This window comes from Oryctolagus cuniculus, chromosome 21 (assembly GCF_964237555.1).
Source record: "Oryctolagus cuniculus chromosome 21, mOryCun1.1, whole genome shotgun sequence".
NCBI lineage: Eukaryota > Metazoa > Chordata > Mammalia > Lagomorpha > Leporidae > Oryctolagus > Oryctolagus cuniculus.
Genome location: NC_091452.1, coordinates 19037453 through 19159348, shown reverse-complemented (window position 1 = coordinate 19159348; position 121896 = coordinate 19037453). Strand labels below are relative to the sequence as shown.

The 121896-nt window shown below is 53.9% G+C and overlaps 2 protein-coding genes across 8 annotated transcripts; one reads left to right on the top strand and one right to left on the bottom strand.

The window, feature by feature from the left end:
• Positions 1 to 728: 728 nt before the first annotated feature.
• On the top strand, positions 729 to 13789 carry LHFPL7 (LHFPL tetraspan subfamily member 7). Of its 3 annotated transcripts, XM_070066038.1 has the most exons (5): positions 729 to 1941; positions 2886 to 3036; positions 7563 to 7780; positions 9772 to 9910; positions 13255 to 13789. In XM_070066038.1, exons 3-5 carry the CDS (start codon positions 7580 to 7582, stop codon positions 13515 to 13517), a joined length of 603 nt encoding a protein of 200 aa, XP_069922139.1. In that variant the 5' UTR covers positions 729 to 1941; positions 2886 to 3036; positions 7563 to 7579; the 3' UTR covers positions 13518 to 13789. The 3 variants fall into 3 exon arrangements, with proteins under 3 accessions (XP_069922139.1, XP_002722035.3, XP_069922140.1); XM_002721989.5 differs by lacking the exon at positions 2886 to 3036 and having other exon boundaries at positions 13255 to 13788; XM_070066039.1 differs by lacking the exon at positions 729 to 1941 and having other exon boundaries at positions 2546 to 3036.
• Positions 13790 to 18160: 4371 nt separating this feature from the next.
• SGSM1 (small G protein signaling modulator 1) lies at positions 18161 to 114288 on the bottom strand. Of its 5 annotated transcripts, none has more exons than XM_051835484.2 (26): positions 114137 to 114288; positions 114001 to 114044; positions 81675 to 81750; positions 78950 to 79112; positions 75976 to 76128; positions 71945 to 72012; positions 71551 to 71696; positions 71280 to 71411; positions 67395 to 67519; positions 64951 to 65018; positions 63522 to 63685; positions 63190 to 63322; positions 59300 to 59464; positions 57317 to 57455; positions 54035 to 54099; positions 51391 to 51536; positions 43752 to 43880; positions 38370 to 38552; positions 36453 to 36521; positions 33521 to 34111; positions 30133 to 30257; positions 26001 to 26083; positions 24477 to 24586; positions 22394 to 22490; positions 20825 to 20992; positions 18161 to 20108 (listed from the first exon to the last, which is right to left on the bottom strand). In XM_051835484.2, the coding sequence occupies exons 1-26, from the start codon at positions 114153 to 114155 to the stop codon at positions 20020 to 20022; spliced, it is 3450 nt and encodes a 1149-aa protein (XP_051691444.2). In that variant the 5' UTR covers positions 114156 to 114288; the 3' UTR covers positions 18161 to 20019. The 5 variants fall into 5 exon arrangements, with proteins under 5 accessions (XP_051691444.2, XP_051691442.2, XP_051691446.2 ...); XM_051835482.2 differs by having other exon boundaries at positions 81675 to 83420; positions 114137 to 114236; XM_051835486.2 differs by lacking the exon at positions 114137 to 114288 and adding an exon at positions 99199 to 99295 and having other exon boundaries at positions 114001 to 114016.
• Between the last annotated feature and the right edge of the window lie 7608 nt (positions 114289 to 121896).

The following is a 121896-nucleotide window of genomic DNA, read 5'->3' as shown; positions in this document are numbered from 1 at the left end:
GCTGCTCCTCTTCCGATCCAGCTCTCTGCTGTGGCCTGGGAAAGCAGTGGAAGATGGACCAAGTCCTTGGGCCCCTGCACCCTAATGGGAGACCAGGATGAAGCTCCTGGCTCTTGGCTTTGGCCTGGCCCAGTTCCGGCTGCTGTGGCCATCTGGGGAGTGAACCAGCGGATGGAAGACCTCTGGCTCTCTAACTCTGCCTTTCGAATAAATAAAATAAATGTTAAAAAAAAAAAAAAAGGTCCTTCGAAATCCAACGTTCAGCAGGACTTCTACATGACGTGGTGCTTCTGAATGTCCATGGGATATGCGCGTGCACCGAAACAATAAATACTGAACGATAGGTAAACGGTCAGCTCTGTTGTGTGCGGCCGAGCCGAGCGGAGGGCCCCGGCCTGCCACGCGCCGCTCTCTCTCGAGCTCCACCAGGAAACCTGACTGTGGCTGCTGCTACTGCGCAGTCCACGGCCTCTCCGCCCTGGCTCAACGTCCCCGTGCGCCAGGCTTCTGCTCAGCGGGAGGTCCTGTCTCAGAGCAGGACCTCTGCACCTGCTCTGCACCCCACAACCCCCAACTGAGACCCCAAACGCTCCTGCGCCCTCGGCCGGGACCACCCACCCTCCTCCGCGCCGGCATCAAGCATCCTAGGGCTGACCGAAGCGCTGGACTACCACTCCCAGAATCCTCCTTGCCCAGGAAAGGAGGGACTTCCTGTTTCAGCCCCGCCCTAGCTATTCCTGGTGCACTCCTGCGCCCTCCCTCGCAAGTGAGAGGCGGGCTGCGAACGCCCACGCGGAAGCAGTGTCCCTGAGGGCAGAGGCGCCAGGTTGGACATTGTTGGCAGGGCCTTAGCTCTTCTCTTCCTGAGGTTGGAGAGCAAGGGCTCTCACGGAACTTCTCGGAACCCATTCCCTACCGTCTTCCGCCCCCTCCTCCAGGAAGTCTGTCCCGATTTGGGTGCCCTTTCTCAGACGCTCTGGCCCTCCAGTGGTGAAGCCGGTGCTGGCCAGGGGAGACGCCCGAGCCGGTGGAACCGGAACTGCTCGGCTTCTATTTAATCTGAATCCACTGCAACGTACAGAGCCGCTGTGGGGAACCGGGGAGAGCCAGCAGCAGGTCGCTGGGTTTTTCCTTTCGCCTCTGAGCAGGCCCGGGACCTGGTTAACCATTACACGGGCCTCCCAGCTGACCTGTAACCGCCAGGCCTCCACGAAGCCCGCCCTGGCTGTGCCTGATGTGAGTGACAGCCGTCGCGGGCGAAGCCGAGCCCTTTCTGCGTGCTGGCTCGGGAGCTGTCGCGCCCATTCTACAGGAAGCTCTGCTGAGCTCGGAGAAGCTAAGTCGGCTGCCCAGGCGCACACAGCCAGCGTCTCGGCCTGGCTGCCCTGGGAAACAGGGCCTGGGGGAACTGCTAACCGCGGCGGTGAGAGCCCAGCCAGCGAGGGTGAAGGGCAAGGGGACAGCGAGGCAGGCCTGGGAGCGAAAGCAAATGGAAGGCATAGCTCCCCTGGACTCCCATCAGGAATCAGAGCGGGTGGGGGGCTGATGGGCGGGGACTGCACCTGCAGGCCCCTCCCCTCTCCTGTCCCTCATTAGTGACCACGGGGGCCCAACGCCACCAGGGAAGCTGGCTCCATGCACAGAGCTTCGCCTGGAAGAAGAGGGGCCCCGCAGGTCGGCTTGGATGGCCGCTGAGGGTGTTGGGAGCCTGGGCCGTGATGCAGGCCAGGTCACCCCCGGCCTCGCCAGCCACGTGGCTGCGGCTGCCTTGCGTGGGGAGGCGAGTGGGGGCTGGATGGCGCCAGCGCTGAAGCACCCAGGCAAGCACACCCGGGAAGACACCCCAGCCAAGCCTGACACGCAGCACCAGGCCTGGGACCCAGACCCCAAAGTCCTTCAGCCAGTCCTGACCGGAAGAAGCAAACAGAGATCAGTGACCAGGTGAGCAGGACAAAGCCCTGGCAGTCAGCGGCTCCATGCGTCTGTGTATGGCACGTGGGGAAACTGAGGCTGAGAGCAGCGGGGGAGGCCGCACCGCCTGCAGGGGGCGGAGCGGGGACTCGAGCCGTGTCTCCGGCTTCCTCCCAGGTCTTCTGCACGGAACCCCCTGCCTAGCTCAGCCCCAGCGGCCCCGAGCTCACTTGCTCAGCCAGTGCTCCCTGGGCCCTGTGGGGCCGCCCCTGCTCCCCACCGCTAAGCTTCCGTCCCCCCTTCTTTGCTGAGAGCACTTCACTCCGCCTCCCGGGAACCACCCCCGTCCCAGCCTCCACCTGCGGAGCTCCAGGGGTGACTCTCATGCCCTGTCTCCAGGTTCCAAACTGCACCCCGCAGCCATGGGACCCAGGTCGGGCCAATCAAAGCACCTGCATTTCCCTGGCCACAGTGATTGGTTGGTGGGTGGCCATGTGACCTGCGTTTGTCCAATGAGAGTTCATCACAACACTAACTGGGAGGAGGAGCTTTCTCTCCTAGGAGGTTCCTGGAGCTCAGAGATGCAGAGGAGGGGTGGGGGTGGGGGAGGGGATGGGGGGCCTGAAGGCGTTGCTGAGCTGCCTGGATCTAACTGTGCCTGAAGCTGCCCCATAGAATTTTCAGTTACCTGAGCCAGACGTCTCATTTCTCCTTGAGCTGGTTTGAGTTACACTTTGGTCGCTTTCAGCAAAAGGCAATACAAGCACCTACTGTGTTCCGCGTCTTGTGCTGGGTGCTGGAGACAAAGTGCTTCAGACACGGGACGCTCCTGTGGCTTCGAATTCCCCAGGTGGGGAGGGAATTCCCGCAGCTGGCGTTTAATTGCACACTGATTAGTCCATACTTGTGCCTTCCTTGCCCGGGAGCACCACACCCTCTCCCAGCCCCACCTGCGGCCGCCTTTTCCCTCCTAGCCCCGCCCGCCCTGGGGCAGCCCTCTGGCTTTGACAGACTGGGAGGAGAGAGGAGAAACGGACACACACACCCCTGCAAGCAGTCCTGAGGTCACGCGCCAGCAGCTGAGCAGAGGCCACCCTGGGGCATCTCGACCTGAAGTCAGCCTAGGTGGGCACACGGTGTAGGGGGAGGGGGAGGCTGGGGTGGCCCCGGGCACTGTCCAGGGGCTGTAATGGGACTTGGGGGCCCAGGAGCGCCTGGGTTATGGTGTGTGTGTGTGTGTGTGTGTGTGTGTCCGAGCCTGCACCCCCAGAATGTTCGCTCCCGCCGGGCTCTGGGACCCGGCCTCGGTTTTGTAGACGAGGCCACCCCTTGTCCCAGGTGATGCAGAGTTGTGACAGAGCCAGAAACCGCACTGACCTGGCCGTGCTGCTGGGAGAAGAGGGGAGGGAGACCAGGAGCAGTCCTCCCGGACCAGCTGGCCCCGTCTCCCAGCCTCAGCCGGACATGACCCTGAGCCAGGCTGCATCAGGGCCGCTGGTGTGGGGCTTTGCCTGCGCGCGTGCCCAGCCAGGTCTCTGGATCCCTGGGCCAACCTTCCCGAAGGTTCCCTCACACACCCCAGGCCCACACCATCGGTCAGCTTGACCTCTCACCTTTCACCTTGGACGGAGCCCAGAGCCTGACCCCAGCCCTTGCCCTCATCCCTGTCCCCTTCCCACCTGTCCTTGCCTCCGCCCCTCTCTTCCCTTCCCTCCACCCGCCTCAACCCGGCAGCCACGCGGGCTTTTGAGAACATGAGCCAGATCCGATCCTGCGGCACCCCTGCTCAGGACCACCCAGAGAGACCCCTCCCCAATCCCACTGAGAAGTTAAAAGTCAAAGCCTATCAGTGCCTACAAGGCCTGCACACTCCCCCTTCCACATTCCTCCTGGTCACATGGCCTCTTTGCTTCCTCAAATGCACCAAGCACTGGCTCACCCCAGGACCCTTGCACCTGCTCCTCCCTCTGCCTGGACCGTCCCTCTCCTGCTTATCCACAAGGCTCCCTCTGCCACCTCCTGAAGTCCTTGTTCAAGGTCAGGTTCTCACAAGGTTCCATGTGACCATCCCCCACTCTCTCAGGTCTCTCTCCTGCACTTCTTAACACCTGGAAAGTTACATTGTGACTAGTTTCTTTCTATACTCTCTTGCCCACTGGAATACACATTCCGGGTGGTGCTGCCACTCACTAGGCTAATCCTCCGCCTGCGGCGCCAGCACCCCAGGTTCTAGTCCCAGTTGGGGTGTCGGATTCTGTCCCGGTTGCCCCTCTTCCAGGCCAGCTCTCTGCTGTGGCCAGGGAGTGCAGTGGAGGATGGCCCAGGTGCTTGGGCCCTGCACCCCATGGGACACCAGGAGAAGCACCTGGCTCCTGCCTTCGGATCAGCTCGGTGCGCCGGCCGCAGTGGCCATTTGGGGGGTGAACCAACGGTAAAGGAAGACCTTTCTCTCTGTCTCTCTCTCACTGTCCACTCTGCCTGTCAAAAATTTAAAAAAAAAAATGCACATTCCTCCCTGGGGGCTTTGTCTGTTTTTCCTTGCTGCTGAAGCCCCAGCACCTAGGACAGTTCCTGGAACACAGTAGACACTCAGTAAATACGCATCGGGTGGATGGATGCGTGGGAGGATGCACGGGTGGTCTCTTCCCACCACCCCATACTGTTACATCCTGTGACTGTCTTGCCCACAGAACTTTCACCTCTTGGAAGGCAAGGACTGCGTTCTGCTCACTGCCGTATCCCAGGGTGAGGGCTTAGGAAGACACACTGGGCCAGGCCCTTGAAACCTGAATGGGAAGCAGGGTGGGTGGGGAGGGGATCAGCTCAACCCAAAGCCCAGTTCTCCTGCTGGGCTTCTGTCCTGCCAGGGCTCTCCTGGGGCCCTCCACGCTCCCTGGCCAGAGCTGTCAAAGCATTGACCCAGCCTCCAACCCTAGGCAGCCCCCGCCCCAGGAATCTGGCTTTCTAATTAAACCGTTACTTATCACTTTGGGGTGAGGGCACAGAATTGAGAGTCCAGTGCATTTCGTTGGAGTCCCAGTTTTGCCGCTTGCTGCCTGAGCCTCAGTTTTATCACCTGTAAAATGGGATAACAGTCCCTGCCTCGTTAAGTGGCTGTGGTTTTTACATGAAATGAGGCACGGCCGCGTCATGAATGGGGCTTGGTGAGTGCCTGGGAGCTGTCGGCTGCCGTTAGCAGGTTCAGAGCGGAGGCCGAGGAGCAGCTCAGTCCCTGTGGGTGGATTTCAGCCGAGTGCAGCCCGGGCGGATGTGGTTCCAGGTTATAATCCCTCATTTAGCTTTCTGGGCCCCCAGACGGTCGGCGAGATTTTCCCAGGTGACATTGAGCATTATCTGGAGAACAAAACTCCTTTCAAGGTCAGAAACACCCCGGGGAGCCACGAGTGCAACCAGAGAGAGGCAGAATCCCGGGCCTCGGTGCAGTGAGCTCTGCCCGGCTTCCTGGCTGGAATTACACCCCTGGGACCCTGCCAGCCTGGCAGGGAGGCTGATTTGGGTGTAGTGGGTGGGGGAGGGGGAGAGGGAGAAACCCACAAGGGAATATGAACATCTCGCTTGTTGGCGAGCAGCTGGGAGGGTTGTCTAATCCGGGAGTGAAAAGCCTGTGCAATTTGACCCTCACCTGCCTGCCCCTCCCCCTCCAGTGCACACACACACACACACACACACACGTGTTTCATCCCTGGAACTTCGGGACACCCCCACCGCCATTTACCAGAGAGGTGGGGCCTCTCCCCGAGCTCAGATGGCTGGGAAGGGGAGGATCCAGGCCCTGGGTCTCTTCCCACCACCTCACCTGACTCAACCTGAGTCAACCTGACTCAACCCAGCCCCTAAGGGTTATCACATTCAGGTCCACATGGAGAAACTGAGGCCTGAGCCATGGGGTAGCTTGCTGCAGGTCCCAGAGCTGGGAGATCTGAAAGTGGCCGAGTGGCTGCCAAGTCCAGGACTCTGGCTGTGTTTCCAATGCCAAGGTGAGACCCAAGGTCATGGAACAATGGCCCAGGAAGTCCTCGGAGGTGCCCCAGATTGATTGGCAGCTCAGTAACTGTTGACCCCAGGTGTCCTTGGTCAGGGTCACCTTCCCTCCTCTGGCAGGGTTGATTCTTAGCATACCATCTTCAGGCCTCGGCAGATCATCCAGCTACCTGGTCTTATTTGCATAAGATTTGCCTTTAAATCGCTTTGCTTTTTCATTTAGATACCTTCTACCTGCGTTAGAATGCCAGCACTAGGCTGGCCTCTGCAAGGGTAGCGTGGGAAACTTAATCCTCAAATCTCTCCGGGAATGGTGCTGGGAGGCGGAGCCCGCGGAGGTAATTAGGACCGGATGAGCTCACGAAGGCGGGGCTCCTGGGCTGGCCTTAGAGGATTCCCAAGCCGTGTCTGAGAAGGCCTCACGGGATGCCGAGCGGATGTCAGCGCCAGTTGATCTGGGTCTTTGAGCCCCCAGCACCGTGAGCCATTCTTTGCACACGTGACCCAGGCAGGAACAGCTCCAAACACAAGCACATCCACAGATTCTCACCAGACTCTCGCTATGGACCATTTGGGTTTGGGGTTTTTGTTTTGTTTTTTGAGAAACAGAGAGATGGACACATGCACACATGTACACACACACACACACACACAAAGACAGGGCTCCCATCCGCTAGTTCACTCCCCAAATGCCCACTATAGCCAGGACAGGACTGGGTGGCAGTCAGGAGCCAGGTCTTCCACACGGGACCTAACTACTTAAGCCATCGCCTGCTGCCTCCCAGGGTCTGGATTAGCAGGAAGCTGGAGTCAAGAGCCAGAGCTGGGACTTGAACCTGGGTACTCCAGTGTGGGGTGAGGGTGTCTCCCCTGGCATCTGAGCCACTGGATCCAGTGCCCACCCCTGGTTGGAATAGGTGTGCCTTTGCGAAATTCGTATTTTGAAATCCTGCCCTCCCCCATGTGGTGATATTCAGAGATGGGGTCCTTGGGGGGGGGGGGCTGCCCCTGGACAATCCCAGCCAAGAGCAGCAGAGTGGGTGTGCACACAGGAACATAAATCAGTCTTGCATACGTTACGCTTAGTGGAGGATGCACTACCTAAAATAATGCCATTGCCATACACGGGAAGTGCACACACACACACCCCACACACAACACAATCCTCATTTTGCTTAAGTGCCTCCAAACCAAACAACGGGCATCAGACAGTGACAATGCTCCCTGCCCAGGGAGAGCCAGTGCACCGGCAGGGTGACTGCCGGAGGCACAGCGTTTGTGTGTGGATTTCTTAAAGGCACTCCCTCCGAGTAGTGGCAGCCTCTTTGGGACAGAGAAGGCTTGACAGGCTGAGAGAATGAATGAAACGTGAGAGGGCTCCGGCGTGGACCAGGGCAGACGGTGGTGTGGGCAGCAAGCCGGGGTCTGTTTAAGCATTGATGTTTCTTCTAGGATTTGGGGGTTCTGTTTCGAGAACTTGTGAGCATAAGGTGCCCCACACCTCCTAGTGCCTGAGCAGGTGGAAGGAAGGAGAGGATACCCACGACTCGGGCCGCAGGAGCAGAGCCCAGACCAGGGAGCACCTGTGCCTGCCTCTGCCTCTCTCCTGGCAGCCCCCCGCCATTAATCCTGCCCTTGACCCTTCCTAGGTCACTGGCACCTCCTCATGGTGGGCAGCGTGTGGGCAGCTCTGGGGCTTGCCCTTGCCTGCGTCTCGGCCCTCAGCCTCATCTCCCCAGCTTGGCTCGAGACCCCCACCTTCTCCTTTGGCGTCCTCGCCTACTGCTCGTCGCCTCCGGGTGACAGCTGGAACCAGAGCTGCGAGACCTTCCAGTCCCTGCAGGAGATTCCCGACTTTGCCTGGAAGGTGAGGCAAGGGCAAAGCCCATTGGGGCAGGGCAGCCGACTCTGCAGAGTGGGCTTCGAGGGGCCTCTCCTTGCTGCCTGGGAGTCCCAGGGCCTGTGAGCCCCCCACTGGGCTCCCCTAAACGTTGAACCCCCAGGCTGTTACACCTGTGGAGGTCCGGGCTTTGCCCCCAGAGACTGACTCTCCGGGGAGGGGTGGGGTCTGGCTCCCCTATATTTTTTGCAAATACCTGGGATGCCAACAGTAGCTGCCAGCTCAGTTAGCATCTTTGTGCAGTTAGAAAAATGCACTCCTCGTTCAGGACACAACACTGCCCTCTGCCGGATCATCATTATAATTGTTGTGCAAATCCCATGACCCTCAAGGGCATCTCCCAGAGCTGTGCAGTGAACAACCTGTACATTCCTATCTTGCCACCCTCTAATCATTCTAGGGATGAAAATGAGAGCTGAGATGTTCAAGTCCCCATAGCAATGCATGTTATCAAAATCAACAATGGAGAGAATAAGGACTCGGGGTCCAGCACCTCTCAGGAAGAGGATGCAACCTCTAGGACTGATCTCCCAAGCGCTGGGTGTTTGGTGCACACTGCTTGGGACACCCTCATCCCATATCAGAGGATCTCGCTTCGAGTTGTCTCTAATCCCATTTCTAGTTCTGGCCTCCTGCTGATGTACACAGCAGGTAATGGCTCAGGGTCCCTGCCTCTCCCATGGGAGACCTGGATGGAGTTCCCAGCTCCTGGCTTCTGCCTGGCTCAGCCCCAGCTGCTGAGGGAATTTGGGGAGTGAACCAGCATTGGGAGTTCTGTCTATCTACCTACCTATCTATCTCCCAAATAATACAATATTTTTTTTTATTTATTTATTTATTTATTTTTTTTGACAGGCAGAGTGGACAGTGAGAGAGAGAGACAGAGAGAAAGGTCTTCCTTTGCCGTTGGTTCACCCTCCAATGGCCGCCGCGGCCGGCGCGCTGCGGCCGGCGCACCGCGCTGATCCGATGGCAGGAGCCAGGAGCCAGGTACTTCTCCTGGTCTCCCATGGGGTGCAGGGCCCAAGCACTTGGGCCATCCTCCACTGCACTCCCTGGCCACAGCAGAGAGCTGGCCTGGAAGAGGGGCAACCGGGACAGAATCCGGCGCCCCGACCGGGACTAGAACCCGGTGTGCCGGCGCCGCTAGGCGGAGGATTAGCCTAGTGAGCCGCGGCGCCAGCCTAATACAATATTTTTAAGTGCTGGCTGTTCACACCGTAGCCAAGAACAAAAACCCACAGAGAAGCCCAGTCTTCACCAAAGTGCCATCCCAGCATCAGCAGGTGCCTGACAGGTGATCCCAACAGGTGGCCCTGACAGGTGACCCTGACAGGTGGCAAGTCCTTTTTTTTTTTTTTTAATAGAGGAGATCAAGCATGTTTTCAAAGAATTAGAAATAAGTTCTTTTGGAGTAGTGGTTTCCCAAGTTCTTATTTTTTTAAGATTTATTTATTTGAGATGCAGAGTTACAGAGAGACAGCATGCGCCAGAGAGAGGCCAATCCGAAGCCAGGAGCCAGGAGCCAGGACCTTCTTCCAGGTCTCCCACGTGGGTGCAGGGACCCAAGGACTTGGGTCATCCTCTGCTACTTTCCCAGGCACATTAGCAGGGAGCTGAATCAGAAGTGGAGCAGCCGGGACTCAAACCAGCGCCCATATGGGATGCTGGAGCTTTTACCTGCTACACCACAGCACTGGCCCCAGGTGACAAGTTCTTAATAAAGGTGGGACACAGTGGTCAGTTGATCCGGATCTTAATTCTGGCTCTACCACTCAGTGGAACTGTGTGTCCTACGGCAAATGGCTCTAATTCCCTGGCCCTCTGTTTAACATGGAGGTGATAACAGCTGGGGCCTCATGGGGGTGTTGTGAGGACTCAGTAGCTGGTGGTTAAGCAGGCGGAGGGGGCATGCACCTGCCCCCCACCCGACTCCTTTTCCTCTCTGCTTCCTTCAGGTCTCAGCCGTGATGCTCCTCGGAGGCTGGCTCCTGCTGGCCTTCAATGCCATTCTCCTCCTGTCCTGGGCCCTGGCTCCCAAAGGGCTGTGCCCCAGGAGGGGCAGTGGCCCAATGCCTGGGGTGCAGGCAGCGGCAGGTAATGAATGAATGAATGAATGAGCCTGTGAGTAGAGTCTGGCTTCCTCGGTCAGAACCCAGAGATAAACGCTAAACTGGGAGACTATTCCTGGTCCTTTAGCCAGCCCAGTCCTAATAATCAGTCCCTCTTCACTTCTCTCTCATTCATTCACTTTGTGTCACCTTTACTGGGAACATCACACACAGTTGGGCAGGTTGTGCACTGCACGGTGTGCCCAGGTGAGAGCTGAGATGATGCTCACTTCTAGCCCATGCCCCGCAAGGCTGCTCACCTCCAAAGCACACACAGCCTCTGCATGCTTTTAGCCCCGCCCTTGATTGTGAGCCTCATCCAATTAACTTCACCTCTCTCCTGGATTATGGCACTAAGGTCCTCTCTGGTCCCTCTGCTGCCGCCTCTCCCAGCCAGACACTGGACAGACAGGTGCTGCGGAACTGAAATCAGATCGTGCCACTTGCACTGGCCTGTCCAGCCTCCAGTGGCTTCCTGCCACCCTCCAAGTGAAATCCAAAGTCCTTACCATGGCCTCTGAGGCTCCCCCGACCCAGCCCTGTTCCCGCACCAGGCTCGGGGTGCCGAGCCCCACCGGCTTGCTTTCTGTGGCTCACACGGGTCACACCTGCTCTCCCTCTCTTACCTTGGTTTGTGTATTCCACAGCACAGACTCACACACCTGCAATTTCCCATCGTCCCACAGGATTGCTGTCTCCCTCTTTCTCTGCTAGAACTCAGGTCCCCAAGCACAAGGCCATGGCTGTGTAGTCGATAGTGCCCACACGTGGCGTGGCGCTCCACACGTGATCACTGCCCCAGAGATTTGCAGGATCTGTGCCTGAAGACAGAGCCCAGGCTCGAGGCTGGCTCGCACGCATCGCATCAGTACGTCGCGTCTTAGCCCAGGTTGTGTCAGTACAGTGAAATATCCGAGACTGGGTAATTTACAAAGAGGAGGGATTTATTTAGAACACAGTGTTGGAGGTCCAAGGTCAAGGGCCTGCACCAAGTGCTGGCTCTTCTTGCTGGCGCGGTCCCGGGGCAGTGCAGGGCGTCCTGTGCCAGAGACGGGAAGCGTGTGTGTGTGTGTGTGTGTGTGTGTGTGTGTGTGTGTTTCTCCTCCCCCTGCTTCTCCTCCTCCTCCCCCCTCTCCTTCCTCCTCCTTCCTCTTCTCTCTTCTGTAGCCACCAGGATCCAATCTGAGCAGCCCTCATCCAGTCGTAATCCCCTCCAAACACCATCACTGGATTAGGTTCCATAATCTCAGTTCCTCACAATGGGCATTCGATTTTTTTTTAAAGATTTATTTATTTATTTGAGAGTCAGAGTTACAGACAGAGAGAGGGAGAGACAGAGAAAGAGAGGTCTTTCATCTGCTGGTTCACTCCCCATATCCCCAGAGCTGGGCTGATCCAAAGCCAGGAGCCAGGAACTTCTTCCAGTCTCCCACATGGGTGCAGGGGCCCAAGCACTTGGGCCATCTTCTGCTGCTTTCCCAGGCTACCAGCAGGGAGCTGGATCGGAAGTGGAGCAGCTGGGACTCGAACTGGCGCCAATATGGGATGTCGTCAATACAGGCGGAGGCTTAGCCCACTACGCCACAGTGCCAACCCCAAGCGTTTGATTTGAACACATGAACCTTTGGAGTGCACTGAGGCCACACCCCCACCATAGCCCACTCCACGCCATTGGTGGAGATGAGCACAGAATGCCAGCCAAACCCCCAGGAGGTGCCTGACATGGTGTGGAGCGCATCAAGGCAAGCTCCCTGGAGGAGGCGTCCTTGGAGCTGAGTCTGCAGAGAGGAGGGGGAGTCAGCTGGGTTAGGGGAACACTGAGGGCATGGGGGCCAGGAGGGCGGGGCATGTGCAGGGAACCGGAAGCAGACCAGTGTGGCTGCCTGGAGACAGAAGGGAGGGCAGGTCAGTGATTCCTCTGCCCGGGGAGTGACTCCGAGGCCCAGGAGGTGTCCAGGTCGTGCCAGTCGTTAGTGGCCAGCACAGCACCTCTTGCAGGCTGTCTTTGAACTCTTCTTATCCAGATTAACACAACCCGCACCCTCTTAGTCATTTCAGGAGTACGGTCTGGTGGCTTTAAACGCACCCAGAATGCCGTGCAACCAGCAGAACTCTCATTTCTGAACATGAAACCCCGTGCCCACTGAACACCGCCTCCCGCCTCCCCAGGCCCCTGGCCATCCCGCCCCCTCTCTCTGTCTCTCTGAGTCTGGCCGCTCACAGGAGGGGGATCATTCAGCAACGTGGCCTCTTGCGACTGCCGACGTCACTTAGGTGCACGTCTTCAAGGCTCATCCAGGTCGCAGCAGGCGTCCCAGCTGCGTTTCCTATGAAGGCCACTGCCTGCCCGCGAGGCCCACAAACCTCACGGCGCCCAGTACGTACAACGCCCGTCAATCGAAACCACTCCGCGTGTGCACGCGCCACGTCTTCCGCATTCGCGCAGGTCTCCCCGTGGCTTAGCTCTTGTGAGCAGTGCTGCTAGGACACGGCTGGCCCTGACGGCCGGGCTTTCGGTACATCCGGAAGCGCACCGTCTCATCTGGCGATGCTGCTTCGTGCGCGAGGAGCCGCCAGTCGCTTCCTACCGAAGCGGAACCTTTTTACGTCTTCCCAGCCCAGTGGCGCCGAGGGCTCCAGTTTCTCCACATCCTTGCCAACACTCATTTCCGTATTTTTTTTTTTTTTCCACAATAGTCACCCTAATGAGGGTGAGGTGGTATCTCATTGTTTTGATTTCCATTCTGCTAACGATCAGCTTTGATGAATGGATTCCAGGATGGGCGAGGGAGTGGCTACGCAGCTGCATGAGCTGGTGGAAGGAGTGGGGGGTCTATCAGTGGACGGACATAGGGAAAGTGGGTGGGCGGGAGAACAGTTGGATGGTTGGAGGAGTGGGTGCAGCAGCTGGCTAAGTTTGGAGATGGACAGATGGTTGGGCGAGTGAAAATGTGGGTGGGTGGCATGATTAAGATATTGAGTAGATTAGAATAAGGTCGAATGGGTGGATTAGTGGATGGGCAGATGGGCAGAAATCTAGTTGAGTGAGTGGATTAAAATAACGTGAGCTTATACATGAATGAATGAACAGGTACATGGGTGGACGGACGGATAGACAGGCAAAGTGTATAGATGGATGAATGAACAGGTGGATAGGTGGATGGATTCACGATTGGACAGATGAATCAGTGGATTGATGCCTGGGTGGGTGGAGGGAGAGAGAGAGGGAAGAACGGACAGATGGGTGTGCAGCAGGCAGATGTGTCCTTGGACAGAGCATTAGCCCAGTGTTCATAAACTGACAAATTGTTGGTCTCTGGCTGTTTCCAGCTGCCACCACCATCGTGGGCCTGCTGATTTTCCCAATCAGCCTGGCCTCCCCTTTCGCCAAGGAAGCCTGTGAAACCTCCTCCCTCTACCACGGTGGGAAGTGCCAGCTGGGCTGGGGCTACGTGACGGCCATCTTCAACGCCGTCCTGTCCAGCCTGCTGCCCGTCATCTGGTGGCCCCGTGAGACCAAGGCCCGGGGAAGGGTCATCATGTTCTCCAGTGACTCCGAGACAGTCATCCTCGTGCCAGAAGTGAGCAAATGAGAATCCCAGGGGAAGAGCCGAACGAGCCTACGACGTCGCCATGTCCCCAGGTTCGCACCCCATCACCACCGCTTCCTTGTTGTGCGGTCCCAGGCCAGTGGACTTGCTTCTTGGGACACATTTTTTTTTTTCCTTCCATAACCTGGAGGTTGAAATGACGCCTACCTCATAGGGTTGTCGTGAGAGTTCACCTGAGATACTCCATGTAAATAAAGCACTTGGAAGCATGTCTGACATGTAACGCTCCGTAAGCACCAGCTGCTGCTCGCAGGACCGGGGTCTGAACGCGCTGCACTGATGCACAGCGCCTGGGGCAATGCTGAGTCCATGGCTGTCACTCAAATGCTAAATCCTGTCGTGCATGCGTGGGTATCCTCTCTCTCCCTTCCTTTTACAATTCCTCCTCTAAGAGAAGTTTTCAATTTATTCATTGTTACATCAGATGTTGAGTGCTGAGTGCCTACTACGGATGAGATTTTGTGCCAGTGTTGGAGTGGAGGGTGGAGGAGTTAAGGACCTGTCTCACGGCTCCTTGCAAATGATGCCTGGGGGAAGGTGCTGGTACTAGACCAGGGAAACCATGCTGATCAGACAAAACTTTTTTTTTTTTGACAGGCAGAGTGGATAGTGAGAGAGAGAGACAGAGAGAAAGGTCTTCCTTTGCTGTTGATTCACCCTCCAATGGCCGCCACGGCTGGCGCGCTGTGGTCGGCACATCATGCTGATCCGATGGCAGGAGCCAGGTGCTTCTCCTGGTCTCCCATGGGGTGCAGGGCCCAAGCACTTGGGCCATCCTCCACTGCACTCCTGGGCCACAGCAGAGGGCTGGCCTGGAAGAGGGGCAACCGGGACAGAATCTGGCGCCCCGACCGGGACTAGAACCCGGTGTGCCGGTGCCGCTAGGTGGAGGATTAGCCTAGTGAGCCGCAGCACCGGCCCAGACAAAACATTTGATGGCCAGCTTACTCTCTCTTTTAAAAATTCACCTGAGAGGCCGAGAGACAATGGTAAGGAGCGCCCACCTGTTGGTTCACTCCCCACATGCCTACAGTGTGCAGGACTGAGCTGGAAGCCGGGAGGTGAGTCCCACACTGGTGGCAGGGACCCAGACACTAGAACCATCACCTGCTGCCTGCCAGGGTCGGCCGTAGCAGGAAGCTGGAATCAGGAGCAGAGCAGGGACTCAAACCCAGGCACTCTGATGTGGAAGGCGGGCATCTTAACCAGCTCTCTTTCAAGGAGGTTTTACTATCCCCATTTCACAGGAGTGAAAATTGAGGCTCAGAGGGATAAAGTCACTCGCTGAAGGCTGCATAGCCAGTTAACTATAGTAAGATTTAAACCCGGGTCTTGCAGACGACAGCAGAGGCAAATAAATACTTCGATTTGCTCTCTGTCCCCATCCTCACAGCTCACCTTAAATCAAACTCATTTGGCTTCCAATGCTCACCCAAGAATATTCATAAATGTCCTAGGAGTGATTCCATTATCCTGAAAATATACAGATCGCCAAGAAGGCAGAAAGAACAACAGGGACAACCTAACAGCATTTTTTTTTTCCTAAGTAATAGAATGGAGCCGTCGAAAGCCCAAGAAACCACTGCTGGTGTTCACACAGCCTGGATCAGAAGCCCTGCGATGCAGGTCCATCAGTGTGGGGCGGAGGGTCCCCCAGGCAGACCCCAGGACATGAAGCAGGAAGAGAAGGCCACCCCGGAGCAGCCCACACTCGGGCCCTGCGTCACCCTCTTGTGCTCGGGACATGCCCCTGCTCTCCACCCTAACCTCACGATGGCTCCCACGTTCCTTAACCGTGTCTCAGAGCCCCTCCCACCAAGACCCAAGGGAGCAGTTCTCTAGCCCAGAACGCAAGACCACTCAGAGAGAGAGGAGAGGGGCAGCTCTGGATCAGCCGCTCCGAGTCACAACAGCAGGTGGGGGCCGGCGCTGTGGCTGTGGTGTGCTAGGTTAAACCTCCACTGGCATCCCATATGGCGCCGATTCTAGTCCCGGCTGCTCCACTTCTGATCCAGCTCTCTGCTGTGGCCTGGGAAAGCAGCAGAAGTCTTCCATCCGCTGGTCCACTCCCCAGATGGCTGCAATGGCCAGAGCTGCACAACCCAAAGCCAGGAGCCAGGAGCTTCTTCTGGGTCTCCCACGTGGGTGCAGGGGCTCAAGGACTTGGGCCATCTACTACTGCTTTCCCAGGCCATAGCAGAGAGCTGGATCAGAAGAGGAGCAGCAGGGTCTAGAACCGGCACTCATATGGGATGCTGGCACTTCAGGCCAGGGCTTTAACCAGCTGCACTACAGCGCCGGCCCCAAACTCTGCCTTTCAAATAAATAAATCTTTAAAAAAAAAAGCAGGTGTCCCTCATGCACAAGGAGCCCTGGACATCACTCTGCCCAGACACCGAGAAAAGCCAGCCAGGAGGGGCCCGGTGTATTCCTGCACTGCATCCTAATGCCATGGGAAGTGCCCCGGGAGGTGCGCGGTCCGGTAGCCCTGTGGGGAGCAACTGAGACTAGGCTAAGTTACTGGAATTAAGATTTATTCTATGCATCTGCTCTCCCACAATATGGCGCTGAGAGAAAGAGACCAAACAACCTCTACACAGCTGCCTCATCAGACTGATAAGCTGCAGGAGCTGATCCTGCTCCTGATTGGAGGAGAGCAGCGTGCTCGGCGTGTGGGTAGCAGAGTTGGGATTGGCGGAAGAGGACTATAAAGGAGGAGAGAGACAACAGGCACCAGGGAACATCTATCTGAAGGAACACCTGAGCAGCCCCCGAGAGAGCCGGCCGGCGGTGTGCCGCTCCCCCGCGGAAGTGGGGAAAGTGGCAGGGGGAACCGCCCTTCCACGGAGGTGGAAGGGTCGGCAGCCAACCCGGGAAGGACCGAGCAGACAAAAGAACAGCGCAGGGTCTAGTGTCATTCCTCCGCGAATGGGGGAGCGACAGGCCCCTTGGAACTCTGCCAGTGGACTGAGCAGCTGATGGGCGCAATGGCATCTCAGCAGATTTGAGACTGCATCTTTCCAGAGTCTGTGCCTGTCCTGTCCTCACCGTGCTCGGCAGCTTGCAAGCCAAAACTACAGCCATCTGCCAGCCCTGTCATGACTCAGCAGAATCTGGTGCAAACTGCTGAGTCAGTGTGGATGTTTCCCTCACTGGGGCCGAGAGACAGCAAGAGAAAGGTAGGCAGAGAGAGCGAGCCTCCAGCTGCTGATTCATTCCCCCAGATGCCGGCAACAGCTGAGGCTGGGCCGGGCCAAAGCCAGCAGCCGGGAGCACCACCCCAGTCTCCCACGTGTGTGGCAGGGACCCAACTATCTGGGCCAGCGCTGGCTGCTGCCTACCAAGGTGTGCATGAGCAGGAAGCCAGAATGAGGCGCTGAGCTGGGACTCGAACCCAGATGCTCCGACACAGGATGTGGGTGTCCTGACCGCCAGGCCAGATGCCCACCCTGTATCTCTTCCTCGCAAACCCAGAGAGAGCAGGCACCGGGCTTAGGCCTGGGGTAAGAAATAGTATCTTGGTAAAATAATCCCATTTTGCTCTGTTTATGCAAATGCCTCTGGCTTTCCATGTCTGAAGCTGACAAAGTGAACTGATTTGAAGAAAACTGTTAAAGATACAACAGTGTGGGCAGTCCACAGATATGGTCAAAAGTGGCTGACAAGCGCCTTAAATCTGGGAGATGCCCTCATGCAATGAGAGGACAGGACTTACTGGCTGATGGGTCCACAGTGTCACACCTGTGTGCACCTGAAGAGAAGGAAAGAAATCGAAATCATGCCCCCCCCCCCACCAAACTACTCTCACCTCCCTCCGCCCCTGGGCTACTGGGACCCCAGGCCTGGGAGAGAAGAGAAGGGGAAGAAAGGAAGAAAGAAGATGAAAGACAGGAGTTCACTGGCTGTCGGCCACCGTGGAATGGGCAGGGTAAAGCCTCCCAAACGCTTTGCCAGCAGAGGGGTTCCTCAAGTGCCCATGGCCTTGGCCATCAGCTCCAAGGCTGCTCTGTCCTTCCTCGTACACACCAGACTCTCAGGCCTGGCGTCCTGGTGCAGCTAGTTAAGCGACACCTTTGACACCGGCATTCCATACAGGTTGGGTCCTGGCTGCTCCACTTCTGATCCAGCTCCCTGCTAATGCACCTGGGAAAAGCAGCGGAGAATGGCCCAGGTCCTTGGGGCCCCGCCATCCATGTGGGAGACCTGGATAGAGTTCCAGGCACCTGGTTTTGGCCTGTCCCCAGCTCCAGCTGCTGTGGCCATTTAGGGAGTGAACCAGCAGATTGAAGTTCTCTCTCTCTGTCCCCTGTCTCCATGTCATTCTGTCTTTTAAATAAATAATTAAAAAAAAAAAAAAAAAAACACCCAGACTGTTGGCCCACAGTACCAATGGCTATTTTTACAGCACCATATTTTGGGAGGTTTGTTATAAAGCTGACCAACAGGGTGGGGGGGTGACACTGGCCTGGAACATTCTGGAGCAAAGCCAGGCAGCTCTGAGACTCTGATCCCCCTGGCGAAGGGGTGAGGGGTTGGGGGAGACACAGTCTTAGAAGCAAACATCTCTTTCTTTCAAATTACAAAAGGGAAAAAAAAATCTCCGAACAATAAATGCAGCCGATCCGTGTAGTTCTCTGTTCATATATATTTTCTCTGTATTTAGACACAACTCTTCAGGAAACACAAGCCACGTGGGCAACACTGACCACGAGAGAGCACTCCACAGACAGACTCCCACGCACTGGAATCCGGGACACGGAGACACACGGGACGGACGGGGGTCTGAGTGACACAGCCAGCGGCATCAACACGGCTCACGGCAGTCACGACCATGGGCGCCCTCGGGAACGCCCCGAGAGGAGGCAGAGGGGACGGCCTACTGGACCTGGCCACCAGTCTGTTAGAAAAATAAACACCAGCCGGGCGGGCTGGGCCCCGGGGTTTGCTAAAATAACATTCTCTGGAGCGGGGAACAGCTGAGCAGCAAAATAAACTCTTCTCTGGGGGGCCTTGTGCACATCCTCCCCTACCTGGGACGCTGAGGGAGCGGGTGCAGGGATGGGGCTGTGACAGCAGCTGCCTTGTCGCCATCCTCGCCTCCTGCTGGGGGAGGGGGTCACAGCAGGGGCCAGCAGGGGGTGCCTCCGCTCCCCTCCCCCACTCAGGTTGCAGCACAGGGGAAGGACCACTCCCTGTCCTGGCAGGGCTAACGGGGCCCCTCTCCCAGCGTTTCCATACCCTCCTCCCCCACTCCACAAATCCTAGCTGCTGTTCTCGGGCCACCTGGAGGTGGCACTGCCGGGCACTGCCATCCTCCCCGGGCCCCCCATTCCGGGGGCACCCTCAGAAGGGAAGAGCTGGTAGATGGCTCTACGGGGTAGACAGGCGGTCAGGTGCCCTCGCTCATCTGGGGTCTACGTGTGGATTGAGGACCTGTGCATGAACACACGGCCCCGGCCCCAGCTCAGCCACAGGTATTTCCTGAAGCAAACGCACTCCACCTTCTCTCGTGGCCCACCTGCCCACCTGCCTGCCCCGCTTGGGTCCTGAGCGAACAATGGCACTTAGAGGAAGTCCCACTGGCTTTCACCAGCAACATCTGTGCAGGCCTCTGCAGACGGAGAGGTGGGGTCCTCCCTCGGGGGAGGGGAGCCCAATGTGGACCCTGCCTGGGGGGGACGGAGAAACGTGGGAGAACAGGACTCTAAGTAAAGCTGGCTGTCTTCAGGGAGGGGGCGGGGTCTCAGGACCCTGGGTGGTGGCAAGAAGGGGGGAGGGGCTTCCACTTGCGGCCCCTTCTCTACGCCCATGGCTCTCAAGTGGGGACAAGTGGCAATATCTGGGGGTGCCAGCGGCATCGCCATCAGTGGGTGCCAGGCCAGGGGTGCTGCTCAACGTCCCACAATGCAGAGGGCAGACCCCCTCAAAAAGAATTCCTGGACCCCAAACACCAGTAACGCCAGGGCGGAAAGACCCTGCCCTAAGAAGGGGTCAGCTACCTTTGAGAGCATCGGCAGGGGCGGCAGAGGCCCCTGAGCACATGGGGGGACCTGGATTTCGCTCCCGGACCAGGTCCCCAACAGATTCCCTCCCCAGGTGTCATCTGCCAAGTTGGGGGGCTGGGAGGGAAAGGCGGAGGGGGTGGGGACGAGGAGCCCGTTCTGGGGAGCAGGGGCAAAGCGGTTTTCCCCCGTCCACCGAGAACCCCCAACTCCCACCTGGGAGAGATCTCAGACTCGGCCATCTTTGGTCAAACAGGAAAACGTAAGGCTGAACTTGAAGGGGCCACCCCCCGCCCCACCCCCGGCCCCACCCGGCCGGCAGCCACAGCCAGGTGGTTTCTCTCCGCACAGGAGTCCTTGCTCGCAGACGGACACCAGGGCCCCGCTCCTGCTCCCAGAGCTGCCTTCAGCTGGGAGGGAAAGTGACGGAAGGACAGGCAGGTGGGCGGTGGCTCGGCGGACGCCACCTGGCCAGGTGCCCCTCACTTGTTCTCGATCAGCGTCTGCACCTTGTACACGAGGTCCCGGGCCAGCTTGAGCACTTGCTTGGTGTTGTGCCGCTCGGCCATTTCTGAAAGAGTAGACGGCAAAGCCCCGTGAGCCTCCCGCGGTGTCCCTCCCCAAGAGGGCCCCCCCCCCGCCCCCATTGAAGAACAGCTCTGCAGGGAGACACTGTGGAGCAGGCTTGTACTTCCTCAGCGCCCCCCTCTGCAGGGCAGGATGGGAGCAGCGGCCACTGCACAGGTTACTATGGAGACCAACAGTTCAGGAAGTGCCGACAAACCATCAGCTCCTTCCACCCTTCGCCTAAAACCCAGCGTGACTGCGAAGATTTTTAAGAAAGCAAAGCCAGGCCAGCACTGTGGCACAGCAAGTTAAGCTGCAGCCTGCAACGCTGGCATCCCAGAGGGGCACGGGTTCAAGTCCCTACTGCTCCACTTTTGATCCAGCTCATGTGCCTGGCGAAGCAGTGGAAGAAGGTTCAACTTGGGCCCCTGCCACCCACATGGGAGACCAGAATAGAGCTCCTGGCCCAACCCCAGCCCTAGTCATTTGCAGCCATTTGGGGAAGTGAACCAGCAGATGGAAGATCTCTCTCTCTCTCTATCTCTTCCTCTCTCTGTAATTCTTCTTTCAAATAAATACATCTTGTTTTAGGAAGGAAGGAAAGCTATGGGGCTGGCATTGTGGTGCGGCAGGTTAAGCCTCTACCTGCAATACCAGCATCCTCCATCCCCCAGGAAGGGACCTCCCCGCCCCGAGATGGAGCCCTGGTCGCATGGGTACCGTTGAAGAATTTGATGATGTCTGTGAAGTCCATGTTGTTCTCCAGGATGATGTCACGGTAGACTTCCACCAGGGCCAGCGCGATGAACAGCACATAGTGGGCGGACGACACGTGCTTGGCTGCCCAGATGGTCTCCCAGACGGAGAAGACGTCATCGTAGACCAGTTCTACCGAGACACGGCCACGCATACCCGTGGGGAGAGAGCCAGGGCCGAGACTGGCGCTGCTGCCCTCCCTTGCGACCATGCCTCCGGGAGAACTCCAGGCCACCTGTGCTTTGTGCCCCTGCCGGGTGCAGTGGCCAGAGCTCAACCCAGGAGGCAGGGGACCCAGACTCTGTCATTTGAGCTTAGAAGCCTCAGTTTACCCCCTCAGTGAGTTCTAATGTCCTCCCAGGTGTGACACCTGTGGGTGCAGGAACTCAGCATGTGTGGACCTGCACCTGCCCTGCCCCTGTTCCATTCTTGCCCTCCCTCCACCCCCACTAGCACACATGGGGCTCTCCCCCTGGGCCACGGAACAGGCAGAGCTGAGTGCCGTCTCTAGCAGAGACCTACAAGCAAATCCTCCTTTGTCCAATACACTGGGTCCAAATCCTCGCTCCATCGCTGACCAGCAGGGGTCCGGGGCTGGTTATTCTCCACCAGGAGCCCCCGTCTCTCCCCGCCTGCAGGTGGGGTGAGGCTGACAGCAGTGAAGGAGCCTGTACGTAGAAATGGCTCAGCCTGGTGCTCGGCACTGAACCACCACCTGCAGCCACGCTGGGTATCTCACATTCACACAACAGCAATGTGCTGAGTTACACATCGCTTCTAAGTCACGTGTGAAACACACACCAAATAATCCCTTCCCCACGAGCATTAGAACTCCTGGTCTCTGACAGGCAGCTTCACAGAATGGGAGGGGACTGGGCGTCGGAGGTGGGGAAGGCAGCTCACTCCTGGCTCTGTCGTTCCTAGCTCTGAGTCCAGTTCTTCTCAGCCTTAGTTTCTTCATCTTTAAAATGGGTATCTTAGGGGCTTGTGTTGCGGGGTAGTGGGAAAAGCCGCTGCCTGAGACACCAGTATCCCATGAGGTCACTGGTTCAAGTTCCAGCTACTCCACTTCCAAACCAGCTTCCTGCTAATGCGCCTGGGAAAGCAGCAGGAGATAGTCCAAGTGCTTGGGCCCCTGCTACCCACATGGGAGACCTAGAAGAAGCTCCTGGCTTCTGGCTTCAGCTTGGCTCAGCCCTGGCTGTTGCAGCCATCTGAGGAAGTGAATCAGCAGATGGAAGATCTCTCTCTCTCTTTTTTTCCCTCTCTGTCTCTCTCTCTGTCCCTGTTTCTCTCTCTCTCTGTGTCTCTCTTTCTCTCTGTCTCTCTCTCTCTCTGTAGCTCTGCCTTTTAAATAAATAAATCTACCAGTACATATTGCATAGATGAGGCAGGTGCCCCAACTTAGTACCTGGTGTGTTCCATTCTTTTTTGCCTTTGATCCAACACTCCCCAGCCTCACCCCTGGGGTATCCTCTCCCCTGAGGCTCTGCTACACGGAGCTGGAGGACGAGCCCCAGCTGAAGCCCATACCTCTCTTGAAGTCCAGCAGGAACCAGCGGTAACAGAAGTAGAAGTGAGTGTAGTCGCCGTTCTGGTGCATCAGCTCAAACAGCTCCGAGTCCAGGATCTGCCGGGGGAGGAGAGGGCGAGAGGGCCCATCGTCAGCCTCCCGGGAGAAAGCCGCGCCGGGGAGGACAGCTGAGTAAACGGCCAGACGGCACGAGCCCTTAGCTCCAGGGCGAGTTACAAAAGCTGGGCAGAGGACAGGAACGGACAAGTCTCCAAAGAAGAGCTACAGGGGTCAATGAGCATTACTCATTAGGGAAATGCAAATCAGAGCCACGAGACCTCTTTACACACCCTGGGAAGGTTAAGAGCAAAATGACAGACAGCAGCAAGTGTTGGTGAGAATGTGCAGTAGCTGGAACCTCATTCACTGCTCCCGAGGACGCAAAACGGTGCACCTGCTATGGAAAAACAGTCGTGCAGTTCCTCGAAGCGTTAAACACACAGTTGTCACATGGTGGAGCGGTTCTACTCCTAAGAATCTCCCAAGAGAAATAAAAACAGAAGAAGTCTGCACCCTGGGGCCGGTGCTGCAGCGTAGCAGGTTAATGGAATGCCGGCATCCCATATGGGGGCTGGTTTGAGTCCCAGCTGCTCCATTTCTGATCCAGCTCTCTGCTAGTGCACCTGGGAAAGCAGTGTAAGATGGCCCAAGTGCTTGGCCCCTGCACCCATGTGGGAGACCCGGAAGAAGCTCCTGGCTCCTGGCTTCAGAACGGCCCATCTCTGGCCATTGTGGCCATTTGGGGAGTGAACCAGCGGATGGAAGACCTTTCTCTCTCTTTTTCTCTGCCTCTGCCTCTCTGTAACTCTGCCTTTCAAATAAATGAATAAATCTTTTTTAAAAAGTCTGTACACACATGCACCCAGTGGTGCTGTTCATAACAGCCAACAACTGGAAACAACCCAAATGCCTAACTGGACATGAGTGCAAGCACAACTGGGACAGCCATAGAATGGAATGTTGTTCATTAATGAAAATTAAACCAGGCTTTGATACAGGCTATGATGCAGATGAGCCTCAGAAACATTGTGAGTGAAGGAAGCCAAATCCACAGACAGAAGCTGGCGTCCAGGTGCTGGGGAGTAGGGAGGGGCACGGGGAGTGCCTGTTAAGGGGTGCAGAGTTTCTTCTGTGGGGGGCAATAAACATGTTCTGAAATTGGTCATGGCCAAATCACTGAATGTGTCAATGTTCAGAGTCAATGTTATATAATCTGAATTCTATCTCAATAAAATTATTATTAAAAAATAGGCAAAAGATTATCTACAACACTGTTACACTGTTAAGCGGGGGAAAAAAACAGATCTTAAACAGGATTTACAAAAAGAAGGGGAAAGCACATAGTGCATGACTCTAATTACGGCAAATGTATATACGCAATGGGCAAAACAGATGAACAGGCAATTCAGGGGACAAGTAACTCAAATGAGGCGAAAGAAAAGAAAAAAAGAAGCTATCCAATCGCATCGTTAATTAAGGACAAATAAAATCACAATGGGTCAGAACTAAGACACTGGCAAGAATGAAGTGTGGCATTAATGACGTGAGAACGGAGTGTGCTGGAACCACTATCCAGGAGGGTTTCTAAGGTTCAAGCAGGGCCGGCGTTGTGGCACAGTGGGGTAAGCCACTGCCTAGGACACCAGCATCCTGTATGGGCATTGGGGTTCAAGTCCTGGCTGCTGCACCTCTGGTCCAGCTCCCTGCTAATGCACCTGGGAAAGCTGTGGAAGATGGCCCGAGTCTTTGGGCCTCTGCTACCCACATGGGAGACTGGGATGAAGCTCCTGGCTCCTGGTTTCAGCCTGGCCCAGCCTCAGCCATCTGGGGACTGAGCCAGCAGATGGAAGATCGATCTATCCATCTCTCTTTCTCGTTCTGCCTTTCAAAATAAATAAAAGCATATGTCTGCAGTGACACAGGCAGCAAACAGGAGAATCAGGATCCAAACCCAGGTGGGCTTCAAACTGCTCATTCTTAAACCACTCAGCTGTACTACTGTCTCCCAAAAATACCCAAAGCAGGACTAGAGGCAGCTCCTACCTGGATCAGCGACCTCATGTTGGCGAAGTGCGTGTCCATGGCGCCTCCGTGCGGGAAGTTCTGGTTCATCCTCTTCATCAACTCCGTGAAGCAGCTGAAGGCCAGGGCCTCTGTGGAAGCAGCAGGGACCTGAGCGGGGCCAGGGCCCGAGAACCAGAGCTGCCCAGGTGACGGGCGAGGCTCGGGGAAGGACAGGACAGCGGGGCTCAGCGTACTGCGGCTCCAGGGTGCTCCCCAATCTTCATCTCACGTCTGGCTCTAGAGGTGCTGACCTCGGGAGACCTGGGGATACCAGTGGCTCCTTTCTAAAGACTCCCATTTGCAGAGCAGCAGTCAGGATGCCGCTTGGGAGGCCTGCGTCTCGTGTCAGAGTGCCCGGTTCAAGTCCCGGCTCCTCCGCTTCTGATGCAGCTTCCTGCTAACACGCACCCTGGCAGGCAGGGGTGATAGCTCAGGTACGTTAAGTCCCTGACACCACGTGGGAGACCCAGACTGAGGTCTGGGCTCCTGGCTTTGGCCCGGCCAAGCCCTCATTGTGTGGGCAGGTGAGGAGTGAACCAGTGCATTAAAAGATCAAGATCTCAATCTCCATCTCTCTCTCAAATAAAATGAAAATAATAAATAAAAATTAAATAGGGGCTGCACTGTGGGACAGTGGGGTCAGCCACCACTTATAACACACATTGGTTCAAGTCCCAGCTGTTCTACTTCCAGTCCAGCTCCCTGCTAATGCACCTGGGAAGGTAGCAGAAGATGGCCCATGTGGGAGACCTGGATCGAGCAACAGGCTCTTAGTTTTAGCCTGGATCAGACCTGGCCATTGTGGCCATTTGAGGAGTGAACCAGAGGAAGGAAGCGCTCCTTCTCTCCCCCCCACCCCCTGTAACTCTGCCTTTCAATAAATAAATAAACCTTTTTAACAAATTTAAAAATTAATTGACCAGTAATGTCTGGACCCCCGAGTCTGCCCATGGATCTACAACAAGTCAATCTCTGTGGAAGTACTGCTCAGCTTTGATTACTGTAGCTTTGACGTAGGTTTTGAAATAAGGAAGTGTGACTCTTCCAACAATTTCTTCTTTTTCAAAATTCTCATGGTTCTCAATCCCCTGAACTTCCATGCCAATTTTAGGGTCAAGTTGTCAGGTTTTTGCAAAAGGGGCAGCATAACCACCGTGGTTACGGACCTTTTCACAGCTGGCGGGCTTCAGCGAGCTGGTACACTCACGATGGATACTGGTCTGTGGTTCTCTTGCAATGTCTTTGTCTGAGACTGGGGTCGGGCACCAAGCGGGCAACCATCCTCACCTGAGGACTGGGCTTCCAGAACAAGTCGGAAGGATTCCCGCTTTGTCTGATGTTTGTGGCTAAGAAAGGCCTGACCGGGTGCTAGTGTTGGGCGCTATGCAACACGAGGACTTGGATCTCACTAGGATCTTGGGTGTTCACAGACAGGTGTTCTGAGCACCTGTCCTGACCCGTTAACTCGTCTGCCCTGCAATGCAAGGGAGGCTGCACACTCACCGTCATCCAGAATGACCAGCAGTGGAGCCAGAAGGTCACACATGCCCTGGACGTAGCCGATCTCAATGTGCTGCCAGATGTAGCTATGAGAGAACAAGGGACCCAGTGATGCTGCCGCCGCCGCCTCCTCCTCCTCTCTCATCTGCTCCCTCCTCTCACATCTGCTCCCCCCTCCTCCCCTCCTCCTCCCCCTCCTCCCCTCCTCCTCCTCTCTCATCTGCTCCCTCCTTTCACATCTTCTCCCCCCTCCTTCCCCTCCTCCTCCCCCTCCTCCCCTCCTCCTCCTCTCACATCTGCTCCCCCTCCTCCCCTCCTCCTCTCACATCTGCTCCCCCTCCTCCTCTCACATCTGCTCCCCCTCCTCCCCCCCTCCTCCCCTCCTCCTCTCACATCTGCTCCCCCTCCTCCCCTCCTCCTCTCACATCTGCTCCCCCTCCTCCCCTCCTCCTCTCACATCTGCTCCCCCTCCTCCCCTCCTCCTCCTCTCACATCTGCTCCCCCTCCTCCCCTCCTCCTCTCACATCTGCTCCCCCTCCTCCCCTCCTCCTCCCCCTCCTCTCACATCTGCTTCCCCTTCTCCCCTCCCCCTCCTCCCCTCCTCCTCACATCTGCTCCCCCTCCTCCCCTCCTCCTCCCCCTCCTCTCACATCTGCTCTCCCCTCCTCCCCTCTTCCTCCTCCTCTCACATCTGCTCCCCCCTCCTCCCCTCCTCCTCTCACATCTGCTTCACCTTCTCCCCTCCTCCTCTCACATCTGCTCCCCCTCCTCCCCTCCCCCTCCTCCCCTCCTCCTCTCACATCTGCTCCCCTCCTCCCCTCCCCCTCCTCCCCTCCTCCTCACATCTGCTCCCCCTCCTCCCCTCCTCCTCCCCCTCCTCTCACATCTGCTCCCCCCCCTCCCCTCTTCCTCCTCCTCTCACATCTGCTCCCCCTCCTCCCCTCCTCCTCCCCCTCCTCCCCTCCCCCCTCCTCTCACATCTGCTCCCCCTCCTTCCCTTCTCCTCCTCCCTCTCCTCCCCCTCCTCCTCTCACATCTGCCCCCTCCTCCCCCTTCCTCTTCTCCCCTCTCCTCCCCATCCTCCTCCTCCCCCTCCTCTCACATCTGCTCCCCCTCCTCCCCTCTTCCTCCTCCTCTCACATCTGCTCCCCCTCCTCCCCTCCTCCTCCCCCTCCTCCCCTCCCCCCCTCCTCTCACATCTGCTCCCCCTCCTTCCCTTCTCCTCCTCCCTCTCCTCCCCCTCCCCCTCCTCCTCTCACATCTGCCCCCTCCTCCCCCTTCCTCCTCTTCTCCCCTCTCCTCCCCATCCTCCTCCTCCCCCTCCTCTCACATCTGCTCCCCCTCCTCCCCCTCCCCCTTCTCCTCCTCTACCCCCTGCCCCCCCCATCTGCTCCCCCACTCCTCACCAGACGGCTCTCTCAGCCTCCTGCCTGCATCCCCAGCCCCTGTCTTATCCCTTCAGGCATCTGAGGTGCAGCCACCAGGCTGCTCTTCCAAACATACAGTTCACAGGCGCCACCGAGGCTCCGAAAGCTTCCCAAGGCCCCTGCTGCCTGACGGGATGTGGCCCAAGCCCCTTCCTAGGGTGGAAGGTATGCACAGCGCCCCCACCTCCCCTTCACAGCCTCACACGTCCCTGTTTAGGATGTCTTCTCTTCACACTGAGGGGTTCACTTGGCACAAATACATCACGGGTGACGTCTCTGTGCCTCTGCCCTAGCAGTTCCCTCTGGAATTCTGATCTGTCCCTTACTAATAAGGACTTATATTTGCTATATACTCGGCCCACGATACATTCACTGAATCATTCAGGTTTCAAAGTAATCATATGAATTAAGTTCCATTATCATCCCATTTCATAGATGAGGAGACTGAGGCCGAGAGAGAGATCACATGTCCAAAGGCATATACCTGATAGTAAGGGCAGAGCATACTGGGACCCAGGAGGCCTTACTCAAAGGTATGCGATCTTAACTCTATGTTAAATAGTGTCTTTAGTTTTTCTTAATTTTTATTAAAGATTTTTATTTATTTATTTGAGGTAGAGTTACAGACAGAGAGAGGGCGAGACAGAGAGAAAGGCCTTCCTTCCGTTGGTCTACTCCCCAGATGGCCACGATGGCTGGAACTGCACCGATCTGAAGCCAGGAGCCAGGAGCTTCTTCCAGGTCTCCCATGCAGGTGCAGGAGCCCAGGGACTTGGGCCATCTTCTACCGCTTTCCCAGGCCATAGCAGAGAGCTGGACTGGAAGAGGAGCAGCCGGGACTAGAACTGGTGCCCACATGGGATGCCGGTGCCGCAGGTGGAGGATTAAGCTACTGCGCCACGGCACTGGCCCCAGTTTTTCTTAATTTTGTCAAAGTCTATCTTGACGGTCACCATCTCTTCCTTCCATGATTTTCCCCAAGCTACCACCATGCAAACATCAGTTCAACCTTTACTTCTCCTCTGGGACTTTTTTTTTTTTTTTCAGTACATTTATCACAGTTTGCTACAGTTCAGGCTCATTTTTAAAAATACATTGGGGCTGGCATTGTGGTTGTAGCAAGTAAAGCCGCCACCTGCAATGCTGCAATCCCATATGGGCACTGGTTTGTGTCCTGGCTGCTCCACGTCCAATCCAGCTCCCTGCTAACGCCTGGGAAAAGTAGTGGAGGATGGCCCAAGTACCCGGGCCCCTGCCACCCATGTGAGAGACCTAGAAGAAGCTCCTGGCTCCTGGCTTTGGCCTGGCCCAGTCCTTACTGTTGTGGCCATTTAGGGAGTGAACCAGTGGATGAATGATTCTCTCTCTCTCTCTGTCTCTCTCTCTCTCTGCCTCTATGTAACTCTTTCAAATGAATAAATCTCAAAAAACCACATATATTCATATTGCATTATGCAACATATTATATATCACACAATCGGCTGTTGGATTAAATATGATCTCCATATGGCTCTGGAAGATACTGACTAAACTGAGTAGCCACCAGTTCTGTGTCAGTGGCTCTGATGTGTGGAGTTGGAAAGAGAAGTTTCTCCTGTATGCTATGAATTTCTGATTTCTTAGACTGGTTTAGATTCTTAATAAGCAGGGGTTACTTTCATATTCTAAGAAATGCCAGTAATTTTTTAATGAACAGTAATAAGTAGCCTTAGATCTTGCATTAAAGAAAACAAAAGGTTGGAGCCAGCATGGTGATGCAGCTGGTTAAGCCGCAGTTTGTACTCCGTATCAGGATGCTAGTTTGGGGGCCACTGCTGTGGCATAGTGGTAAAGCCACCAGCTGCAGTGCTGGCATCCCATATGGGCACTGGTTCCAGTCTCGACTGCTCCACTTCTGATCCAGCTCTCTGCTATGGCCTGGGAAAGCAGTAGAAGATGGTCCAAGTCCTTGGGCCCCTGCACCCACATGGGAGACCAGGAAGAAGCTCCTGGCTTGGGATCGGGGCAGCTCTGGCCACTGTGACCAATCGGGGAGTGAACCAGTAGATGAAAGAACCCCCACCCCGCCTCTGCCTTTCTCTAACTCTTTCAAATACGTAAATCTTTTTAAAAATAAAAAATAAAAATAAAACTTAAAAAAAGAATGCTAGTTTGAGTTCTGGTTGCTCTGCTTCCAATCCAGCTTCCTGCTAATGCACCTGGAAAGGCAGCAGGTAATGGCCCAAGCACCTGGGCCCCTGCCACCCACATGGGAGACTGCATGGAGTTCCAGCCTCCTAGTCCTGGTCACTGTGGCCATTTGGGGAATGAACCAGAAGATGTAACACCCCCCTCCCCCCGCCTCGTCTTTCAAGCAAATACATATATCTTTTTAGGAAGAGAACAGAATAGGACAGATTCTACAGCCAACGGCACATGGCTGTGAGCTCCTTCCTGCTCGGCCGCGGCTGAGCTGGGCAGTTTGGAGCAGGGTGGTTCCTCTCTGAGCCTCCGCAGCCTCCCCATGAAAGGGGATACTGTTCACCTCCCAGGGTTGTTTGGGGACTACGTGAGCTGATGATAGCAAATGCTCAGGACGGAGTCTGGTATACAGTAAGTGCCTAATAAACGTTTGCGGCTGCTGTTGTCAACTGTCAGCGTGGGCTGAAAGCAGCCTCCAGGCGGGCAGGGTGCCTGTCCCCGCCGGGCTCCCCGCGGCCCCCGGGCACCTGCACATGACGTTGCGCAGCTTCTCCAGGTTGGCGGGCGTGAAGTACCAGTAGTTGCGGTCGCACCTCTGCACGTCCTTCTCGATGCGGTGCAGGTTCACCGTGTACAGGTCCAGCAGCTCGGGCTGCAGCCCCGGGCAGGGGGCAGGAAGAGAAAGAGCCCACCGAGCGCCCCACTGGGAGACTGCACTCCCGTCTCCTCCTCCCGGCCCCTCCTGCCCCCATGGACAGCAACACCTCCCACCCGGAGCAGCCTGGGGTTCCGCTGCTCATTCATTTCTATGCTTCCTAGCAGAGCCCCTATTCCTCTATAAAATAAAACAATCCCGTGACACGCACACAATTATCACCCCCATTTTATAGATCAGCAAACCGAGACTCGGAGCTGCAATCATAGCTCCCTCTCCCTCTTGAATACTGAACTAGGAGAATGAAAGACTGGAAATCTGAATCTGGTCCTGTATTACACGGACACCTTAGCCAACAACCTTGACAAAATGGATCAATGATACAGCAAAAATGTAAGGGATATTTAAGGGCCAGATACTAACCTAAGAAGGTGAGAAAACAGCAAAAGCTGCTTTTGACTGGGGAGAAGCCACCAAACTGGGAAAACACAAGCTTAGAGTTAATTGTTCTGTGTTCCTGTCATTCCCAAGAAGGCAAGGAGTTCTGGTGCTGCAGTGCTGGCATTCCATGTGGGTACCAGTTCAAGTCCTGGCTGCTCCACTTCCAATCCAGCTCTCTGCTGGCAGTGGAGGATGGCCCAAGTCCTTGGACCCCTGCACCCGCATGGGAGACCCAGAGGAGGCTCCTGGCCCTGGCTTTGGATCGGCACAGCTCCAGCCATTGTGGTCAGTGGGGGAGTGAACCAGCAGATGAAAGACCTCTCTCTCTCTCTGCCTCTCCTTCTCTCTGTGTGTGTCTTTCCAGTAAAATAAATAAATCTTTAAAAAAATAAAGATTTATTTATTTGAAAAGCAGAGAGAGGGAGGGAGAGACAGAGACAGAGACAGAGACAGAGACAGAGACAAAGACACAGAGAGAGTCTTCCATTTGCTGACTCACTCCCCCAGTGGCCACAACAACTAGGGCTGGGTCAGGCCGAAGCCAGGTGCAGGAACTCCATCGAGGTCTCCCACATGGGTGGCAGGGGCCATATACCTGGGCCATCTTTCTCTGCTCGAGCAGTCAGGTCCCTGCCACCCTCTTGGGAGACCCAGAGGAGTTCTAGGCTCTGGGCTTTGGCCTGGCTCTCAGTTCTGGCTGCTGCAGGCATTTGGAGAATGAACCAGAGGACGGAAGTTCTCTCCATCTCAAATAAATAAAAATAATCTGAAGTTATTAACCAAAGAAAACTGGCAGAGAACTTTGGGGAGGAGGTAAATTGATGATAAGTATACAACAAACCAAGAACAAGGAAACGGGGGCAAGGGTCGGGTGCAGCAGTTAAGTTGCTACTCAGGATGCCTGTGTCCCATCTGAGAGGGCCTGGTTCGAGTCCCAGTTCTTCTGCTTCTGATACAACTGCCTGCTAACGCACACCCTAGGAAGCAGCAGGCGACAGCTCAAGTAGTTGGGTCCCTGCCACCCTTGTGGGAGACCTGGACTGAGTTCCTGGCTCCTGGCTTCAGATTGGCCCAGCCAGATCTGGCTGTTGTAGGCATTTGGTGTATGAACCAATGGATGGAAGATTCCTCTGTGTGTGTGTGTATATGTGTGTGTGTGTGTGTGTGTGTGTGTCTGTGCTTTTTGAATAAAATAAATAAATTCTAAAATTATAAAAAAAGAAAACAGACACAAAAGTGAAAATACATCTAGGAAAAATAGTTTTCTGGTGGGAAACAATAAACACAGCCCAGGACATGGCTCACACATTATGCCGTTACAATCATGTGTGCACTGAGCAGTCACGTGACTCAATCATTGCGTGACTACAGGAAGGAGGGGAATAGGGCGATGTTACGTGCGCGGTGAGGGTCTACAGTAGACGGAACCAGGAGTTAAACCGTCCTCTTCCATGCTAGGGAGTTCATAGATAATGTCTCAAACTGAAAACACACGAACGGATGAGACTGAACGGCAGTAAAGGGACCATCAGAAACCTGGGGGTCAACGTCGCATCGCTTGGGGAAGAATAAACAAACCTGAGTCTGACCACCTCTGCGGAGGGCAAGAGGGGAAGAGACAGAGAAGGGACCTTGTTGGAGAGTCTGACGCCTCAAACCACAGGCTTGAACGTCTCCGACAGAAAATACCAAGCTCTTATGGGAAAATGGCCACAGGGTGCCTGGCTCAGAGAACCCTTCCTTCCCGTGGTGTCCATGGACTCAACTTTCCAGCAAGTGTGCAACCTTGAGCACTTAAAAGATACTGGATCTGAGTCGACATCACCGAGGCTGCTGTCGGCCGAGGGCTCCCCTCGTGCCAGATGTGTAGGACTTTGGTTCGCTAATTCTGCAGGCAACTCAAGAGGGAAACTGAGGCACAGGAGTAAAAAGTGATTTGCTGAAGCTGGGATTCCACCCTGGGGGCTGTTCACGTCAAAGCCGTCAAACAACAGTTGAGTGTCCCTTATCCCAAAATCTTGGGAGCAGACAGATGCGGGGTGTCTGGGATTTCTCGAGGGGTACATCTGTATATGACACAGCTTGGCGAGAGGACCCGTGTGAACATGAAATTCACCTATGCCTCATATACGTCTTTTTTTTTTTTTTTGGACAGGCAGAGTGGACAGTGAGAGAGAGAGACAGAGAGAAAGGTCTCCTTTGCCGTTGGTTTACCCTCCAATGGCCGCCGCGGCCAGTGCACTGCGGCCAGCGCATCACGCTGATCTGATGGCAGGAGCCAGGTGCTTCTCCTGGTCTCCCATGCGGGTGCAGGGCCCAAGCACTTGAGCCATCCTCCACTGCACTCCCAGGCCACAGCAGAGAGCTGGCCTGGAAGAGGGGCAACCGGGACTACAACCCGGTGTGCTGGCACCGCAAGGCAGAGGATTAGCCTAGTGAGCCACGGCGCCGGCTCATATACGTCTTATACACAAAGCCTGAAGGTGACTTTACACGGTATCTCTAGAGCACCTGCCCCTTGACCGGGACCCAGCCCCTGAGGTCAGGCGTGGGATTTTCTGCTTGTGAAATGTTTCAGATTCTGGAGCTTTTCTGATTTCAGACTTCTGGATTAAGGATGCTCATCCGGTATCATCCTCTATCCCAAGTGGGTTTCTACAGTGCATCCTCGCTCACAGGGAAAATGCTACCAACCAGAGGTCTCATTCTAGGGATCGCTAGTGTAACTGGGCTTTGCGGTCCATCTCCCACCCCTCTCCCCTCTCCCACCCCCCCCGGTGAAGGTAAGAATGTAAGGCAGAGGAGAGTAGGTGACTTACAGAGTAGGTGACGCCGCTGGACGACACAGGGGACGCCTCACTGTTGGCGGAAGTGGCCACGGCCAGAGAGGCCAGGGCGGGGAAGAGACTTTCCATCTCGGGCTCCTCGGAGAGGTTGTCCTCACTGTCCACCTGGCTGCGCTTCTCCGCCTCGCTGCCCCGCCAGCTCTCCATCACGGCGCCGTCCTTCTCGGGCAGGGTCACGTCCATGCTGCCAGAGATGGACATGAACTCGTCCATGCTCTCATTGGCCAGGAGGTCGCTCTCCAGGCTGTCCTGCACAGCCAGCTCCTCACGAGGGGCCTCGTCCCGGGAAGTGGTGGCTTCGCTGCTCTGCCCGTCATCCACGCTGCCGTCCCCGGGTCGGAGCACCGGGGGGGCGTTCCGCTGGGCATCCAAGACGCTGTCTTCCGTGCTCAGACTGGGCTCCGAGTGCTCCGAGAGGCCAGAGGAGAAGTTGTGGGACGATGGGTGACCAGAGTCCGGGGAACAAGTGCCATTCACCAGGCTCCCATTGGGGATCTTGGGCTGTTTCTCCTCCAACCTGCCTTCCACCTCCACCTGCTCCACCTCGTCCACAGACTCGAACACCTGCAGACAAGGTGCACACAGACAGATGCGCTAGGCAGTGCACTGCAGCACTGCTTGGAGCAGCAACCCAGGTACCCAACAACTGGGGACCAGCTTAACTATGGAACCTGCACGGACACAGTACAGCCAGGGAAGTGGGACACAGCACAGTGCAGCAAACACAGGAGGCACCCACGGCTTGTGTGCACGTAGAATGATTCAGAATGAACCCATAAAGTACTGCAGTGGCCACGGAGGAAGATGTGCTAGGGAACTGAGATGGGGGTGGGGAGGGGAGGAGACTTTTTCCGTGGGAACATAATTCCTTCAAGTAAAAAAAAAAAAAAAAAGAGTTAACATAAGGAATGGACTAAAATGGCTCATTCTATCCAGGCTCGTGATGATTACAGTTCAATTTTCAAAAGTAGCTAGATATATATAAAATACGATAAAAAGAATTCCCCCAGGGTATATTTTAAATATATTTGTGGATTGCTGAGTCCTTAAGCCACATCCTGTCAAGGACAGACAGTAGAAGTCCGTGTCCTCCTTGGTGTGGTTATATTACCAACTTGATATACGATTAGTGTCATGAGTTTCTATTTAAAAACTATATATATTTAAAAACACAGATTCAGGGTTGAAACTAGAGATTTTTTGACTCCAAAGACAAAATGAGAAAATAAGACATATTCAGAACAAAGTAGCTTCTTTACTCTCGCCTCCCGCCTTGGTGATCGTTTTGATTAACTTCTAGTTTATCTTTCCACTGTTTCTTTAGATACAAAAATACACACCTGCCAAAATGTTCCCTTTTTACATAAAAGGGTTCCATGTGCATTCTTTACATTTTGTTAATATTAAATGAGGTTGAGTTTATCAGACGAAACAGGAAGTTGCTGAATAACACCTATGACAGCATTTATGGAGGAATTCTAAAAGCTACCAACCATTGGTACACATTATCTACACACTTCTGTGTCTGAAAAGGCATTTGTAAGGTCCTCACAGGACACAGCAGACTTGGCCGGCGCCGCGGCTCACTAGGCTAATCCTCCGCCTTGCAGCGCCGGCACGCCGGGTTCTAGTCCTGGTCGGGGCGCCGGATTCTGTCCCGGTTGCCCCTCTTCCAGGCCAGCTCTCTGCTGTGGCCAGGGAGTGCAGTGGAGGATGGCCCAAGTGCTTGGGCCCTGCACCCCATGGGAGACCAGGAGAAGTACCTGGCTCCTGGCTCCTGCCATCGGATCAGCGCGGTGCACCGGCCGCAGCGTGCCGGCCGCGGCAGCCATTGGAGGGTGAACCAATGGCAAAGGAAGACCTTTCTCTGTCTCTCTCTCTCTCACTGTCCATTCTGCCTGTCCAAAAAAAAAAAAAAAAAGAAAAGAAAGAAAGAAAGACACAGACACAGCAGACTGAAGATGGTTGCTCATGTTATTTCAAGGGAGGGGAGGGGGATGAGAGACGACCAAAGCAGGATTTAGCTTTCTCTGCAGTGTCTGGATTTCTTATGAGAAGAGGTTCCTGTACAGTTGGCATGCTCAGTCACTGTTTCCACATCCAACTGCAGATAAGAAATATCCAAGAAAAAAGAATGCGTCTGCACTGAACATGTCCAGAGCTTTTTTTTTTTTTTCCCCATTATTCTTCCCTAAGCAATATAGCCCGGCCACTATTTACGTGGCCTTTACCTCATATTAGAGACGTGAATTAAAGTCTATGGGAGGTTGCATGGATGCAAATACTGCCCCACTTCATACAACAGACATGAGCATTCTCAAGTTTGGGTATCCTTGGGGGTCCTGGAACCAATCCCCCCGTGAATACCGAGGGATGGTTGTATTACTTGTGCTGCTTAAAAAAAATCCATTTTTAAGGTTTATAGAAAAAGCTGGGGCCGGCGCCTTGGCTCAATAGGCTAATCCTCCACCTAGTGGTGCCAGCACACTGGGTTCTAGTCCTGGTCGGGGCGCCGGATTCTGTCCCAGTTGCCCCTCTTCCAGGCCAGCTCTCTGCTGTGGCCTGGGAGTGCAGTGGAGGATGGCCCAAGTGCTTGGGCCCTGCACCCCATGGGAGACCAGGAGAAGCACCTGGCTCCTGCCATCGGATCAGCGCAGTGCACCGGCTGTGGCGGCCATTGGAGAGTGAACCAACGGTAAAAGGAAGACCTTTCTCTCTGTCTCTCTCCTCTCTCTCACTATCCACTCTGCGTGTCAAAAAAAAAAAAAAAAAAAGAGAGAGAGAGAATGATATTAAAAAAAAAAAAAAGCTGGAACATACAAACCAAAGAGCGACTGGCGGATGACGGATATCCAACCTCCGGGACGGCAGGTGGGCGGGAGGGGCGGGGCCTGGGCAAGCTCACCTGGGTGCTGCTGCTGGAGTCGCTCTGCAGGCGGGCATTCTGGCGGCCGGAGCTGCAGCTCTGGGAGGACTGCGGAAGAGAGGAGCAGCAGGACGAGGTGGGTGGTTAGGGTTAGGTTAAGGTTGGAGTTAGGGTTAGGGTTAGGATTAGGGTTAGGGTTGGGGTTAGGGTTACGTTAGGGTTAAAGTTGGGGTTAGGGTTAAGGTTAGGGTTAGGATTAGGGTTAGGGTTAGGGTTGGGGTTGGGGTTAGGGTTAGGTTAGGGTTAGGGTTAGGGTTAGGGTTAGGGTTAGATTAGGGTTAGGGTTGGGGTTAGCGTTAGGATTAGGGTTAGGGTTAGGTTAGGATTAGGGTTGGAGTTAGGGTTAGGGTTAGGGTTGGGTTGGGATTGGGGTTGGGGTTGGGGTTAGGGTTAGGGTTGAAGTTAGGGTTAGGGTTAGGATTAGGGTTATGGTTAGGGTTTGGATTAGGGTTAGGGTTAGGGTTAGGTTTAGGGTTAGGGTTAGGGTTAGGTTTGGAGTAGGATTAGGGTTAGGGTTAGGGTTGGGTTGGGATTGGGATTGGGGTTGTGGTTAGGGTTAGGGTTGGAGTTAGGATTAGGGTTAGGGTTAAGATTAGGGTTGGGGTTGGGTTGGGGTTGGGGTTACAGTTTGGATTAGGTTTGGGGTTAGGATTAGGGTTAGGGTTGAGTTGGGGTTGGGGTTGGGGTTTGTGTTAGGATTAGGGTTGGAGTTAGGGTTAGGGTTAAGTTAGGGTTAGGGTTAGAGGCTGCAGCCTGCCTGGCTTGGGAGGAGCTTCGGGGCTGTGGGCCTGGGAGTCTGAGGCCAGCGCTATGGCTCCTCTCAAGGTCCCAGCTTCTCCGCTGAAAAGAGAAGTGGGGCTGCTCCCTCCCTGCATCTGGGAGTCTCCTTGGCGGCCATGGTGCCATTTGGGCCCCCAGCTCCTCTAGCCATAGCTAGAGCACCCCCTTTTAACTGCTCCGTATTTGAGACTTTAGTTCAATTCACCCGACTGCATCTGTGGCTCAGTTCTTCACTCCCTGTCACTTTGCACTGACACTAGGCTTGGCCACGTGGATGTCTTGGGCCAAGGGCTTTTAGGAAACTTGACACAGCAGATGTTTGATGCTTTGGTATTTCTGCTCTCTCTCCTAGCATCTGCTCTCAGCAGGAGTGCACTGGCCCAGGCTAGCCTGCTTGGTAGAGGCAGCACGTGGAGTAGAGGTTAAGTCACTGCAAACAGGGGAGGGAGTCCAACAGGGAGCCATAAACCTTTTCATTGATGAGTCGCTGACAGCTGGCATCAGAGTGAGCCCCACCCAGCAGAACTGGCCAGCTGACCCACAGGTAGGCAAGCAAAACTGACTGTGGGCTGTCAGAAGCTGTTGACTTATGGGGGTTGTTTGTTATCTGGTGTGTTCACGGCTAAGTGATGGCTGAAACATCACCAGTGATGAGATTTAGCTTTTATCTGATCTCCCACTCTGGGCTGTTAAGTCAAAGGTGTTGGGATGGCAGGCATGTCTGCCTCAGACAGTGGAACATTCTGGACAATCCAGGACATTCTTCTAGTACCTGACACTTAACAAGTACCAATACCCACTTGTTGGATCCATGAAAATGAGGCACTGTGGTAGGTACTTTAGATGCACTATCTTATCTATCCAACCTCCTCTAGTCACACCACAGTACCGATTTTATTGGTAGGGAAAATGAGGCTCACAATCAAAGGCCCTTCAGGGAACCCCAGGGCTAGAAACGAAGGGGCTCAAGTGTGAATGTAGGTCTGATTCCAAAGCCACCCCTTCTTCAAGAAGCCAGCCAGCGCTAGGGGTGATATCCAAGGGCGCTGATACCCAGCCCTCACCACACCCAGCCCGGTGGAGCCCCCTGAGCTCCCCTGGGCCGTCGCCCGTCACCTCGTTGCTGATGGTGGAGTCCCGGTGCATCATCCGGTGCAGGTGGCTGTCCAGGCTGGCCCCCGACGAGCACTTGGCCAGGGCAGCTGCGTGGGACTCCCGCTCCCTCTGCCGCACGATGGCCTCGCAGCCCAGCCACTCGGACATGGTCTGCGTGTAGCAGGCGTGAATCTGCTCGTCCACCTGCAGGAACAGACGCCAAGGTCACCTGAGGTGCGGGGGTCCCTGGGGAGAGCCAGCCCCACCTGGACGACAGTGGCCCTGACCCGTCCAACATCTGTGCAGGTACCAGCCAACAGATTCTAACTGAGCACCTGCCACATTCCCGAGCACTGCCCAGGCCCTGGAGGGAGCAAGGCCAGGCCCCAAGTGAGGCAGACGGAACATCCAACGAGCCAGACTGTCTGTCCCCTCACTCCACACATTTCCTGAGGGCCTCCCATGTGCCCAGCATGGGCACTGGGTACCGAGGACACAAACATGAATGCAATCGCTCCACTTCCTTCCTTAAGCCACAGCGTGACACAAGGCCACAGATTTCCAGCCTTCTCCTTGTGAGATTTCTCCAACACAGGTGGAGTGTGTTTGCCCAGGGCCTGGGCTCACAGCCCAGGGAACTGAGGTTCTGACTCTACCAGGCCTCTGGACACACACGGGGTCAGCGCAGCCGATCCAAGGCGTGGCGAGGCAAGAGCGAGAGGGGCGAGGCAGGAGCGAGAGGGGCGAGGCAGGAGCGAGAGGGGTGAGCAGGACAGCCGGGGAGGGGCCCGAGCAGCGCCCTCCCCTCCACCTCCCTAACACGCCTTCAGACCCCGCCTGCTCCCAGCTCCCATGCCTTGCCTGGCTGGCCCAGCGGCTTGTCCCAGGCCATTCCCTCCTCCCCACGCACTACTAGGTAGCCTCATCTCTCCCTGCCGTGCCCACCCACCCTAACCCTCTACGCTCTGGCAACCTGTGCATGCCATGCCCTCCCACGTGGCTTCCTGCAGGCCTTGGCTCCTGCTGCCCACTCCCCCAGGAAGCCCTTTCTCATCCTCTTCTCCTTCTGAGAGCTGCAGGTACAACCAGCTCCCCACCCCCCCACCCCCACCGGGGCTTCTCTGCTCAGCCTCCCCCTCCTGCTTGGCTCTCACAGCCCTCAGGTTTGCCTCTCTCATCTGACTTCCATAACCCCCAATAAACTGGGAAGCAGCTCTCCAAGTACAGGGCCCAGGCCCCCAGCATCCTGGCCTACTGTCTGCCTTGGAACCTGCCAGGTACTGGATGCAGAGTGGCTGGGCCTCTCCTAGCACTGAGATCCGGGGGTGGGGACCCTTGATTCTGCCAAGGGCTGCTGGATATTTAGAACATCACTCCCAAGCCATCCAAAATCATCAGCCGAAACATTCGCCTGCCGGAGACTGGATTTTCAGTTCGGCCTGCAGTTGCCATGGCAGGACCAGCCCAAACGACTCAGCTGGTCTTGCACCGCCTGCGGGCCAGACACTCGGTTCACAGGCACCAGCCCTCATCATACGGAACCAAGCAAGTTGCCGTCGTCAACTCTGCTCCAACTCCTCTGGCTACACCGGGAGAATGGGCCAGTCTGGTGCTGCCGTCACTTCCACACGTGACGTTTCCCCCGTAACAGAGAGTGACCCACAAGCAGGGCGTGGCGACCAGCTAGAACTGAACCCCATCGTGTTATCCTCTTGTGTTTATTTTTGTAGTCTCCTTCTATTTCTGGCAAGTCATAGTGGTTTCCCGCGGATCGCAGGGCTATAAATATGTCACTTAAAATAAGTCATATAAATTGTGAGTCAATTTACAGACAGATGTTAGGAAAGCCGTACATGGGCCAGCGCCGCGGCTCACTAGGCTAATCCTCCGCCTAGTGGTGCCGGCACACGGGGTTCTAGTCCCGGTTGGGGCGCCGGATTCTGTCCTGGTTGCCCCTCTTCCAGGCCAGCTCTCTGCTGTGGCCAGGGAGTACAGTGGAGGATGGCCCAAGTACTTGGGCCCTGCACCCCATGGGAGACCAGGATAAGTACCTGGCTCCTGCCATCGGATCAGTGCGGTGCGCCGGCCGCAGAGCGCCGGCCGCGGCAGCCATTGGAGGGTGAACCAACGGCAAAGGAAGACCCTTCTCTCTGTCTCTCTCTCTCACTGTCCACTCTGCCTGTCAAAAAAAAAAAAAAAAAAAAAAGGAAAGTAGTACATGGATAGGGTAAAATACCAACAGATTTTGATAGCAGCATTAGTAAAAGGTGTCAAATATCTCAGTAATTTTTATACTGATGGCATATTGAAGTACTAATGTATTGGATATACCAGGTTAAATAAAGTATATGATTAAAATTAATTTCACCTTGATGAAATATCACAGAACTACACAGAGAGAGGGAGAGTGAAAGGCCAGCGAGCTCTGTAGTCCGGCCAGCTGTGCGGTGGCAGGTGTGAGCGCCCTGGGTGTCCCGGTGCACTCTCGTGAGGTAAGATGCCACCATGGGGAAGGCTGGCTGGTGGGGACACAGGACCTCTGGATCCTTTCTGCAACTTCTTAGGAACCTCTACTTCTTTCAAAAACGTTTTAAAATATGAACTGCATTTGTTTCCTTTAACTTTTGAAAACGTGACTACCTAAACGTGTACTATTAGGGCAGGCATTTAGCCTGGTGGTAGAGTTGGGTTCAATATTCAGCTCTGCTTCTGACTCCAGTTTCCTGCCAATGCAGATGCTGGGAGGTAGCAGTGATGGCTCAAGCAACTGGGTCCCCCTCATCCACTGCGGAGACCTGGACTGCACCCCTGGTTCCTGGCCTTGGCCCCAACCAGGGCCGCTGTGGGCATTTAGGAAGTGAATTACTGGACAGAAGCTCTTTCCATTTCCTTCTCTCTCTTTCAAATAAGTGATGAAAAACTGAAAATTTCATACGTGCTATAGTAATCAAGATGGCACGGTATTGGCAGGACTGACACACGGGTCAGTGACACAGACTAGAGGACCTAGGAAAGACTCACAGATACACCCAGCTGATCCCCAACAAGGGTGTGGCCCCAGGAAGGACAGCCCCAGCACGCAGTCCAGGACCAACTGGACATGGTCAGGAACACATCTCCACTTACATGACGCACTGTGTGCAGAAATGAACCCCAAATCGCCCATAGACTTAAACGGGAAACAAGAAATTATGAAACTTTGGAAAAAAACAGAGAAGATCTTGGGGACCTAGGGCTAGGTGAACATGTCTTGGGGTTGACACCAAAACTACATAAAGAGAAACACTAATAGGGGCCACTGCTGTGGCCTAGCGGGTGGAGCCACCACCTGCAATGTCAGCTTCCATAAGGGTGCTGGTTTGAGTCCCGGCTGCTCGACTTCTGATCCAACTTTCTGCTATGGCCTGGGAAAGCAGTAGAAGATGGCCCAAGTTCTTGGGCCCCTGCACCTGTGTGGGAGACCCGAAAGAAGCTCCTGGCTCCTGGCTTTGGATCCGTGCAGCTCTGGCCATTGTGGCCTATTGGGGAGTGAACCAGCAGATGGAAGACCTCTCTCTCTGTTTCTACCTCTCTCTCTAACTCATTGCAGCTATTTGGGGAATGAACCAGCAGATGTAAGAGTTTTCTCTCTGTCTCTGCCTCTCTCCATCTATAACTCTGCCTTTCAAATAAATAAAATAAATCTAAAGTAGACTAATTTTTAAATTGATCATTTTTGTAGCCCATTAAATATCCAAATGGCTCTTGGAAGAAAAAAGGCTGCTCATCTCTGATCTGGGGTCTGTGAAGAACTCTCACACTCAACAGCATAAACCCAAACTATTCAATTAGCAAACAGACCAAACACATGAGCCGATGCTTCACCAGAGCAGATATCCACTGGCCAGCAAGCACGTGGAAAGACCAATCTCCCACGCCATCCGCAGTGCATGCTAAAGCCATAATGAAATATCCTTTGCCTGCCTGAGTGGCTAAAATGAAAAATAATAACAACGCCAAACTCTGGTGAAGACGTAGGTGCTGCTGGCTCATATGCTGCTGGTGGGAACATGACACTATCCAGGCACTGCCCAAGCTTCCAGTTTCTTATAAAACTAAATATGCAGCCGGCACCACGGCTCACTAGGCTAATCCTCCGCCTGCGGCGCTGGCACACCGGGTTCTAGTCCTGGTTGGGGTGCCGGATTCTATCCCAGTTGCCCCTCTGCCAGGCCAGCTCTCTGCTGTGGCAAGGGAAGGCAGTGGAGGATGGCCCAAGTGCTTGGGCCCTGTACCCACAAGTGAGACCAGGAAAGGCACCTGGCTCCTGCCTTCGGATCAGCACGGTGCACCGGCCACAGCGCACCAGTCGTGGCGGTCATCGGAGGGTGAACCAACGGCAAAGGAAGACCTTTCTCTCTGTCTCTCTCTCACTGTCCACTCTGCCTGCTAAAAAAAAAAAAAAACAAAAAACAAAAAACAAAAAAAACAACTAAACATGCAACTACCACGCGACCTGTCCATGGCATTCTTGGCATTTATCCCAGAGAAATGGGAACTCTGGTGCACACAAAAACCTGTACAGGAATATCCACTGTGGCTTTATTTATAACAGCCCAAAGCAAACAAACAAACAAACAAACAAAAAAAACAACCTGGAAACAACCAAGCAATCCATCAACAGTAAGGTGAATACTGAAACTGTGCTATAACCGTATCATGGAATACTACCCAACTCTAAAAGGAATCAACCACTGTTATATACAATAACGTGGATGAAACTTGAGATTATGCGGAGAGAAAAGAAGTTATGTACTGTAGGATTCCATTCACACATCACTCTGGGGTGAGAGAACGGAGCAGTGGCTGTCAGGGGGTAGGGTTGGGGTGGGAGAAAGGCAGAGTGTCTACAGGAGGACAACAAGAGTCCTTACAGCCTGGAAAGGCTGCTGTGTGTTGTGTGCACACTGACGGTGGTGACGGACATACATCTGTTCATGTGAGAACACTGCTGAGATCTACACGCACGCACACACACATACACACACACACATGTCCAAGCAGAACTCCGGGGAAGTCTGAGTGCTGTCGTGTGCCACTATTACTCACCAGCTGTGAAATCACACTATAGTTCCGCAAGGTGCTACCACTGGGGCAAACGGGGTCAAGGACATAGAAAACCTCCCCACTGGTTTTTACAACTGCACGTGAACCTATCATGATCTCAAAATAAAACAGTCCGTTTAAGAGCTCACATATGCACTGCCTTATGTTTGCACTGGACAGCACTGCCCTTGAGACTCCCAAGCCCTCCCTATCCCCCTGCCCCACCTCCATCCAACGTGGGACCAGAGCTCCCCCAGCCCCACAGTACCCGGCTCCTTGTGCTGCCAAAGACGCCACTGCCCACAGCGGGTAACCCACCTCCTTCCTTTCTGTCTCCGTCATCCCGAACTGGTAGTGGCCCAGGAGGAAGGGCCACACGGCCTTGCGGATGGCTGGCTGGATGCCCCCGTAGTAGATGAGGCGCAGCAGCTCCTGCTCCTCGTAACTCTGTGGAGGCCACGGGGAAAGCACAGGGTTAGGTCAGCGACAAACCAGGAGGGAACTCTGTGGCCAACAGTCCCGCTTCCTGCACTCAGCCCTCAGGGGCCACGTGCACCCGGGCATTCGGCATGTCCTGATACAGAAGAGCAAGACCCCAGCAATGGGGAGTGTGCACCTGCACCAGGACCAACCCCACCGAGACGTAAAGGGCACGAGGCACCTCTGCGAGGGCCCAGGTGACCAGATGTACGATGTGGCAGGGCAGTGGCAAGGGCAAGATGCAGAACGTGCGTAGGGTGAACTCCTTGGGGTGAAAAGAAGGGAAGGCCCGCATATAATGGTTAACATTTGTGTTTAATTTTCAATTTTCCATGTTGTGGTCATTGGGAAATATTGATCTTGGAGGTTTTTTTTTTTTTTTTTTTTTTTTGAGACAGTCAGAGTTAGACAGTGAGAGAGAGACAGAGAGAGGAAGCTCTTCTTTCTGTTGGTTCACCCTCCAATGGCTGCCACGGCTGGCGTGCTGCAGCCAGCGCACCGCGCTGATCCGAAGGCAGGAGCCAGGTGCTTCCTCCTGGTCTCCCACGCTGGTGCAGGGCCCAACCACTTGGGCCATCCTCCACTGCACTCCTGGGCCACAGCAGAGAGCTGGACTGGAAGAGGGGCAACCGGGACAGAATCCGGCGCCCCGACCGGGACTAGAACCCAGTGTGCCAGCGCCGCAGGTGGAGGATTAGCCAAGTGAGCCATGGCGCCAGCAATCTTGAAGTTATTAATAACCTTGACTCTGAGAAAAATTCTTGAAAGCAAATCACTCCAAAATGAAGGTTTCCAGCTGTGACTTTGCAGGCTGAGGACTTCTGTGCACCCTAGGATGACTTTAACACCTGCTTGCTGTATTGCACAGTTGCTTTTGTATACCGAGCACCAAAGAAACGTAATGTATTTGGGTGAAATTGACATCTTGAGATGTGATTATGGTTTATAGCCCTTGTCTGTACTCCTGAGGAGCAGTGGTCTTTCTACTTCCTATTTGCTGAATTCTTTATTTAGTGCAGGATGAAGCTCGTGATTAAAAAGTAACTTGAAAGTACGTTATCCCAGAGATTAAAAGAAGAAAGGAAAGAGGAGAGAGGATGGGAGGGAGAGAGGCAAGGTGGGAAGTAGTGTTATGTTCTTAAAACTGTGTGTATGAAATACATACAATCTGCTCTCTTTATATAAAAATAAGTAGATTTCAAAAATAAAAATGAAAAAATTATTCATTTCCAGGCAACGGCTTTGCAGTTATAAGCAGGCAGGCAGATAGGATTAAATTGATTAGATGTGTGAGCTGGAGACCACACCTTTGACCGGCCCCAACTGAACTCATCTGTACACCCACCTGCCAATCAGACTATGTAACCATGCCCCTTTGGGAATGAATAAAAGGCCTGGAGTGCCTGGGCCCCTTCTTGTTGTCCCGGGCCTCCTCTGGGCAGGCGTGTGGCCTTCTGGCTGCCCGCTCTCTGCCTTCCTGCCCGTGCTACACCACCTGTGGCTGCTCCCAACTGCATGCTTGCTCCACGTGGCTCCCGGTCTGCTCTCTGCCTGGTCTGGACCCAACTTAGCTTCTAGACTTCTCTTTCCCCTTAATAAAGCCCTCACTTTCCTGTGTATTTCTCTAATAAATGCTAAAGACTGAGTAAATGCTAAAGACTGTACCACGTTGCCTGTTTCATTTATAAGCAGCCAATATTTAGAATTCTTGTCTAAATATATGGCAAGAACCCTTGAAATTTTGAGTAAAGGTTCTCGATTTCATAATTACATATACAGTCAGGCATCACATAACACCTCAGGGGGCACCTCAGACAGTTAGTGGAAAGGGGAAGTCAAAGATAACACATGTATTCGATGAACCTGTGGCCCCGTAAGATCTTAGCACCCAGTGACAGCGTGGCCATGGCAATTTGTTGAAACGTATGCTAGGATGTTTGCTAAGGGCGACATCGCCCAGTGACACAACTCTCAGAGCATACCCCTGTGATTAACTGGCGGATGACTGTATTTACGGCAAACACCAAGGGCTGCTGGAAGGCTGCTCAGGGGGGCCCTGGGAGCCCCCTTACCTCTGCATTTCACACCCCAACCCCATAGCAACACCAGCATTTCACTTGTCTCCATTGAGGATATTTTACAGCTTTCAAAACACTGTTTAATATTAGAGAACTATTTGTGACAGAGGCTGTGCATTTTTTGTCAAAAATATGTTATCCTCGGGGCCGGCGCTGTGGCACAGTGGTTTGTTTATTTATTTATTTATTTATTTGAAATTTTATTTATTTATTTGAAAGGTAGAGTTACAGACAGGGAGAAGGAAAGACAGAGAAAGGTCTTTCGTCCACTGGTTCACTCCCAAAATGGTTGCAATGGCCAGAGTTTTGCCAATCTGAAGCCAGGAGCCAGGGGCTTCTTCCCAGTCTCCCACGTGGGTGCAGGGGCCCAAGGACTTGGGCTATCTTCTTCTGCTTTCCCAGGCCACAGCAGAGAGTTGGATCGGAAGAGGAGCAGCCGGGACTAGAACCGGCGCCCATATGGGATGCTGGTGTCGCAGGAGGAGGATTAACCTATTGCGTCATAGTATCGGCCCCAGGCACAGTGGTTTGACCAGCCACCTGCAGCGCCGGCATCCCACATAGGAGCCGGTTTGAGTCCCAGCTGCTCCATTTCTAATCCAGGTCCCTGCTGCTGTGCGTGGGAAAGCAGCGGAAGATGGCTCAAGTGCTTGAGCCCCTGCATCCACGTGGGAGACCCAGATAAAGCTCCTAGCTCCAGCCGTCACGGCCATTTGGGGGGTGAGCCAGCAGATAGAAGACCTCTCTCTGTCTCTCCTCACTCTGTCTGGCCATGTGATGCGTTCTGGCCAATGGGATGTGAGAGGAAGTGATGTGATGCTTTTCCAGGTCTGGGACGGAAAGGAGCAGGTCTGTTTCTTCTGCATTCTCAATCTCCCCTTTCCCTAGCTGGAAACAGACAACTGTGCAAGATGGTAGAACCATAGGACTGGGGGATTCTGAACCTCCGGGGGGTACGGAAGATGCCCACTCACCTCAAATGACCCACTTGGGACTGCTCAGTGAGTGAGAGATGAAGTCCTGTGGCAACTGAAATAGTGGGGATTATTTGGTACTGGGGCTCAGTCTACTGAAATGCAACCATGCAGGTAAAAAGGATAGGGACATGGCTACACAGCTTGAGAAAGGCATCGATGACAATATTTCTTGACAAATTTACTGCTTCAACAAATGTGTTCTTAGCCGGCTGCTTCCCAAATTGGGAGGATTATCAGAAATATATGGGGAGAGCCGGCGCCGCGGCTCACTAGGCTAATCCTCCGCCTTGCGGCGCCGGCACACCAGGTTCTAGTCCCGGTTGGGGCGCCGGATTCTGTCCCGGTTGCCCCTCTTCCAGGCCAGCTCTCTGCTGTGGCCCGGGAGTGCAGTGGAGGATGGCCCAGGTGCTTGGGCCCTGCACCCCATGGGAGACCAGGAGAAGCACCTGGCTCCTAGCTCCTGCCATCGGATCAGTGCGGTGCGCCAGCCACAGCGCGCCGGCTGCGGCGGCCATTGGAGGGTGAACCAACGGCAAAGGAAGACCTTTCTCTCTGTCTCTCTCTCACTGTCCACTCTGCCTGTCAAAAAATAAAAAAATAAAATAAAAAAAAGAAGAAATATATGGGGAGCTTTCAAATAACATCAAGTCTTGGGCTCCATTCCCAGACACAATTCAGAGAGGCTGGCACCAAGCCCAGAAATCGATAAATCTTTTAAAGTGCTCAGGAACTATGCATGCTTATAGACTGCTGGTGATTATGAACACCATGACCTTACGAGAAAGTAGGTCAGTGTATTGGCTTAAATTGTAAATTCACATTGATCAATTTTACTTCTAGGAATCCACTCTGGAAGTAAAAGAATCAGTAGAGAAAGACATCTTCTTATAAAGCCAGTGATGACAACACTGTTTGAGACAATGTTTTAAAAGAAGAGAAAGGAAGAACTCACTTGCCTGTAGTTAAGAGGAAGATCTGGAAAGTATGGGCTATCAACATACGAGATGTTAAGGTTCTAAGATTCACTATTTCACCCAAAGATTTGAAAACCATCCTTAATATAAAAGTTGGTCACAGTTTTTATGTAAATACATAAAATGTTATACAAGTTTGATTCACAGCTCTGGTTCCTGACTCCAGCTTCCTACCACTGTAGACCCTGGGAGGCAGAGGGCGCAACTCCAGCGACTGGGTTCCGGCCACCCACGTGGCCAGAATCCAGGGAGACCTGAATTCAGCTCCCAGCTCCCAGCTCCCAGCGTCAGCCTGGTCCAGCTGCAGCCATCGCAGGCATCTGGGGAGTGAGTCAGCAGTAGGAACTCTGTCTCTCTTTGTCTCTTAAATACATTTTTTTTTTTAATTTAAGTTGGTTACTTAAAATACACAATTACTTCATTAAAAAAATAAGAGCAATTGAGCAGGTCTTAGCCCAGTGGTTAAGATGTGGTTAGGGGGCCCGTGCTGTGGCGCAGCGGGTTAAATCTCCAGCCTGCAGCATTGGCATCCTATATGGATGCCGGTTTGAGTCCCAGCTGTTCCACTTCTGAGCCAGCTCTCTGCCATGGCCTGGGAAAGCAGTGGAAGATGGCCCAAGTCCTTGGGCCCCTGCACCTGCATGGGAGACCTGGAAGAAGTTCCTGGCTCCTGGCTTTGAATAGGCTCAACTTTGGACGTTGCAGCCATTTGGGAGTGAACCAGCAGGTGGAAGACCTGTGTGTGTGTGTGTGTGTGTGTGTGTGTGTGTCTACCTCTCTCTATAACTCTGTCAAATAAATAAAATAAATCTCTTTCGAAAAAAAGATGCTGGTTAGGACACCTGCATCCCTTATCAGAGCACCCAGGTTCCAGTCCCAGCTCTACGCCTAGTTCCAGCTTCCTGTTAATGCACACCCTGAGAGGCAGCAGGTGAGGTGGGGGGTTCAAGCCGTTGGTCCCTGCCACCCACATGGGAGATCCAGATTGAGTTCCCAGGTCTTTGGCCTGGCTCAGCCCGGGACTCTGCAAGCATTTAGGGAGGAAGCCAGTGGACAGGAGCTCTATTTGTCTGTCTCTCTCTGTGTCTGTCTCTGTATCTCTCCACCTCTTAAATAAAATAAAGGTAGATATATTTTAGAGACATAAATTTTAATCTATTTGTGTATTTTTTTTTTTTTACAGACAGAGTGGACAGTGAGAGAGAGAGAGAAAGGTCTTCCTTTTTGCCGTTGGTTCACCCTCCAATGGCCGCTGCAGCCGGTGCGCTACGGCCAGTGCATCGCGCTGATCTGAAGCCAGGAGCCAAGTGCTTCTCCTGGTCTCCCATGGGGTGCAGGGCCCAAGCACTTGGGCCATCCTCCACTGCACTCCCGGGCCATAGCAGAGAGCTGGCGTGGAAGAGGGGCAACCGGGACAGAATCCGGCGCCCCGACCGGGACTAGAACCCGGTGTGCTGGCGCCGCAAGACGGAGGATTAGCCTAGTGAGCCACGGCGCTGGCCCCTATTTGTGTATTTTAATATGTATTGATATTATATATCCTATATAACATATAGGATATAATTTCATCTATATAGATAAAAGGTATAATAATATTTCTAGACATAATCTGTATAGACGTAATGGATATAAAAATAGATCTACAGTATCTAGATAGAAATCTGTATCTACATATTTCTCTATAGATCTATAGATATACAGAATAAAAATAACATATATATGTCATAGTATATTTGCTATATATATATATATATCTTTAAAAAGATTTATTTATTTGAAAGGCAGAGTTATGGGGCAGGGATGTGGGGAGAGAGAGAGAGAGAAAGAGAGAAAGAGATATCGTCCATCTGCTGGTTCACTTTCCAAATGGCCAGAACAGCAGGGCTGGACCAGGCCAAAACCAGGAGCCTGGAGCTCTGTCTGGGTCTCCCATGTGGGTGACAGTGGCCCTAGTCCTTGAGCCATCATCTACTGCTTCCCAGGATGCATTGGCAGGGAGAGGGATCTGCAGTGAAGTAGCAAGGACTTGAACCAGCACTCCAATGTGGGATGTGGCTGAGCAGGCATTACTTTTGTAAAATAAACAACAACAATTTTTGGGTAAGAAGAACAGTGACCCTTCTACATGTCCAAGTTGGGGAATCTATTTGTGCTTCTCTCTGATTCCCATGGCATCCTGAGAGCAGTGCCTCCCCTCAAAGTTAGAAGGCAGCCCAGGCCAGGCGCTCACCAGCTTGGCTTTCCCCAGCCACTAGGTGGGCAGGTGCACAGTGGAATGGGGCCACTAGATATCCCCTGCATGGAAGAAACAGGCACCCCTCCTACATCCTGTTCTAGGCAGGGATAAACCAGTGCTTCTCAACACGCGCTCCACCTTCCATTAGCAGAGCTTTCCAACAAAGGTTTCTGTGGCCAAGTACATTTAGGGGGAGGGCCCACGTGCCCCCATTTCTTGAGTGACAAGGATATGAGCACAGCCAAGGCTCTGGGATGTCCTGCAGAATACAGAAATCATTCAACTGGAAATTTCCCAAACTATCTGACCATGAAACATTGTTCAAACATAAATATTTTCCTTTCAGGACATCAGTGTTGAAATAAGAAAATCTTAGAAAGCATTCAAGTACTGACACTCTCCAGGTGCACTATGTAATGGCAGAACCCTGGGCCTCAAGCTGGAGACAGAAGGAAGTTTCTAACAGTGGTAGAGAAGGCTTTCTTGGTGTGGCTGCCTCCCAAACCTAGCCATTCTCATCATTCTCGGTGATTTTAAGTGGTCTGTGCATTCCTTCTGGCAGAGTCATGTCACAGTATTCCATGCAGGATCAAGTATACAACTGGTGCTTAATAAATGCTTATCAACTGTTTTACTCTGCACCCCTTCCAGACAAGCGAACAGATGAGTATCCCTCGTCCAACATGCTTGGGACGAGCACTATTACTGATTTGGGATTTTTCTGGTGTGTTTTGGCATATCTGCATATATGTGTATATAATGTATATATATGCATACATATGTATATATATTGAGCTATTTTGGAGTTGGGATCCAAGTCTATCATGAAATTCATTTATGTTTCATATATACCTTACACACACAACCTGGAAGTGATTTTATACAACATTTTTAGTGCACCTGCATTTTGATTGCAACCTGTCACCTGAGGTCAGGTGTGGTTTCAGGTTGGTGCTCAACACATTTTGGACTCTGGAGCATTTTGGAGCATTCAGATTTTTGTATTAGGGATGTTCCTGTATATGTTTTCCATTTCCCGCAATCTCCATCCACACCGGCTCAAAACACTCAAGAGGAGGAGGGGACCTTCCACGTGCAGAAGCCAAGCACGTCAACATGAGCCCGGAGCAGGTGCACTCAATTCTCAGATGGCAAACACAGCCTTCCCCGAAGTCTCGGTTCCCAGGCAGACCACGCTGGGCCAAGCCTTACCGTGCTATCCTGCAGGTATTGCTCCCAGATCCCGACCGTCAGCCCCTGTCCAGCATCACAGGGCAAGTCCGGAGACACAATCATGTGATTGACCAAGGCCGACAGGTGCGTCCTCACGGTGGACAGGTGTCTGCAGTAGGCCAGCCCTGGCAGGGGAGGGAAGGAAAGTGTGCCATCTGATGTCTCAGACCTTGACTCCCAGAGTCTCGGAAGTGCTGTCCCACCCCTGCCCCCCATCTCACTGAACCCCCACAACCCAGAGAACTCTCATTAGCCCCATTTTCCAGTCAGTGAGTATGAATTTTGGAAGAGTGAAGCTCTTGCTGACTTAACTGAAGACTCCATGACCCTGGGGGAGCCCGGGACAAGGTGACACACCCTCCCCTTTGCAGCCAAGGCATTGACATAGAGCCTGGAGGCCGAGAGGGGCAGGAAGGAAGGAGGCAGGGACTCCTTGGGCCCTCAGTTCCTCCAACCCACACAAGGACAAAAAGACACGGACGGCTCCCATTCAGGTGGCAGCCGCAAAACGAAGGCCTGGCAAGTCAGCAGCAGGGAGAAGCTGAGAGCTCCCAGTTTGCTTTCAGAGATACTGGGTAGGCTTCTGGTGCAGTGAGTGAGATGCTGGTTAGGAAACCCACATTCCACACTGAGTGCCTGGCTCCAAGTCTGTTTCAGTTCTGCTGCCAGCTTCCTGCTAGTGTACACTCTGGGAGGCAGCAGGTGATGGCTCAAGGACTTGAGTCCCTGCCAGCTGTATGAGCTACCCTAGAGAGAGAGCCCAGCTCCCACATTTGGCCTGGCTCAGCCCTCGGCACTGTGGGCACTTGTGTACTTAATCAGAACTAGGATGCATCCTCTCTCTCCCTTTCCCTATCTTTTTCACTCTCTCCCTCTTCCAAATAAATAATCTTTTTTTTTTTTTATTTTTTTGACAGGCAGAGTGGACAGTGAGAGAGAGAGACAGAGAGAAAGGTCTTCCTTTGCCACTGGTTCACCCTCCAATGGCCGCCGCGGCTGGCGCGCTGCGGCCGGCGCACCGCGCTGATCCGATGGCAGGAGCCAGGAGCCAGGTGCTTTTCCTGGTCTCCCATGGGGTGCAGGGCCCAAGCACCTGGGCCATCCTCCACTGCACTCCCTGGCCACAGCAGAGAGCTGGCCTGGAAGAGGGGCAACCGGGACAGAATCCGGCGCCCCAACCGGGACTAGAACCCGGTGTGCCGGCGCCGCTAGGCGGAGGATTAACCTAGTGAGCCGCGGCGCCGGCCCCAAATAAATAATCTTTTAAAAGATAGTCCTGCCCCCTAAAAAGAAGAAATACCCCAAAGTGCCTGGAGGGCACTGGGCACAGCCAAAGCACTTGGGGTCTTTGCTTTTCGCTCCGACCAGGCACCCTCCTTCCATCCACAATTCCTAGAGAATCCCGAGCCTTCTGAGCACTCACCCCTACCAAAAACAGGGATATGATGATGATGACAATGACAGAATAGCTAGCCTGGGGGAGCCCGGAGGAAGCTGCTCCCAGAGTTTGCCTAACTGAGCTCATGTAATTATTACCACAACCTATGACGCAGGCATTGCTATTATCTCCATCTTCTACATGGGGTAAACTGAGGCACGCTGGTTCTATCACTCACCCAAGTGACAGCATTAGGAAATGTGGAGCTGGGATTTGAACCCTAAGCTACCTGACTCCAGAATCCAGGCTCTCAACTACTCCAAGGAATGAGCCACATTATCAGCTGGGGAGAGCGTTCTAGATGCATCTTGAACCCCACTCCTCTTCCTAGAAGGGCTTCCACTGGGGTCCGATCAATGCTTGCCCAGTGTCTGCTGCAGGCCAGTTACCTTAGACAGCAGCACGAGCAGTAACAGGACAGGCAGACATCTTGGCCGAGTGGGGCTCCGGCGCTCCCTGCCTCCCCAGGCATTCAACATACTGGCTACACTGCTGCTTCCCGGGCCCACACCAGTGATGTGAGGACGACTCTCAAATTCCTGAAAACACCCCGGTTTTTATCTCCCTCTGCAGGTCATGAGGCTGGAGTGTAAAACCTGCTAAGGGTCAACAGGTCAGAGAGGGCAACACAAAGCCTCCGCAGTGAGATGGAGCAGGGTTTGAGCCCAGCTCTGCCACCTGGGAGCTGCGTGTCCTCGGGAAGTCACTTTGCCTTTCCACATCTTAGTTTCCCCATCTGCTGACTGGAATCATCAGAATACCTATGCCATGGATTTAATTTTTTAAGTTTTAGAGAAGGGATCTTCTTGCATTTCTGCCTACCAAAGAAGGGGACTGACATTCACAGAGTTCCTGGGACATACAGCACCAGGGGCCGGGGCTTTAAGCACGCACCTGATTCAGCCCTGAAAATTCACCCTCCAAGGTGGGCCCTGGGGATGCAGTGGTGATTGCAAAGGGGCCCCACCATTCACTGTCCTCTCTGAAGACCCAGGGATACAATTTATCCCCAGTTGGCAGCTGAGAAAAATTGAGGCTCAGGGAGCCAAAGGCAGACATGCAGGAAATAGAGGAGCAGAAGTTCAAATTCCAGACCAGGATCCCTCCCCTGAGACTGCTGGCATACAGTAGGTACTCAATAAATGCTCCTCAGAGACCCTCCTGGCAATGAGGACCAATACGCACATCCGTAGAAGGCTCTAGAAAGGATCTGGTACTTCATATTGTCACAGAGAAGTTTCAGGGGCGCCCTGCAGGTGGAGAGAGAGAAGATGTTTACAACACATTGACACACAGCCCTGGTTTGCTGGAGAGGAGCCCAGCTTGTTATCTATAGAGGGCAGGTTGAAATCAGCCAGCTACAGGACTCCAAGGAGGGCCACTATTATTTCTACCCACAGAGCATCACTGCCCGCTCTTAGGCTACCAGTGTCCTCGGTGCCCTAATTTCCCTTCGAGGAATCACCCCCTCCCTAACTCTTCTCCGTGGTTTGGAAGGGGATGGATGACTCCACCCGGTAATAACTCAGATTGGATTCATAATGACTGGGTTAGATACGGTCATGTGACCTAACCTGGGCCAATGAGAATCAGTCCTGGGACTTTTGTCAGAACTACTAGGAAACATGCATTCTCCTGTTCTCGAGTCAGTCTCTCAGCCAGAGGGGATGCTGGGCAGTGGCTGCAGGGAGCCATCCTTGTCACTGCATATGGAGGGCCTGCCTAATGACGACATCCTAGAGCCAGCAGAGCCACCAAGCTGAAGAACAGAGAGAGCAGCTGGGTCTGGCCACGCCTGAAGCCACTGTGCCTCTGGATTTCTCATTTATGCCAACGCGTGTTTTTTCTTCCCTGAGCCAGTCTGAAGCAGGTTTCTACCACTTGGAAAGACAAATGTGACTTCTAAAGTGACCCAGGGGAACCCAAACGAACCAAACTGGGATTCAGCTTCTTCGGCTGAGTACGAAGCTGATGTCTCAGCTGCTCCTTACGTGGGAATTTGGGGGTGAGGGGGGCACTTCTGACTGCAAGAGGAAGTGAGACTCGAGCGTTGTTGGAGAAAACAAGGGCTGCTGGAGGGACTGCTGTACAGTCGAGAAGAGGACAGAGTGGAAGGACATCTGGACACGTACTCCCAGGACACCCCAGGGGAGACCGGGCAGGGAGCATGGCGTTCATCACAGGAGCGGGAACGTTCAGGGTCCCCACTCGAGCCCCCAGGTCGGCAAGGCTCACACCTGCTGGGGTTTCCCAAGAACAGCATCTCACGGACAACTGTGCCACAGGGGACTCGGCCCTCTGCAAACTCCCCCTCAGGACAGGTGTGGAGAGAAGCTGAGAGGGTGGGTACTGGGCTACAACAGCAGTGGTCCATGAAACACCAGCCCGAGAGACCTTGACCCAGGACCTTGGGATCACGATAAATGCGGACCCTGGGTCACAGGCTGAGGATGAGGGGCTGAGAATCTGCCTGGGTGTTTCTGATGCTGGTACAGAGGAGCGAGGGGTCGCATGCTTCACACCTTTGATGATGGATTCCTTGCTACTCTCCCTGGATTGAAGGCTGGACCACCCACTGGGACGGATGCCTGCCTGTCTTCCCTGGACTAAAATATTCTGTTTTCTGAGACCAGGCCAGGCTGGGCCAAGGGAAAACATTTCATGAATTGGCTGAGACAGGAGCCAGTGTTGTGGTGCACTGGGGTAAGCTGCCACCAGTGGTGCTGGCATCCTATATGGGCTCCAGTTCAAGTCCCAGCTGTTCCACTTCTTCTTGTTTTTTGTTTTTTGTTTTTGTTTTTTTTTTTTTTTTTTTTTTGACAGGCAAAGTTAGACAGTGAGAGAGAGACAGAGAGAGAAAGGTCTTCCTTCCGTTGGTTCACCCCCAAAATGGCCACCATGGCTGGCGCGCTGCACTGATCTGAAGCCAGGAGCCAGGTGCTTCCTCCTGGTCTCCCATGCAGGTGCAGGGACCAAGCACTTGGGCCATCCTCCACTGCCTTCCCAGGCCACAGCAGAGAGCTGGACTGGAAGAGGAGCAACTAGGACAGAACCGGCGCCCCAGCCGGGACTAGAACCCGGAGTGCCGGTGCCGCAGACGGAGGATTAGCCTAGTGAGCCATGGTGCCAGCCCACGTTCCACTTCTGATCCAGCTCCCTGCTAATGCACCTGGGAAAGCAGCGGAGGATGGCCCAAGTGTTTTGGCCCCTACACACACATTGGAGATTCAGAGGAAGCTCCAGGCTCCTGGCTTTGGGCTGGTCCAGCCCAGCTGTTGTGGCCATTTTGGGAGTGAACCAGTGGATGGAAGAGCTATCTCTCCCCCCACCCTCTCTCTCTGTAACTCTGTCTTTCAAATAAATAAAAAATAAATCTTAAAATGACACACACACATACACACACACACACACACACACACACATATATATATAAAGAATGCAGCATATCAGTCCCTATGTACTGAATCAGAAGATGCAGTAATTAAAAAAAAGAGAGAAAGAATTGGTTGAGACATTCCAAACAGACAAAAGCCCTATGTGCAAGAGATGAGACTGGAATCTCACTTTATTCAATAAGACAGCATTGTTGACTGAGCATCACTAAGCATCAGGTATCACATGCTGGCCACTTTTTTTAAAAAAGATTTATTTATTTACTTGAGAGGCAGAGTTACAGACAGAGAGGGAGGCACAGAAAGAGAGGTCTTCCACCAGCTGGTTCACTCCCAAATGGCCACAACAGCTGGAGCTGTGCCAATCTGAAGCCAGGAACCAGGAACTTCCTCACCCACATGGGTGCAGGGGCCCAAGCACTTGGGCCATCTTCCACTGCTTTCCCAGGCCATCAGCAGAGGAGCTGGATGGAAGTGGAGCAGCCAGGACTCGAACTGGCACTTATATTGGATGTTGGCAAGGCAGGCGGATGCTTAACCTACTGCACCACAGCGCCGGCCCCACTTTTAATCATTATGTAATTTAACTCTTACAATATCACACAAAGCAAACATTACTTACATCTTGCAAGGAGTCAACTAAGATAAACGCATCTGCCATTAAATAATATTTCTAGCTTCTTCCAGGCACCTGGTGGGACTCACTTCCTGGCCCTTGTTGGATGGAACATTTTCCCTTGGTCTCTGTGGCTGTCAACAATTGAGACAGTAACTTCTTTTTCAGTTGAATCCGTCAGTGTGGGGAAAACAGAGCCCTCGGCTGACCCATGATAAGACACAGAGCATACATGTTACTAAACTTGATCTGAAAAAAATCCTCTGAGGTTTTAGGACTGTGTGCAGCCTAACCATGTTTACCCTGAGCAATACATGTTAAGTAATCTCCAACAGCTAGGACTTTGCAAAGCAAGGATCCCATCTAGATCTGGTTGATTCCATTGCCGGGCAAGAAATGGACACCCACAACTTGCGGTAAACCCTTCATCCCCTCCGTTTACAGTTCCAGTTCTCCTACCTCTCATGGTTGCAGCCATTGGTTGAGCTACCATCAGCAGAGCCACTCTGAGAACAGGATGAGCAGGAAGATTTCCGAGGGCTGGGTTGCCATAGGGATGGGAGGTTGTTCATGGAGACATCCATCAGATCCTGGGGCACTGTAGTATGGAGAAGGGGGACAGAAGAGCTCTGTTGAGGTTTATGTAGATCACAGAGTCCTCACCCCAAAGCAAGCAGCTCCCTTGTCAGGCCAGCAGAGCTAGGGAAAGACCTTGAACCTGAGAGCAGGAAACAGTGACCCCAGTGTTGATCTAAGTCCTTGAGCCCAGTTGATTCAAGGAAAGCCATCACCCAAATTTGGGATGCCCAGAAGATGGGTAGAGGGAACTACAGCTGACAAAAGAGGAAGAGAGAGAGAGAGAGAGAGAGAGAGAGAGAGAGAACGCACAGAGCCAAGGAAACAGGCCCAATCCCTGAGCAGGCAGCCAAGACTTGCCATGTTGTCATTTAGCTCTGCTTACAGAGCGGTTACAGGGAGGAGGGGCCTGCAGGGTGCTTTTGGGGAAGGCACATGGTCTGTCCCCAGAGAGCTCCTGGTGGGGAGACCCATCTCAATCAATGAGGCAGGGCACCCAAAGGCCAAAGACCCAGTGGGTTCTGGTGGCGGGCACTGGTGCTGTCCTTCGTCCTGACCCATAAAATTGTTCCACAAAGTGGGTCTTGAACAGATTGGCAACTCCCCAGAATCATGTGGGGGCTCGTTAAAAAAAGCCACGTGCCCATCCTGTATCACTGGCCTACAAAATCAAGACTTCCTGGATGTGTCCTGGAGACACAGCCCCCAAAGTTGTATTTTTAAAACAACTCTGATAGAGTAGTAACATCTAAGTGTCCCCTAATCTAAATCCTGGACATTGGTGATTCCTGGCCAGCTGCTCCCAATATTTAGCACTAAATTTCCCTTCCTTTTTTCTTTCTCACTTTCACAAAAACCTCAGCCTTTGCGTAAACACAGAACAGGATACTGTTGACATATACTTTATCCTGTCTACAGTCAACTTCCTGGCCTGTTGGCAGTTCTAGACAGGTGTGAGTGTTTATTTTCTCTAGGACAAGGCTCAGGGTAAACGTTTCGTATAAAAGGCCAGGAGGTAAATATTTTACAGCCTGTGAGCCATTTGGTCTCCACCATAACCACTCAGCACTTGTCATGGTGAAAAAGTAGATGTATGTGTACAAAATGTAAGCAAATGAGCATGTTCCAATAAAACTTTATTTGTAGGCACTGAAATATGAGCTTGTCATTTTCACGTGTCACAAAAATATCACCCTTCCTTTATTTCCATTATTTAAGAATATAAAAATCATTTTCAGCTCTGGGGCTGTACAGAGTGAGGCCGGGTTTGGCCAGGGGCCATGGTTTTCTGATTCCTGCTCTAGTTCAGGGAGGCACATTTTCTGACACTCCCTGGCCCCACCAAGATAGCTGGCGATACCCTGCCTCTTCTCTTGAGTGTAAAGGAAGGGGGAGCTGTGGCCCTGCCCCACTCTCATCAGAGCTCAGAGGCTGACCAGGTCAACCCCTACCCATCGACAGAGCAGGAAGCTGCCTGCAGAAAGTGGTTCTCACAGTTACCACGTGTGGCTTGTTACAGTCCCCTGTGCAGACTCACCAGTGAGCTGACCACGGAAGAGCAGCGAGCCTCTGTAAAATATTCTAGAAATATACCCCTAGTTCTAAGCCAATCTCAGGGAAGCAACCATGTATGGAAGCCCAGGTATGGCAACCATGTCGCCATCCCAATTCCTCCTACCCATGCAGACATCACCAATGGATTCCTTCATTACCGAACCCACAACACAACACTCCACTAGAGAGTGAGGGCTGGTCAGTGTGAGGACACCCACCTGTCTCCTGCTTCCATCTCCCAAGATTCAAATGACAACATGGCAGAGGTGGCTGGCACTCAGCCCCAGGGGAAGGGGGGAGCCCAGACATTACTGGGGGGCTGCTCCTTCGGGCCTGGTGTTGGGAGGATGGCATCCCGTCTGGTGCGTGCCCACGTACTCCCCCTGGCCACCACCAGCATGGAGTGACCTGCAGGAACCATCATCCAGGCAGGGCCCACGGAGATGGAGGAAGAGCTGCCCGAGAGGCCGGGAGCAACTTGAGACACAAAACAAAGAGAACTGGTGAGGTGGGAGTGAGGCGGACGGAACACTGGCACAGCTACACGAACCGATTCCCGGGACTCAAACCCTTCCTCCGTACTGCTTCACGCAACTCCCACGCAAACTGTGTTTGAGTAGAGTTAAAATGCTGATATTAAACAGTGCCTATCACATGCTGAGTGCCTGGCTAGGCAAGGGTTTACCTATGTGACCTGCAAGGGATATATTTCTTATTTTGTAGAAGGAGAAACTGAGGTTTAGAATCACCCAAAGCCCCACCAGGTAGTGACTGGCTCATGTGGTTATTTATTTATTTATTTATTTGACAGGCAGAGTTAGATAGTGAGAAAGAGACAGAGAGAAAGTTCTTCCTTCTGTTGGTTCACCCCCAAAATGGCTGCTACAGCCGGTGCTGCGCCAATCTGAAGCCAGGAGCCAGGTGCTTCCTCCTGGTCTCCCATGCGGGTGCAGGGCCCAAGCACTTGGGCCATCCTCCACTGCCTTCCCAGGCCACCGCAGAGAGCTGGACTGGAAGAGGAGCAACCAGGACAGAACCTGGCACCCCAACCGGGACTACAACCCAGGGTGCTGGCGCCACAGGTGGAGGATTAGCCAAGTGAGCCATGACACCGGCCCATGTGGTCTTTTTGATAGAAGTCCCCCTTCTCCTTCCACTAATAACATCTTGCACCCACTTACTAATCACAGTTACTATCATTGTCCCCTCTCACACATTAGAAAACTGAGGCATAGGGGATTTAAGCAAGCCCAAGACCACCAAGCTATTAAGTGGAGCTGAGAATCTAGCCCAGAGGCTTTGTCCCTGAGAGCCATTCTCACTCCCTCAGCAGCTTTCCCATCAGCTGCTATCTCCCCCACACCATTGGTGCGCCACAGGGGCAATTTTGTCGCTGTCTGGAGACATTCTTCATTGTTACAACCCGGGGGATTATCAAGATGTCATTGGCATCCAGTGGCCGGAAGCCAGAGATACTGCCCAACATCTTACGCCATTCAAGACAACCACACACACCCAAAGAACAATTTGGCTCAGGCTGTCAACAAAGCTGAGGCCGAGAAACACAGCACCAGATCAACACTGTCCAACAGAAACAAGACTGAGCCACATGTGCCATTCAAAATCTTCCAGTAACCACACTCAAAAGGTAAACACAAACAGGTGAAATCAATCCCAACAATATATTGGGTCTAACTCAATATATATATAAAAGTTATCCCTTCAACATCTCAATGTACAATTATAAATATTTTACATTATTTTCTGCACAGTTTTCAAAATCTGGTGAGCGCGTTATGCTCACGGTGGGGCGGTGGGGGGGGGGGGTGTTACAGGCCCAGGCATTCGAATCCTAGCCATGACAAGAATTAGCCAGTTGCTTCTCCTTTCTGTGTTCCAGTTTCTTCCTCGGAAAAATATATTATCAAAAATATATTATAATACACTGAGCCCTCAGAGTACGACCTTGGATGGGGGTATCATCAACGCTCACTCCGCACACAAGGGGATGCAATCTGGAGAGGACTAGTCTTCGTGTCCAATTCTGCGGTAGGGCTGGACTCCATGATGTCCCAAGCAGGGGCACCCAGAGGACTCTGGGTAATGCCTGGAGACATTTCTCACCATTTCAACTTGCAGAGGGTTGGGTTTGCTACATGGCCTCTCACGGGCAGAGACCAGAGATGCTGCTCAACCCTCCAAGGCCTAGGACAGCCCCCACCACTCGAGAATTCTTCCATCCAACACATCAGCAGTGCTAGGGCTGAGAAGCCCTGTTCTAAAGACACCGACTTAGCTGGGTTTCCCCAAAGGCAGACAGGATCCAAGGGCAAGTCGGTTATTTGGGAGGTATTCCCAAAGGCACCAGAAATGGGGAGGTGAGAGAAGACAGGGAAGAAAAGGCAGAGCATAAAGGGGCAGCGGCCAGCAACAGGGCTTTGCCTCCTGGAGACTGTGCAGCACACACATCTCAGAGTTGGCTCACGCAGGGGCGAGGGAGCTGAGGTGTTCTTACACCAATCCTGACCGTCATGGGCTGAGGGCTGCTCCAGGCACGCACCGACTCCCTGACGCTTCCAGTACATGCTGCCTGGGGGCAGCAGGGACCTGGTGGCCAGAGAAACCCTTCTGGATTGAATGGCATGCATGAGACAGGAAGTGCCAAGAGGTGTGGGTGGGCACAGCAGGTGCGTGTCCTGCTGGCTAACGTCAAGCCCCACGAAGCCACCACAGGATAGCAGGGGTTTGCCCCGCACAGGGAAAGCCTGCAGTGCCAGCCTGGCTCCCAGCACGGGCATACAGAGGGCCTACAGGAGGCCCTGCTGGGAAGGCCGCTCCAGGGGTTCCAGCCCACTCTAATGAGCCAGCTCTCCAGCTAGTCTGTGTGGGGTGGGAGGCTCAGGTTTTCCGGGAACAGAAGCCGGCTCAGCACCAGGGGGGATTTCACCCACACCAATGGAGCCTTTTTGATGTTTGGGGCCAGAATAGCCTTGCTGTAAGGGCCAGGGCCATGTGAGCCCAAGTACCATGGAGGGACCAGTCGGGGGGACATCACAACCTCATAGGGGACCGGCACAGACAAGGTGATGAGTGCTCACGACACCCTGGAGCACGGAAGTGATATAGGAACACGAGGCTCTGCTGGGGACCGGCCTCGAGGAAGCACCACGGGGGAAGGCACAGGTAACCTGGAAACACTGAGACCTTACCCCGAGCCCGCCCCCACGCCCCAGATGCCACTCAGCCACAGTGAGCAGCCCAGAGCCACGCATCCGCCCTTGCCGACACAGGACGTCTGCTCCCCAAAGAACCTCCCGCTGCCCAGCACGTGGCCATGTAAGCAAAGGGAGGCTCAGAGCTCCTGGGCATTGAGGGGGACCAACAGGGCGCAGAGGGCGAAATCAAACGAGGGTCACAGAAAGGCCTAGAAATCGAGGCTGACTCAACAGACAGCCCAGTGCTCACTAACAGACAGTGCTTACTAAATGCCGCACCCACTTCTGAGCCCTTTTCACATACTCACTGAGTCCTCATGGCAGTCCCATGACGAGGAGGACCTCAGGCTGCTCCCATCAGCCAAGCATCCGCTTGTCTCATGCGATCACATGCAAACTGCCCCGCACCTCAGGCATCTCGGGTGCTGGTGCCTAGTGCTTTGCTTCCCCTTGCTAGCTCCTCTACCACTTCCTGAGGGCCTACTGTGTGCAAGCCTTAGTCCACGCGCCTGACACTGACCACCTCGTCCTCTCATTGCTTCCTTGCCACAGTGAGCCCTAGTGAAGATTAACAACAGCGACTCTGATGGCAGCTAACATCAGAGATCTCCACGTCTTCTCTCTCTTAGTCCTCACAACAACCCTGCAAGATCAGGGCTACAAACACCCCCACTTTTCAGATGAGGAAACTGAGGCACTGCCTGGGAAGAGTTCTCTCAAGTCCACTCAGGACCCAGAACCCAGGCCCAGGCCCTGGCACCCCTTGTCCAGTGGCTTCTGTGGTAGCCAAGTACACAGTGGTCATTGCTCTCCTCTGGGGGAAACCAAAGCTGTCCAGATACAAACCTCGTGATTCCAGCTTCCCAGCCCCTACTCTGGCCCCAGAATCCAGACCTCTCATCTTCTAGTTCCAACCACTGGAGTTGGGTTCAGGGGCAGGTGCAGGTGGATCCCGGGATGCTGGGACCTGGGGACGGGGCGGCTCACCGAACTCCGACTGCATGCCAGGGTAGATGATCCTGAACACGTAGTCTGTGGCCTCGTCGTCCTCCTTGTCCGAAGACGTGGACTCAGCAGAGCCCTGAGGGCTTCGCTTGCGCAGTTTGGGGAACACCTTGCCCTGAAAGCACAGGTTCCATGCAGGGTTCCCTCCCCCGGCCCCGGGAACGCACCTGTCCCGCCTGCCCCACACCCTGCACACAGCCCAGGGGCTGAGCAGGGTGTGTGCAGGCCCACAAAGCCACACCCAGGCGCAGAGGTGAGAAGAACCTCCAGTGCCCCCAGCCCCAGCCTCCCCGGGCCTCCCCGAGGTCACTCACCTTCCCCCGCTGGGACCAGAGCGGGGGGTCCAGCTGCCCGTGGGGGAGCAGCCCATTCTCCAGGCACGAGAGGAACTGCAGGAGGTGCCCGCCCTTGGGGAAGCGGAAGGGCGGCCTCTGGATGCCATCCTGGCTGACCAACACCACCGTCCCGCCGCTGTCCACTGCCGCGGCGACCGGCCAGAGGAGACCCAGTGGGAAGTCACTAGGAGACACAGTGACGGGGCCCTCCCTGCAAGCACATGCCCCTGGGGTGCCAAGCCAGACCCGGGGTCCCACTCCAAGGCTCTGGGAAAGGCCTGAGAGGTCGGGCCAGGGAGTCGACTTCAGGACAGGGTCGACAAGGGCATGGGTGGTCTCCCCACAGTCAGCCACCAAAGGCACCAGATGTTCCCAAGAATCTTCTACAAATCCACCCCCCGCCCCCTTTATGTTTGGAGGCTTCCAGATTTTTCCCTGCTCAGGGCAGTAGTTGACTCTGGCTAGCAGGTGCTAAGCACTCACTGTATACAAGCACAGCACATTAAAGGCACCGTCTCATTGCAACACAGTATCCCTGATGAAACGGAGGCTCAGAGAGGTTGAGGAAGTTCTTGGAGATCACACAGCTGACGAGGAGGCAGAGCCTGGGTCTGACCCCAGGTCTGTCTCCCTACGAAGGCTTCACCCATTGTGTTTCAAGCCTGCCTTGCCTTGCCCTCTGCCGTGCTGGCCATCCCTCCCTCTGACTTTAGGAGCACATACTACTGGTCTCAGATCTTCAGAGTACTAAGTTTAGAGTCGCAAAGACCTGGGTTCAAGTCCGGGCTCTGGAAGTCGCAGGCTGTGCAACTTTGCACCGTGCTGCTTCCTCACCTCTAAAACGTGAGTGACGTCACCCCTCTCAGTGGGATGCTGTGACAATTAAGCAACAGGCAGGCAACCACTTAGAGCCGTGCTCGGCACATTATAAATGTTCAATAAACGCCAGCCACCAACATCAAACGCGGCTTTGACACTGAGCCCGTACCATACAAAGAGTACTTCTAAGAGCTCATAGAAAATTGAATTAAAGGTAAGTTTATTTCACTGCCAACATGTTGAAATCCAGGCCCATCGGAGTCCTTGCAGAGTTCAAGGAAGACGCCTGTTATGAAGTAAACTGCACGGATTCAACATGTTGGCAGCAAAAGAAACCCATCTTTGAATTCCGGTTTTCTGTGAACATTCTGATACATCATGTGATCTTCACAGCAACCCCATGAGAAGGTGCTGTTAGGACACCCATTTTACAGATGGGGGTGCCAAGGCTCAGAGAGGTGAAGACACCAGCCTGGACTGCACAGGTAACATGGGCTGCCCATGATGCCAATGAGTGGGTAGGGATGGAGGCTGGCAGGAGATCGAAGAGGACCCCTAGCCAGCCCCGGGCTGCCCCCACAGTCCCTACCTTGCTGGTGACAGTGCAGGTAGACAATCTCCTCCAAGCGGATGGTCATGGCATAATCCCAGTAGACGCTGGAAGGGGAGGGAGGCTCAAGTTTGCGAGATGATTGCTTACATCACTGTGGGGAGGGCTCAGGAGGCAGAGGGCCACACCCACGGGCTCCTTCATCCTTCTCCCAGGATTCTCCCATCCTCAACACACCTGTCCCAGCCCATCCGGCCTCTCCTTCCTTCTTCTGGTCCCTGCACCCCAATTCTCTGAGGCAACCACCCTCTCCTGCTCCGTATGGCTAAGGTGAGACCATCCCCACCAACCTTCCACCCCCAGACTCCCGGAGTGGTCGCCTGCCTGAGACCTGGCCAATCAGCCTGTGCCACCACCCCCGCCACAGTGACTGGTTCAGAGATGGCCCCAGGGCTCAAGCAGAACCAGTGAGACTCGATGGTTAGATCTGCGTTAGAACTGCTGGGAGAGTAGTGGCAGGAAGTTTAGAGACGGCAGGGCTCGTGGCAATAGAAAGCCTGCCAGAGAACGGCACCAATGGATGGAAAGCCAGGGATGGAAAGTGTTCAGCTCCCCATCACTCAAGTCCCTGGATGCAGCCATGCCCAAAATCCCTGCCCCTGGGTTTTGCTGGGCAAGTGACCCAGTGCTTACGTCATCCTGAGTTTGGTTTTCTGTGGCTGACATGTAAGAGACTTGAACAACCCAGCTCTAATAATGCCACACCACCGTCCCTGGACAGGAAGCAGAAGAGGCACTCAACAGGCTTGACCTCAGAGGTCCCAGCAGTGCGGCCTGAGGGTTTCTCTGAGCCTCAGTTGCCTCCTCTACAAAATAGACATTATTCCAACACCTGCCTCATGGTGCTGTGAGGATGCAATAGAATCGCAGCATTTCAAGGGTCCAACATGGCGGATACACTGCTTTTCTGGCATGGGCATTCAGCCTGGAGGTTGATACCCATTAGGGGGCCGATGCTGTGGTGCAGTGGGTTAAAGCCCTGGCCTGAAGCACTGGCATTCCATATGGGTGCCAGTTCAAGACCCGGCTGCTCTACTTCCAATCCAGCTCTCTGCTGTGGCCTGGGAAAGCAGCAGAAGATGGCCCAAGTGCTTGGGCCCCTGCACCCACATGGGAGACCCAGAAGAAGCTCCTGGCTCCTGCCTTCTGATCAGCATAGCTCTGTCCATTGCAGCCATTTGGGGAGTGAACCAGCAGATGGAAGACCTCTCTCTCTCTCTCTCTCTCTCTCTCTCTCTGCCTCTCCTCTCTCTGTGTAACTCTTTCAAATAAATAAATACATCTTTAAAAAAAAAAAAGATACCCATTAGGATGCCTATGTCCTACACTGGAGTGCCAGCTGCAGCTCCCGACCCCAGCTTCCTGCTAACGCAGATCTCAGCAGGTAGTGGTGAGGGCTCTAACGATCAGGTTCCTGCCACCCACGTGGGAGACTCATACTGAATTCCTGGTTCCCACCTATGGTCTTGGCCCAGCCTTGGTCACTGCAGGCATTTGGGGGAGTGAACCAGCAGATGGGAGCCTCTCTGTCTCTCCAGGCTGACAGCACCTCCTCGGTCCCTATGCTGTCTCTCTAGGAGGGCCTCCTGATTGGAAATCCCAGAGTCTGGCAGGAGTGGGGCCCAACGACGCCGCCCAACAGGAAGTGAGCAGCTTAGTGAGCACCATCACTCACTCCAAGACGGACGCCACTCCCCCGAGGCTAACAGGAAACAGAACACGACAAGGACGTTCCTTGCAAAGAGTCATTTCTTTATGACACACGCGTGCCTATGTGCTCAAATACTTATTTCCTGTTAAATCACATGATGTCTGCAAGGGAAGGGGGTAGAGTGTCAGGAACCCCAGTTCTGTTTTTATGTTAATTCTTCATCATGACATGTTGTGTTTGTTTTTAAAGAGCAAAGAAAACTAGGACTAAATGTGGACTTGGAGCAGCTCAAACCATGGCTCCCCCTCCCCACCAGCAGGCTGGGCCGGCTTCACCTTGGCCTGTGGCTGCACTTGGTTCTCCCTAAAGGCTCCCGGTGTGGTGCTAGGACACAGGCATGCAGCAGGGAACCCTGCCCCCACATTTCCTTCGGGCGGGCAGGACTCCATAGCTGTGGCTGGGTTCCCAGACACTGCAGCCCCGGGCTAGGTCCTGCTAACCACTGCAGCTCCTGTTTCTACCCAGTGAAGGAGAAGGTGACAGAACACTGGGGAGTAATTTGCCATCTGTAGCCTTAGATCTTCGTGAAGATTTCTCTCTTTGGCTGGGGTTTTGACCTGGGTACCACCTAACTCCTAAACGCTAAGATGCTTCCAGTTGGTTTCTGGGTCCTCCTGCACGTCTGAGTGATCCGTGAGGCCACAGCAGGTGGCCACTCAAGCAAGCAGAGACCAGAAGAGAGCAGGGGACACATGACGGACTCAGGGCCTACCTCTTCTCATAGTCCAGGTCCCCCACAGACCCATTCATCAGCTGGTTGGGCGTCCATTTCAAGGTCATGATGTCAGCCGTCTGGTGGAGGGACAGGTACCCCGGCACAGCCTCCATGTCATCCCTCTGCAGAGAGAGGAGGAGACTCAGGCCTGGCTGCAGGGCTGGAGTCGCGGCAGGCAAGGGCCCTGGTCTCTTTAAGTCAAGGACGCATAACTGGATCGGAGAGGCGGGGCTGCCCCTTTCCCAGCCAAGTGCAGGTCCCTACACCTCCTCCCAGGTAGCCGTGCACAGCAGGGCTGCTTGCAGCCAGCCTTCCAGGATGGGCTGTATAGAGTGCACCTGCGATGGTACTCCTCCTGAGGTTATGGGGACCTCCTCCAAATTTTTTTTTTTTTTTAGAGCCGAGACAGGGGCTGTGTGCCTCTTCCCATCACCCTGTGCAAAGCAGAAGCCTTCGGGGAGAAAGAAATGGCAGCTCTGTGACCTACCCCACAGATACTACCCACCATCCTCTTTGCCAAACACCCCCCCACACTCCCCAACCCTGCCCCCAAGCCAGACCTCTTGCCATCCCAGAATTTATCTATAGGATTTCCTTCCTGCTCTGTTCCAGCTCCTGGGGGACAGGCAACGTGCCCACCCCTCACGCACAGAGGAGGCAGCCTCTCCGCCAATTCCCCACAGCAAGCACAACGGACATGTACTGAGCACCAGGCGTGCACTGTGCAGGGCTCAGTTCTCCCACGCACTGCCTCCACGCGACCACCCGTGCTGGACCCGCCACAGGGGAACACGGCAGCACTGCACTGGCCCCAAGACACCCGTTTCGTTTGCTCCCATCCTACTGTCCCTGAAATGGGCGTGTGTCTTGTCATCAGCAGCCACACACAGCTGTGACGTGCTGTCCTCGCCTGAGCCCCCACACACTCAGAGCTGCTCGCACCGTCCTCGCCGCGGTCACGTTTGCTGCGTGCTTCTGCCTTCGCCCGCGCAGCACGGCTGCTATCTTAAGCATCTTCAGAGAGCTCAGAGTGGGATTCAGCTTTGCGTTAGGGAAGCTACTGGGAACGCAGAGAGGCTGGCGACAGAGCAGCCGAGTGCTGATGTGATATTGGCAAAACAGGCACTTGTTCCTCCCCGCGGGGACGCCCACAGTTCCAGGTTTCCTCATAAAACCAGCAACTAAGTACTTTACGGGATATAGGCTCAGCCCAGAGACGAGAGAGGGCACTCTCGCGAGAAATGCTGCACTTCCGGTGCACTTGGTTCACAGGTCACCATCCTTGTTGTGGAAAGGGACACAGAGGGAATTGTTTTCAGCTTTGTGAGCCACACCACACACCTCTGCCATGGTAACCTGGAAGCACCTTCACACTAATGGTGTGGCTGTGTCTCAATAAAGCTTTATTTACAAACATGGCTGGAGGGCCACATTTAGCCCATGGACTATGGTGTGTTGATCCCTTCCGTTGATGGAACAGAAAATGACACAGGCAGACCTGCCGCCTGTAACACCCGAATCCCATATGGGCACCAGTCTGAGTCCCGGTTGCTCCACTTCTGATCCAGTTCCCTGCTAATGTGCCTGGGAAAGCAGCTGAGGATGGCCCAAGTGCTTGGGCTTCTGCACCCACCCACATGGGAGACCTGGATGAAGCTCCTAGCTCCTGGCTTCAGCCTGGCTTAGCCCTGGCCATTGTAGCCGCTTGAAGAATGAACCAGTACATGGAATATCTCATTCTCTCTTTCAAAAAAATAAATAAGTAAATTTTTAAAAACACAACAACAACAAAAACAAGAATAAAACCAAGGGTACTTCAAAAAGTTCAAGGAGAAAATAAATTACAAAGTAAGTTCATTTGGGGGCAAAAAACTGTTAAAGCCCACGCACAGCTTTCTCATAACATATGTGTGCGTGGACTTCTGGAAGACTCTTCCTATGTCCAACTAAGTCTCCGAGAGCTCTTTCAAAAAAAGTTAAGCTTGGCGGGCGCCGCAGCTCACTAGGCTAATCCTCCATCTGCGGCGCTAGCACACCAGGTTCTAGTCCCGGTCAGGGCGCCGGATTCTGTCCCGGTTGCCCCTCTTCCAGTCCAGTTCTCTGCTATGGCCCAGGAAGGTAGTGGAGGATGGCCCAAGTGCTTGGGCCCTGCACCCGCAAGGGAGACCAGGAGAAGCACCTGGCTCCTGGCTACGGATCAGCGAGATGCGCCGGCCGCAGTGGCCATTGAGGGGTGAACCAACGGAAAAAGGAAGACCTTTCTCTCTGTCTCTCTCTCTCACTGTCCACTCTGCCTGTCAAATAAATAAATAAATAAATAAACAAAAAAGGTTAAGCTAAAATTCCTAAGTAGTAAAAAACTACATGATCTAAATAGACTTTTTAATTTCTTGATGGTCACATTAAAAATGATGCATCTCTCATTCTTGGCTCCTAAGATCTATGGAAATAGGGTCTGGTATCCACTGTGGCCCAGAGGGACAAGAGAGTTGCCGAGGGTGAGCCAGTGGCTGAAACTCAAAGAGCAGAGCTGGAGTAGCTGCCTCCCTCTGCTTCCTCCCAGCTGAGGCCAAACACCACACCAACGCTGCGACCAGAGGGCCCATGGGAAGGGACGTCAAAGGGGACACTGCCCGAGTTGGGGGCTGCAGGTGCCTCGCTTGCCACCCATCCCTGGCACCTGGCTGGATGCTGGGGAATACAGGGCAACTGGTGAATGGCATAGACTCTGGCACTGGCTGGCCCAAATTCAACTCGCAACCCTGCCTCCTACTTCACTGGTATGGGCCTCCGTATTATCATCAACAATGGTAGCACCTGCCTCCAACAGGTGTTAGGAGGTTTAAATGAGGTAATACAGTCCAAAGCACTCCACACAGTGCAGGCTATAGTGAAAGTGCTTGTTAAGTGTTAGGAAGATGATAATCCTTAGATCTGAGCACCTAACACACAAATCAGAGAGTAAGATGGGGGCCAGTGCTGTGGCACAGTGGGTAAAGCCACTGCCTACAGTGCTGGAATCCCGTATAGGTGTTGGTTCAAGTCCCGGCTGCTCTACTTCTGATCCAGCTCTCTGCTGTGGCCTGTGAAAGCAGAAGATGGCCCAAGGATGCACCCAGTGGGAAGACCCAGAGGAAGCTCCTGGCTCCTGGTTTCAGGTTAGCACAGCTCCAGCCACTGTGGCCAAGTAGGGAACCAGCAGATGGAAGACCCCTCTCTCTTTCCCTCTGCCTTTCTTTCTTTCTATGTGTAGCTCTTTCAAATAACTAAATAAATCTTAAAAAAAAAGTGAATAGATGGACAAAAGGCTGGATAGACAAGTGGGTGGGTAGATAAACTGGAAAATAAGCACACTAAAATGAATGGGTGGGTGGATGGGTGGGCAGGTGGATGGGAGAAGGAAGGAAGGAAGGAAGGAAGGAAGGAAGGAAGGAAGGAAGGAAGGAAGGAAGGAACGAACTGACGGATGGATGGATGGATGGATGGGCGGAGACAATGGCCAACAGATGAATGGTTGGATATAAGTATAGACAGGCGGATGAATGAATGATGGGCAGATGTATAAATAGAGGGATGGGGGATATAGAGAACAAGACAGCCAACTGGTGGATAGATGGGTAGCTGGGTGGATGAATGGAGGAACAGAAGGAGACACTGACAGGTGCGTCACTGGATGAATGGAGATACTGGCTGACAGATGAATGAATGTGTGGATGTGGGCAGACAGGTGAACGGATGATGGGCAGGTGGGTGTTAGCAGATGGAGGAAGGGACAGATGAGTGAGCAGGTGGCTGGAGGGACAGATAAATGGATGTGCAGTCTGGAGCCAGAGGGAACCTAGGTTACATAACCTGGAGCCAGAGCCCGGCAGGAATGCTCACCGGCTGAACCAAGACGTTGTTCTTGCCATAGAGCAGGGTGGCCCGGGAGTTCTGGTGCAGGGACTCCACGTAGTCACGGGCAGACAGGGATGGCCGGTCGTCCATGCTGCCACTTGAATGCCTCTTCTGGATCTGGGTACCAAGAGGGAGCAGGGACAAGTCCTGAAGTGACTTTGAGGGCCCCTGTCCCATTCTCCACCACCGCCCCCCCCAGGCCAAGTCCAAGCCTTGACGCAAGTCCGTCCCACGGCCCCACTGCCCAGCGACTCACACAGAGGGCCGGGCGCTTGGTGGGCGAGTCCTGCCGCAGGTGCGAGCTGTGGATGCGGTGCCTCTGGACCAGCTCGTCGGCCGAGGGGTCCGTCCAGAAGTGGTCAGCGGTCTTCATCTTGGTATATTCCAGGGCGCAAGGCCCCACTGCAGAGCACATGGGGGCTGGGAATCGGAGCTCCCAAAAGTCCACCCTCCCATCTAACCACCAGATGGGCCACACCTTCATCTCACTACCCCTCCCGCCAGGCAGGGAGGACACTCCAGAGTCCCCCAGAGAAGAGGCCAGAACAAAGGAGCAAGGGACAGTGAGCAACAGGTAGGAGTTGCTGGGTGAGGCTGGACTGAGGGCGGAGGGGCCCTCGGGAGCTGCCCCTGAGCACCGGCCCACTCACCCAACAGGGACGCGAGGATGGGGCCGTCCACGGGGTCCATCAGGAGAGCTTCCTTCTCATAGTATTTACTAGCAACACAGGAAAGGACACGCAGGTTTGGGGGGAGACCAGCAGAGGGCACACACTGACAGACTGGGTTCAATCCCCAGGGACAAAGCCTCCGCTGCTCCTATAATTCTTGTATAATTAATACTGATTATTATTATGCTTAGTAAACCCTTTTTACAGATGGGGTAATAATAACAGGAGTTTTATGGGGCTATCTGAAGGACTTCTGAGAGAAACAAGAGATGAAAGGCATTTGGCACAGCACCTGTGTGCACCTGCTTAACGGGCCGTTGTGACATTGCCGTTGTGAGAGCAGTGAGACAAGCAATGAGAAGCCTGCTGAACCCACCAGTGGATGATTTGGGGGTTTTATGTTACAGTGTGGAGGTTCCTAAGTCATTAAAATCCATGCACTCTAGAAACTACAGGAATTTCAAGGTCATTCTGACTTCCCCGAGATCTCAGGCCCAGCAAGGTAAAGTGATTTGCTCGAGACCACACAGCAGGCAGGTGCAGACTGGGCTACACTGAGCCGGCATGGCTCTGGCCATCAAAGAGCAGGATCTGGAGTCCGAATGGGTGGGAGCCCAGCTCAGCTACTGCCCAGCTTGCTGTGTGGCTTCCGGCTAGTCACCTGACATCTCTGGGCTTCAGTGTCCTTGGTAGTAAAACAGGAAGAATGACAGAATTCACCTGCCCAGGTTGCTGAAAGAAATCAATGATGTCCACTCTGTTAACAACAGTACAGAGCTCCCAGCCAGGAAATCCTCACTAAATGGTAGCAACATCATTGTACTCTTACCCCAGAGAAATCTATCACCCAGGGTATTAGATGATCCAGATTTGACAAGCCCCAGACTGGCTCATCATCAACACTGCACATTTTGGTGTCAGATCTAAAGTTGGTACTCAAGCCACTCCCCACTTCACTGCTACCCAGTTTCTATGCCAACACTCAACACAGTTATGCCAGCGTTAGCCTTAGGGATGTTACCTTCAAAGACAGCCAGGGGATGGGCATTTAGCCTAGTGGTGGAGATGCTCATTAAGATAGCTGTGTCCTGGGTTCAAGACCCAGCTCCAGCTTCTGGACATCCTAGGAGGCAGTGGTGATGGCTCAAGCAGTTGGGTCCCTGCCTCCCACGTGGGAGGCCTGGATTGAGTTCCTGACACCAAGCTTTGACTTGTTTATTGCAAGCATTTGGGGAGCCAACAAGCACATGGGAGCCCCGTGCCTGCCTGTCTCTGTCTCTCTGCCTCTCAAATAAATAAAACTTTTCAAAAAATAGCAGGCAGGGCTGGGGACAAGATGTGACTCTAAAAGGGAGCTCAAGAAAGTGTCTTGGAAACGAACCATTCTGTATTCTAATTGTGGTGCTGGCCACAAGAAAGGATTTATATTAAATATTACACAGCCAAATCCCAAGTGGAAAATGGGTGCATGTAAGAAGTGCTGAACGACCGGCGCTGCGGCTCACTAGGCTAATCCTCCGCCTTGCGGTGCCGGCACACCAGGTTCTAGTCCCGGTCGGGGCGCCGGATTCTGTCCCGGTTGCCCCTCTTCCAGGCCAGCTCTCTGCTGTGGCCAGGGAGTGCAGTGGAGGATGGCCCAGATGCTTGGGCCCTGCACCCCATGGGAGACCAGGAGAAGCACCTGGCTCCTGCCATCAGATCAGCGCAGTGCGCCGGCCGCGGCGGCCATTGAGGGGTGAACCAATGGTAAAGGAAGACCTTTCTCTCTGTCTCTCTCTCTCACTGTCCACTCTGCCTGTCAAAAAGAAAAAAAAAAGTGCTGAACTCCAAATACAGTGTGTAGTTCAGTTAGCGGTTGACTACTGGAAGCTTTACTAATACCAGCTTCCTGGTTTTGATCACTGCACTGAGACTACGCAACGTAGGTGACTCACACTCTGTACTAATTTGGCAGCTTCAATTTTAGCAAAACTAAAATTCAAAATTAAAAGTGTGATGAGAAAAAGAGCAGGCTGACATTGCTGCTCAAGTAAATCACTAATTCCTTCCCACCGCGTTATTCAGCAGGCAACTAAAGCCACACATCAAAGGGAAAACCAAAGGCGCAGGCCCATGCACAGGGCAGGAGGCAGAGGCCACAATAATTTCTTACCGCTTGAATTTGGCCCCCTGACCTTACGCAGGACCTTAAACCCCAGAGCCATAAGCTAATGTCACTAAGAGGTGGAAACTTAACTCAGTTATGGTGTTCAGGAGGTGGGCTTAGTGGGAGGAGCCCCTTAGTTCCTTGGTGGGTGTGTGCTTACAGGGGGTTACTGGAAAAGCCTGGCTTTGGGTCCAGCCTCTCTCTCCTTCCTGGCTCACCACCTGGTCCTTCCTCAGCATACACTCTGCCATCACTATCCACCTTCCCCACCAGATACCTAACCAATGGGGTTGGCTGACCTTGGACTTGACCCTCCAAAACTTTGAGCTAAATAAACTTTTTCTCTTTATAAAGTTAGTAGCCTCAGGCATCTCACTGTAGTAACAAATAAGCTACCAATACACAATGTACTAGAAGGGACAAGGCTCACTGGAGAGCTAGTTAACAAAACTTGGATTTCTTTTCTTTTTTCTTCTACCTCCAAGACTTTGCACTTGCTGTCCCCTCCACTGGGAACTCTCCTGTCCCCATCTTGTTCACCTGCCTGATCCCTCATGCCCTTCAAAGTGACACCTTCCAGGTACTCCCCCTGGCCACCTGGAGGAGTCCAGACACTACCACATGGCCCTTGCGACACCCATTACATACAACACCCATTATCACAATCGGTATTTGACAGTTTTCTTGCTGGAACATGAGCTTGGTGGGAGAGGGACTTTGTGCCTTCATACATATTTGCCAACCACAGGGCAATATGTTAAATAATTCTTCCACGTGTGTGCGAAGATAAACAAGCACTTTTTATACTGAAAGATGGGGGGATTCTCAGGTAGTTCTTTCTGTCTCTGCTTCTCTCGGGCTAGAGGCGTCTCAGATCACAGATTCTTCTGTGGCTCCCCACTGCTCTCATGGTAACACTGCTGCAGCTCCTTAGTGTGACAGCCATCACCACTGTATCCTCAACACCCAGGTGAGGTAGGGAACACAGCAGGTTGTCATGAAGTATTTTTTGGATGGGTGAATGCAGGAACAGATGCTTAGCCGAGAAGATTCAAACTCTTAAACCCTCACATCAGATTAAGCTGAGCAAAAGGAAAAAACTTCTCTGCGCTTTAACTTGCTGCATTCTCACAAAATTCCCTTCTCATTTCTCCTCTGGAATGGCATTGATTCCTGTCTCATTTGCCAAAAGAGATACAGACTTAGTGATTTTCCAAGGACCACAGAATTATTGCGTAGTTTAATCCATGGGGGGGAGGAAGAAATTCAATATATGTATATCCCTTCCTAAGAATGAAGACCTTACACTGCTATGAAACACCTGCATCTGCCCAAACTTCTACAGAAGACTGGCTTGGGGTCAAACATCCAGGAGGCATTTTAAAAATCATGGTCAGGGGCCGGTGTTGTGGCATAGAGGGCTGAGCCTCCACCTGCAGCGCCAGCATCCCATATGGGCGTTGGTTCGAGTCCTGGCTGCTCCACTTCTGATCCAGCTCTCTGCTATGGCCTGGGAAAGCAGTAGAAGATGGTCCAAGTCCTTGGGCCCCCCTTGGGTCCCCCGTGTGGGAGACCTGGAAGAAACTCCAGGCTCCTGGCTTCAGATCGGCATAGCTTCAGCCGTTGCAGCCAACTGGGGAGTGAACCAGCAGATGGAAGACCTCTCTCTCTCTCTGCCTCTCCTTTTCTCTGTGTGTAACTCTGACTTTCAAATAAATAAATATATCTTTTTTTAAAAAATGGTCTAACTTAAGTGTGCGTCAAGGAGAAAAAGAACAGGCAACTTTGTGCAGGAAGGTGCAATTCCCAGGAGGCCAGCAGGTGGCAGCAGAGCACCCCCCCAGGTCTGGCCTGCCCTTCTCACCTGCTGTTTTCCACCAGGTAATGCACAATTTTGTCCAGGACCTTCTCAAACAAGGCCGTGCGGATCCACAGGTGCTTGATGGCCAGCGGGGACAAGTTGGGCAGCTTCGGCAGCTTCCGCACGTTCTCCTGGAGGCCCTGGATCTGGTTTCGTCTTCAAGATCAACAAAGGAGAAGAGACACTCACAAAAACAGCCCACAGGGTCAGCGTGCAGATGGGACACGTCCAGTCTCTCGGGAAGCGAAGGACTGGCAACGTAAACAGGGGCCCACACTGCTGCTAGCAAATGGGTTACGTGGGTGTGAAGACGTGGTTAAACAGACACTCAGATACTGTGGGTGGCCCAGCCAGACTGGCACACTAATATCTCCCCCTCGCCTTCCCCCATAGCTCCATACCCTCCCCAGCTGGAGCTCCTCCAGTGGCTCCATGACCATGCTCCACTCACCTCCCCAGCATTTCCTGACCCCTAGCCCCACGTACCCCATGACCTGCCCAGAGACGTCTGCGGAGCCCTGAGGCTCTCACCTGCAGCCTTCCCACGGCTGGTGTTTCTTCCTCCTTTCCCACCCCATCCCTGGGCTGACCCCTTGCTCAGCGTGGGTGGCCCAGCCCTGTGGACAGCCCTCCCAGGCCAGCCAAAGCTGATTCCTGCTCCCTCCACCTGTGGAGACCAAGTGAAACTCCTGCTGAGTGTCTACCAGGTGGCGAGCATGGACCCTCCTCCTGTCTGCGTCTCCAGGGCCTGCACAGGGCCTGCCGTACGGACAAGGCTCAGTGTGTATGTTCATGAACAAGTGCTGGGGCAAGTGTGTGAGTGGTTCTCCCTCACCACCTGGCACAAGCAGCTCTAATTCCTCCATCAGGAAGACTCTCCCCTGTATTATGGAAGTCCATGCTTTAAGAAGACACCTGCAGGGGCCGGCGCTGTGGCGCAGTGGGTTAATCCTCTGCCTGTGGCACCAGCATCCCATATGGGGCCTGGTTATAGTCCTGGCTGCTCCTCTTCCAATCCAGCTCTCTGCTATGGCCTGGGAAAGCAGTGGAAGACGGCCCAAGTGCTTGGGCCCCTGCACCGCGTGGGAGACCCAGAGGAAGCTCCTGGCTCCTGGCTTCGGATTGGCACAGCTCGAGCCATGGCAGTCATTTGCGGAGTGAACCAGTGGAGAGAAGACCTTTCTCTCTGTCTGTCTCTCCCTCTCACTGTCTGTAACTCTATTTCTCAAATAAATAAATAAAATCTTTTTTTTTAAAAAGACACCTGCAAATCCTTGGGAATTTAGCCAATGCACTGGAAGACATCTGAAGACCAGGCGGCTGAGAGGTTGTTCCCCACGGGAGCTGGCAGAGCCAAATCCCAAGCTCTACAGTTCTGGCCAGCAGCCCTGGGGCAGGCAGGTCCTGCGGGCAGGGAAAGGGCTGTTTCTCACACAGCGAAGTAGGAACATCACCCATTGCAGAGACGGCAAACACAGGGCTCGCCTGTCTCTTTCCTTCCCCTGCCCATGACAGACATGACCAATCAATCCACGAGGTTCCTCAGGATGCACAGGCACAGTCTCTGGGCAGCCTCTCGCACCAGCTGAAGTGGAAAGCAACCTGCCATCCCCACCCTGGCCCCGGGTTGGGGGTTTGGCTGTCCAGTCGGGACCCTGGGGCTGGCTCTGGCTGTAGACGCCTGCTCGTCGACTCAGTCCATGAGCCTCCCCAACCAGCCGCCAAGGCGAGCAAGCGGAATCACCCCTGCCCCTCAGTGGGCGCCCCAGAGTGAGACTGAGCCAGAGGCCCCAGCTTCTGGTCCATGCAGAAGAGACCATCTTGCATTTACCACAGGCCGTGGTCACTACTTCTTGGGCCTCTACCAGGTGCCCAATGCTGTCCAGGTGCTGGGCACCTAATGGGGGAATACCGCAATGTGGCTGCCAGCTCACGTGGAGTTCATGGCCAAGGGGGCAGTGGGGCCTCGGCCAAGTAAACAATGAAGTGAGTGGCTGATTACAGACGGTGACGGTCCCTGGAGGAAAACAAACAGTGTGGCACCCCAGGGGAGATGGGGCAGGTGTGGGGCACAGCTGGTGAAGCTACCATGTGCAACACTGCATCTCACACTTAAGTGCCACTTACAGTCCTGGATGTTCTGCTTCTATTTTAATGATTTATTTATTTGAAAGCGTTAGACAGAGAGGAAGAGAGAGAGAGAGGTCTTCCATCCAATGGTTCACTCCCCAAATAGCTGCGATGGCTGGTGCTGGAGGTGTACCAGGCCAAAGCCAGGAGCCAGGAGTTTCATCTGGGTCTCCCATGTGAGTGCAGGAGCCCAAACACTTGAGCCATCCTCCACTGCTTTCCCAGGTGCATTAGCAGGGAGCTGGATCGGAAGTGGAGCAGCCGAGACACAAACCAGTGCCCATATGGGATGCCAGTGTCACTGGTGGCAGCTTAACCATGATGGTGGTCCCACTATTCCACTTCTGACCCAGCTTTCTGCCAGTGTCCCCAGGGTGCAGCAGGTGATGGCTCAAGCACTTGGGCCACTGCTACCTACATGGGAGACCAGGATGGAGTTCTTGGCTCATGATTTTGACAGGTGGATGTAAGATGTGTGTGTGTGTGTGTGTGTGTGTGTGTTAGAGAGAGAGAGAGAGAGAGTTTGTATGTGTGTATATCTCCTTCTGTCACTCTATTTTAAAAAAAATTAAATCTTTTTTAAAAAGAAGGAGAGAAGTTGGAGTAAGGGTTGGAATTCTCTGGCCATGGGAGGTCTGAATGGTGACGAGGAACCAGGAATCGGTGACCAGGACGGCCTGGAGGTGGCCACAGCATGTGCAAAGGCCCTGAGGCGGGAGAGAGTCTGCTGGGTTTCAGGAGCAGAAAGGAGAGTGCCAGGAGGCTCAAGCTCTTGCCGAGCCCGGAGAGGGAAGTGCACTGTCGCCGGGGGGACCGCCCCAGCCTGCACCCCCCACGCCACACTCACGCATTCTCAATCAGCTGCTCCAGGTCCTGCACCTTGCGGCTCAGCTCCTCGGCCGGCGGGAAGCTCCTGCCCACCTTCATGAACAGCGCCGCGATCTTGTTGCTGCGCAGGAAGCCGGCCGCCCGCCGCCGCAGCCCGTGCAGCACACAGGCCTCCACGGCCGCTGCGGGGATGAGGGACCCGGCGGTCAGGGGCTCCGCCCCACCCCCAGGAGCCCCTGCACCGTGTCAGACAGGAAGCACCCTGGAGAGTGGGGACCCCTAGAGTCACAGGACAGCACGGTAGGGAAAAGCACGGACGGTGGCTGTCATTTCTGTCGGAGAGCGAGGGGAGACAGGGCCGCGTGACGGCTGGGCTTCATCACATCATCACTAAAGCTGCTCCTTATGGGGCGGGCTGACACTTAGGGATCCCACTCACTCTCTGCCCTGGCAGGGAACAAAGGAACGTTATCCCCGTCTATCAGACGTGAAGACTGAGGCTCAGCAAGCAAAACTGCGTTTCCCAGGGCCACCCAACCAATGAGTGATGGAGCCAGGACTCAAACTCAGTTCTGAGCCCACATCGTGCCACAACGTCCGTGCTCCTAAAAAGGACTTTTAAAGGGAACACTTTGTCCTAATTTTCCCATTCCTGGTCTCCCTCTGGAGGTTTTGCCCAGCGCTTTTCAGAGAGAGACGTGGACTCTCTCCCTAAGTCACCAATGAGTTTCCCTCGCTGGGCGCCAGCGCGCTCTCCTGAGATGTCTGGCCCCGAGGGAACCATTTCTTACTTCCGGCACTTTCAACAGCCCTGTCTCTTCTTGGTTGTGGTCGTACGCAGCAGACCCGGAGCTCACATTCATACAGCTGTGCGCAGAATCAATGCTTCAGGAAAAGTGAGCGTTTAACAAGAGCTACTCTGTCTTGGGCACCTGCTGGTGTCACGTAACTGCTACCATCTGCCTGGTCTAATGCCCCCTGACAAAAGCCAGAGAGTGAGAGATCTGGCTCTCAGTCAGTGGCCCTTCACAGAACAGCGAGCTCCTGGGGCCAAGGGCTAGGCCAAGGTCATGCCTCAGGTGGGGAGGAAGACTGAAAAGTCTGGAGTCAACTGCTTGTCTTCTCTGAGTTAGCAACAGTTTGGTTTTGAGCCGATGTCTAGATATTGCCAGATCTGCCCGTGGGTTTACAATATTCTGGGTGGGGCTCTCTTACATTTAATACCCAGTGCTTCTCATTTGTTTATATGGAAATGAGTGACTCTGTTCTTCAGGTTTGTGGACGCCGTTCAATGCTTTTCATCAATGGCTCGCAAGGAGCAACAGATAAGAGAGAGCTGCAGGCAATTCTCCAGGCTTCATTCACTGTGGTCAGATTTCTCCCAGCCCAAAGCCATCACCAGAGTGACACAATTACTATCACCTCTTATCACTGTCTATTCGCCTCAGACTTCAAGGGGCAGGTATGCTAGCAAGTCCTGACATGGACATACGTATTATTTTATTTGCAAATAGAAATGTCTAGAAAAACATTTAAATGTTGGAAACATGTAATTCCACGTACATATGTCATACCTAAACATCCATGTGTGTGTATGCACATACACATTGGTATATGCATATATTATATATAAAACACTTGGAACAACTTCGTGGAAAAATGGAATTAAAAGACAAGTTTATTTTGGATTTAAGAAATGCTGAAATCCATGCAGTTTTTTCACAGGACATACTTTTCATCTACTTTTTGAAGACCCCTCCTTTGCATGGATCTCAGTGTTTCTTGCACCACAAATAACTTATTTTTTAAGTCCATTCCCCAAGAACTTTTTAAAGGTTTAAATAAACACATCTCACTTTTGAAAAATCCCACAAGGATGTGGCAGAGGTGGGATTTGAACCCAGGTCTGCTTGGCAGGTCAGCCTCCCCCACCCCAGGTCACAGAGTGAGCTCAGCACATTGTGGGTCCTGGTGGGGTGGCATCCAGCCATCCGCATGGGAGCCGACAGGGCTGGCCAGATCTCCTGGCTCAGGCCTTTCCTTCAAGGCCAAGATCACGGTGGGGAATTTGGGCCTGCCCCTCCTGTGCACGGACAGTTAGGATACAAGCATGCTGCAGGGAGAATGGAACGAATGGCCCACTTCTGCACACTCATGGGCTCTCGGCTGGGTCCTAACTGCAGGCACACAGCACATGTGTGTATAGCCACTGTCACAGCACAGAAAGGAGCTGGCAGCACGGTTACTGCTGGAACCTTCAGAGCAGAGAGGGGTCAAGAAGAGATGTCTGGGTCCCGGCCCGATGGGACCCCACATCCTGAGCCCCAGGCCTGCTCCTTTGCTGAGCCAGCCACACGTGATCCCACGGAAGGTCAGTGTCTCTTAATTCCCTTTTCTGTTTTTAAAAGTCTCCATCTACATGCTCACTCGCTCTTTACTTAGCAATAGCTGCGGGCAGGGCCAGGAAGGGACACAGATCCCATTCCCAAGAGGTGAGGCTACTCCTGGCTTCGGGTGTAAACAGAGCCCCCGGGGAGGGGACAGCCATCCCCACCGCTGTGATCTCTGCAGCCCCGCTCACCGCTCCTCCCCGCTCCTCCCTGGTTCCAAAGCTCCCCTCCCCTGCCTGCCCAGAGTCCCTATGCCATCAGAAAATGGCTTTGGAGCAGCAAAGCCAACCAGGCTGATGTGAGAGCCCTGATTCAAAGACGCCCCATCCGCGAGGGCTCTGGCCGCGGACTCACCGCAGAAGGAGACGATGTGGCTGCTGTCCTCGTGCACAAACTTGCGCGTGACGGCCTCCTCCATGATCTGCTTCACCTGGAAGGCAGAGGCAGCCGGAGGGGGAAGGGCCCGGGGGGCTGTGCCCTCCCTATGAGCCTCTTCTGGTGGCCTGGGACAATCTGCTAATCGCTTCCCTCCCCACTGTCCTCGCCCCTCCACGACAGGTCTTGGGCTCCCACTCGTTATCCGTTCAAGGCTTTCTGCACCGCGGAATGATGCTTTCTTCAGATGCCACACAGAACATTGTCTCCTTCCCCGACCGCATTCCCGGAGGCAGCCCTGCCCTCCCCACCTCCCCATCTCCCCATTCAGCTCCTCAGAGCACCCACCACCCCCTTGTCCTGTGACCGGTTTACTGTCTGCCTCTCCGTTCTAGAAGTTCCACCAGGGCCGAAACTTCATCTGCCTTGTTCATGGCTGGACCACACAGAGCCAGAAACAGCGCCTGCCACACAGCAGGTGCTCAAGAAACTCTTCCCAATGAGCGGATGAATGAATGAAGCAGGTAGATAAGGGAATCCCGGGAGTGTCATGCTAAAAATCAGCCCTGGGGCCGGAGCTGTGGTGCAGTGGGTAAAGCCGCCGCCTGCAGTGCTGGCATCCCATATGGGCGCCTGTTTGAGTGCCAGCTGCTCCGCTTCTGATCCAGCTCTCTGCTATGACCTGTGAAAGCAGCAGAAGATGGCCCAAGTCCTTGGACCCCTGCATCCACGTGGGAGACCTGGAAGAAGCTCCTGGCTCCTGGCTTTAGATCGGCGCAGCACTGGCTGTTGTGGCAACCTGGGGAGTGAACCAGTGGATGGAAGACTGCTCTCTCTCTTTCTCTCTCTCTCTCTCTGCCTCTGCCGCTCTATAGCTCTGCCTTTCAAATAAATCTTTAAAAAAAAATCAGCCCTGAAATGCAGTAGACCTGGTTCAGACCCCTGCCTGGGCACCCACCAAGTGGGTTTGTGATTATATTTAGGGAAGCAGGGGCAAGTGACTCGCCCAGGGAGTCGGCCAGGAGCACAGGCAGAATTCCAGCTGGGGCTGGACCCCCGTGGACTGTGTGCACTCTCTCACCAGACTCATTCGCTCAACCAATACTTCCTGAGGGCTTCCAACATGCAAGGCATGGGGGACAGAGCACACTGGGCAGCCATGCCCTTGCTTGTGCAGTGGACATTGGGGCAGCCTGAACACCCTCCTGCCTTGCTGGATCTCGGCTCCTAATGACCCACAGTCGTCCTGAGATTTGGGCAAAGCGCTTTTCCTCTCTGACCTCAGTTCTCCTACAGTGACACTGAGCAAGTGGAAAGAGCTGATCCTCAAGCCTGTCCCAGGATCCCAGCCTCCAGCCCCAGGGCTCCAACATGGGGGTGAGGGAGCAAAGCCCTGAGCCGCTCCCACCCCAGGCACCTCCACAGCAAATGAACGCACCTGTCTGCAAGTGGGCCCAGTCTCTCCCTTCCTCCTGAAGACAGGACTCAGAGCAGCCCTGGCCACATTCTCGGGAAAAGCACATGGCAGAGCTGGCACACTGCCCTCACCACACACAGCTAAGTCAGCACCATCGCTGTGAACAGCTCCCAACCTCCGGGCTTGGCGAGCTCCAAGCTGGGCTTGGCTGGCAGCCTCTCTAGCGCTACAGGGAGGCTCAGGCAATTGGTCCAATTTTACAGATGTGGAAACTGAGGTTCAAAAGTGGTCCATCCCGGGTCACTCAGCTGGAAAGAAACAGAGCTGGAAGTCAAACTGCAAGCACTGTTCTCACTGTGGCTCTGGCTGCCCTATCCTGGCCCTGTAGCTACTGGCTGTGCTGCCTCAGGCAGATTACATCACCTCTTGGAACCTTAAGCTTTCTCATTGGTTAAAGGACTGGACTGAACATGTGCTGAGCACAGAGCCTGGCGCACCTTGTAGCTGTGATAAATACCAGCCACGTGCCTGGATCCACATCTGCCTCCTCTTACCACCGATCTCCGGCCCTGGCTGGAACAGCATCTGTTCAGGGCATTACATTCTCCTGCCTAGGGCAGGTTTTTTATGCCACTCGGGATGTCCACATTCCTTATGGCAGTTCCTGGGGTTGAATCCCACCTCCACTTCTGATCTGACTCCCTGCGAATGTGCCTGGGAGGTGACAGATTATTGCCCAAATACTTGGGTTCCTACCACCTTTGTGAGAGACCTGGATGGAGTTCCCTAACCCTGGCTGGGGCACTTGAGGAGTAAAGCAGCAGACAGGAGTTGTCTGTCTCTGCATAACTGTCTCTATCTACGTCCTCCCCACTTCCTCTCAAATTAAAAATAATAATAATAATAAATCTTTAAAACATCTGGGCTAGCACTGTGACATAGCTGGTTAAGCTGCTGCCTGCAATGCTGGCATCCAATATGGGCACCAATTTGAGTCCCAGCTGCTCTACTTCTGATCCAGCTCACTGCTAATGTACCTGGGAAAGCAGTGGATGATGGCCCAACTGCTTGGGTGCCTGTACCCAGTGGGAGACAAGAATGAAGCTCCTGGCTTTGGCCTGGCTCAGCCCCAGCCCTTGCAATCATCAGGGGAATAAACCAGTGGATGGATGATCTCTCTCTTTCCTTTTCAAATAAATAAAATAGAATGTTAAAGAAAATCTAGGAGTAAACATAGCCAAGGAAGCCAGAGACTATAAACTCCAAAACACTGTATGAGATACAAATAATTGGATAGGCATCCCCATGTTCATGAACTCGAAGACTCAATATTGTCACAATATTAATAGCATCAAAGCAATTTACAGATTCAATGAAATCCATTGAAATCTATCCTAAAATTCATACAGAATCTCAAGGAACCCTGAATGACCAAGACAATATTGATAAAGAACAAAGTTGGAGAATGCACGCTTCCTGATTTTAAAACTATAGTAAACAGTAATCAAAACAGGGCAGTTCTGAGATATAGACAGACAGACACACACACACACACACACACACACACACACACACCTCACATGTATGATAAAGTGATTTCCAAGAAGGGTGCCAAGACCATTCCTGGAAGAAAAGACAAGTTTTTCAGCAGTGTTGGGGAAACTGGATCCCACCGGATTTGAAAATCAACTCAAAATGGATCAAAGGCCTCACCATGTGCGCGCCAACCATCAAAACCCTAGCAGAAAATATATGGGGGAAGCTTCATGACCTTAGATTTAATAATGACCTTGGGGCCAGCACTGTGGCATAGAGGTAAAGCCTCCGCCTGCTGTGCTGGCATCCCATATGGGTGACGGTTCAAGTCTCAGCTGCTCCACTTTTGATCCCGCTCTCTGCTATGGCCTGGGAAAACAGAAGAAGATGGCCATGTCCTTGGACCCCTGCACCCACATGGGAGACCCAGAAGAGGCTCCTGGCTTCGGACTGGCACAGCTCCAGCCATTGCAGCCAATTGGGGAGTGAACCAGAGGATGGAAGACACCCCCCCTTTCTGCCTCTCCTTCTCTCTCTGTGTAACTCTTTCAAATAAATAAATGAATCTTTTTAAAAAAATGATCTCTTGGACATGACACCAAAAATAGAGGCAACAAAGATAACATAGGGAAGTTGGATGACATAAAAAATTGTTTTAAATTATGCATTAAGTGGAACAAGACACAGAATGAAAAAGGCAACGGGCTGGTGCCGTGGCTCACTAGGCTAATCCTCCACCTTGCAGCGCCAGCACACCGGGTTCTAGTCCCGGTTGGGGTGCTGGATTCTATCCCGGTTGCCCCTCTTCCAGGCCAGCTCTCTGCTGTGGCCAGGAAGTGCAGTGGAGGATGGCCCAAGTACTTGGGCCCTGCACCCCATGGGAGACCAGGAGAAGCACCTGGCTCCTGTCTTTGGATCAGCGCGATGTGCCGGCCGTAGCGCGCCGGCCGCAGCGGCCATTGGAGGGTGAACCAATGGCAAAAAGGAAGAACTTTCTTTTCTTTTCTTTCTTTTCTTTTCTTTTCTTTTTTTTTTTTTTTTTTTGACAGGCAGAGTGGACAGTGAGAGAGAGAGACAGAGAGAAAGGTCTTCCTTTGCCGTTGGTTCACCCTCCAATGGCCGGCGCACCGCGCTGATCCGATGGCAGGAGCCAGGTACTTCTCCTGGTCTCCCATGGGGTGCAGGGCCCAAGCACTTGGGCCATCCTCCACTGCACTCCCTGGCCACAGCAGAGAGCTGGCCTGGAAGAGGGGCAACCGGGACAGAATCCGGCGCCCCGACCGGGACTAGAACCCGGTGTGCCAGCGCCGCAAGGTGGAGGATTAGCCTAGTGAGCTGCGGCGCCGGCCAAAAAAGGAAGACCTTTCTCTCTGTCTCTCTCTCACTGTCCACTCTGCCTGTCAAAAAAAAAAAAAAAAAAAAAGGCAACGGAAGAAGATACTTGCAGGTCATACATCTAACAAGGGGTCCAGGATTGATGAAGAACTCCTACCCTACAACAAAAATCCGATTCCAAAATGAGCAAAGGACTTGAATAGACATTTGTCTGAAGAAATATACAAATGGCCAACAAATACACAAGACACTCAACATGACCATGAGGATGGTGCAAATCAAAACCACCTCACACCTATTAGGATGGTTACTGCTGAAAAGTAGCAAACAGCAGGTGTGGGTAGGAATGTGGAGAAGCTGGGTGTCTTGCACAGCACTGGTGAGAATCTAAAATGGCACAATTGCTATGGTGAACAAGAAATTAAACAGGATTAGCGTGTGACCCAGCAACTCCATCTATGGGTATAAAGCCAAAAGAATTAAAAGCAGGGTCTCCAAATGACACCTGGGCTCTCATGTTCATGACAGCATTAATCACAGTGGTCAAAAGTATAGGGGTAACTCAGGTGTGCACTAGGGAAAGATGTGCAAAATGTGCTCAATCCACACAATGGAATGTGATGCAGCCTTAACAAGGAAGGGAATTCTGGCAGTTGCTACCACGTGGACGAACCTTGAGGAATGATGCAAAGTGAAATCAGCCATTCCCCCAGAAGACGACTGTATGGCTACACTCACACCGGGCGACCAGGGCAGCCACCATCACAGACACAGGACACACAGTGGTGCTTGTCAGGGGTTAGAGTGATACAGAAATGGACAGCTATTGCTCCACGGGCATAAAGTTCCACTTTGCAAGCTAAAGAAATTTCTGGACATTGGCTAACAGTGTGAATGTAGTCGACATTACTGAACTGTACATTTAAAAATGGTTAAGCAGGAAAAATATCCTATGAATTTCTCTGTTTTCCAACTAAAAATGTGCACACATTAGTGTTCATACCAATAAATATTTTTCAGCAAGGAAAAAAGATCTCTCCTCTATTTAGAAGCTTCTCATCTGGCCCCGATTGACTTGGACGCTCCCCTGATCTCCTAAGCCCCTCCTCTACCACTCCTGTCACTCAGGGCACACACACCAGCCTTCCAGCTGCTTGCCCAACTCAGCAGGCACAGCCCCACGTCATGTCCTTTACACAGACTGCTGCCCTTACCTGGAATGCTCGCTCCCTCACATCCACATGGCTCAACTCTTCACCCAGGTCTCACCTTCCCTGATCATCCTATTGAAAACTGCATCCCCTGGGGTTGGCCTGGTGGAACAGAGGGTCAGGCCACCGTCTGTGATGCTGGCATCTTGTATGAGCACTGGTTCAAGTCCTGGCTGCTCTGTTTCCAATCTAGCTCCCTACGAACGTGCCTCAGAAAGCAGCAGATAATGGTGCCTGGGCCCCTGCACCCATGTGGGAGACCTAGATGAAGTTCCAGGCTCCTGGCTTTGGCCTGGCTCAGTCCTGGCCATTGTGACCATTTGGGAATGAACCAGCAGAGGGACAATCAAGCTCAATCTCAATCTTTCTCTCTCCCATCCTCCTCCTCCTCCTCCTCTTCCGTCCGTCCCTCTCTCCCTCCCTCCCTCCCTCTTCCTTCCTGCCAGTCTGGTCTTTAAAAAATTGCATCCCTTGCCCAACACTCAACCTCCCCTTTTCCTCTTTATTTCCTCCACCACACTACATGTTTTGTTTACTTGGCTTTATTCCCTGGCTCTCTAATTTAGTGAGCCTGCATGCTGTGAGGCCAGGAACTCCATGTCACTCACAGCTATGTCATGCATTCTATTCTCAATACCTACAAGTGGGCACAGTGCACAGCAGGCACTCCATAAGTATGAACTGAGTGGACACCCACCTCCTACATATTGCACAAATGCGTGCCTCCTAGGCTGAGGCTGGAATGAGGCAACATGGGTAAAGCACTTGCATAGTGCCTGCTACGTCATATGTGCTCAATAAACGGGGCCTTTTAATACTGACAATGATGCTACAGTTCAGATATAGTGTAAATGTGTCCCCAGAGGCATGTGTGTTGGAGGCTGCGGTGGTGAGCCTGGGAGGTGGTGTGGAACCTTTAAGAGGGGGTTCTTAGGTTAAGTGGGGTGTGTCTTTGGAAGGAGTTCTAGAACCCAGAGGGTCTTCTTAAAGACCTGAGCCCGGCCCCACCCAGCCTCTCTGGCTTCCTGTTTGCTGACCTGATCTCCTCCCACCACTGCCACCTGCAGGAAGTGATGCTCCCAGCAGGGACCTTCAGCAGAGCCAGCACCAACGCCATTTGGACTTTCAGCCTCCAAGACTCTGATCTCGGTCATCTCTCCCCTGCCTCAGGCATTTCACCCTAGAGATGAGAATCGGACTAACACAACGCCAGGGACACCCCTGCCACCCTGGAACGAGTCACCCCTGGTCCAGGCGGCCCACTTGCCTGCTTGTCAGGCACCAGGACGCAGGTGAAGTCAGGGTGAGAAGAACAAACGAAGTAGCCTTAGAGAGGAAACAGGGGCAGTCTGGAGGGTGCAGCCTTGAAACTGAAGAGGGTAGGGGTTACAGATCGAATACAGACAACAACAAATACATTTGTCTCTCGGTACCCGGGGGTCCTGCACCCTTGGGTTCAAGCAACTTCGACAGACAACGTTTGAAAAAAAATCACATCTGCAATGAACAGGCAGACTTTTCCCTAATGTAACAACTGTTTACACTGGATTAGGTACTATCAGTCGCCTAGAGATGACAAAGTATTAGGAGGAGGCAGGAACGGTTCAGATACTGCTTGTGACACCCGTATCCCACGCCTGGGTTCAAGTCCCAGCCTCACTCCTGACTCCACCTTGCTGCGAATGTGGACTCAGAGGCAGCAGGCAATGGTTGAAGTACCTGGGTCCCTGCCACCCAGACGGAGTTCCCAGCTCCTGGCTTTGGTCTGGCCCAGCCCTAGGCATTTGGGGAGTGAACTAGCAGATGGGAGTTGTCTGTCTGCTTCTCAAATAAATAAAAATTTTAAAAGTAGAGTATCAGTGAGGATGTGTGTGGGGTATATGCATAAGTGATGCCATTTTATATGAAGGACTTGGGCATCTGTAGATTTTGGTATGTGCAGGAGTCCCGGAAGCCATCGCCTGGGGGCACCAAATGCAAGGCTCCCTCCCCTTCCCTATCTCACTGTGCAATCACAGCAACTTCAGGTTAACCTCTCCGCACTGATGGAGGAGCACACCGAGCCGCTGAGGGCAGAGGGCACGCCGGGAAACTCCTGGGCCAGGCCTGCCACGGGACTCCAGATTCCAGAGCACAGGAAGAAGGGTCAGTAAGGTTTTTTTTTTTTTTTCCTGTAAAGATCTAGGCAGGGCTGGAGCAACTTTTTCTGCTATGGGTCATTTGGGTATTTATAACATCATTTGTGGGCCACACAAAATTGTCAGTGTCAAAATCAACCTGCTAGAGAGTTATTGAATTTTGAATCCCGATGGCAGATGCCTTGGCAGAGCCAGAGCAAATCATTCTGTGGCAAAAGCAGCCACAGACAACACGTAAATGAATGGATATAGCTGTGTCCCCAATAAAACTTTATTTACAAAAACAAGTGGAGGGACAGATTTGGTCTGCCGGCAGAAGCTTGCAGCTCGAGCCAACGGGAACAGTTCTTCCATTCTGAGCCATGGCCCGGCCCATCTGCTGGGCCAATGCTGACAGGACTGAAAATCCCCACACGGGTAGGCACCCAGCCCTTCCCGGGCCAGCCTGTCTTACACAGGCTGTGGCCCTCCTGCCAATGTCCCGGGGTTCTTCAGAGGTGGCCACCTGCCTGTGGCCCTCTACAGCAGCTCTGCAGCTCTGACGCAGGGGCCCTGCCCCCTGCCTGCTTCCCCACAGTGAGCACGGACACTGCCACACCCCATCTGCTCCATGTCCCCAAAAGGAAGCCGTGCGCTTCCTCCGGACATGTGGCAAATCCTGAGCTTGCTCGCTCTCTCTCTCTCTCTCTCTCTCAGAACTCAGGGAGGGGGCAGGGAAGGCAGCTTGGGAAGCTCTAGCTCTACCAGCAACCAACAGGTGCCCTCCGGGGCTCAGTTTACCTCTAAGACCTGCCCCACCCCCGCTTCTAAGATGCCATCACCTCCTTGGCCGGCTTTCCCTCGTCTTCCCCCTCCCAACCTTGGAAAGCAGGTCCTGCAGCACCCCCTTCCCCTCCATTACAGGCTGAGTTGTCTTCTCCCTGACCCCCAGATTCACAGGTTGGAATCTTTACTCCCTGCCCCTCTGCCTGTGGCTGCACTTGGAGATGACCTTGGCAGAGGTGATTAAGCAGAAACAAGGTCCAGCGGATCCCAGGTAGGGCCCGAGGCTGATACAGCTGCTGGGATGCAGGTGCAGACGGAGGGAGGACCTTCTGAAGACACAGGGTAGACACCACTCATCAGCCAAGGAGGGAGCCGGAAACAGACCCCTCCCTCTCAGTCCTCAAAAGGAGCCAACCGCACCAACACCTTGACCTTGAACCGTGAGACCTCGATGTGTGTCAGTTAAGCCACCCAGGCTGGGGCACCTTGTTCCAGCACCCCTGGGGAACCAATGGAGCCACCATCAGCCTCAGCACCTGCAGCCCTCCCATGAGCCCGGCTCAGGGGCCACTCTTAAATGCACAAAGTCTAGGTTTTCCCTGCTTCATTAACTCCTTGCTCTCTGCTCGGCCCTGTGAGGAACAGGCTGCGTGTTATACCTACTTCTCAGATGATGGAGCTGAGGAACAGGAGATGGAAAAACCTGCCCAAGATCACAGGGTGAATCGGTGGCAGGTGAGGAATCTAAACCCAAGCTCCTGATGCCTACTCTAGAAGCTTTGACCACCGACTGTGTCTGAGCATACTAACAACACACGTGCCCCTTAGTAGCCATGGGCATTGGCTCCAGGACGCTCCATGGATACCAAAATCCCAGGACACTCAAGCCCTATGTGCGATGTGGTGTTGTGTTCACACAGAACTTATGCGAATCCTCCTTTGTACTGGTGACTTCCAACAGTGGAGACACCAGCAGGGCTGTGTAAACAGTTGTCACCCTGTGCTGTTTATGGGGTGATAACCAGGAGCAGCGTCTGTGTGTGTTCGGCACAGACGCCACCAGCAGCAGCCCAACCGCATGCTACATGAGTGAGACATGAGGTGAACAGCGTGGCTCAGAGTGCTGGAGAGACTGAGAGTCTGCGACACAGTGGGAGGGCTCACTGCATCCACATGGATCCAACAGAGTGCTCCGTGTGCAGCCACGTTTTGCTTTTTGGAACTTCCTGGAATTTTTTAATTGCACCAACAAATTCAAGGTCACCCTGCTGAGGCTGAAACCCAGGGCAACCTGACTCCAAGGGAAACGTCTGCCCATCACCACATCCCAGACTCAAGGGTCAGAGCTGCTATCTCATCAAGTCTCCAAACCCCAGGATGCAGTTGGGTAGCCGGGGATGTGTGGGGGGCTGCCCCAAGACAGCAGCAGGTGGAGCCAGAATAAGAGTTCTGGGGGGCTTTTCTGCACCCAGATGCTGCCCCCAAGTCTGTGGGTGATGCGAATGGTACACAGAGCCCGTCTGTACCTCTCTCTCCCGCTCCCTCTCTCTCTGACCCCCCTTCCTCTAGAAGGCCTGAGGACTCATCTCCCTGCAAGTAGGATGGGGTCTGGGGGCTTCTGTGCCACTGCAATACAGGGTGGCAGAAGTTGGCTGTTGGCAACCCCACAGGCAGGTGTCTCCGCTGGGGGAGACAGCAGGAGGGCTTTGGAGTTTCAGGTTGAGGGGAGACGAGTTTGGGGAATAAGGGCCAGGGGACCTGGAGAAGGTGAACAAGGGTGGGTAGGGAGAGGCGCAGAAGGTCTTGAGCCCTTCCTGGCTCCTTGGCTAAGTTCTGCTGATGCAGCCCTGGCTACAACGTCCCACCCTGATTCCATCAGCGCTGCTCGTGAGCAGCTGTGGGCCCTCGGCTGCCAGCCCCTGGGGCACAGGGATGCCTGGGTGCAGGGGCAGCTCCCTTCCAGGTCTCACTTCTTCCCAGGGTGGTCAACACTGCTCCCCTCGGGACTCCCCCAGGGGCTGGCTGAGGCCCCCTGGGACTCCTCTCCTTCTGGCCTCTCCTGCTCCCTTCCCTTCTCCTCCCCTGGTGTTGACCCCAAGCGTCCTGCCTTCTGTCCTCTCCACCCAGACTGATGTGCATGGACACATCACAGCAGCAGGGAAGACAGACCCAATGCAAACACTGCAAACGTCCCGTGAATTTAGCTGGGCAGGAGGCAGAGGCCAGCCCCTCCCATCAGTCCTGGGATGCTGCATGCTGTTACAAAGAGCTGCAGTGCTGTCTGCAAGGGGCTTTGCATCCAAGGCTGGATGATGGAGCAGAAGCAGCACCACCTGGAGCTCCTTAGATGTTTTTGGACCCCTCCCTAAAGTGAATTTGGCAGGTGTTCTCAAGCCCTCTGGGGGTTCTCCAGCAAGCTCAAGTTGACTAGTGAGCTTCAGGGGACGGAAAGGGCTGAGGGAGAGTGCAGCGTGCATGGGAAGGGAAAGGGGACAGTCTGCACACAGTCTCACGTGCAAACCCTCGGTGTGGAGCAGGCTGTGTGCTCACAGCGGTGGCTCCTGAAACAGAGAGGGCAAGACCCTCTCCCGATGTCACACAGCCAGGAGGAGCCCGTGACTCTCTGGCTCCAAACCTCTTCCCCTGGGAACAGTGGGTGGTGGAAGTGCAAATGCAGCACCAAGGGTGGGTGCTGGGACCCCTTCCCAGCCTTACTGGCTCCTAGCTATCGGATGGGAAGTCTTCTCTCGGGAGATAATAGCAGGCCGACAGCCCAAGGCCAGGAGAGGAAATGAAAACGGCTGGTGATGAGCAGCAGGCACAGAAGCTGGAGGCTTGCCTCAGACGAGGACATCATTTAGAAGACAGGAAGCCTCCTGGGGACAGAGCAGACCTGGGGGCAGGGGAACACGACTGGGCAGCCCCGGGAGAAGGACCTGCCATTCAGCTCAACCACTTTCCCCGCCTCCCCGACGTGGACATGGACATGGACCAGGTCTTCCATGGAAGGAGACAGACCCTGAGGTTGTGGGGGGCAGTGGTGGCTGCAAGGCATCTTAGCTCATGGTGCCCTGTGTTTGGGGAGCACACCCGGTTTGGGGAGCACCGAGGGAGGTGGCCACTGGAGTTGGAACACCGTGGAGCCGGGTGAACCTGCACTCACATTCCAGCTGTGTAAGCACAGCCAAGTCCTGCCTCTGCTGCCGCCTCTGAGCAGTGGAACCTGCCACCTTTCAGGACTGCAAGAAGGGATCAGACAGATGCGCCTTGCACACAGTAGGAGCTTTATGGCGAGAATGCTCACTACTCACTCTGTAGAGCACCTGCTGTGTCCCAGGGACTATGTAAGCCCAGTCCCAGGAAGGCAAGTTCCCAGATTATTCCCTTTTACCGGTGGGGACACAAAGGCACAGATGGCACAGGAGGCCTGCCCAAGGTCACCCAGAGGTGGCAGGAGTCAGACCCAGGCCCCTGGTTCTAACAGAGCCCTTGTCTCACAGGCAGAAGCCAGGGACCAAAGGCATTTGTTAACGCCCGCACTGAAAGAGAGAATGTTCACTCAGCACCTACTGCGTGCCAGGCGCTCTGTGGGGAATACAGGCCTCAGGCCTCACAGGACACTATTATTCCCATTTTACAGACCTATAAATGGAGGCCCAGAGAATTTATGCCATTTTCTCGGCATCACACAGCCAAGGAAGGGGACTCGAACCTGGGCCTGTAGGGTGGCCTCGTCCGGGGCTCCACCTCCAGCCTCATTCAGTCCTGAGTCATCTGGAAACCCCAGAGGCGGGGACACCTGTGAGAGGGATACCTCAGCTTCTCCCAGCTTGGGGGCCAAAAGAAGCCCTGAGCTGGGGTCAGGAGCCCTGCGTTGCCCGGACAAGACTCTGCCACTCACACCCCGGAGTGGGGGGTTCTCAGGAGGGGGGGACCTAAGAGGTCACAGGGGCCAGGAAGCTTTTCTCCCTCCCCAGCATCTGTTCTCAGGGGTTCGCCAACATCCACTTTCATCCCACCAGGGACAGGGAGCTCACTTCTGGAACCAACTTATCAGCTTATCTAGAACCAGGAAGTCAGGTGTCGGGAGGCACAGGAGCCCTGGCTCCAAGCCCAGAATGCAGAGTCGCTGACCCCAGGTCTGGTCCCTCCATGTGAGCTGAACAAGTTTCTGGCACCGTCTGTAACATGAGGCATACGGTGACGGCACCCTGCGTCCTGGGAGTCACATCTGTGCCCGACATGCCTCAGGGACTCTGCAAGCGCAGAGATGACCAGGACCGACCCGCAACACGTGCCCGAAGCAGCAGGTGCACAGCCACCTGCCCAGGAGCCTTCAGCTCCGCTCTGCCTTCCCTGAGCTTCCTGCCCACAAGCTGGGTGGGGCCTGGCTGGTCAGGCGAGGGGGCGGGGGCTATGGCCCAGCCCCGCCCCTCCACAGCACCTGTCTCACTCCACCTCCAGTCCCACCCTGCGGCCACTTAGAAACCAGTGCCGCCCTCTCGCCTTCCCTCCCTCCACCTGCAAATATTTAAACAGCATAAAAGGAGGATTAATCCCCAGAGGGAGCCGGCACAGGCAGCGCTGACTCCAAGCAGGGAAACCTGGGCCAGTCTCTGAAGCCCAGGGGGGCGCCTGTGGCTGTGCTGTCTTCTGCCAGCCTCACACCTGCCACCTGTGCACGCCCAGGTACCCTCCTGCTGCCCTCCTTGAACCGGGCCAGGTTCCCAATCGACTCAGCACACCCCCTGGCCGTGCTGAGCCGGCCTCACACCGTGCTGAGCTCAGGGTTCACACTGGCCCTGAGCCCCAGATGGAGCTGCCATGCCCTAGCACACAGAGCTGTCTCAGAGGCCTCAAAGGGGACCCAGCACACACCAGGCGCCATGACAAGGAAGGCACCCTAGTGATGCAAGTGAGAACACCACCTTAGGAGCCACCAGGCCCAGGGCCCACTGCAGCTCAGCCATTCTCTGGGCGACCTCAGGCCTCAGTTTCTCATCTGTGAAATTGGAACAATTCTTGCACCATCTCCCAGCGCTACTGTGTGAGAGACTTCCACGAGCAAAACAGACACAGGGTTCAGAGTGGGTATCAGCACACCATGAGTGCTATACACCCTCGCTAGCCCCGTCCCCACTCAGGGGTCAGCTCAAACATCTCCCCCCTGATGGCCCTATCTAATTAGGGCCCCCCAAAGGCCACATCTACCCCTTTACTCTGCTTGGTCCTCTTCCTTGGGATGCACCCTGGCCTGGGCCCTCTGTATACACCTGTGTGTAAACACATCTAGTGTCATTCTCCCCTAAGAACACCCAGAGCCCCTGGGTACACAGTAGGTGCCCAATATATGCTGGTGACCACTCTGATATTAATGCTGCGAATCCAGCAGCAGATGCTCACCGAGATCCTCCTGATCACCCTGCTGTGCTCAAGACCAAGGTCAGCTAACTCCTTTCTGTAGCTCAGGGGAGGGGCCGCCAGGGAAAATGCTGGCTGCCCAGATGTGCCTAAGCTGTGGGTATTCAGGGACTGCTTTTCCAGGACAAGTGTGCCACACACACCGCATGGAGTCACGTGTGGGCTCTTTGATTGCGTCTCTGAAAATCAAACATGACCAGGTATTCTGAATTTTCATTTGCTAAACCCAGCCAATCATTTGCTTGCTTTTATTTGATAAATCTGTATTTTCAGGCCCATACAGTTTAGGTTTCATAATCTCTTGTTTAGTTTTCAAAGCCCTTGAACTTGGTTTTTAAAACATATCCTCAGCTCATGGGTGGGCACAAATCTGTCCACCTTGGATTCGGCCCACAGGGACCCGTGGGTAAAGCACCCAGCACAGTGGCTGAGACACACAGTAGGCCTAAATAAAAACCAGTCGACTCAGGTGGGCATTCTGCGTCGTAGTTAAAACACCCAGGGCTCACATCAGAGGGCCTAGGTTGGATGCCCCACTCCAGCTCCTGACTCCAGCTTCCTGCTAATACAGACCATGGGGGTCAGTGGGGACGACCGGGCTCCTGCCACCCACGTGGGAGACACGCATGCGCTGGCCTTGGCTGGGGGCTGTATCAAGCACTTGGAAGCTTGCACTTCTCTGCCTCTCAAACAAGCAAACATTTCTTAAAACGTCATTCAAGTAGCCCCTCGGCCTCCAAGGCGTGCTGCCTCAGCAGGACCCCGAGAGCCTCCTCCCCACCTGCGATCTCAGGTGTTGGCATCCCACCAGCGAGGGCAGAATTCTGTTGCAGATGCACTGTGCTGAGCCAGCGCCCTGCTATGACACAGATCCCCCAGGCACGCTGACTCGAACCTGCGTAAGAAACGGTGGAGAGGGCAGTCACACCAGATGCCTGCAGGGCCTCTGCGGGGAACTTTAAAAATAACTCCAGAGTTGGGGGGAAGGTGGAGAGCAGAGGGGGTGACTCAAAGCCCCTCGGCAACTGCACGGCAAAGCGATGAGCGAGGCCAGGCGGTGCTGCTGCGCCTCCTCTGCAGGCACCGTGCAGTGACTCCAAGACCTGGCGCAGGTGCCGGCATCTCCAGCCCCACCTGCACCACTGACCCCGGTCACCCTGTGCCTTTGCTCATTCGGTGCCTTCTGCCAGGTATCCCCACCACCACCTCCACGCCAAACTGTTACCTCCTCCTAGAACCTCTCCATCCCCAAGCAAGAACAAAGGCACCTCTTCCAGGTTCCCCCAGGACCGCCTTCCCCCACTTAGCATCTTCATTCAGTGTTTCTCAATTGCCTACTGCATGTCAGGTGTCAGACGGCCCAAGTGCTGGGGCCTAAGCCACCCACGTGGGAGACCCAGATGGAGTTCTAGGCTCCTGACTTCAACCCGGTTCACAGAGTCCCTGCCATCCAGTGAGATGGAAAGACACTAGCTACATCACAGAAAAGGGTAAGGGGCCGGCGCTGTGGCGCAGCAGGTTAATACCCTGGCCTGAAATGCTGGCATCCCATATGGGCGCCGGTTCAAGACCCAGCTACTCCGCTTCCTGTCCAGCTCTCTGCTATGGCCCTGGATAGCAGTAGAAGATGGTCCAAGTCCTTGGGCCCCTGCACCTATGTGGGAGACCCGGAAGAAGCTCCTGGCTTCAGATCGGCGCAGCTCCAGCCGTTGCGGCTATCTGGAGAGTGAACCATCGGATGGAAGACCTCTCTCTCTCTCTCTGCCTCTCCTCTCTCTGTGTAACTCTGACTTGCAAATAAATAAATAAATCTTAAAAAAAAAAAAAGAAAAGGGTAAATGATGGCCAGGTGAGACCACCTCTCTGCAGGCAAAGAAAACAGATCTTAGGAGAATAAGTCACAGAGACACCAGACTCAATTGGGTGAACAGGAGGTCGAGGAGGGCTTCCTGGAGGTGGTGATGGATCAAGATCCAAGCAGCAAGTAGACATTAATGATCTGGGCCTCTGGTTTCTCAGCTCTAAAACAGAGGTGACCCCTCCACCCCTGTGACTACCCCCACAGAGATGTCTCGGAGCCCAAAGGAAGGAACAGGTGGAAGGACACTGTGGCTGGAAGACCAGTTCATGGAAAGAGCCGGCGGCTTTTCATTCTTTAATTTGTTAGGGGTGAGGCATGTGGGAGGTGAGAGCTGGAACAGGGCTGGGGGTGGGGGGAAAGTGGGAGGGCGGGTTCGGGAGTATTTGGGGACATTTCCAGGCACAGACACAGAGTCCTGAGGAGGGACAGAGGGCGGACGGTGCCACCGCACAGGCTGTGACTGCCACCCTGGCGTGGTCCAACCTTCTTTTCCTGCTGAACCCTGTCACTTCCGGTCCTGCACCCTGAGCCTGGGTCATGTGTGCCACTCCTGTGCAAGCCCTAGGACTCCCACCATGGGCCTTGGTTCATGCAGCCCCCTCCACTCGCCACCCTGCCCACCTCATCTGTCTCCATTCTCCAGGGTCAAGTCACGCATCTGCTCCTCATTCCCAAGCCAAGGCGAGGTGGCCACCCCCTCTTTTTTTTTTTTTTTTTTTTTTTTTGACAGGCAGAGTGGACAGTGAGAGAGAGAGACAGAGAGAAAGGTCTTCCTTTGCCGTTGGTTCACCCTCCAATGGCCGCCAAGGCCGGCGCGCTACGGCCGGCACACCACGCTGATCTGAAGCCAGGAGCCAGGTGCTTCTCCTGGTCTCCCATGGGGTGCAGGGCCCAAGCACTTGGGCCATCCTCCACCGCACTCCCGGGCCACAGCAGAGAGCTGGCCTGGAAGAGGGGCAACCGGGACAGAATCCAGCACCCCAACCGGGACTAGAACCTGGTGTGCCAGCACCGCTAGGCGGAGGATTAGCCTAGTGAGCCGCAGCACCGGCCAGCCACCCCCTCTTGCAAGCTCCTGGGGAAGTGCCTGCTGCCCAGTTAGAAGCACTGGGCTCTGGGGAAAGACTTGCAGGACTCCCATCTCAGCTCTTGCTTGCCTGATCTGGGCACATCATGTCTCTTCTTTGAGCCTCGACTTTTCCATCAATGAAACAGGTAAGAGCAGTATCTGCCTCAGCAACATAAGACCATTCGCCAGCCCTCTATATCTGTAGGTTTCCCACCTGCAGATTCAACAGCACTCAGGTCAGAAATATTCGGAGGCCAGCATCGTGGCACAGCAGGTTAAGATGCCACCTGCCACACTAGCACCCCATATGAGTGCTGGTTTGAGTCCCAGTTGATCCACTTCCAATACAGCTCAGTGCTAATGCACCTGGGACAGCAGTGCAAGACGGCCCAAGAGCTTGGGCCCCTGCCACCCACGTGGGAGACCCAGATGGAGTTCCAGGCTCCTGGCTTCAACCGGGTTCAGCTCTGGCCACTGCAGCCATTTGAGGAGTGCACCAGCTGATGGAAGATTCATTCTCTCTCTTTCACTCTCTCTCGCTCCCCCCCTTCTCCCCCTCTCCCTCCCTCTCCTTCCCTCCTTCCCTCTTTCCTTCTCTCTATAACTTTGCCTTTCAAAAAAATGAATAAATCTTAAAAAAATAAAACACAAGCATTTGGGGGAACACTGCCTCTCTACTAAACACTGCAGACTTAGTCTTGTCATTACTCCCTAAACACTACATATACCAGCTACTGATGTGACACTTACACTGTGTTAGGGGCCATCAGTAGTCCAGAGAGGATGAGGATTTTGCCGAAGGAGGTGGGTGGGTTCCATGCAAGCACAGTACCACTTCACAGGGGCTCTTCCGAGAGTTCACGGAAAATACGGGTGATGGGAAGAGCCATGCATGAATTTCAAACGTTTTGGTACCAAAATGAACTAATAAACTAATGAACAAAATAAACTAATAAACAAAATAAACTAATAAACTCATCTCTACTCTACAGACGAGGAAACCAAGTCCTATTCCAGTGAAATGACTTGCCCAACGACACACAGCTTGGGAATGGCAGGGTGGGGATTCAAACCTCAGACTGTCCTGCCAGGAGCTCGGCACACAGTAGGTTTGTTTATTCATACAACAGACACCAACAGGTGCTTCCCACAGTGAGTGCTTTACTCTCATGAGCCCAAAGATTCACAAGAACCATGCAATACAGATACTGCAGTTACTACTCCCATTTTCCCAGGAGGCCGCTGATCTGGGAGAGGCGGAGCCCACCAGGCCCACCGGAGGCGAGGCTTTGGATCCGGGTTCCTGCTCTGCAGCCCAGGTTCCCCCAGCAGAGGACTGGCAGCAGAGCGGCTGGGCGGCCGATGCCCCTGCTTCCTCAGCTGGGCATCACGGTCACAGCCATGGCTGTGCTCCCAGGGCCAGGGTCCAGCAGCACCCAGCAGCCCCATGTCCATCCTTAGCCCCTGGTTTTCACAGCCCATCCCTCCCAGGGCACCCAGCACCCCCTGACTCCTTATCTCAGTCCCCAAAGTAGAATCCCTAAAAAAAGGAACACCCAAGCTTAAATGTCTATCATTAAATGAAAGCAGCCGCTCCATAAAGGCTGGACTTGGAACGGCCCCACTTCTGTGATATCCTGGAAGAGGCAAAACTACAGCACCAATAACAAGAGCGGTGGTTGCCGGGGGCTGGGCGGGAGGAAGGGCTGAGCCGACAGCACATGGGTGACTTAGACGTGCTGGGAGATGCCATGTGGCGGATCCATCCTGACAGCAGCCAGAGCAGAGTCTGCTGCAGACTCAAGGCCAGGTGACAGGCACGAGCCAGTGCAGGCGCAAGGGGAGGAGAGGAAGGGGAGGAGGAGCAGCGCCTCTCCCCGCTCTGCCACCGAGGACGGATGTTGGCGGGCGTCCTGCTCTCTCTGCAAACAGGCTCAGGGCCTCCTTCCAGACAGGCGCTTCTGCTCCCAGCACAATGGACTCCAGGGCCACTGCAGAGAAGGGGCTGGCACTGTCAGATCGGAAGCCCTCCCTGCCACCTGCACAGGGGACCCACCCCTCCCTGCCTGTCCCTCTCCTCCTCCTCCTCCTCCTCACTCCCTGCTTCCTAGCTTTCCCCGAATGCCTCAAGCCCTCTGCACAGCTGCTCTTTTTCATCATTAAAGTACCAGCTCAAATGCCACCTCCTCAAAGAAGCCCACCCTGACCACCACTCTGGCCCACTCTGGCCTCTGTCTCCCTCCTCTTCCCGCAGTGCTGCGTTCTCATCCATTTCTGAATTCTTCATGACTCTGATCTGTTTGCTTGGCTGTTCGGTGCCTCCCCTCGGGACTGTCTGCCCTAGGAGAGCAGAGCACCCCCTGCCCGGGGTGCTAACTGCTGTCAGCCCAGTGCCTGCCACAGCGCCTGGCACACGGCAGGGGCTCAGCAAACACCAGTGAGCGGCTCAAAGCTTCCTCTTCTGGACTCTCTCTCACCTGCAGGTCCAGGACAGCCCCACCCCACCCTCCATGCAGCACAGACAATGAAAGCAAAGAATCAGGAGTGGGTCCCACAGCCCAGGGATTGGGTGTGAGCAGCCAGGGAGAGCAAGGGGACGAAAAATGACAAGGCCATGGCATACGGCTCTGCAAGCTTAGGAACACGGTTCTGCCAGTCCCTCCCTCAATGTGGGTGTTGGGGCTTCAAGGAGAAGTAAACGCGTCTGCCCGGCGGCTGCCAGCCTGGCCCCAGTTAATCGTTCACCGACTCACTATAAATAGGTGCCAGGTATCACCCCCCAGAGGTGTGGGGAGTGCCAACCTGCCCTGACCCGGAAGGAGGCGTGTTCTGGGACGGGGCCTGGGCTTCCTGCAGTCGCACCCCCCCTGCCTGCCCTTCACAAGAAAAGTCCCCCAGTGCCCAAGTCCCGAGCGTCCACTGAGGGCAGTCTTGGCATCCTTTGGCTGCTGATGGAGAAGATGGAGGAGTATGGATGACCCCTCCAGCTCCTTCTGTTCCCAGGAAAACTGGCCACAGAGGTTTGCATTCTCAGCCCATGCCCTGGAGACCAGCCTGTGCCTCCTGGCTGCCCTGCCTGCTGCACGTGGGTAGCTCCCCTGGCAACACGCCCCGTCTCCACGGGTGCACGCCGGCTCTAGCACAAGCCCCACCCCTCTGCCCACAGCCTGGAGGGATTGGCAGCTATGGGTAAATAAGAAATGAAATTCTCAGGTTACTGAAAATACACGCAGTTCGGGGGTCAGCAGTGTGGTGCAGTGGGTTAAGCCACTGCCTCTGACACCAGCATCCCATATCAGAGCAATAGTTCCAGCCCCGATTGCTCCACTTCTCATCCAGTTCCTTGCTCATGCACCTGGGGGGCAGCAGACAGTAGTCCAAGTGCTTGAGCCCCTGCCATCCATGCGGGAGACCATCATGGAGATGCTGGCTCCTGGCTTCAGCTTGGCCCAGCCCCAGCCATTGCAGCCATTTGGGAAGTGAACCAGCAGGTGTAAGATTAATCTCTAGGCCGGCGCCGTGGCTAAATAGGCTAATCCTCCACCTTGCGGCGCCGGCACACCGGGTTCTAGTCCTGGTCGGGGCGCTGGATTCTTTCCCGGTTGCCCCTCTTCCAGGCCAGCTCTCTGCTGTGGCCAGGGAGTGCAGTGGAGGATGGCCCAAGTGCTTGGGTCCTGCACCCCATGGGAGATCAGGATAAGTACCTGGCTCCTGCCATCGGATCAGCGCAGTGCACCGGCCGCAGCGTGCCAGCCGTGGCAGCCATTGGAGGGTGAACCAACGGCAAAGGAAGACCTTTCTCTCTGTCTCTCTCACTGTCTACTCTGCCTGTCAAAAAAAAAAAAAAAAAAAAAAAAAAAGATCAATCTCTCTGTCTCTTTGTGTGTCACTCTGCTTTTCAAATAAATAAATAATCTCTCTTTTTTAAAATGCACACAGGCAAACCATAAAATACAGTAACCACCTCTTTCTGACCTTAGAAGGAAAAGTGGTCCCTGACTGTGACTAAGGGGCTGGCTTAAAGCCCTGTCTCCTCCTCTTATCAGCTATGTGACTTTGCACAAGTCACTTCACTTCTCTGTGCTTAGATTTACTCTGTGATGGGACAATAAGCACCATTTACGCTTCTGACTTCTCCTTTTACATGAAGTATGTTAATACATTTGGAGCGCTCAGTATTCTGTCCAGATCATGGCAGAACTTTCTGGAAGTTCTTTATACCTGTGCTGTCACACAGGATGTCACTAGCCCTATCCAGCTACTGAGCCCTGAGACATGGCTAGTGTGAGTGAGGAAGTGCATTTTTTAAAAAAGATTTTACTTATTTGAGTGGTAGAGTTATAGACAGGAGAGACAGAGCAATCTTCTATCTGTTGGTTCACTCCCCAAATGGCCACAACAGCTGGAGCTGGGCCGACCCAAAGCCAGGAGCTTCTTCCATATCTCCCACATATGCAGGGGCCCAAGCAGTTGGGCCACCTTCCACTGATTTCTCATATTAGCAGCGAGGTGGATCAGAATAGGAGCTGCTGGACATGAACTAGTGCCCATATGGGATGCTGGCACCACAGGCAGAGGCTTAACCTACTATGCCACAGTGTTGGCCCCCAAGGGAGCACATTTTAAGTGAAACTGGAGTAAGAAGTTTATGGTACGCAACCCAGAAGAGGACCCTCCCCAGCCCCTGCCCATGCTAGCATCCTGACCTTGCACTTCAGCCTCCAGCACTGGGAGAAACAAATTTCTGTTTAAAAACCACCTGGGGGAGGAGGGGTGGCACTGTGGCTTAGTGGGTAAAGCTGCCACCTGCAGTGCCAGCATACCATACGGACTCCGTTCGAATCCTGGCTGCTCCACTTCTGACCCAGCTTCTTGCTAACGTGCCTGGGAAAGCAGCAGCAGATGGCCCAAGCGTGTGGGTCCCTGTGACCCATGTGGGAGACCCAAATGAAGCTCCTGGCTCCTGGCTTCTATCTGGTCTAGACCTAGCCATTACAGCCATTTGGGGAGTGAACCAAAGGACAGAAGACCCCTCTCTCTGCCTCTGTCCCTCTCTGTAACTCCGCCTTTCAAATAAATAAATAAATCTTAAAATTAAAAAAGAGTGGGGACGGCACTGTGGCACAGCAGGTTAACGCCCTGGCCTGAAGCACTGGCATCTCATATGGGTGCTGGTTCAAGTCCTGGCTGCTCCACTTCTAATCCAGCTCTCTGCTACAGCCTGGGAAAGCAATAGAGGATGGCCCAAGTCCTTAGGCCCCTGCACCCGCATGGGAGACCCAGAGGAAGCTCCTGGCTCCTGGCTTCAGATCAGCACAGTTCCGGCCATTGCGGCCAATTGAGGAGTGAACCATCGGGTGGAAGACCTCTTTCTCTCTCTGCCTCTCCTCTCTCTGTGTAACTCTGACTTTCAAATAAATAAATAAATCTTTCAAAAAAATTTTTTTTAAATGTAAAAAAAGTAAAGCCTTTATAAAATAAAAAAAGGCCACCTGGACAATCACACTTTGTTATCATCCTAAGATGCACAGGGGGATTCTGCACCACACTGGGGGTCTGGGCTGGGGACCCCTTAGGAGCACTGCGAAGGCGGAACACACTCTTTGCACACACTAGATACAGAAGGCACCATTTCAGGGCTTCACACCTGGATCTGGCAGATACCTGGCACGCAGTGAGTCTCCAGGCAGCACCCGGAACCACACTGGCACAGCACAAGAGCGGACTCATCCTGTGCAAGATCGAGCTCCAAACACAAGTGTCCTTGCCCCTTGCTATAGTTGGCCGCGGCCTGTCTGCCTGTTTGCATCGCCCCGGCTGGTCACTTCACCCTGCCTCTTCTCCAGGGCCCCTTCCTTACCCTCAGGTTGACTCTGCCCTTTGCCCCTCCAGACTTGACCCATCAGAGCAATCTGTCCCACTGTGATTGGCACAGTGTGACTGGAGCTGGATCGGAGAGACTGGACACTCATGAAGGGAGAAGCACTCCCTGTTGCCGCCATGCCCAGCATCAGGTTGTGTCCCTGGAGCTGCTGGGCCACAGAGACAGGCTGAGCTTGAAGCCCACAAATGCAGAGGAAGACAGCAGAGAGATGGTGACACAGTGCCCTGATGACATCACAGGGGCCCCTAGCTATAGCTGTACCTGAAGCTGATGCACCCCAAATTCTGAACCAAGGAATCCAATTTTTTTTTGCCTCCTTCTCTGCTTCTACAGGGCTTTATCCAACTTGACATGGATGGAAGATGGAGGTGGCCAAAATGACCTGCTCGGCTACCTGCTCAGAGCTTCTCAGCTCTGATTCAATTCCTTTCCCTCTCTGAGTTCAAATTCCTTGTCAGTAAACAGGAGCGGCTACCTGCACCTGCTCTACAGGAAGATGGCTCTGTGCATTAGGTCAGACAAAGCAAAGCAATGCATGGGAGCAGTGCTTGGTAAATGGTGGTTGCTGCAATTCTAATTTACCGATTAAGCACAACTTACTAAATAAGAAGATTGAAGGGGGATGTCATTGAATGCCGCCAGTACCACCAGGTCGCGTGAACTCTCACAACCTCTACTAGCTGAGTTTTAAAGGGGGGATTCCTGCAGAAGGCACATTTGCTGCTCTTCTTAAACACCCACAGTCAGAGGGTCCTGCACAACTGTGCAAAGATAAAAAGCACAAAAATCTATTCACCTCCCAAGCTCTCCAATCATTAAAAGAAGGAAAAAATCATTGCCCCCATCTGAGGTTAGCACTCTTAGCCTCCTTACCCAGCCCGCGGCTGTGACCATCAAGCAGCAGGGCCAGGAGGCTCCCAGGGGACCATCTCCATGGGGCTGATGGGCAGCGGGACTCAGATGGGCATCCAGCTGCCCGCCCCAGGATGGCGATGCAGCCAACGGAGGCTCAGCCCTGCTCACTCCCACTCAAGGGCTTTGGATCTCAACAGACAGCTCTTCCTAATCATTCTACAGCACTGCTCTGGGGACTGCAGTGTCCCCAGCCCCGGGCTCACGCAGCGACAGCAAGATCCGTGCTGAGAGCACCTGCAAGTTCCCATATGACCAGACAGGGCAGCAAAGTGTCGTCCTGTGACGGGACCCACTGCTCCCAACAGGCTGTGCCGTGCACCGTGCCAGGCCTCCCCAGAAACACTGCTGATGGCCAGCAGCAGCAGCACAGCTGCCCTGCTGTGGGGTGGACCTGCCCCTGCTGTTGGACACACGAGGAAACTAACATCAGAGAGGTTCGCTCAGCTATGGGATGGCAGGGCCACAATTCAAACTCAGGGCCATGTGACCCCTCAGCTTGGTTCCGCCCCTCACTGCACCCGCTCAGTGTAGCTCTGAACTGTGGGCGGGATGCTGGGTTTAGCTGCAGACTAGTGCCCAGCCGAGCTCTGGGGCAAGACCCCAGGCCATACAATGATAATCTCCATGCCCTTAGGCAAGTTCATAGGCATCTCTGTGCCTCGCCTTCCTTATCCATGAAAGGGTCTTTGATCCACTTCATGGGGCACTTGGATAATCAAATGGGGTCATCTATAAAGGTGCTCTTTATATGTCATTTTTTTTATAAATCCTTATCTCATTAGGATGGCTTTCGCTGAGCCTTGGCTTTCCTGAAACGTCTTATCAGCTGCTGAGTTTTCATGAGTCTTAAATATAGACTTGGCAAATTCAGAGTAGAGAAAACAGGGGAGACTTGGCTCTCGGAAAGTGGCGCCAGCCCAAATTAGATAAGCCAAGGTTCTTAGAATCCTGGAGTTGTCCAAACCCATCCACTCAGAAAGCAGGAAAACGTGACCATAGGGAGGGAGCTGGCATAGTCACTGGGACTAGCAATTAAGAAGCCATGTTCTCGGCTGGCGCTGCGGCTCAATAGGCTGATCCTCCACCTGCAGCACTGGCACACCGGGTTCTAGTCCCGGTCGGGGCACCAGATTCTGTCCCGGTTGCCCCTCTTCCAGGCCAGCTCTCTGCTGTGGCCCGGGAGTGCAGTGGAGTATGGCCCAAGTGCTTGGGCCCTGCACTCGCATGGGAGACCAGGAGAAGCACCTGGCTCCTGGCTTCGGATCAGCGCTGTGCGCTGGCCGCAGCAGCCATTTGGAGGGTGAACCAACGGTAAAGGAAGACTTTTCTCTCTGTGTCTCTCTCTCACTGTCCACTCTACCTGTCAAAAAAAAAAAAAAAAAAAAAAAAAAAAGATACCATGTTCCCTACCAGGGTACATGGGTTCAAGTCCCAGGTCCACTTCCATTCCAGCTTCTTGCTAATGCACACGTAGGAGGCAGCAGCTTGATAGCTCAAGCACTTGAGTCCCTGCTGCCCACATTGGAGACCTGGATTGAATTCCCAGTTCCTGGCTTTGGCCTGGCCCAGCCTCAGCTCTTGCTAAGTGATAGGTGCCTGCAGCAAGCTTGGCTGCCCAGATGTGGGCACGTGGAGGGAGACCCAGAAGATGGGAGCTCTGTCTCTGTCACTCAGAGGAAAGAAAGAAGGGCCAGGAGCCACCCAGGTTGTTAGGGGCAGGGCTGGAACAAGGACTCAGACCCTCCCTTCCTGCCCTGTAGGCCCTTTGCAGGTGCTCAAACGTCCTTTCCTACCCATCGACCAGCACCAAGCACTACTCCAGCTCCCAGAGCCCCTCCTGAGGCTGCTGTAGGAGAGACCCCCAGCTAGGGCCCTCCTGCCACTCTTGTCACATGGAGCCCAGGTGCCCGAGCCTGCCAACAACACCCATCACCATCCAAAGCTCCGGGAAGCCAGGGACCTGAAAAAGCACCAAAGCGCACGGGGTGGACGGGGCTGCATTATTCATGAGCAGGCTTTCTGCCCTCCGAAGCCCACAAACACGACGCACGCCAGCTGATCAGAGCCAATCCTGCAAAGCGTCAGAGAGCCCAAAATACCCCACCTGGCATCCGTTCAGCAAGCGATTCTGGAGCCCCCGCCCGGCACAGCAGGGGAGCCGGGGAGTGGGTGCCGGAGCGGGTGATTTCCAGCCCAGGAATTGAAAGCTCAGCAAATAACAATCTGGGGCCTTTCCTTTCTTGTCTGATGACCTGGTGGTGTCTGTCTTTGCTTCCCACCCCCCTGATCAGAAGTCCCCCAGGGCACTCATCTTCCAGGGAGTGAAAGTCAAAGCTGTCACCCGCAGAATGGGCCTCTGGTTCTTCCTCCTCCACTCTCGCTCGCTCTGCCCCGGCCTCATGGGCCTCCTTGCTATTCTTTGTCCAACTCAAGACCTTCGCAGGGCCAGCACTGCAGGCGCAGTGGGTTAACGCCTTGGCCTGAAGCACCGGTGTCCCATATGGCCGCTGGCTGGAGTCCCAGCTGCTCTACTTCCTGTCCAGCTCTCTGCTATGGCATGAGAAAGCAGTAGAAGATGGCCCAAGTCCTTGGGCCCCTGCACCCGCGTGGGAGACCCGGAAGAAGCTCCTGGCTCCTGGCTTCGGATGGGCACAGCTCCAGCCATTGTGGCCAACTGGGGAGTGAACCAGCGGATGGAAGAGCTCTCTCTCTCTGCCTCTCCTCTCTATGTAACTCTTTCAAATAAATAAATCTTAAAAACAAAAAACAAAAAAAGACCTTCGCCTATGCTGTTCCCTCTGCTGGGCACATCCCTCCTGTGGATGTCTCTACCACTTCCTCCCTCCATCCCTCCCAATATTATCTCACCAAAGAGACCATCCCTCCCCTCCCCCTGCAAGCCCTTCCCATCCCCGGCCAGCCTCTGTTTCCCTCACAGCATCTTCCCTGTGATTGCACGGACGTCCTGTATGCAGATACCCGGTCCACTCAGCGAGCACCTGTCAGAACTCGGCTTCACTTCTCAACACACAGGATCTCAGGACAGGCGCTGGAGGGAAGCAGGCAGGGAGGGCTATGGCAAGGAAGGGAGTTTTCCTCTAAGAGCTGCCAGACACTGTCCATCCAGTGCTTGCTCTCAGCTGAGACTTCCCCAAGTACAGCTCGAAGTACCCTCTCCTGCTCACAGATCTTCCAGAGCACTCTGCTCTCTGATAGGGGTAAGTCTGAACACCACGGCCTGGCCTGCACGAGCTGGGCTGGAGGCACCGTACCTGCCTCATCTGCTTCCCCTGTATGCACCTGACCCTAAGCGCTGTCCACAGACTCGCCTGAAAGTCACAGCTCTCTACTACTGCCCACTGTCAGGCAGGATCACGAGGCTACCATCCGGGTCCTGGCAAAGCATGGACTTGGCTCCCCCAGGGACTGACCGGCTGTGTGACCCGAAGGGGAACTGCGCCACATCTCTGGGCTTGCAGATCCGCATCCACTGAACAAAGGAGATGAGGAGTGCAGAGGGTCACGCTCAGGGAGCGGCTCAGCACGGTGCTCAGGACGGACGCCCTCGGTGAACAGAGAGGAAGCCAGCAATTGCTGGTGCAATCTCAAATCCAACATACTCCCAAACCCAGAACTTTCCAAGCAGTGGCCCTCCTGTGATGGGCTGCAGTCAAAACACAGGTTCATGGAGTGGGCGTCTGGCTCGGCGGCTAAGATGCTGTGACCTAGTATGGAGAGCAGGGTCCAGCACCAGACTCTGGCTCCTGCCTCCAGCTTCCTGCTAATGCAGACCTGGGAGGCAGTGGTGATGGCTCAAGTAGTTGCTACTCATGTGGGAGACCCAGATTGAGCTTCTGGCTCCTGGCTTTGGCTCAGGCCCACCCTTGGCTGCTACAGACACCTATGGAGTAAATCAATGGATAAAAGTTCTCTGGACCTGTCTCTTTGCCTTGTAACTAACTAAATAATAAGATTTGTAAAACTACAGTGCACTAAAAACATCGTATACAATGACCTCCATACTATGTGTATAAGGTCATTATGAAACATAAATGAATTTCATGTCTATACTTGGGTCGCAGCCTCAAGATATCCCATTATGTAGATGCGAATATTCCCAAATCCCATATCCAAAACACCTGTGGTCCTACACATTTTGGATTAGGGGTAGTACTGTCATTCTGGGCTGGACCCTTCTTTGTGGCGACAGTAGTGGCTGTGTCGGAGGGATGTCTCGTGCCTTGCAGGAAGCTAAGCTGCACCCGTGGCCTCTTCCTGACGGATGCCAGCAGCAACGCCAGCTGTGACAACAAAAATGTTTCCACATATTGCCAAATGTCCTCCTGGGGTGGGGTTGCCAGACTGAGCGAGGCAGACTGACGTGAAAAACTTATTCACCGTTTATCTGAAATTCAGATGTAACTGGGTGACTTCTAGCCAATTCTAACTCAACCGGGGGGGGGGGGGGGGCAGGACCTAACCAGTCCCCTCCCTCAGGAAGAACCCTGGGTTATGATCACTTCGTAATAACGTCAGGTGCTCCCATCATTTCCCTCCCACCTTCCTCCCTCTCTCCCCAGCACCCCCAGCTTGAAGGCTGCAAGGCCCAGTTCCCCGGACAGGCTGTGCCCGACAGCTGTGACATCAGCGCCAGGATCACAGCCCTTCTCCCACCAGCTCCCATGCGCAGAGCTAAATGTAGCTTCCCCTCCAGGATGTGCCCCCACCTTCCTGCCTCATTCCCGGGGTCTCATCTGCTACCCACAGGCCCCTGCCTGCTCCCCTCCAATTAAGAGGCCTCCAAGGCCCAGCCAGAGGCAGAAAAACAAGGCAGTTAGTCACTTTGCTTCCGTTATCCACTGGCATCACGTGCCTGGCTCCTTTAATGGCAGTTGCCATGACAACGAGAAGCCAGTCCCTGCTCGCTCCAGAAACCAAAACAAAATTAAGAGGTAGCAGGGAGGGCAGAGAGAGCCAGGATGGAGCTGGCTGGGCTTAAATGGAGGAAATTTTGCTATGGCCTTGATGTCCCCAGCGTGCCCTCGGTAGCACTTGGGACAGATGCCTGGCCAGGAGAAGCTCAGGCTAAGGGGGGTGCGTGTCTTCACACTGCTTATCCTGCCAGGTGAGTCATCTCCACCTGTTAAGAACAGCCTGGGACTCAGACCCTCATGCAGGTAAGGACAGATCTTCTCCAAGGTGGTGCAGTTAGCCAGCAACCGAGTTCAGCGGCCCTCCCTATGTCCTCCCCAACACATCCCCTTCACCTTGGGCTAAGACCCTGTGCTCTGTCCCCTCAGCACCTGGCGCCATCTTCCTTGCTCTCTGCTCCAATTCTTTCTCGCCTGCGTACACCCTCCAGACACAAAGCCTCTCCTGGGAACAGTCCCCCTCCCCTGCCGGGACCCCAACCCTTCACCTAAAGGCCTGCTCATCTCTCAAACATCTCGTTCTCAGGCACGCCTTCCCGGGCCCCCTGCACCTGCTCAGTTCTCCCTGTCCTGCTCCTCCCCCCCTCAGGCGTCTGGGCACCACCTGCACTTAATCCCTATAATGACACCCAAGCGTCTGCCAGACTGGAGGGCCAGCCGCTGCAGGTCATGGACAGAACCTGTCTTGCTTGCCTTTGTACCCACAGACCCTAACCCAGTGTCTCATGTACAACTGTTATAAAGAAAAGCACCTGGGACTTGAACCCAGCTCTGGCTCAGTTCAGTGCTCCTTCCTGACCTGCCTCATGGGTGCAGGTCCTACTGGCCCTCCAGGTCAGCACTGGACAGAGTTCCCAGCCCCATGGTGGTTGCCAGGCTCACTGAGTGAGACAGCTGCTGGTGAAGGCAGCCCTTTGAGAAACAAGGGTGGGAGGTGCCTCCGGGGCCGTGAGGCAGGGATGTGGCTCTTCTGAACCCAAAGGATGGGGAGAGGGAAGATCTGACTCTCAGAGTCCTAGACAAACAGCTCTTCCCTCCATTCCTCTGCAGATCGGCTCTCTCACAGTGGGGGAGTTTCCCCCCCAGAGTTGGGAAAGGAAGGAAAGGGCAAGGGTCCTGCTTGGAGGCGCAGGGACTTGTCACCACGCCTTACGGGCTCCCAAGGCATGAAACAGGGGACTCAAAGAAGACTTGAACTTGTTCCCCTCCATTGGTTCTGTGCCCTTGAAATATTGCATACCCTCTCTGAGGGTTAGCACTGTAGTTTGGTAGATGGAGCCTCTGCCTGCAGTGCTGGCATCCCATATGAGCACCAGTTCAAGTCCCAGCTGCTTCACTTCCAATCCAGCTCCCTGCTAATGGCTTGGGAAAGCAGTGGAAGACAGCCCAAGTGCTTGGGCCCCTGCATCCATGTGGGAGATCCAGAAGAAGCTCCTGGCTCCTGGCTTCAGATCCACCCAGCTCCAGCCTTTGAGGCCATTTGGGGAGTGAACCAGCGGATAGACGACCTTTCTCTCTGTCTCTCCCTCTCTCTGTCTATAACTCTGCCTCTCAAATAAATAAATCTTTAAAAAAATTAAAAAGTACCCTCTGTAGGCCTCAGTCTTCTCATCTGTACAATGGGACTAATACCAATCACCCACCCCAAGGTAGACATGAACAGGCATGCTGTTAGACTGGAGGTACAAGCTTGGCTCTGATGTTGGACCATCCTGAGGTTTAGTAAGCTGTTTCCTGGCTGGGTGTTCTGGGGCAAGTCACTTCACTCCTCCAAGCCTCAGTTTCCTTGTATATATGATGGGGACAACCCCACCCACTTCACAAGCAACTGTGCAGAAGGGAACTGCACACAGCTGCCACCCCCCCCCCCCAATAAATGGAAGCTGTGATTTCTAGAAGGACTGGGTCCTAGAAATGCAGGATTTTAGAAGCAGCTGCGAACCTGCCATTGTGAATCCTGCCTTCTGTTTGCAGATCTGGGGTTCAAAGCACCAAGCAGAGTGACAAGAGGTCACTTTCATCAGGACCTGGCTCAGCTTTGAGCTGGGCAGAAAACCAAGCCCCGAAGCCATCTGTTCCCAGGAGAAATGGTGCAGTCCAGACCGCTGGCCACAGGTGTCAACGTGTCGCCCACTGCCCACCCAGTTACCCAAACTAGACTGACACAGACTGGACCTCAGAGGGCATCAGGGCCAATGCATCCTTCCACAGTCTTGGATAGGGGAGAGGGCTGTGCTATGGCATGGAGAGAGCCAGGCCACAGCCCCCCACCCCCCAGGCCTGGCTAACACTCTATTCTGCCTGCTAACAGACTCCTCCCCCCTGAGCCAGCTAACCACGTCATTACAAGGAAAGACGGCAGCACATTCTTGTTTTTGTTTTTGTCTTAAGCCTAAGGATTTTTGTGGAGTCCATATACACCTGCCCCCTGTGGTAGCCATCAGCATGTTGAGGGTCTCAGAGTTCTGATGGAAACAGGGTCTGGACTGCTTTCTGTGTGCAGTCTCAACACCAGGACTGCAAATGAAAACTTCTAGGCCTTTCTGAGGGACCCCACATACCCTGCATGTCTCTTATTTGAAAACAGTAGAATGTGCACCCAGCCCTGGGGCTGACTGAACACAAAGGGACCTGCCACACAGGGCCACACACCGAGGCACACACCCACCCGCCCAGGAGGGTGGGGCAGCAACAGGTTCCCGCCTCCAGGCTGCCACCGCAGAGGGAGGGGCTCCTCCCTGGTGCTCGGTGCTGCCACCACACGCAAGCACCCCCAACACACACACAGGCTCACATGCGTGCGCACATACACGCAACACAAGACAGGAGCAGGGTCTGGCTGGCCCCCAAGATCTTCAGCCACGCAAAGACTCAGAAAGCTCAGAGGCAGTGGAGAGCTCCCAGGCTAGGGATGGAGTCTGGGAGGAGGGACAGGATAACATATCCACAACCAGGCGCGCACACGCACGCGCACACACACACACACACACAGTCACAGCCTCACTCATGCATCTTACACAGACGCACCCAAGACAGACAAACACACGTACACAGAGATACGCACTCTGACTTCTCCATTCAGCTACACGGAGGCTGGCATACACACAGGCTCCCAGCCCCACATCCTCACCACACAGGCGTGGGCGTGCACACATGCATGCACACACACACAAGCACACATACACACACATTCTAGGCATCTAAGGCCACCCCAGCTATGCACTCCCAGGCAGTGTGGGCCTGGGAAGCTGCTGGCTGTTAACCCCAAAGGCCCCAGGGAGAGAGAGGGGAGCCAGAGAGCAGAGGGAGCCCGTTTGACTCTCTCCCTCCTGCAGGTATGCAGGGCAGAGGTGAGGGTGCTGAGATGACGCTGTCTTTGGGGAAGCCACAGCTGACCCAGGGAGGAGGACCCCCGCCTCCTGGATATGGCCTGGGAATTTGGGGCTGAGGGAAGGACTTTATCTTCGCAAATCGAACCCAGCCCCTTTCCTGTTGCCTCCTGCACAGCCTCATCTGGCGCCCCCACCCCCAGCCTGTACCCCTCCAAGATGCACACACCTGCTGCCCTACAAGAATGGGTCCTCCCCAGCCGCGGCCGCCTCTGCACACAGCTCTGAGACGTTGGGGGCGGCCTCCCCTCCAGCCCCGTGGCAGGTAAACGCCCACCCAGGTGAGCCCCACACTCGCGGCGGCCACCCCCACTCCCCCCACCCTGCCGCCGCCAGGGGCCACCCTCCCCGGCCACTCTTTCCCCGGCGTGGCTGTGGCCGCCTCTGCGGCCTCCCTGGGGGTGGCGGCCCGCGCCCCCGGCCCGGCCCCTACCTCCTTCTTGACGGTGCGCAGCAGCCTCTGGCGGGTCTCGGCCTCTGCGGGGGAAGACGGGAGAGCGGGGTCAGCAGAGGAGCAGGAGCCGGGCCCGGGGCTGCCCTCCCGCCGCCCCCGCGCCAGCGCCCCTCACCTGCGGGGGTCAAAGCCATGGCTGCGCGCGGCACGGCGGGTCCCGGGCGCGGCGGCGGCGGCGGCTCCGGCTCTGGCTCCGGCTCCCCGGCTCAGCTCGGCGCGGCGGGGCGGGGCGGGGCCGGGCGCCGAGTGACGGCCGGAGGGCGCCCGACGTCAGGCCCGGCCGCGAGCGCCCCGCCCCACGAGCGCTTCCGAGCCCGCACAGCGCGCGCCCCGCGTTAGTCCCCGAACGTCTTGCCTTGCGCCAGCCCCAAACAAGACACCGGAGACACGGTGCTCGCGGAGCCTCCGTTTTTGTCCATGTAAAATGGGTACGAGGTAGTGTAAAACTATCAGAGCCCTTAAAGAAATAGTGGGGGGAAAGCACTTGACGCAGACTGGGGAAAAAGGCGCGACGCTGTGCATGGCAGTCTTTCAAGATACGCCAGCTGTCCATCCAGAAGAGACTGGGAGTTAAATACCCCCTCCCCTACATGCAGGTCGCTGGGGGAGTGGGGTCCGCCCTGGAGTTTGCCCCCAACAGGATGCACTTGCCAACCAGGACCCCGGGGTGGGGGGTAGGGGTAGGGCTGGGCAGGGAGTAGCCTCTGCAGGCCAAAGGCTTGTCCCACCTAGAGCACCCCCCGCCCCAGCCGCCTCCAAGTCCCTGGCTGTGGCTGTCCACGACTCAGGTCAATATTGACTGAGCACCTGCTGTGGCCAGGTGACTCTGCTGGGGATTCTGGAGTGCACCAGACAGACGAAAAGCCTGCCCGCGTGCGGCTTAGGAGGCAGACAATAAAATGCATAAGCAGATGAGGGAGTACTCTGGAAGGTTCTGGAGAAAAATGAAGTAGGCAAGGGAGCCAGGAGGCCCAGACAGGTGGGGTCTGTATCTGAAATAGGCTGCACTGAGCAGGTGACACGTGAGCAAACCGAGAAAGGAGGAGGCAGGGCCCTGCGGATTGCAGAGGGAGAGCAGTTCAGGCCGAGGGCATAGCAAGAGCAAAGGGCCTGCGAGTGACCAGTGGCTGGGAGTAGCTCGAGTGAGCCAAGGGGAACCATAGTGAGATGGGGCCAGTGGGGTGGTCAGCCAAGATCCTGTGGGGCCTTGAAGGTCACTTTGGTGATTCGCAGGTCTCCTAGGGGCCCCAGTGTCTGGTACTTCCTTCAGGACAGCTCAGTGTGCCCCTTCTCCCTGCAGCAGGGTGTCCAGGGTCTGCCTTTGCCATTGGTCAGTGTCAAGGGTCTTTGGCCATGAGGCACAGAAAGCTGACTCTGGAAAGATCAGGAGTGTTCCCAGAGTCTACGGGAGCTGGGAGGACTGGGCATGGGATGTGGGCAGGGCAACTCTGGGTGGTCAGCAATGGGGACCCATAGGAACATCCACTTGGCCAGATAGTGGGGTCAGGACGCTGCTGCTCAGATGAGAGCAGCACCATCCATCCCCTCACCCCCACCCCTTACTCACCCCGGTGAGTTTCCCAGGATCCTGGAGAATGGGGAGTGGTTGCTCAGCAGCAATAGAATAACGAATGCTGAGGACCTACTATGTGCTGGGCACTGTGCTAAGGGCTCTGGGCTCTCCCCTTCCCATGGTCCATCTGTGGTCAAGGAAGAAAGCCAAGTCCAGAGAGGGCTCTATTCAAGCAAGGGAGCCACAGCCCATGTTCTGACCCCAGGCTCCGGGCGACTGATCCACCAGTTCTCCTCCTTGGCTGCACCCCAAAGTTAGCTGGGGGCCTTTGGAAAAGTGAGGTGCCTAAGTCTCACTCTAGCAAATCGACATTCAAAATGCTGTTTCTTTCAAAATGCTGTTTCTTTCCCTGTCTAGCCCCGAGTCTAGGCAATTGGTCTGTGCTGTGCTTTCCAGAAGACCTGGAATTTTGCTTCCAAGATAAAGGACCTGACGGTGTTTGGCTCAATAGCAGCAGGCAGATGGGCCTGGATGGGACCAGGGACTGCCCGGGCTCTCAGTCCACAGCCTGCTGCCCTCCACTGCAGCTAGAACACTCAACACTAGGGCATCTTTACCTAACAGCAGCTTAGATTTGGATCCACCTTGAGGCCAAAGCAGGAAAATGCAATGGGGTCCTGAAGCCTTCCTCAGGGCCCGGGAATTCCATCACCTGGGCCGTGCCACCCTGGCCACAAGTGACGCCTTCCTGGATGGTCGAAGCTGCCACCAGCAAAAGGCTGCTTCTTCCTACAGGGTCCCTTCAGCACCCTCTACTGAGGAAGTCCAGCTTTGCACGCAGCGGAAATGAGAAATGCCTTGAAAGACCAGTGTGTTACAGACACAAACACTGAAGAATTACTTTGGAGCTGAGAGGCATGGATGACTGGTACAGCACATGGCCTCCCAATTAATAATTAATAATAGCTACAATTTACTGAGCACTTAATGTGTCTGATATTGTGCTATGAACATCCCACATATTATCTTATTTAATTCACCAAACAACCCCATAATGTAGGCTCTGCCTATGATCTGCAGTTTGGAGTGGAGTCTCAGAGAATTGAAATAGTGTAAGCAAAGCCATGTAGCCAGGAAGTAATAGAGGCTGCATTCAAACATAAGCACTCTTAACCAACATCCCTTATGGAGGAAACCCAGTTAGCGTTGCTTTTTGTGTGCTGTGCATTGGGGCTCATTGTGTCCACTTGACTGGGCCATGGGGTGCCCAGATGTTTGGCCACACATTATTCTGCATGTGTTATGTGAGTATTTATCGATGAGATTGACCTTGGTGAAGCAGGTGGCCTTGCCTGAGATCAGTGAGTCTTAGCCAAGCAGTTGAAGACCTGAACAGATTAAGAGGAAGCTCCTTCTACCTGGCAGCTTGAGTGGGGTGATGACTCTTTGCCTGTTTTGGGACCTGACTTGAAACTTTGATTCTTCTTAGGTCTTCAGACTCAGATGAGATCTGCAACATCAGCCCCTCTGGGTCTCCTGAGACTTCTCAGCCTGCATCAATGGGTGAGCCATTTTTTACAGTAAATCTCCATATACTAGTGTATGTGTGTAGGCACAGTTGGCCCTCTGGTTCTGCATCCATGAATTCAATCAACTGCAGATCAAATGTATTCATAAAAAAAAGGGCATCTGTGCTGGGCTTGTACAGACTCTTTTCCTTGATTGTATTCCCCAAACAATACAGTGTAACAATGATATGCATAGCATTTACATTGTATTAGAGATTATCAGTCAACTAGAGAAGATTGAAAGTACACAGGAGGATGTACATAGCATCTATGCAAATACTAAACATTTCATATGAGGGACTTGGGCATCTGTGGATTCTGGTGTCTGCAAGGGGTCCTGGAAGAAATCCCCCCAGACAGCAAGGGACGACTGTATATGTGCACACACACATACACACACTACCAGTTCTTTGTTTCTCTGGAGAACCCTAATAGAGTTGTTACCTCCATATCTGTCCCGCTCCCCCTCTTCCTAGTGAAAATGAATGTGTCCAGGTGTCCACCCTCTTCCCCTTGCCATATGTCTTGGAAGAAGTGCTCCCCTTCTCATCCTGGATAGTTCCTAATTGGTCCAAGCCAATTCAAGATGTTCCTGCTTCCTTTGTCAGTGATTGGTTTAGATATGAACATGTGGTACATTTCTGGCCAATGAGATGCAGGGGAAGCATACTAGGTACCCTGTGGGAACATTCTTCCTACTCTTAGAACACAAAGAGCCCCACTTCTGGGCTTTGACACTTTATGTGCTGTGGTCACCCATCAGCCCAAGGGTGTGACTGATACAGGGAAGTAAGTAGAGCTAGGAGCTTCACCAAGAACTGGAGCCAGAGCACCCTACTGGTCTTGGCAATCCCTTGAAAATTAATTGATCACAGATGTTTGGGTTTATTTCAGCACTCTCAATTCTATTGAGTCATTGTCGCTCCCCGTCTTCATGGAGGAACAACACAGGACCCTGCGCTGTTCTTTTGTCTGCTCGGCCCTCCCCGGGTTTGCTGCTGGTTCTTCCCGGGTTGGCTACTGACCCTTCCACCTCCGTGGAAGGGCGGTTCCCCCTGGCCACTTTCCCCACTTCCGCAGGGGAGCGGCACACCGCCGGCCGGCTCTCTCGGGGGCTGCACAGGTGTTCCTTCAGATAGATGTTCCCCTTAGATGTTCCTGGTGCATGCCGTCTCTCTCCTCCTTTATAGTCCTCCTCCACCAATCCTAACTCTGCTACCCACACGCCGAGTACGCTGCTCTCCTCCAATCAGGAGCAGGTCCTGCAGCTTGTCAAGTTGGTGAGAGGCAGCTGGGTAGAAGCTGTTGCCTCCTCTCCCAGCGCCATATTGTGGGAGAGCAGATGCATAGAATAAGTCTTAATTTCAGTAACTTAGTCCAGTCCGGGTTGCTCCCCACAAGTCATCTGTATTTTCTGGATTTCTTGTTATATTGAAGTGCCTTTTCTCATTGGGAAGTCTTTGAGTTAGGCTTTTTCTCTTCCATGCCATTGAAATCATCTTACTGATACAATAATGCTGTGCAGTATACTCCTCTCTTTCCATGAACACAGATAGAAAAAAAAACTGCTTTTTTAAAAAAAGATTTATTTATTTATTTGAAAGTCAGAGTTACACACACAGAGAAAAAGAGAGGCAGAGAGAGATAGAGAGAGATAGAGAGAGAGAGAGAGAGAGAGAGATCGATCTTCATCCACTGGTTCACTCCCTAATTGGCCACAATGGCTAGAGCTGCACCGATCCGAAGCCAGGAGCCAGGAGTTTCTTTTGGATCTCCCTCATGGGTGCAGGGGCCCAAGGACTTGGACCATCTTCTACTGATTTCCCAGGCCACAGCAGAGAGCTGGATCAGAAGTGGAGCAGCTGGGACACAAACCAGTGCCCATATGGGATGCCAGCACTGCAAGCTGCGGCTTTACCCACTACACCATAGTGCCAGCCCCCAACCTGCTTTTTTAGTTAAATATGAACATTTAGGAGTGGACATTTAGTGATTGAGACCCCAGCATTTCACATCAGAGTACCTAGGTTCAATCCCCAGCTCTGGCTCCTGACTCCAGCTTCCTACTAATGCAGATCCTGGAAGGCAGCAGGGATGGTTCAAGTAGTGGAGTCCTGTCACTCCTCATGGGACATGCAGATGGAGTTTCTGGCTCCTGGCTTCAACCTGCCCAGCCCTGGATGTTGCAGGCATTTGGGGAGTGAACAAGTGGATATTCATTCTCTCTATCTCTCTACCTCTACCTCTACCTCTATCTATACCCACTCAAATAAAGAATAATTTTCAAAAGGAAAAAATGAACACTTAAATCAACAAATATAGATCTAAATACTTCTTTTCACACCTTCAAAAACATTTCCCAAGTGTGGCTGCTGCATCATGTATGCTGTGTCCCAGGATTAAATATTTGTACTGACTCAGTTTCTGCTCTCATGAACAATTTCACAACTGGAGAGTACCCTCCAATATTCCCATAGAATATTATCTCAAAGGCTGGTGCCAGGCTGACACTGCAACGGGAAAGGTGTAGAGTGAATGGTGGTGTAGCAAAGCATTTGATCCCTTTGAGGCTCAAGTACCATGAATGTGGATATAGACCCCATGCTCACCACCACCCATGGACATGGCGGCGGCGGGGGGACAGAGAGGGTGAGTGGCGAGGGGTTGAAGGAGGGGAGGGGTAAGGAAGATGACAGGGTTGGTGGCTTTTACTCCTTCTTATTTCTAAAGAAATGAGAAATTTGCATGGGCTCTTGGCCCCTCAGCACTGTTCCTATTGTGCATTGATTCATTGGCTGGTGGAGTGCAGCAGTGACCAAGGCTCTTTGTCTTACATCAACATCCTTGGTTTGTGGCTTGATGCCTCATGCTCTCAGAATGGCTGCCACAAGCCCAGGCCTCATACCCAACATTGGTGCAGAAGGAAGGGAGAAGCACTACTCTCATCTGTTACCTTTGTAGCATTGGCCTGAACCGGGGTGCATGGTTACTTCTATTGGAAATGATGCTGACAAATTGAATATCTGTTGAAGTGGAACAAGATTACCATGGGTCAGCAGATGGGGTGGGCCACCTCTACACAGGACACAGAAATGGATGTCTGGGGAGCACCCAGTGATCCACTGACATGGATCCATTGGCTCTTATGGGGCTCCTGTTACTGATGAATGGGCATCAGGCCTTGCCCAGGTCCCCAGTAGGTGCCAGTGCAGAGAGAAATCAGTGCAGTAGATGTGAGAAGTGACTATAGCCAAAGGTAGGCTTATGAGTCCTCTCCTCAGAGCCTCCCAGGTACTGGAGCAGGGAGCTTTTCCCAGGGTGCAATAGAGACACAGTGTGAGCTTGTGAAGGGAAGGGGAACAGTGAGAGGTTAGGGATGTGTGTGATTACATAGGTTGCCAAGGCCTGCTGGCATCCGGCTCACAGAACAGGCTGTGCAAGCCCTAAGGATGTGAATCCTGGAGCTAAGAGGTGAAGTGGAAAGCTCCACAGGAATTTTAAAATTGGCAGCTCCCTGGGATGGAATGAGATGACTTCAGACAGTTCCAAGTCTAAAATTAAAGGGGAAAACATCTTGCTTCCTCCCTGCAGACAGACAAGAATGGTTCATCTCAACTTTTCTCTGCTTCATTTTCACTTAAACCAAACTACTTTTCCCCAGTTTCCTCCAGGCAAATTTCATTCACTCATTCATTCATCTGTTCGGTAAGTCGGTACTGTGCCCAACATGGGAAAGAGGCTGTGGATGGGTCACGTGACTTTTTTTTTCTCTCATGGAGCTCACATTTGAGCAAGAAGCAGATGATCAAACCAGTAAAGCATCAGACTGTGCTCAGCGCTTTGAAGCATGAGAACTGGGTGGCCTGGGAAGGGGCCCCTAAGGTGACTCCACAAAGGCAGAAGAGGGGCAGGAGGACTGAGTCACAGACAGAGAGGGAGGCAGCCAGGCCAAGAGTTGGAGGAAAAGCATCCTAGGAACATGGAGGGACAGGTATAGAGTCCTAAGGTGGACGTGAGCCTAGACAGGGAAGAGAAGGGATTCGGTTAGGACTAACGGAAGCAGAGGGGGCACGTCACCCCACAATCCCCACAGTGATTTCCCTCCTCCACTCTCATCACACGTCCTAGCTATCACCACCCTTTTCTGTTCATTACAGTAATATTCATATAGCATAAATGCACCATTTTGTTATTTACTTATTTGAGAGCAGACAGAGAGGCAGAGACAGAGGGCTCCCACCTGTTGATTCATTCCCCAAATGGCCATAAGAGCTGCAGCTAGGCCAGGTCAAAGCCAAAAGTTGGAAACTCAAACAAGGTCTCCTACATCATCTGCTGTCTTCCAGGGTGCTTGTTAGCAGGAAGCTGGAATCAGAAGCAGAGTTGGGATTTGAACCCAGACACTCCAATAAGGGACATGGACTCCCAATGGACATCTTTTAAAAAAAGATTTATTTTTGAAAGTCAGAGTTAAAGAGAGAGAGAGAGAGAGAGACAGAGAGAGAGAGAGAGAGAAATCTTCCATCCACTGGTTCATTCCCCAAATGGCCACAACGGCCAGCACCAGGCCAGTCTGAAGCCAGGAGCCAGGGGCTTCATCCAGGTCTCTGACATAGGTACAGGGGCCTGTTTTCTCAGGTGCATTAGTGTGGGGAGCAATCCGGACTAGACTAAGTTACTCGAATTAAGACTTATTCTATGCATCTGCTCTCCCACAATATGGCGCTGGGAGAGAAGTAAACAGCTTCCGCACAGCTGCCTCCAGTTCAACTAATAAATTGTAGGACTTGCTCC

Bases quoted from the DNA above. Each gene is read 5' to 3' on its own strand.
- SGSM1 (XM_051835482.2), bottom strand. From the start codon at position 82,014: ATGGGGAGGTGGGGAGGGCAGGGCTGCCTCCGGGAATGCGGTCGGGGA. The intron at 51,537-54,034 runs GTGCGTATTGGT...CTCCCCTGCCAG, and splicing joins TTCTAGAGCCTTCTACGGAT to GGCTGGCCTACTGCAGACAC. The intron at 20,993-22,393 runs GTATGGGCTTCA...GTGTCTCGGTAG, and splicing joins CCTGCTGGACTTCAAGAGAG to AACTGGTCTACGATGACGTC.
- LHFPL7 (XM_070066038.1), top strand. From the start codon at position 7,580: ATGGTGGGCAGCGTGTGGGCAGCTCTGGGGCTTGCCCTTGCCTGCGTC. The intron at 7,781-9,771 runs GTGAGGCAAGGG...TGCTTCCTTCAG, and splicing joins TTCCCGACTTTGCCTGGAAG to GTCTCAGCCGTGATGCTCCT. The intron at 9,911-13,254 runs GTAATGAATGAA...GGCTGTTTCCAG, and splicing joins TGGGGTGCAGGCAGCGGCAG to CTGCCACCACCATCGTGGGC.